Below are 108,379 nucleotides of genomic sequence, written 5' to 3'. Positions count from 1 at the left end.
AGCAGGCGCGTGTGGTGCACACTCGAGCACACTCAGCACGTGGGCACCCTTGTGCACGCACATGCACACTCAGGATGCACACATGGTGCACACTCAGCACATGTGCACGCTTGTGCACGCATATGCACGCTCAGCACACACGTATGGTGCACACTCCTGCACACTCATCACATGTGCACACTTGTGCACGCACATGCACGCTCACGCGCACATGGTGCACACTCAGGCATGCTCAGTGCACACAAATGCACGCTCAGCACGCACGTGTGGTGCACACTCAGCACATGTGCACCCTTGTGCATGCATATGCACACTCAGCACGCACACGTGGTGCACACTCAGCACACTCAGCACATGTGCACACTTGTGCATGCACATGCACGCTCAGCACGCACACGTGGTGCACACTCAGCACACATGCACACTTGTGCATGCACATGCACGCTCACCAGGCACATGTGGTGCACACTCAGCACATGCACACACTTGTGCACGCACATGCACACTCAGCACGCACACGTGGTGCACACTCGTGCACACTCAGCACATGCGCACACTTGTGCACACACATGCACACTCAGCACGCATGTGGTGCACACTCGTGCACACTCAGCACATGTGCACCCTTGTGCATGCACATGCACGCTCACCAGGCACATGTGGCGCACACTTGTGCACACTCAGCACATGCGCACACTTGTGCACGCACATGCACACTCAGCATGCACGTGGTGCACACTCAGCACACTCATGTGCACACTCATGCATGCTCAGCGCACACATGTTGCACTCATGACCACACATGCACACTCAGCACATCCATGGAGCACGCTCAGCATGCATGTGGTGCACACGTGTGCACACTGAGCGCACCCGTGGAGGATACATAGGAGGTTCTGTAGGTGCTGAAGGGAATGAGGGAAATTAAAAAAAAAAAAAAAAAAAATGCAACCCATGTATCCTGACCCCCATGGCAGGCTTAGAATCACAGATCTGTTTAGGTTGGAAAAGAACTTTTATTGAGTCCAACCCTTTACCCAATACTGCCAAGTCCACCACTAAACCATGTCCTTAAGCATCTACACATCTTTTAAATACTTCCAGGGATGGATGGTAACTTAACCGCTTCCCTGGGTAGCCTGTTCCAGGGCTTGACAATCCTGTTTGTGAAATAATATTTCCTAATACCTAATCTAAAGCTCCCCCAGCACAACTTGAAGCTGTTTCCTCTCATCCTATCACTTGTTACTTGGGAGAAGAGGCCAACACTTGCCTCACTACAACCTCCTTTCAGATAGCTGTAGAGCGCGATAAGATCTCCACTCAGCCTCCTTTTCTCCAGGCTAAAGAATTTCAGTTCCCTCAGCCATTCCTCTCACGCTCCAGCCCCTTCACTAGCTTCGTTGCCCTCCTCTGGACACGGTCCAGCCCCTCACTCTCCTTTTTGTAGTGAGGAGCCCAAAACTGAGCACAGGATTCAAGGCGGTGGCCTCCCCAATGCTGAATACAGGGGCAGAAGCACTTCCCTGCTGCTGCTGGCCACGCTGTTTCTGTTACAACCCAGGATGCTGCTGGCCGCCTTGGCTACCTGGGCCACTGCTGACTCATATTCAGCTTTCACCCAACACTCCTAGGTCCTTATCCACCAGGCAGCTTTCCAGCCGTTCATCCCCCCTCCTGTAGCACTGCAAGGGGTTGTTGTGACCCAAGCGCAGGATCCAACACCTGGCCTCGTTGAACCTGATTCAGTTGATGTTGGCCCATCAATCAATCCAGCCTGCCCAGATCTTTCCGTAGAGCTTTCCTTCCCTCAAGCAGCTCAACGCTCCCAACTTGTTATCATCTGCAAATTTACCGGGGGTGCACTCAAATCCCCTCAGCCAGATCATTCATAAAGATAATAAACAGAATATTGCCAAAGCCCTTCTTGCCAAAGCCCTTCTGCAGAGATCCCAGCGTTGCAGTGAGCAGGAACCCGCTGCAGAGCACCAGAGGTAGTGCAGCTCTCACACCCGCCTCCACCTCCTCCCGGCCTGCCAGGCCCTGGGTTTCTCTCCAGGCTTATTGGAGATTTTGCAGAGAAAATCCCCAGCAAGCCTTAGGAAACATTTGCTTTGTGTGGTTTTTTTAGCTAGCAGACTGCTGCCTTGGGAGGGGGGCTTGGCGCTCTCCAGTGACAGCAGGTCTTGGCCGGAGGTGGCCCCGAGGACACAGGCACCTTCCTGCTCCAGCCAGCAAGTAGGCTCTGAATTAAAGAAATGTCAATGCTGGCATATACAGAAAAGGCAAGCGCCAAGATCTAAGGCCAAATCCTAAGATGTGGTTGCTACTCCAAGAGAAGTCGGGATGGCAAACAGCCTCCATTCCCAGTCCGTGTCCCCCCTGGTCATGGAGAGGAAGAGGCTGCAGATGAAGCCCCAGAACAGCTTTGATTCGGTGCTGCAGCTCCCTGGCATGGCCAGGTTTGGGGGCTGCCTGGCAAGCACCCTTCAGCCCCACCCTGCAGAGCCCGCATCACAAAGCCCACCCTGAACTGAGAAAGGGCTCATTTTCCTTATACAGCCAAAAGGAAACAAAAAACCCACCCCTTTTCAAGATGAAAGCAGGGAATCCTTTTTGCCTTTATGCAAATAGTCAGACAAGTGCTTTACCATGTGTTAACTCTCCAGCTGTGCCCGCCTTCCCCCCAGCTTCCCCCTTTTCTCCCTGTCCGTTTCTCCACATGCTTCTTTGCGGATGCTGCACAATCTGCTGCAGCTTTTGTCCCCGGGAGGCAGCGAGTGCGAGAGGACCCGTTCCTGTCCTCCCCACACACACCCCCCCACCAGCATCGGCTGCCCCCACCCCAGCCGAGGTGCAGCGATGGTTGGTTGCATGGTTGCATCTCCTCCTTGCTGCACCGCTCGGCGCGGGATCTTTGTCTGGGCACAAAGCCTCGGCGGTGGCTGTGCAGCCAGGGGAAGGGGAGCTCAACCTTCCCCAAACCAGCTACAGCCACCCAGGTACTGCCACGCTCCCACAAACCCCATCCAGAGCAGCTTTGAAGCCAACCCTCTACTTCCAGCAGGCAATGTGGGGGGCTGCCACCGGGCAGCTTTAAAAACCCATCTTGCACAAAGAACAAGAAAGGAGCTTATATCCCAGCAAGAGCTTTTCCCCTGATAAACGTGCAAAGCCTCCCATAACCGCATAACCTGCTTTTTTCTCATGCATTTTGTTATTTCTGCTTTCAATAATTTAAAACAAGAACTGAGACGTCAACAGAGAGGTGGGGAAGCAAAACCAGCCCTGACCTGAAATAGAAAAGAACAACTGCCAGCCATTTTAGAAGTTTTAAATCTCTCGCAGCACCAGGCTGTCAGGGTTCAGATATAGTCTTGCTAATGGCCATTTCCAGGAACACTTTATTCTCCTCTACAGGAAGGAGGAGACGGGAGCTTTTCTCTATCTAATCAGAGAAGTTTTCCAGCCTCGAGCCTACTGATCCTCCTGCCCACAGGGACAGGCAAGGCACCACCACAGCCACCCCTGCCCTGCTGTGAGCCAGTCCCCCACTCTGCAGGGCCACACTTTCCTTTTTTTCCAGCTCATTTTTAACCCAGCCCCCTGCCACCCCCATTTCCTTCCACCAGGGCAGGAGAGGAGAGAGGCTGTGGTTCCGCCCATGGATTTTTGCTGCTCCTCGCAGTTTAGAGAAGGGCTTTCTGTTAACCCTTACTACTTTCTCCTTGCCCAACAGCAGCAAGGGAAGTTGCTGCTTTCTTTACATCACAAACACTGACTGGAGCAGATTAATTCATCTGTAGACTACAAAGGCACAGGGAGAAGCAGCAGGAGGGAGCTGCTGTTGAGAGCAATTTGAGATCTGTCTTATCTTGCTCCAAGTAGAAGACACGTTTCACCATGGCTTACGGCATCCCCACGCTGTACTTTAGTTTCAGCTACCCCGGCAGGTGAGCTGGGCTAAGGAGCAGGGCTTTTGATTGATGTGTTCCCTTTGCTGCTTTTACAGCAGGCAGCTACTGGCACTACTATCAGCATCTGCACACCTGCAGCCACGCTCTGGCCGTGCCTGTGGCACAACAAACTGCTGTAACTCTGTCCTGCTCCTCTAGCACGCCAACTGCCAAAGCAGAAATGACTCATTTAATTTACTCCTGGGGAAGTAACATTTTCTATGGTATTTCCTCAGCAGCTAGTGTCTGAGAAGACACCACACAATTCACCTCCAGAGCAGCCTGCATGCTCTGTACTCCCTTCAGGTTTGGTAACTAGAAAATACTGTTTCTTAATAAATTAAGAAACTTCGAAGGACTTTACCAAAGTGTCCAGCCTTTCTGATGTGAAGGAGGCTTCTAGAACAGAAGAGCTTTACCTCCTTGGGATAGTTCTCATACCCTGTGTATCACCCATCCTTTTAAGAGCTACGGTGCTGTCATAGGGCATTTTAAGTCTGTGCCAATGTCCAGCTTTTATTAAAGTAACTAAGAAAACAGTATATATGTACCAATAGCAATGGTGACCTCTGTACAGACTCTCATCTGTAAAGATGAAGCTCTGTTTCCTCTTAGGAAGGTGAAGTCTGCTACACCCTCCCTGCTCTTAGAGAGGAAAAAAATATACAAGTCGCTTACCAACCACTGCTGAAATATGTTTTAACAGACAAATGGCAGTAGTGATCCTCAGCAGGAGTCTACATGAGGCCACAGTCATGTTTCCTGAAAAAACATTCAATCTAAGTGTGGAAGTCCACTGTAAGGCCAAAGACCTTTCTTTAGACCTGCCATCTCATCCTTCTAACTTCACTTACACTTCCCCAGTCTAAACCACACAATGAGGAAGGCTTGGGGCTTAGTCAGAACAAATGTTTGTCAGGACATAATCCTGCTGCCTCTGATCATTAGCTTTGTGCAAGGCACTTGCAATTCTTCATTTGTACTTGGCTAAACTATTCAGGTTTTCCCCTACCTGAACATCATGTGAACAGATCTGCTCAGATACATAAAAACTACACAAGAGAAACTGCACTGCCACCTCTAACAATTAAGCCTAGGAAATTAGACATAGACAAAAGTCACTACCCACTAAGAGAAGTCGCTTGGTGCCAAGCTTTTTCTTACACACAAGGTGAGCACAGCCAAGCTGAATCTCAGTCAGCCCCACTACAAGAGGGTTAAACCAGATGACCTTTCAAGGTCCCTTTCCAAATAATGTTACTCCATGATGACCCAATTCAGAAGACACGTTACCTTTGTAAGGTTCTTTTTAGAAGCATTTATAGGCAGAGGCCATGGTTTTTAAATAAAAGTTTAATTCCTTCATCAGGTCTTAAGTTTAAACACAAATGCTGCTGAAAATCCTCACACCACTGCTCTGATGTCCTGGCTCTTGGCTCTCAGGGCACCGGCAGTGTGGCAGCAGGGGCTCCAACACAGGAGGCAGGAATCAGACTCTCGGTAGAGCTCAGTGCAGGATGCAAAGCAAAGAAGCAAGAGACACACACTTTCCAGACAAACATCAATTTTTATACAAAAAGAAAAACCCTACACTGTAAAAGAATTGTTAATGTTGCCACAGGACAGGAGTTCTAGGAAGGGAGAGAAGTCTCCAATAAAAGGCACAACTAAAGTAGTTCTTCCCTAGATCTTAACCGCATTTTTCCATTAGCATCACTTATACCCCAGCCCCATGCCTCTCAACGCCAAGCTAGTTACTCTAGCAAGTAATTACAAGTTCCTTCTTTTCCCTTTTTCCTTTTCCCCCAGCTCAAAAACAATAAGAGAGGAGTGTTTTTAAAAAACAGAACATAAAATAGCTTGGTCTAGAACCCCATAAGAATCCAGGAGAGACTTAACAGTTTACTTTACGATTGTCCGGCACAGTTACTAAGTATTCAAGTTTCAGATGATATTCATTAGATCTGGAAGCCTCAGCCAGCTCTGGTTTTGGTATTTTTCTTCCAGGCACTTTGCTGCCTGTCAGGTTGGTGTTAGATCTACAGTTTTCCCAGTACTATGTATCACCAGCCTCTTCAACCCATTGCCATAAGCATTCATTAGCACCATCAGACCCACTCCAAGGGCTTCTTCACATTTTAGTCCTGTAACCACCTATGCTCCCTTGGTTAAGATCTTTTGCAAGGAGCAACACTTCCAAGGCAAGGCAAACAGTGACCAGGACAAGCAATCAGAATGTGTCAGTAACTTACAGGACAACAGGATTGCAGGCAACAAGAGGCTAAGAGAGCTGGACACAAAACTCTTGTGTATTAGGTCACCTCAGTGTCTCAGCAGGCACTTGCTAGATGCAACAACCAAGCTACTACAGGGCAAAGAGGTTCAGTTTACTAGTGTACTGGTAAAAAAGGATCAAGGATTTCCACAGGTCAGGTGTCTGCAGGTCAAGGTGCAGCCATAGTACAGGACAGTGGTCCTCTAATCACTAGCAAGGCTAAAAGTAAGCTGTCAAATTGAGGAACTGGGTTTAGCTTACACTAGAAACGAAAGCACACAACCACCATCGGTCCTCTACATAAGAGGGAGAGGAAAGCTCGTCCAGGATGTACCTACACCACTAAGTTAACACAGCAAGGCAGTACTTCAGACTACACTCTCACCTTCACTTTGCTGTGTCACATGCTAAAGGGCATTTAATTCCCTCAGTAATTAAGATGAATTCAAGTTTGCAAGCTACACTGATCTCCTTTCATGGAAGGAAGCTGTAGGAGAACCATATCCCAGATGTCACCCAGGGCTTCACCTGGGGTCAAGCTTGGCCGAGATACAAGCCTTCCCCATCACTCTTCAAGGCCTTGTCAGGTATAGAGTGGTAAGACAGCCAGCAGTCTCTTGCGCTCTTGGCTGTAGATCCAGATCAACACATCTTAGGGAGCTCTACTTTCCAAATTATTTAGGGTGTGCGTGCCAGATCATCTAACCCTGCCCACAGACAAACCCTCTCCCTCCCCCCACCCCAAATCAATTGTGGCAATTAGCCATGTGTCAGTCCTGCTCTCCACAGATCTGCAGAATTGAGTCAATGCTACTGGGGAGACCCAACACACAGGGTTGCTGGTGGAGTTGGGAGTGTTTGGAGAGATGAGCTTCCCCCACCCCAGCCTCCCAGTGTTGGGATCAGAGCCAGTAAGCCTGACTTAAGCAGGAGGAGCTGTGGAGAACTGCACTGGAACAAACAGTCTTCTACCAAACTTTACAACAAGCTGAACAACTTTTGGTTTAAAAAAAAAAAAAAAAGCCATACAAGCAGCAGCTGGCATCTGTTGTTATAAAGGGACATGGCTGAATAGGTAGGAGACAGATTCCCCGTTATGAGTCCTCCTGATGGCCTCTGCAAGGATCATTGAGATGTCAATCACCTAGAGAGGAAAAAAGATGCATCAGTGTAACTAAGAAAAGACATCAAGCCTGGAAGAACAGCTGGTAAGTTAGGGAGAACTTAAGAATAAAATCATTACTCAGATTTAGAACATGCCAGATGCAGACAAATGACTGCCACACAGGACTGGGATTTAATTACATGTAACTCTGAAGATACTCTACATACAATGCTACAAGATTTGATGTCACAGTTCATCTTTGTCAGGATTTCAGTGTCACCTTTCTTTGCTAAGACTCCCTAAACTCAGTCTCTTTACCTTAGGACTAGCTTATTTGTGTAGGTTGCAGAAAACGGAGGGTAGTCTAAACCAAGATCAGATTGCTGCCCTGGAGTCACAAGGCTTTACCATCGCTGCCACCCAGCAGCCTGAGACAGACGAAGCTCCTGCCGCAGCTCAGCTCCCAGACACGGTGCTGGCTCCACCTGCTGGGGTCCTTGGCTCACAGGAGGGAAAACCACTTCAACACAACTCTTGCTCCAAACCCCAGCGGCTAAAGCATTTTGATATGTTTAGTCTCAGCAAGAAGCATACATTCACAGTGCATTAAAGAAGCTAAGTGAAATCCATATTTAACATTTTATTTCTTCCAGATAGTTTGCATCCTAAAGAATGAAAGACAAAAACTGAAGAGCTGCAGAGCAGAAAGAGCATGAGACTCGCGACAAATCCTTTAGTCCTGTATTTCTCAACACAGCATCAGCTATTAGTGTAAAAGCAAGGCATTAAGTGAGAGCCTGAAACACTACTCCACTGCAATCTCTGGCTACAGCCATTTACACACTGATTACCACCTGCCTACACTAACCTCAGTGTGAAGCTTGGGAAGAAGTTGAAGCATCAGACATCTTTCAGACATGCTCAGTTGCAGGTATATAATCCAGAAGTTAGTGTTGACACTATGCAACCCAATAGCAACTGCAACAGCAGTCTGCAGTCAGTTTATAACTTACTTCTAAAAGCAGCTTAAAATTCACTGCAGCTTCAACCAGTTAAGTTTCCTTTTCACCAGAACCCAACTACTGGGGAACCTGCTATACTTGCAGCACCAGCTGAGTCTTAGCAGTGTCATTCTCCTTCCAGAACTTCTCCAAATGCCTGTCCCCTATTTACCTGTTCTGTGAAGTTAGCATTTAGGATGTCTGTGGCTGCACGTATGCTACAGCAGTACCTGAAACTTCTGATAGACCTATTACAGCTGAATGCTCAGTTGAAGCTGCAACTAGCTGTCCATTAACACAGGAAATCCTCAAGTTCTGCCTAGCTCAGGTACAGCCTATTTTTTTAATTCCAGGAAAGTTAGCTTCAGCCTGGGGGTTAAAAAAAATGTCACAGTGCTTTTCCCAAACAGAAAACCCATGACAGAATAAGGACTAGCTTTTAGCTTTCATATGAATGGTAAATCCATTTTGTTTATCTTTGGCAAGTATCCGAACACTGTACTTTGGAGTTGTGTCGACAGCCCTTGGACAAACCAGCAAGGCATGTCTGTGGGACAAGACCACACTCCAGCTCACCTGCACTGCTGTTATCACACACAAAGCATTCGCTTTCCCCAGACCAGATCTGCTTTGCTTAAAGGACTGAGTATTAGGTGACAGATACAAGGCTGAAGCAGAGGTTACCAGCTTCACAAGATACTATCTAGTTGTGCTTCAGTATCACACATCAGCACATCACTGCTGGCAAGCATACAGATACAGCTGCTTGCTTACACGATGGCCTCATTAGACCAGTGATCTGAGCTGCTTAAAACAAACCTTGGAAAAAATTACTTGAATTAATTGTTTAAGATGAGCTGGATTAGAAGTTGCATTTTATCAGTGTAACAGGTCTGCTATCCCACAGCAACAGGAACAAGAGGACTAGTCAACATTGCCACTGATTCCAGTATCAATGGAACTGCTGTAAGCACTGGACAGTATTACAGGGTTTTCTCCACCAACAGGAGGGCAGACCAGTGCTACTGACAGAGGAGAAAGTAGATGCTCACCTGGATTTTAGGGCACTGCTTCATCTTGTCCTCCTGGGGTATTGTGTTTGTGACTACAACTGCCTCAAAACAGGCATTGTTGATCCGAGAAATTGCTGGCCCAGAGAAGATCCCATGAGTTAAGATGGCATAAACTTTGGTGGCTCCAGCTGACACAAGCCTATAAGGTGGTGAGGAAAGGAGAAGGATGAGAAATTCTTAGCAAGTATTAAACTGACATTAGTGCAGGGCATAAGGTAAGCATGGAAGGAGACACTACCACATGCTTAGGGGGCAGGCTACCTTTGATTCCCCTCTACAGCCCACTACTGATTCAGGAGAAGAAAACAACAAGTACCACAAAATCCACGACAGGCAAAGTATACGTTGAAAAAAATATTGTTCTTAGCCCTGAGACATCTGAATAAGACTTCTGCCAACACAAGGTAGCAGATATTAATGCCATGTGTTGCATATGCTGGTGTTTCTGGTGAAGAAGGCTTGAAAAGCTTACTTCTAATAGAAATTCAGATACACGACTAAGTTCATAGACTGGACAGCACTTAGTTCTACCCAGTGCAGTCAGTGACGGCCTAGTGGAAGGCATACTTTCAAAACAAGTGTTTTTCAAATAAAAACCCACTACAGTCTTCTAGCTATTGTCGCTCAGAACCTTAACTATACTTTTTACTCATTTTCTATGATGTGAGATAGATAATCAAGAAACTACGTTACTTTGTGAAACCTGACATGCAAATAATCCGATGAACTCATGACAGAGTATTCACTAACAATAGGTTCCCAGTTTAGGAAAGAATCAGTCAGCTCTACTCACTTGTCTGCAGCATGGCAGATGGTACCACATGTGTCTGCCATATCATCTACCAGAATGGCCACTCTGTCTTTCACGTCACCCACCAGCACCATGCGATCCACTTCATTGGCTTTCTTGCGCTCCTTGTGAATGAGGGCGAAGTCTACATTCAATCGATCTGCAATGGAGGTCACTCTGAAGAGAGAACAGTTTCCAAACAGCACTTAACACCACACAACAGCTTCAATCGAATCTCTTAAAACTATTAAGCACAAACTGCCACAGCAGTAGGAGAAGCTGTCACCACATCTGTAACTGCTCCCAAGCAATTAATAGAAGACACCCTGCCACCTTAGTTTTCCTTCAAGCAGTTAAACCTGCTATCTCTGATCCAGTCTCTCCAAACGAGAGCAATGAGATCAAGATAAAAGTCTTTCATCTTGACCACTGCAAATTAATTTGCATTTGAAGTTCAAAACAAACCTTAACCAGCAAGTCTGGCAAACCTGAAGTATCAGAAAGCTTGGGAAGTTGTCATCTTTGTAACACTACATTGGAAAGGCTTAAGTTGTGCTATGACAGGGATCTACCTGCATTCATATAAGCATTTAATTGTCATGCAGGCAAGTGCTGCCACAAGGACAGTGGCAGGAGTACACATCCAAGAAATGCAAGTCCACCACCTCACATTTACTTTGATTCAAGCGACCACAGAACAACCTTACTAGAGGGACCTAAACTTTACATATTTACACTGATGAATAGTAAGTGGTTTTAAAGCATTAAGAGTGAGAAGGAACAAGTACACACATCCCTAAAATTCAACACTTGAGTAGACACCTATTCTCAGTAAATGAGTGTCAGCCTGGAAGTGCTACACAAGATTGTTAAACTAAACTGTTTATTGAAGTATTTAGTTCTGCAGTATCTCCATAAAATACTGCACCTGCTAATTCAACGCATTTCAGTTTAAGTGGCTTTTGAAGAGTTTTTTTCAGGAGTCAGATCATAGCTGCCTGACTTAGGTTTCTCCTAATAAGTACCAGAGAACATTCTGAATTGCCCACAGACTGGCATGTTTATCTGCAGAAAGATGGGAAATCGTCACACGACCAAAGCAGAAATGTGCTATAACATATGCTGCTGCTTTTTGGAAAGGAACCATCTATCTTCCTTGTTCTCAGGGAAGAGGAAGAGTAGCAGCAGGCTGAAGCACCAGCCAGATATTCAAATCAAGAGTAATAAAGAAAGAAAATGGCTCAATAGACCAAGTTTAATATGTCAAAGAACACAATCTAGATAAAAACGTATCCTTCAGCAGCCACGGTGGCCTTGCCTAGGCACAGGGGTATGAACTACATGAGTCCATCCTTCAACCTGCATAATTACCCTTCTACAAGAAACTGGTTTAGTCCAAGAGATGTAGGAATTGGGGAATTGGCCAGTTCCTGCCTATGCAGCTGGGATTCTAGAACCTATTTAACTCTCCATGTAGCCCAAGAAACCTTCTAAACACTCCCTAGGAAGAATATCTGACCACTCTTCACTAGACAGGTAGTGCCTTACAGAGGGTGGGATGGCAGAGGGAACATATGTCTTAAGAATAAGGTCACAAGGACTCTCAGGAACTCGGATACAAAAGCAGTGCCTCCAGCCAGCTCTCTGACAACTCACCTCTTGGCTCCACCGGCATCTGGTGAAACAATGGTGCAGTTCTTCCACTCTGCAATATTCTCTTTGATCCATTTCAGTACAGCAGGCTCAGCATATAAGTTATCAACAGGGATATCAAAAAAACCCTGCAAGAAAGATGACAGGAACAGATGTAGCTGAAGGTCACATTCCAAAAACAGTTGAAGAAACCTTCTATATGATCAGGCATGCAGCCACCGCCTTTCCACAGCCTTCTGCTTTCCTTTCTACTTCTCTTAATAAAAGGGCAGTAGCTTGAGATACGCAGAACAGTAATGCAAGACATCTCCAGAGCCAGAAACAGTTTTGCAGCGTAATTAGCATTATCTCTGATACCCGCACAACACAGACCTAGTTCCATCCTAAGGGGGTGAAGAAAAACAGCATCAAACACGCTCATTTTCAGAGCAGCTAGCTGCCTGTTCACAAAGTCGTTCTTTAAAGCTCATCACCTGCACAGTCTACCTCTACAGGAACATGTGGAAAAGGCTCAAGTAGCATTTGTTTTTAAACTAATGCAGCTGGTTCCTCAACTTTGTACTGACCCAGCAGACTCCTCCAGGTAAACCTCAAGGGACACAGAAAAACCAGAAGTTCATCCTGGACAGGGAGGAATAGGCAGCTACTCTACAGAAATGCTTCAAAATACAGAGGTAACAAACCCTTCTTACCATCATCCCTTCTGCACTCAGCAGCCCAGCAACTACAAGAACCAGGCTGAAACCAGTCATACACTGGAAGCTTATATACACAAACCCAGGTGTTCAATTGGGTCTCACCATGGGTGCTGGTGAAAAGTCAACCCTATGGCACACACCACAACTTAACCCCAAGTCTCTTGGGGAAAGGCACATATTCCCTTGTACTTTCCTTTTATTTCATGATCTTTCCAAAGTCTTCTCAGCTGTGCCTTGATAGATTTTTTTTTTCCCCCCCATCTGAGACAAAGTATTTCTGGGCAAATTATACTGGAAGAAATTACACTAAAGTGTGAATGGCCTCATTTTCAACTGTTCAAATGACAGCCAGCCCACCTACCTCACCAGGCAGCAGATATGTTACCCTTCTAGATTCAAAGTGTTTGCAGCAATACAACAGATATCCTCCCCTCTGCCTCACCCCTCGCAGTTCCACTGAGTTGGTTGCTTGGTCTCAGAGTACTTGCTCAAGGCAGAAAAGAGACAAGATTGATAATTTAAACAGCTTGGTCTCCCAGACACACGCTCTTGCCACTTCTCTTACTCAGCTCCGGTCAAAATTTCAGCTACTCTGTGAGACTATTCTGTTCACTAAGCCAGCAAACCCTATGAATAGCTTTCAATTCACCAGCAGCTTGGAAGGGAACCAAAGCCAAATTATGAGTAAGGATGGCACTGAATGGAAAAAAGTGGGATCGCCCATCTTGTCAAAATAAGCTATCAGATCGCTGTCATGATCAACTGTACCCTCACAAGCAGCTGTGCTGGTACATGTGGAGGCAGCTATCCTCATGGCAACAGTATTATCTGCCACTGTGTCAGACAGCACCCACTCTTCCTTGACAGGTCAGTAAATATCAGAAAGCTCTACTCAATATTTAACACTCTAGATAAAACCATTCTTCATCTCAAATTCCTCAAAAGACCAGTTAAGAACACCCTGTAACCATGTGACAATAATGTTGCATGGCATCATTTACTCTCCCAGCATTCATTTACGCAGGACTCATTATGCTTAGTCTGGTCAAGAATAGCTATAATTTCATTTAAAGATGAACCTGTTACCCACCTCCCCATCCTCTGACTGATTCTACAAGCCCCTTCCAGTCTCACATCTGCAAATCCTGATCACTGTCATGTCTTAAAAAAAGCAGATCACCGAAAAGCCTGCAAAGCAGTGAAGAGGCTGAGACTGGAAGGCAGAGTACTTCCCTGATTTTATCTTCTACCTGGATCTGAGACGCATGCAGGTCCATGGTGATTATATGATCCGCGCCTGCCACAGACAGCATGTTTGCAACCAGCTTGGCAGAGATGGGTGCTCGACTCTAGTATGGGGAAAAAACAGGATTTAAGACAAGTTCAACGCCTTCATCAAGATGTCAGTCTTCCACTTCTAGGCAATGATTCACAACCAGTTACTAAAAGGAGCACTCATTAACATCACATCTTTTCATCAACTAATGATTACAGCTTGTTGTATTTTCAATAAGAACTAAAGCTTCCCAAAAAGATGAATTTGCAGTCCAGTGCCCCGAGGTTTAAAGAAACTAAGTTTTGTGTCACCCTCTATATATTCAACTTCATCTGTTCCCTGTCCCGCAAGGTGTGCGTTCATCTTCCCAGCAGAAACCTTCACCACATCACACCCCTTACCTTGTCCTTTTTGTCCTGCCGCGCATAAGGGAAGCAGGGAATGACAGCTGTGACTCTGCTGGCTGAGGCAATCTTACAGGCATTTATCATGATAAGGAGCTCCATCAGATTGTCATTGATTTCCCCACAGCCACTCTGTACAATGTAGACATCCTCCCCACGTACACTCTCACCTATTTCGACACTGGAACAGATGAGGAAAAGGAGAGTTGTATCCAAACACAAGCTAAAACACAACCATTAAAACATGCTGCAGAGCAACCAAGGGATTGCATTCCCAAGGGTCTGTGGGTAACAGTGTCCTATAATCAAGGGTGTTGAGCAGAATCACTGCTGCTTATTTGCTCAGTGACTATTTTACATCGCTCACTGGTCTAATTTAATGGTTTAGCCAGGAAGGCTAAAAGCACTCAGCCTGTGCTTTCAGTCTCAACACAAGGTGAGCATGTAAACATCCCAGAAGAGACCTTGTTCCCTGCATCAAAAGTACAACCACTTCAGCTAAAAGCAGCATGTACAAAGAAGGCAAAGATGATGGCCAGTCAGCAAAGAAAGCTGAGCCAAACTTGTACCAGAAGCTATGCTGCAGCAGATTGTTAGATTTAGAGTCATAACAGCTATTCACTGGGTTGAACAGAGAAGCCCTCCAGCATTTCACTTTGGAAAGGCTTTTGGGGTTAATTTCCTCCTGGATGTAATGCACACTAATCCCTGCTGATGAAGGGACTGAACACAAGCCAAAGGTCCTGTTTGCCAGCAGCAAACTGCCAGCTTCAGCGCGTATCAAGACACCTGCACCAGAAGCAGAGTTGGAATGAAAACACTAGTTTGAGGTTTCACACAATGCAATACTGCATTAGGCCTTTCGTAGGAATGGATTAATTACTAAGTACTTCCAGCATTTCAGTTTAGAGAAGCCAGCCACAGATTTGGACCAACCAGAAGTCAGTCTAGCGAGACAAAGCCCTTCCACAGTTTCTTTCCTCTTGCACTGGAGGTGCTCACCTACTGCTGTCACATCAAACTTCAGACACAATCACCCAACCCACTCCTAATGGCTTCATTTACAGAGCACCTTAGGGTAGATTCCAAATTTTAATACTTCATGTTCTGGTCTTCCTCCTCACTTCGTGTTTTTGATGACCATGACATATTTTTAGTCTTGCAGCTCAGCAAGCTGCTGTTTTACTGTGCACTGACTTACAGCAAGCATTAACCTCTTGCGAAGAATTTCAGCCAGGAGAACTTTCCACTAGGTAAGTGTCTGAATTCACAGCAGTTAGCATAAAAGTGTCATCGCCAACTACACTTACTAACAGTCTAATCGTAAGCTGAATCAAGGTATTAATTGTACAAAAGTATCTCTGAACTATTCTGTTAGAACAATCTTTTTCTGGGAAGAATCTGCTATCAGTTTATTAGAGTAAATAAGATGTCTTATTAGGGTGAAGTCACATTACCTGCTGACGTAAGGACCTGCTGGCTAGCCAACTGGATGGATAAGAGCAGTTAAAGGGCAACGAGAACAGTGCAACGGCTGTAAATCAAACAGACTTCTGACAACTGTCCTCTACAACCCTTTGCACTGCCTCTGAAGTTTTCAGTTGTAATCAATACTCATGCAACAGAAATATAGCATTCTATATCACGTGTACATCCTGGGTTCTCCTGAAAAAAAGAAATCACTGTCTATAGAAGAGAGGAATGGTCTGGAGCAATCATCCAAGGTTCTTCCTATGACACTGACTGGTGAAGACACACTTAGTGTGTTTCTCTAAAGCTGTAGAAGCTCTGAAAAATTTTTAGCCTCTCCTATCTTTTAGCTTCTTCAAGTGGGATGGCAGCAAGTCTTATACAGCACAGAGACAGAAAACAAGACAAATTTTGGGTCTCAGAGCTTGGGCGGAACACAGAATGCATGACTGCAGCTACATCATGGGCCGCACAGCAGTGTCAGCCTCTGATCCTTCCTGAATAACCTTATCAATACCTTTAAGACTTTGATGCTCTTCAGAGCAGTTTAAAGACACCAGCTAAGTACAAGATGCCAAGCCTCCAGTCACAGAATCACTCGGTTGGAAAAGACCCACAGGATCATCGAGTCCAACCATTCCCATCAACCACTAAACCATGTCCCTCAGCACCTCGTCCACCCGGCCCTTAAACCCCTCCAGGGAAGGTGACTCAACCCCCTCCCTGGGCAGCCTCTGCCAGTGCCCAATGACCCTTTCCTCGACTATGTCAGCACGCGTGGAGGGCCAGCAGGCACATTCCCATCAGCTCCCAGCTTTTGGGGCGCTGGGGGGAAGGTCTGGATGGCGAACGCTGCCCCCCTAACCTGCCACAGGGGCCGGGTGACAAACCCCGTCCCCCACGCGTGGGAGCCCCGCACCCTCGAGCCCCACCGAGCGAGGCTCGCTGCGGGAGGCTGAAAGGCGCCCATGGGAGACGCGGCCCTGCCCGGCGGCTGCCCGCAGGGGTCTCGGGCCTAGCGGGAGCGCCCTTCCCTCGGCCGAGGGGCCCGAGCGCGGCCCCCGACCAGCCCCGCCGCCCCCAGGCCGGGCCCGCCCGCGCCCCGGACTACAAGTCCCAGCAGCCCCCGCGCGTGCCAAAGGCCCCGCGCCCCCTCGCCAGCTTTGGACTACAAATCCCAGCACCCCCCTTTGCGCGTGCCAAGGCCCCGAGTCCCCCTCCCACGCCCCGGACTACAATTCCCAGCAGCCCCCGCGCACACCCCGCGTCCACCCAGCTGCGGCGGCGCCCCGCGGCCCGCCGGGAGCTGTAGTGCGGCCCCGCCCCCGCCTCACCATGTCTCCTGGTTGCTGAACTTCTTCGTGACCACCTTGCCCAGTTCCAGGCCGAGGCGGTCGGCGATCTTCTGGGACAGGTCCTGGTGCGAGCTCCCGCTGAAGATCTTAATGTTGGGCATGGCGGCGGCTGCAGCGGCGGCGCCCCCCTCCTCCGCGCTCTGCCTCGCGCCGCAAGCGGCTGCCGCACGGGGACCCGCCCGCCTCCTGCGCGGGGACGCAGCACGGTGAGCGAAGGCCACGCCGGCGCGCACCTACTCCGCCATCTTGCCCCTTCCCGCCCGCCGCGCGCGCCCTTTATGCTCTCCCCGCCCCCGCGGCCCCGCCCCCGCGCGCTTCCCATTGGCTGCGCGGCGGGAGAGGGCGGGGAGAAGCCCGCGCGCCCGCCAATGGCGCCGAAGGGCGGTGGGCGGGGCTCGGCGGGCTGCCCCGCCCACCCCTGAAACAACGGCCCCCGGCGCGCGGGGCGGGGCGGCGGCGCGCGCTAGGGGGCGGGGCTTAGGGCGGGAGCGGCGCTACGATTGGCCGCCGCGCGGCCGCCTGGCCTGCGATTGGTCGGGACGCGACCCTCGGAAAGGGGTTGGAAACGGGCACGGTCACGTGATTGGCAGCCCCCCTGCCTCGGCGGCCATGATAGTCTCCCGGCCTCCCCTTCCCTCAAGGGGCGAGATAAACATCCCCTTTCCCCGCGCGGGGCGCCGTGACCGCGGCCCCCCCCGACCCCGGCGCGGCGGGCGTTACCTCAGCATAGCGCCTTCCTCCGCCGACACCGGGGCGCTGGCCGGGCCGCGGCCCCGTGTCCCGCTGCTGCGCCGCTCGTGCGCCGGGCGGACCGCCCCCCCCCCCCCAACGTCTCGCTGCCCTCCCCCCCCCCCGCAACGGCTGCCGTCCCGCAGCGAGAGGGCTCTCGGTAGGAGTGACACCGAAAATACCGGCGAATAAACTCGCTATAGCGGTCGTTTAGGAGTTTCAGAAAGCGAGCAGCCTTTATCGGGCCTGGGTGACACGAGGCAGTGATCTCCATCAACGTGTGCAGCGAGAGCAGAGCTGGGACAGAACGAATTTCCCACTCACACGCATGTGGATAAATTTTCCCAGAAACCTTATACACATTCTATTGCTTTCCTAAGTTTAATATTATTATGAATTTCCCAACAGTCCAAACTCTTGCTAATTTTGAGCTTTAGCTCTGGCTCTGACCTTGCATTTGGGATGGGGAGAGGCTGCAAACAGGGGAGTGCGGGGGAGGCCCCTGTTCAGCTCAGATCACACTGAGCACGAGGCGTTATCAGCTCCAAACACGAGCAGCGTCTGGAAAAAAACACTATTGGAAAGAAAGCACACTGTCAGAGGGACATTATGTTGAACTTTCAAAAATACAATTACTTATGAGGAGCGGCTGAGAGAGCTGGGGGTGTTTAGCCTGGAGAAGAGGAGGCTGAGGGGAGACCTCATTGCTCTCTACAACTACCTGAGAGGAGGTTGTGGAGAGGAGGGAGCTGGGCTCTTCTCCCAAGTGACAGGGGACAGGATGAGAGGGAATGGCCTCACGCTCCGCCAGGGGAGGTTTAGGCTGGACGTTTGGAAAAAAATTTTCACGGGAAGGGTCATTGGGCAATGGCAGAGGCTGCCCAGGGAGGGGGTTGAGTCACCTTCCCTGGAGGTGTTTAAGGCACGGGTGGATGAGGTGCTGAGGGACATGGTTTAGTGATTGATAGGAATGGTTGTACTCGATGATCCAGTGGGTCTCTTCCAACCTGGTGATTCTATGATTCTATGATACCTAGCTCTGCTTTAGCTTAAATCACAATATTTCACTTTTTGTAAAAGCAACTACTTGTATCAGGAGAGCTCAGCTTTTTCAGTACAAAATGGGATCATAGAATCATAGAATGGTTTGTGTTGGAAGGGACCCTCAAAGCCCATCCAGCTCCACCCCCTGCCATGGGCAGGGACATCTCCCACGGGCCAGGCTGCTGGAGGCTCCATCCCTGAACACTTCCAGGGATGGGACAGCAGAGAAAGGGGAGCTCCGTGGCCCCTGGTCATTGGCCTCTGCGCTTGACTGAGCCCATAGGTTCCCATTATCAAGTTGGAGCCAGTTCTTAATTATCAAAGGATAGAGCTCATCTTCTTCACTTGAAGATAAACTTTTTCAGGTTTTTTTGTCTTGCAAAATTCCAGTCCCACAAACCCCCAATAACTGATTTCCTTTGTCCTTTAGGGATGCTGTGCTCAGTCTCTTTTCCTTTGGCTGAATCACAGATTGATCCCATTGCAAAAGTGAAATCATAGAATCATTAAGGTTGGAAAAGATCAAATTCATCCAGTCCAACCACCAGCCCAACACCACTGTGCCTACTAAATCTCGTCCTGAAGTGCCCCAGCTACGTGGTTTCTGAGCATCTCCAAGGATGGTGAATCCATCACTTCCCTGGGCAGCCTATGCCAGTGCTTCACCACTCTTTCAGTAAAAAAAAAATTCCCAGTATCCAATATAAACCTCCCCTGGTGCAACTCAAGGCCTTTTCCACTCATCCGAGGGAAAAATGGTAGTGGGCTTTATGTGTGAAGGGGCATTGGCTTTTCGGATATACAGCTAGTGGTCTCACTGCAAACTCAATGAGAAAAATACCACGATAGTTGTAATCAACATTTTCCACACTTGTTCTTAGAATTTGCAGCAATAGTTTCTGCTATTTATTTTTCTGTTGGAAATAGCCATTGGCCACGTTTTGAGATTAGAAGGTCATAATTGTGGTGAATACTTTGAATTACAAGCACAAAGGGTGTTTTTTTTTTCTGTCTTCTTGATCATTGTTAAAACCCATGTGGGTACTATTATAACAGGCCGTTTAATTTAATTTCTGAGAGTTCTTTTACATTTATAATCAGGGCTTTGTACCTAATTCTGTAATTAGTCCCCTGTGAACTTTCAGCCTCCATGTGATTACATTCTGTAGATTAATTTAGCTTTTTCAAAGATGAGTGTTGTTTAAAGGTTTTAAAATATACAAAATAAGTCGCAAACAGCTCATCTTAACATAACACCACAGAAGAAAACTTCATTGTCAGATGGCTGCCTGGTGGTTCAGGTGATGGAATTTGTGGATACCTCCCAAATTTCTAGCAGCCATATTCTTACACAAAATCCACATGACTGTAACCATTTCCACTCTTGTACTTTTTTTCTGGAGGACACCTGAAAAAATCTGGCCATTTTATTGATTTCTTCCATGGGCTTCCATGTCCCCTGCACAGGATTTTTGAGTTAGCATGTCTATCAGCTTCTTCCTGTGATCAAGGAGATGGGATTTGCAGGAGTGAAAAATCTGACAAAACCTGAAATTAGGTCCTTAAATCAACTGCAAACCAGGGACTGGCAACGTTTTCCTGTGTAAAATCAAATGGTTATTTTGCCTGAGTGAGAGGACAAGCGTGCTGAGCCCGCTGAGCCGACAGAAGCTGCCCCCAGGAGGGAAGATCTTTCAAAGCTGTTGGATGCCACCTTCTACACATTCAAGGAAAACAGAACCAGGGGCTGGGTGCTGTGGCCACTCACAGTCTCTCTGTCCCTGCATCTTCTTGCAATGCATAAAAGACCACAAGAGACATCTAAGAAAAGTCCCTGCTCCCTTTCCACGTTTCAGTTACCAGGATGTCTTTGTAGGTGAGCGCTTTGGTTATGAGGACTAAAGTCCACCTACCTTAACTCTTTATCACTATGGCTAGCAAAGCTCTTACAACAGGATGATCTTAGAGATTTCATTGAGGAGAGGCTCTTAACACATCAAAGTCTTAGTTAAACAAAGCCAAAAAGCTTGCTCCTGTGGCTCCTCAGCTGTAGCTTGGCTATTAGCAGCTTGCATTGCCATTAGCTGAAGAGAAGGGACAAGAAGAACCAGCCTTGCAGAGGGAGATGTTTATCTGATTCTTGGCCTAAACAGGATGAAGGGAGAGACTCTGTGGCTGAAACATTGGCCTGCGAGTCAGGTTGTCTGTCAAAGGACACTTGGGAAAATAATCACAGTCTAAGTGAAGTTTGGATGTGGAAGCGCATTGGAGTATCTCAGCTCTTGTGTGGACACCCTTATTCAGAATTAAAGCACATAATTCCAGTTGGCTTGTTTCATTCTGAAAGCAAAATATAATAAGTTGAATTATCTACTTCCAATCAAGGATTTTATTTCATTTTCCTGTGGTTTACAATGTAGACAAGCATAAGTTCTTTTTGGTGGCAGAAAGAACAAGCTCATAGCCTGAGCTGCTGCGTTGCCTCATGTTTTGGAAACTGTGAAGTAAATTATTGTTCAACTAAGGAGAACCTGAGGGCACATGAATGGCAGCTCCCCCACCCCAACCCCCCTTTTTATTTACCTGTTTCTGTGGTGATGCAATCAGAAATACCTTTGCGTTTCATGGCCAGGGAATATATTTTCCAGGAAGTTTTAAGCAGCACATTAGCTCTATCAAATTCCATGGTGATGTAAATCAAGGCAAGTAGCCCTTGGCACATTCCTGCATGCAACTGCCACTGAATTACCACCAGCCACTTAACCAAAGACACATTTTCAGGTGGAAAACCTGTGGCTGATGATTGTTTTTAGTTCCTGTTGCCTGTGACTGCATTGCCTCCCAGCTCAGCTGGTTCTGTTAATGAATGGCACTTGACAGGAATAGCACAAGGCTCTGCCCTTTGCATTGGTGGCTGAAAGATAAGTAGAAGCCAGAAAAATAGTGGGGGCCAAAACTGAGTGGAAGGCAGAAAGAAGAGGCAGAGAAAAGGTGGAGCCTCAGGCAGAGGCTGAGAAAAAAGTTAAGACTGAAAAGCGTAGGGAGACTGGAAAAAAAGTGGATGCCAAAAAAGAACTGTGAGGACAAAAGGGAGTGGGAGGACAAAGAGAGGTGGGAGGACAAAATGTGGTGTGAGACTGACAAGCGATGGAAGGCCAAAAAGCGATGTAGAGGTCAAGAAAAAGTAAGGGCTGAAAAGGAGGGGAGGCCAAAAAGGAGTCAGCAGCTCTTGGTGCCTCACAGACATCTAAATGAGCCTGCTTAGCAACTGGAAGCTGCTCCTGATGGTGGAGAGCATGTGGGTAGGACTCTTGTTGATGGCTGCCATGTGGTGGTAGGATGCCTGAAATTCCTTGGAGGTGAGTTCTTGCTTGTATTCAGCCAGCTGGGAGATGTAGGGTTTGCAGTCCTGGACATGAGGGCTCACCACACACTGATTCAGGATGGTCAGGAGCTCTTTGGTGTCCAGCTGCACTTGCAGAAACCTGTCAACTGCAGGCATGGTCTCCAAGGGTGTTGATCTTTGCCAAGCAAAGGAAAGTAGTGTCTGAGTTAAAAATTAAGGCCTAAGAGGAGTGGGAGGCTGAGAAGGGCTGCATCTCCAGTGTTAGGTCCTTCTGGATTTCACCTCCCTCTCCTGACTCTCCCTGAACACTGAGAGACCTGAGGCTTTTCTATGTGGGAGCAGAAGTACCAACCATCACTCCTGGGAGCAGTTCTATTGACTGCTCACTTTCTGCCTGCTTCTTTGCCTCTGTCATTTGGATTGCAGTGGTTATTTTTAAATAAAGCCTCTCTCTGCTACTCAGAGCCACATGGATGTAGTGAGAACTGTCTTGGTTTGAATTTTTACTGATTCTACAAGAACCTCCTATTCTTTCCTTTGCAGAGAACATCACTTTATCACAAGTATCCCACTGGGTCTGATGGGTTGTATTTAGGAGTGGAGCTCACCCGTACCACTGTAAAGACTACCAGAGTCACACAGGATCGAGCTGACCCAGAGCACACCCACAAGAAAGACACCATTTGACAGGAAAAGGAGAAATCTTTGGGAAATAAACAGTATCTTCAGGTGTCCACTAGAAACAGTATGGACTTAGGGATGAAAAGCTTTTTTAAAGGATCTCAACCCATGTTCCTGATCTTTCTACTCAGTATTTTTACTGTGCCTCTCTAAGGACCCCAATTAAAAGTAAGAGTATGGGTCCTGTTGTTCTAGCAAAACATGACTATTCATCAGATTCAGGAGTATTTCCAAGGTGATTTTCAAAAGTGGCATTCATTGGAGCATTTTAGTGTCCTGGACTGTGTGTGTAGACCCAGTGGACGTCCCAGATATTCTCAGCCCTTGGCACGTGAAACAAACCTCAGAGAGGCAGTGCTGGGATTTCTGCACTTTGAACACAGTATGTTTGCTTTTTAATGACTTTATAGTCCAACTGCAGAAAAAAACTTCTCTGTTCACTCAGTATCTGGGGTGCAGGTGACAGCAAGGGGCACCATCTCAGCTGGGATGGAAGGTCATACAGTGTCTGCAATGGGATGAGTCATGGGCAGGTCCCTCGTCTGCTCATGTCCTGACATGGAATTACATAGATTGACAGAAAAAACTTCGGAAAGGTTTCCTGTGATGTTTACAGACTGTTTTTGTATGTACTAAATAAGGTTGGGTGATAAAAAAGCTGAGATATCTGACTTCCTTGACAGACTTCTTCCATGTCCAGTTAAAGCCATTGGTGTCCCAGCCAGCTAAACCTTGTCTGCCTACGTGAGGAATTTGTTAGGATGTTTTACACAGGAATCCAGACACCGTGCTTTAAATGAGGATAAAATTTAGACATTACTCATTTCTATTTGACTGTCAGCTCCCTCGGGCATGATGAAAGCAGCAGTGGGTCCCAGCTATTCAGCGTGCTGCACTGTTGTATCTGGGGCTGCAGTGATTCCTGTGTAGTCTTGCCAGGACCTTGGAGAGGAAGGAAATCCCGACGGGAGAATGTGGTTGCTATGCTGCAGGGATTAGAGTTCAAAGTGCTTTAAACCATGGTGCCGAGTTGTTGTCTCCAGCTGACAACAACCAGCAAAGTCCACAGAGACACAAGCATTTTATCCAAACCTATCTTGGGACTCCTGGTTGAGGTCTACTGGTTCTCCCTTCACACAGGGACATCTGAATGATCTTGGAGCACTTACCGCCACCACTGTACCAGTAACAGTGTGCTGTGAAGAAATTATTCCTTTCTGTCGGGGTGCTTATTGTCCAGTAGATGGTACTAAGCATCAACTCTGAAATTGCTCATTAAACTGCCTGCTGTCAACAACATTTTCAGGCTCTGGGGGTTGTTAGAAAACCTCTTGGCTTTTCCATTTTTTTGATCTAGCTTTATAAATAGATGGGTTTCATCCCATTCAGTGTCAATCATCGTTAGTTAGTTCAGCATGGGAAATGGTGTGATTAACCCTAACCCTTTCAGCCTGGAGGCACACAGAACATGTGTGAGTCTTGTCGGCTGCTGCATTGCTTTAGACAACACTTTCAACCCCCGTTCAGAGAATGACCCAGTTCCTAAGATTTTTTTGTGTTGTATCTTCATCAGACTTGGCTTTTACAGTTCCTGGAGGCTTTGGGGCTCATAGAGGGCACACATCAATGCCTTCCTCCCTGATAAAGAGAGAGCAGTTCACTGTGCAAGGCGAAATGTGTTCTCAGAGGGAATGGGATATTGGAAATGTCATCAGTAGCTAGGAAACCGTTCATCTTGCTCAGATTTCTCACTGGGTCTGGCATTATGCTTTTGCTGGGCTTTGCCCCACAGACACACCAGAGCAGTCCCACAGGGCAGCAGAACCATCAAGCTACTGATGGTAGGTCGCACACTGTCACCTCTTCCTTGGCAGGAGAGCAAGTGCCAGGCAGAGGCAGCAACTTGGCTGAAAACACACACTGGAACTGGGCAGTGGGTGCTCAGCTTGGCTCATCCGAAAGGGATCAGACAGGAGTTTGATAACAGGAAGAGCCAGGGGTTAAAGCACATCCTGGCTTTGCTCTGCTTTGGGGCAGGAGGGTGTCCTGTGGGCACCAGGAGGGCCACGCCTCCCCCATCACAGCTACGGACGGTGCTCAGCACCAGTGGTGAAGAGGTGATGGCGCTGGAGAGGAATTGAGCCAAAATGTCCATTAACAATACAAAACTGTGCCAAGTCAAACAGTTCATTTCAAACCTGCGTTTTTGCTGCTTCATGGCTTCTTCATGCTTAGCTGCTGTGGAGTCCAGCGACATCGTGGAGTCCTTAAGCTGTGCCCTTCCAGAATGGAGATACATGCATTTCTATAGCAACAAAAAAAGGGGGTTTTGCTTATGAACAGTGTTTTGTACAGCTAAGAATAGCCACATTTCCACAAAGTTCTTAAAAAAAGACACAAATGCTAGCTTGGATATTAAGATTAATATATTTAATCTTTCTTGTTTGTAAAACAAGACATAAATTTGTGTATATATATATATAATTTATATATTTTTTATTTATATATATTATATACAGACAGTAAAAAAATTTTCCTCTGTATTAGACTGATAGATTTATGAAGGAATGATATAGGCATAACGGGGAGCTCAAAGAAACTCGAATAGTTTCATAATAGATAATTCACGGGGAAAAGAAAACCACAGCTCCCTGTCGGCCTTCAGCTTTATAACAGCCTTTGTCCACCATGGACTGAAATCTGAATTGGCTTTTCCATTGTATATTTGCTACATCGTTCTTGAAAGCAGGAGGCTGTCCCAACAGCAGGATCCTCTCTGCCTTGCTGGCAGCAATGGCCAAAGTCCGGGACAGCCATGGGCCAGGGAAGGTTATTGCACTCATTAGAGGATACGCATGTTAAAAGCACATTGTGCATTTCCATAAATCCTATGGAAGAACAAGAGATTTTGAATGTGCGTATTCATAAAAAAATAATAGAGATGGGAAGCGATTGGTCATATGGAGATCCCTGATCATCCCCAAGCGCTGGGGCAAGCTGGCTGGGTTTGACAACCGGTCTGACTCCGTTTGCGGTGAGGCCGATGCCACGATCTCCTTTTCCAGCCGGAGGCGGGTGCAATGGGGAGAGGCGCAGGGACCCCAGCAGGACCTACTCTCCCTGTGCACGCGTGAAGTGTGGTGGGTGGAAGGGTAAGGGCAATGCAATGCGTAACCTTGCATTTTTCTCTTTGCTCTCTTTTGGAATGTGGGCGACTGCAGTGAAGCACCAGTTAAGGTGGCCTGATTGATTAGGTCTGGAAGCTAGACTGGGAGGAGGCGAGGAACCTCAGGGTGCGAAGGGAAGCAATTAGGAATAATTTTACCATTCACTTGGAAGTGAAAAACAATACAATCCAAAACCCCAGCTCCAAATAAATAGCTATCACACAGTACTAAATAACGCTTCTTACGGCAGTCAGTCCAGTGGAGACAGAAGGACACCAGTGCCCTGGCAAGGAGGGCAGCTCCTTTGGCCAATAGCAGTAGCGCTGCCTGGCTCAGGGGCAAGCTGTGGTTCACAAAGACGATCTAGTGTTCCTCTCTAATGGGCATGGTGAAAGGAAATAGGAGAGGGTTTGGGCTGAGTCTTGGAGGCACAGAGCTGACCTCTGAAGAACAGTGTCAAAGAGGGCTCCTCACAGCTGTTAACCCAGCTTCGGGCTTGCAGTGGTCAAAGATCATTCGGGGTTCCTTGCAGGGTCTATAGTGTGGACACAACCATCCAGCAGAGGAAGGGGAACAGAGAATCATAGAATCAAAAAATCATTTAGGTTGGAAAAGACCCTTAAGGTCATCAAGTCTCAACTGTTAACTTAACATCAAATCATTTTCCTAAGCGCCGCATCTAACATCTTTTAAATATCTCCAGCTATAGTGACTCAATGACTTCCCTGGGCAGCCTGTTCTAATTGTTGACAAACCTTTCTGTGAAGAAATTTTTCCTAATATCCAATATAAACCTCCCTTGGCACAACTTGAGGCTGCTTCCTCTTGTCCCATCGCTTGCTGCTTGGGAGAAGAGACCAACGCCTGCCTTGTTACAATGTCCTTTCAGGTAGTTGTGGAGAACAATAAGGTCTCCCCTCAGCCTTTTTTAATCCAGGCTGAACAACCCCAGTTCCCTCAGCCCCTCCTCTTGTGCTCCAGGCCCTTCACCAGCTTTATTGCCCTTCTCTGGACACGCTCCAGCCCTTCACTGTCCTTCTTGTAGTGAGGGGCCCAAAACTGAGCACGGTATTTGAGGTATGGCCTCACCAATGCAGAGTACGGGGGGATGATCACTTCTCTGGTCCTACTGGCCACGCTATTTCTGATACAAGCCAGGATGCTGTTGGCCTTGTTGGCCACCTGGGCACACTGCTGCCTCATGTTCAGCCACTGTCAAACAATACTCCAGGTCCTTTGCTGCCAGGCAGCTCCCCAGCCACATTTCCCCAAGCCTGTAATGTTGCATGGGGTCGTTGTGACCCACGTGCAGGACCTGACACTCAGCCTTGCTGAACCCAGTACAGTTAGTGTTGATCCATTGATCCAGCCTGTCCAGATCCCTCCTTCCTTCCCTCAAGTAGATTAACACTCATGCCAGACTTGCTGTCACCTGTGAAGTTACAGAGGGTGCACTCAATCCCCTTGCCCAGATCAATGATAAAGATATTAAACTGAACAGGCTCCAGCACTGAGCCCTGGGGAACACCACTTGCGACCCGCTGCCAACTGGATTCAACTCCATTCACCACAACTCCCTGGGCCAGGCCAGCCAGCCAGTTTTTTCCCCCAGCGAAGAATGCACCTGCCTAAGCCAGGAGCAGCCAGAATGCTGTGGGAGACGGTGTCAAAGGCTTTACTGAAGTCTAGGTAGACAACATCCACAGCCTTTCCCTCATCCATTATGCAAGTCACCTGGTCATAGAAGGAGATCAGGTCAGTCAAGCAGGACCTGCCTTTCATAAACCCAAGCTTCACTAGGTGTGATCACCTGGTTATCCTGCATGTGCTGTCTGCTGGCATTCAAAATGCTCCATATATTTCCCTGGCATGGAGGCCAGATTGACAGGCCTGTACTTCCCTGGATCCTCCCTACTTGCACACATTACGCCCTCGCCTTTTGCACATGCAGTACCTGTTCTCAGGACTAGGGCATTGGTGCCTAAGCTGTGAGAGTAGAGCCTGCTAGGGTGACCTAGCTCATCCCCAGGATTATGGCATCCTGCCCACGCTAGGACTACTTCCCAGGCCCTAGCATCGCAGCAGGGACTTGCACCCCATTGCTGATAATTATGTTGCATTCATTGGCCAGGAAAACCCTGGAGGCAGAAGAGCTGTTTACGTGGCAAGACACTGGTTTGGCTCCAGGCTGCCCAAGAGAAGGCAGGAGATCTTGCTAACGGACTGGCCCAACACGTACCATGACAAATGTCTTTGCACAAGTGAGGCCCAGAGCTACATGAAACCAAACTAGTGTGGAGATGGGGCCACTGTGCTTCCCCAAGTACCATCACCAAGAAGCCAGCGTGGGAGAGCAAGGAGAGCAGCTGCTTGAGACTCCTGAAGAGCTGGCTGCGCAGCTTGGGACAGGACAAGAATTTACCCTTCAAAAACACCACCAACACAGCCATCCGTACTGCAGAGAAGAAAGAGTGTCTTGGCTACCGCAAACCCCAGTAGACGTGGGCCTATAGGCACGCATCCTCACCAGACCTATGTGATTTGAGAACCACTAGCACATGGCCCGGCACACACTGGCTTGTTGGATTTCTTAGCTGGCTTACTTATTGATCAACGTCTTTAGGGAGCGTGTAAGCGTGCTCATGACAGTGGCAACTGTGGCTGACTGGCGGGCAAGCTGCTCCACCGTCTGCTGGTGGCTCAGCATTCTGGCTGTGGACTCCTCTGCAGCCTTCAGGAGGAAGGTGTAGTTTCTCACCACTTCCTCCACCTTCGTCAGCAGCTCTTGGCGCTGGGACTCCGAGCGCACGACATACACCAACCTCACAAATGTCTCAATGAGGCTGCTTAGCACCTGGAAGCTGCTCGTGATGGCAGAGAGCATGTGGGTAGGACTCTTGTCGACGGCTGCCACACGGCGGCAGGATGCTCGAAACTCCTTGAACTTGAGGGCGAGCTCCTGCTTGTATTCAGCCAGCTGGGAGATGTAGGGTTTGCAGTCCTGGACTTCAGGGTTCACCACACACTGCCTCAGGATGGTCAGGAGCTCATTGGTGTCCAGCTGCACTTGCAGAAAACCATTGGGAAAGCTGTAGGCATGTTCTCGAAGGGTGTTGATCTTTGCCAAGCTCCCCTCAAAACTGGAGGTCCTTAAATCTATTTCCTGGGTCTGACTGTCATTGGGACTGCTGCAGGCTGTTGCATCTAGGACCTGAAGAGTCCTGCTCATGACTGGGACCATCTGATTGTCCAGCTTCATTCCTGGGAGTATCTGCATGGGGATGGAATAGGACAGCTCATCCTTCTCGCTCCCATCATCTGCAACGTCACATTTCCTATAGTAGAAGCAGTACCGGATGGAGCAGCAGTTCTCATCCTCCATGTCTTCATCCTGCAGCTCAGTAGGACTTGGATACATCTCCTCCTGGACAGAGAAGACTGCTGAACCCTTCTGGTTCTTTTTCTCCTGTGCTATCTGGACATAGGAGGGCTCAGCCACTCCAGAGGCTTCCTGGATTTTGTTTTTCAGAACGGGACAAAGTATGCTGGGCTCAGGCTCTTTCTGGGGGCCTTTCTGCTGGGTTGTATAGATGCTCTGGTAGATGTCAGAGGACAGGGATGTTCCATCAGTCTTATCTATTTCACTGACACTGTAGCGCCGCAAGAGCTTCCTGTAGTGTGGAGCACCCATGCACTCCCCCCGGGAAGTGCACGTTGTCAAACAGGACATGCCGTTCTCTGGATCTGACCGGTAGTCTCTGGACTCTAAACTTGTTGATCGTATCCGTTTGCCTTTGGAAGGGCTGCTCACGCTTGTCAACCTAATGGCTTCTGCCTGCTTCTGGTCCTCAGTACCTTTATCTGTCCCTCGCCTTTCCAGTTCTGGCACCACCAACTGGTTAGGGGGTGGCCTTACCCCCCTGCAAATTCGTTTGCAGTCGCAGCTGCGCCTTTGCTCCCTGGACATCCCTGGGACTTTTTGCACAGGACTGCTCCTTAGCTGGCAGCTGCAGCGCCCGGGGGCAGGAGGGTGCAGATACTCCTGTGGTGGGAGGTCACCTTTGCTCTTTGGCTTGAGTAGCTCTTCAAGGAATTCCAGCTCATACTGCTTCACTTTCTGGAGCTGGGCCTGTCGCTCATCCGTCTCCTTCTTCAGCCGGGTTGGAAATGTTGCAGAGAACAGGTTCCTTAACCTGAAGGGAGCTTTTGGAGCTTTGGGTTTAGCTGGGACATCAGGATCTTGTTGGGTCACCTCCAGGACCTTTTCTACTTTTTTGGAAGGCACAGTGCTGATCTGCAGGCTCTCGGACCTGGGCACCAGCTGGATTGGCCCTTTGGGTTCCTCGCTAGCGCTCCTGAAACTGCTACCACATGATGGAGAGTGCAAATTACTACTTTCAGCTTTTAAGCTTTTGGCTGAACTTTCCTGTTGTATTTTCTGTCCTTGGTTTGAAGGAGTTGTATGTTTCTGAAAGACAAGGCTCATGCCATCCCCACCTGCCTTCTGACCTGGCTCCCCACTTGTTGCTTTTACTGGACCATCTCTACTCGCTTTTTGCCGGTAGCTTTTGGAGGCAAAAGTCTTATAAGGCATCATTTCCTCTCCTGCTGCAGTGAGGTGGAAAGCTTCAGCCTTACTGCCATGAGCTTCTTTAGGACTTGGAGAAGCTTCACAGTGGTGCTGTGGAGAGAGTTGCTGTTGCTGCTGGCAGTTGCATAATGTCTCTGCAGTTTGTGGGCCTCCTTTAAGTTTCAAAGGCTTGCTGCTGGCTGATACATAGCTGCTGGTGCCATTCACATTCTGGTCTTCCTTTGAGGCTGCTGTCACTTGGGGAGCTGAGCCTTTTGCATTTGCCACTTGCTGCAGAGCAGCTGAAATGATGGCTGGAGTTACACCACTTTTTTGATCCAGGAGGAGGAGCTTGGAACTTGGCTGGACCTCTTTGGCGATCTTCTCTTGCAGATCCTGTGCCTGCTCCCTGCTTGGGGCTGCTGTGGCCTGCAGAGATACCTCAAAGGCAGGTTTTGTGTGGCCTGCACCTTTGCATTCAGAGCCTGGCACCGAAGCCCCTGTGTTCTGATCATTAAGCTGGGGGGTTAGCACTGGCTGGACGGCCAAGGTGTAGCTCCGCTCAGCATGCTGCTGCTCTTGTTTGCTCTTGCAATTGGTAAGGTTGGGGCTTTGGGGAGAGAAAGTTGGCTTCAATGAAGGGCTCGGCTCCTGGTGGCTGACGGGGTAGGGTGAGGTGAGAACAGCCTGGGCAGCACAGCTCTGGATTCGGAAAGGCAAGTCCTTTCTGGCCAGGAAGTTTTCTTTGTTGATGTGTTGAGCAAGGAAGTAGGCTGCATTCTGATGCTGCTTCATAGCAGAGACCATTTCTGAGACATCAGTTAGCTCTGAAGAGTTGGTTTCATGGCCAGAATCCAAGGACGATTCAGGAGTGATGGCAGCCAAGACAATAAGACCTGAGAAGGGACACAAAGAAAACCCCACAACAACACTTACACCACACTGCTACACGGAGGAGAGGGGCAGGAGGGTACCACAAATGCAGGACACAGTATGTCACTGGAGAAATTTTAGTGACTTCCTGCAACTAAGGGTTTACATTTTTAAGAGATATCACTTGTTAGCACTGAGCTGGCTTGCTAGATCAATTCAGCAAGACCTCCTGGCCTAGGAAAAGGTCTTGGGAAGATTTCCAGTGTGAGTGATTTCCAGGAACTTGCCTGGATGAATAAATTAAAATCAGGCAACAGCTCCTCTGCCATAGTGAGCAGGGCAACAAAAGTAGGGAGAGGGACAAAGGACTGTGCTGCCAGCACACTGGTCCCAGAGATACCCATCTGAGAGCAGGTTTGCCCTGTGAAAGGCTCACACATTACAAAGCCTGAGTGGGAACCTGTGAAGAGTGAGGACCGAAAGTACCAGCTGAGTGGGGTCACATCAGGGAGGAACTCATGCTTACAGCACTGCTTTGTTAGTGCCTCACCCCAGCATCGTGGCATGTGGAGCATGGCAGATACAGGATAACCAAAAGATTCCTTCTGCCACTGTCAGGGAGGAATCCCACCTCAGCTTCTTAGAAATCTTCTGAGCAGCAGGGTGGCTGCTCTCACTGGAGCCTGTTGCCACAACTTAAGTTTTAATATTATAGAAGTTTCTCCACAATCACATAGAGGGTGTGAGAAGGAGACTAAAGGGAAGGATGTACCATAGGAAAGAAGGGCTATAGGGAAAAAAGAAAATACAGCTACGGAAATACCTGCTGTCTGCTGTGGTGGGGGATGTGGACAATCCTCTGAAGCAGCCAGGGCTTCCAGGGCCTGCAGAGTGGACACCAGAGCATCATCCAGCTCCTGGGCATGGTCTCGGACTGTCCGTGGTTGCACGTTGTCTATTAGTGTCACAGGGATCTCATCGTAGAGGATGCCACAGAGGTGCCGTCCCTGCTCCTGGCTTTGGGCAGCCGCCCGGCGCTTTGGGTCATCTTCATCTGAGCTGTTATCTCGGAAGCCAGGAGGAGGGGCAGCGATAGCAGGGAGCAAGGATGTCGTCTCGTCTTCTTCCTCATCGCTCCCGGGAGGGGGAAGTGACATCAAATCCACCATGTTGTCCCGGGTGCTGCCGGGTTTGCCCCCCTTGCATGAGGCCAGGCGGCTTTTGATTTTGGCTTGGCAGGATTCACAGTAGAAGTGTGAGGCATCGCTCCGCAGGTGGGTGTCTATGGTGTGCGCCCTGGCCCTGCTCACGTGCCTCTCTTGGTCAAGGCCATCCAGGTCACACTCGTTACCTGTCCCATTGTAGCCTTGTCCAGAGCTTTTGGAAGTGGGATCAGATTTGGTCCTGGGACGAGTTTCCTCAAAAAATATCAGGTTTTCATTAATATCCGTCCTACTCTCTCTTTCCTTCCTCTGCTCTCGCATGTGCAGGTAGCAAAAGCTGATGAGCTCTGAGTCCGAAGCCCTGGTGGCTGAAGCCCCAGCTGCTCTGGTGCTGGCGGCAGAGCCACCCACCAACCCGCTCTCTTTCTTTCCTGTGTGCCCTGCTGCAGCAGGCCGGTGGATGTTGTGTGTGTTGATGTAATCTAAACCAAAACCAGAACAGGCACATTAGCAGCAGCACCCAGGAGAAGGGAAGATAACATGGGGAAGCTCCTGCTCTCCCTGGAGAAGCATCCATGTGGTCTCTGCCCTGCAGCCCCTGGCGTGCCAGACTGTAGTGGAACATGCATATTCCCTGGCTGGTCTTTTGAAAAACCATCTTCTACAACCTATCTGCCAATAACAAGAGCAGGAAGAAATGTCCTGCACACACAGATCATAGAATGATATGCATTAGAAAGCACATTTAAAGGCAATCTAGTCCAACCCTCCTGCAATCAGCAGGAACGTCTTCAACTGGAACAGGTTGCTCAGAGCCCACGCCCATGTGTTATTGAAGATGCCAACAGGCCTATTTTTCCTAAATCAATAAAATCTGGATTCCCATTAACAGAGAGCTGTTGACAGTGTTTCAGTGAGGTCCTTAGGTGTGGCTGGAGGACAGAAGAGCCTAGAGGGTGGCTGGACAGGATTTAGAAGCAGCTGAACTCCAGCCACCAAAAGCCCTGTGACACACTGATAGAGCAGACCAGCTCCTTGTGTTGTTTGCTCCATTGAATCCAAAATGACTGCAGGCTATAGAGCTTAATTGTATGAATTGTATGAATTTTATGAATTTAAATATTACAACATTTAAGATAAGAAAGTACTGAAAGCTGTTTTTGTTGTGGGGAATTAGATCAATGACACGATGGACTAGCAGCACAACACATCAGTGCCCTTTTAGAAACAACATTTAGACATTAGAAATATTGTCCTGTTCCTCCCCATCCACCTCCCTACCCATCTCTTTTCTAGGTTAACCACAGCAAATTCCTTTAACCTTTCCTGACAGGTCTATTTTCTAAATGTCTCAGCTTTCTTATTGCTCTGGGCTGGACTCCATCCACATGGGCTACCTGGGAAAACGTCTTGTTTCTGGGCTGTGTGACAGCAGAAGGGAGACGAATCAAAATCCCAGATGGTTGCTGGGAGGCAGAATTGGGCAGAACCAGAGGAGGGCTGGCCAGGACAGCAGGAACTGAGACATGGGGATGTGGGTGCTGCATCACTGAGCCATCAACCATCTCAAGGGTAACGGGAGCAGCCTGGCCGCACGCACGAACAAAGACCTTCAGCCTTTGTCTGCCAGTTCATGCACTATACAGTAAGAAGGAGTTGTTGTCAACTATTTTGGCATAACATTGGCTGGACCAAGCAGTTTTCCTCAGCAGACTGCTAAATGTGGTGTAATATTGCCTTTTGGGGAGACCTCCAACTCTGCTTGGCTGATTTTAAGCACCACGTCCCCTCCCAGTCCCTCGGCCCTCATTACCCACAGTCCATGCGTCATTTCTGTTTGGATGGCAGCTACCACATCAGGCTAGCTCTGAAAGAGCCCTCTGCTCCTACTGTTAAGCATTTCCCTACGACAGCCTCCCCTTCTACCTTGTGCGAGGCAAATGGCTGAAATATTGCTTGAACTTGTGGCTGGTGGTCCAGCCCTCCGGAGGGGCATCTGTCTGCATTACAGGTTGAATCGTGCAGCTGTGCTGAGAACGGCTGCCAGGGGGATGCAGGCTGTGTCTTACCAAGTATAAATTAAATCAAATAAATCCTAATTAAATTCATTAGTGCAACAAATTGGACAATTTGTGTCCCTAAACACATGTTTCCATTATATTGTTCATCACCTGCAATGCTAAAATCCCAATCAAAACAGTATCTCTCTCATTTATGGACGGACTGGAATGCAGAAATGCCAGCTGTAGGAGGGAACACAAGGCTGCTGCAGCTGGGGATGTACATTTAGTGCGGGGCTGTGGCTGGGTGGCATGGACAATAGCAGAGGCTTCCCTGACGGATCATGCTACCAGCCTGCCCTACTTGGACAGCCTCGCTGGCTGCCCATGCTGAGCCAGGGTCTGTTGCTGAATGGGGCCAACCCCCTAAAATCCATAATCCAACTGCTGGATGCTCTGAGGAGAAGGTCCTGATGAAGAGCTGAGAGAGCAACCAAGGACATGGAGCTGCCTGGTTGCTGGTGGGAGTGGGAAGAGGGAACGGCAAGGAGGTGAATTGCAGCATGGCACAGCCCTTCCAGTGGAGGACAAGGATCTGGCATAGGGCTCCGCAGGGAAACGTGGAGGGATGGATCTAACTGACAGCATCCAGACAGAGAGTGCATTTCTAAAAATGTCTGCAGCTCAGCAGGGGGGGTTTAATGGGCCCCAGGGAAGAAAGATATGCTCCTCTTCTAGGCAAAAAACACAGGCTATGGCTTGATTTTACATTTAAGATTCTGGCAGAGCCTGCCTGCAGCCTGGAAAGTCAAAGCCTGGGCTGACTTGATTCATCCCAGTGGGGCTTTCTTATTGTTCCTGCAGAGATGTGCTAATGATCAGCGGTCCCTGCTCCCTGTGATCTGCCTGGCTCCTGACAGCTCAGCCTGCAGCCAGAGTGAGACCAGAACTGTGAGGAGACTTTGTTTTCTCAATGCACGCTAAATTCACTCCTTCTGAAGGATGCCTGAGCAGCTGGGCCGGGTGTACTAGGTCTGTAGGGAAACTGTTCCACTCCACTGGTCAGAGAGGCTTTCACTGCACCTCCGAGGGTAGACCAGGCCATCCAGAGAAGGGTTAGCTCTTTGGTATGAAGACCACGGATACCTTGCTCCATAGCTGTCCTACCCGCACTGTGACTTCCCCTCACAGTCACGCCAGATCCCTCTGGAGTGACATTGGTTTCTTGAGATTGTCAAGAAAAGGGCAAGATCTGCTATATCTTTTGCCATAGGCTTGGACCATGCCCACAAAACTAAATCTCGCCAAGGAAAAATCCTGTTATTATCACTGTTGCTAGAGTGTGGAAAAGTACCGCTTGCATATGGCAAGATATCACCAGAGCAACCAGTAGCTGTGGCACTGCCAGCCTCCCTCTGAGCCCCTGGGGATGTTCTGGGATGGTCTCCACTTCCCACTGCATTCCTGACTCCCCACAGCCACATGTGTCCCTGTAGCCCATCTCAGGGTGACATAACCCAGAGAAGAGCCACTCTAATTATGACCAGTTAAATTGGAAACACCTTCCACTCATAGCAAAATGTGACTAAATGTGTTCCTGTAGGGCACCCAGAGCACAGACCACAGTGACAGTTGTCCTTAAGAGGCACAGGTGGAGGTAAGAAATAAAACCATGCGTGAATACTTACACCAACATCACCTGCCAGGTCTTTCCCTGGACTCATTGAGGTTGCTGTAGATGGTTTCCTGATGCCTCTTGTGAATGTGTCCTTCCACATATGCTAAGGCTGTGTCTGGGTGTCTTCCTTAGACCTGAGAGGCACTGAGTCCTTTCCCAAGGACCCTGCTAGCTCTTGGCACTCCTCCCACCTCCCCCAGCTAGTCCCATCTTGAGGAGGCAGTTTTGACACTGCCAGCTAAATTAAAGATTTGCCACAGCTGGAGCTGCAGTGTCCCTCAGGAGGTCTGGGGGAAACCTTCCAGAGTCAGCTGGGTTGGTATTTTGCCCATCTCCAGCCACTGATCCTATAGTTTATATTTCCCTATACAAAACACATTCAGTGTAAACACCTGCATGGAATACCTGCCTGTAACTCATGGTTTGCTCTTCTTTGAAATTACTCCTGAGAATCAGTGATTGCTTTGAGGGTGACTGACCCCTGCAACCCATCCTCAAGGAACACAGCATTGGTACCTGGTGGGACAGAACCAGCCTTAAACTTTTCTGTTCTCCTGCTGTGCCCAGACCTGCCGTCTGCTTCCTGCATCAGGCTGGGCACCCGAAAAGCTGAGACACCAGCATTTCCTTCCTGATATAAGAAAGCAGAAGAAAAGCTGTGCTTGCAGAGCTGCCCGTGCAGCCCAGACCTCCATTGATGAAGGCAGCAGTGTCCAAAGACAGGAGGAACACAGCTCCTGGCTGAGTGCATATACTTGTGTTGGTCTTCAGAGCTGGGATGCCAGCCAAGAAGCGTGTGCTGCATCCCTGCAGCAATGCATAGGCTGTTCTGCGAGGACCCAGCATTCAGCTGGCAGCACAACGGGTCTTTTCAAATGACACCTCCCGGATCTGCTCTAGGAGCTGCCAGAACAACACTCGCAGAGAGTGTTTAGGGCCCAAGCTGACACCACAAGTCAGAACTTTTTCAAGATGAGGACTTGTCTCCTGGCTTCTTGTTTTCTGGTTAAAAGGGGGTCTGCTGGTTCTGCAGGTGGAAGGCAAGCAGCGGGGGAGATACCAGAGAAGCCCTTCTCTTTTGTAATGCTGCAGAGCCCTGGGCAGAGGGTGTGGGCAGGGTGGGGGGAGCCTGGGGAAGGAGCTCGCACAGAAAGCAGAGGCTGAAACATACCTGCCTTGATAATCTGAGGTGGGGGTGGCTGGGTGGGGGCCCTGGAGAATATCATCTTCTTAGAGTCCACCAGAAGACGGCAGTAGCCTGCGATAAGGCAGGCGAAGTTGGTGGCTTCAGGCCACTCCATCAGCAACACCAGTGGCTGGAAGACAAGAGAGGCAAAGCACATGAGGGGCACACAACTCAGCTGACACAAGAACAGTGCTCCAGAGGAGTTGCACTGGGGCCCTGTACTACTGTAACTGGTGAGCTGGCTGGCACTTGTAGCTCCCACACAAAGGAAAAACCAGACAGGTGCATGTCCTTGCTCCAGATCACCCAACAAATCACTATGCAAAAGAAAGCACCTCACTGCAGCTGTAATTCCTGCTTGCTGACTCCTCTAAGGATGATGAAGAAGGTGGAGCCCTGCAGGGCACAGGCTGTGCATGGCAAACCTACCCCCATCCCCCCAACAGTCTCCTGATCATTTGTCTGCATGTCAAGGCTCTTAGCCTACCTGCAAGAACCAGTTTAACCATCAGGCCCTGGGGAGCTCAGGGAGTTTGTGGAGTCTCCACCCGCCACAATCCTTGTTTCATTGCAGTCTCCCATAAATTAAGTCACCTGCTTCTAGCAAGATGCAGAAGGGGCAAACCCCCATTACGGGCTCCCCTAGCCACCACTCTCAGCCTGTGGATTTTATTTAAATCTAACTCTCTGGAAAATTAAATTTGTGCTTAGGACCAGATGGTGTCTCCTCTTTTAGGAGAGCATTTATTCACACACTGAAAAAGGACTTTGCTTTAAAGAGAATTAAAAATCAGACACGATCTGTGGGCCACATATAACCCCACTGCACAATCTAGCAGCAGACACCATGATTCCCTGACTCCAAACTTGTCCCAGGGAGGTGGTTAGCTGGCCTGGGGAAGCTGTCAGGGTGGGATCTGCTCTTACCTGCCCAGTGAGGTCCATGCACCGCTGGGACCTGGCTGGGCAGAGCAGCTGAGCAGCACAGCTTGGTTAAACAACCCACCCTTAGTCTGAACCCCTGGCACCCCTCAAGGTGGACCCATGAGATAGAAAAAAAATGGAAAGTACTTTTAATAAAGTTATTGCATAGCACCTCTAGCCCTCATCTACCCCTTGAACAAAGCGCTCCTACCTAATGGACCTTTGTACCCAGGTACAGGGCTTATTGGAGGCAACTAGGGGATGCTTAGTTGCTGCTGTGGCTCTGGCTGCCCATCCTGCACACCGGGAGCCCTCCAGGACTCAGAAGAACTTGTTTACTACATCCAGGGCAAACCAAGCCCATTTAAAAAACCACTTAAGCCTACACAGTGTGAAAAGCATGAAAACTATTTTGGTTTTCTTGTTTTATAACCACAGGAAGTTCTTAGTACCCATTGGCCAGTTCTGTCCTCTGTTTAACACCTTTTTTTAAGCCACCAAGCCAACTCTGGCAAAGGAAGACTTGGCCTTACAGCACATCATGCTCTGGACCACACAACGCAATAAACCTGAGTGTGAAGCCATGAGCCCTGGGCAGAGCCACATGTGATCCCCAAGCCATGCCAGTCCCTGGCAGAGGATGATTCCTCCTAGAGTCAGGGTAAAGAAGTTCCCTCCTTGGATGCTGTGCAGGAAGAGAAAGGAAAAGATATAACCTGACGTGGAAGAGAAATAATCCGACAAGCGAAGGCGCTCTGCTGAAAGGCTCTTCCCCTGCTTGACAAGGTTCCTTCTGCATCATAGAAAAATAAACCTGAGATGACACAAATCAAAGGGAAAGTATCAATACAGAGAAAGGAGAGAAGAGATTCTCCACGTAGCTTGAAGGCGGCAGGCATGCAGTGGTGAGGGGGGATAACACCTCCTAGCCCAGCTCCAGTCTTGACATAAGTGATGAAAGGAAACCATGTGTTCCAGTTCTGCTGTATAAAACTATACTTAAAACAAGTGCCTTCTACATAGGGTTAAGCCTTCTTGGGGTTTTCAAGCCATCTGTTGAATAAAAAGACATCTGAGCATTCTTCCCCTGCCTGTTACGCAGCAGCGATGATTTGAGTGCTAGCAACAAGAAAGGAAGCAAACGCCAAGGGGATGGAAGCAATGGCCAATGAGTATCCATTACTGGGAGGTTAAACGAAGAGGCCAAGGTGTGCCGAGAATTCCCTTTCAAAAGGAAAAACTAGGGGGATAGTTTCCACCATGTGGAAGTCACACCCCAGACATTCAGAGACATGGGGGACACCAAAAGTGAGTGCCACAGAACCGCTAGGTTGGAAAAGACCCACTGGATCGTCGAGTCCAACCATTCCTATCAATCTCCAACCATTCCTATCAGTCACGGACCTTCACTGCCTCCCTGTCAGTGCTCACTGTCCAGCCCGTGGTGCAGTCCTGGGACCCCAGCTGGGTACCAGTGCTTCTGAGACCCAGCTCTATTTTCATCTTTGCTCAGATACCTCTGCTTCAGGATGGTCCCACCCACGCAGAGATGGGATGTAGGTTCTTGCTAGCAAGAAGCAGCCCCTGGATCAAGCCTCCCTGAAGGGAGACAGGACTGATACATGCTGGTGTTTTTCTTCTACCAGTAAAACACATGCAATGCACCAAGATGCTACAAACTCCCTGCCAGGTGTCCAAGCAAGCCCAGCCTCCAGACCAGCTTCCAACAATGAGTGCGTGGTACTCTGGGGCTAATTGTAGTACTCTGCTCTGAAAAGGAGAAATCTTAATACTGATTAGCATTACAGCTTAGCGAGGGGTCTTAGAAACAATTAGACTCTCATCTTGGCAAGCAAGCGGCATGAGATGACTTCTCTAATTGTCAAGTGTTCAAACATTGTTATTAGGGATTAAATCACTTCAAGGGCAGCTTGAAGCAGTCCACTCGAGCTGCCAGCAGCGCTCCAGCGAGCTTCCCATGGCCTGGGAGCCCGCACTGCAGGGGCTCTGCGTCCTGCTGATGGATTATTGGCTGTTTAAAAAGATACCCAATGTGAGCAAAGCTGCTGCAGTCGGGCTGTGCCTCCCTTGACCTTGGTGGCTTCTCTGCTGGTCACTAACAGGGGTCTGGCTGTAGCCCTTGCCCACATAGGGTGAGAAGACTGAATCTCTTTCACTCACCTAGGTAATTTTGCCAAGATTGCAGCAGCTCAGCTGCCTTCCAGACTGCCACATCTCCCTGAAAGTGGCCAACAGATCTGAAGGTGATTTGTGAAGTCAAGAGGCAACATGATTGCAGCAGCCTTGTTTTCTTGGGAAATCAGGCTACAAAGAGGAGGTGTCAAGGATGACAGCTAACAGAGAAGTTATTTTTAGACATCAGCAATCATCTTGGTCACCCTGTTCCAGGCAGGCGAGGCAAGTGACATCTTGCGGAGACAGCCAGGCTCAGGAGATCCGAGTAAAGGTTGTCTTTCTGAACGGTTGCATGAAAAATCTCCAACTAAGGTCACTAAAGATTTTATTTAGATGGTAAATTCAGTGCAGCTTTGCAGGGAGCTGCTCTAAGTGATAACAACACAGGACTGTGGTCTGTGCTTTGGGCTATACCTGTGTCTTGCAGCAAACTGGACTGATCACCTTTCCTTTGGAAACACCCTGCGAGGAGCACTGAGGGCTCATGCCTATGGTTGGCTCTGCCTGGGTTGCCAGGGGGATGAGGTTTATGGAACATCCCTGCCTCCCTCTGCAATTTTTTTAACTTGGTACTCAGTCTCAACCAGACCTGACAAAAATGCAGCAGCCTGAAAGAGCATGAATCTTCGTAAGTTTTCTAAACCCAGTGGCACAGCAGAGCAGAGAAACTTCAGTGAGCAGCTGGAAGGCAGGGAAGGATGCAGCAGGATCAAAGCTGCCCTCCCTCTAAGACTTGCTCCCTGCCCCATTGGCACTTATTTTTTTCAGAAGTTGCCACAAAATGCAATACTTCTTTCCCAGCTGTTAATTAGGAGATGGTGTTAATCACTGATAGGGAACAAGTTATTAACTAGGTTAACCCTTTGGTTATGCTCCTGCCACGCACTGATTTTTGTCAGGGCAGCAGCACCTTTAGGATGAAAGCTGGTTTTACACAGATGTGAACTTACAGGGAAATCTTACTGCTCTACAAGCGCCAAACATCAGATTTCCAGCCGGATGCACAGATAAAGGTTCCTCTCTGACCTATAATATGCCAACATGAAAAGAAGCAAGTTTTAAAGAGAACACTCTTTCTACATCTAAATGCATAACACCAGCCTGGAATTATTGATGTTCTGATCTTTCACTCATACTGTTTTTCTAGATTTTCTAGTCCTAATGGGAAAAGGACATTTTTTTTCACTCAAAGTTTCCTGCTTGGCAACCAGTCTCTCTGGAAAGTAAAACAAAATACATTTATGCTGGATATAAGAGATGAATTTTCCATTAGCTTATTAAGGCTATAGTGCTTTTCCTATTATGCCATGCCCTTAAATCAAACCTCGTTGTCTTTCTGGAGAATATTCACTTCTTCAGACAAAGGTGAAGGTTTCATAGAAGAATGTTTGGAGGAAATTTTATGGCCAGGGTTATGCTAGAGGATCTTAACAGTCCTCATATTTAAATTAATTTATGACTTGATCTATGCATGCTATAACCCTTGAGCTTATGTGCATCTCCTTTTAATCTCACCCTTTATCACCCTTTGGGTCTTACCCTGCTTCCTTTAATGTAGTGCAGTAGAAAGGTGGGAGATGAATTTACATAAATTATGTTCCCTCGTTTACCTGAGGTGCACTGCCAAATTTATAGTTAATAATATAGGCATCCAGGCCTAACGAGACAGCAGTCAATTTTTCACTTGTACATTGACCTTTCCTTCCCTCCCTTTAAGCATTATTAACTCAGATCTATCAATACCAGGCTGCTTGTGATTAGGACCATTATTTCCCATCTGATGATCAATAAACCTCCTGCCATTGTTAGCAGGAGACGTTCAAGTTTCTGCAGTTTCCCTTAGGGTTTGAGCAGCTGCCACCTCTGCTGGGTGAACAACCTCCCTGCTCCCTGCATGGTCCCACAAAACATCACAGTGGATGGAGAGGTACTTCTATAGACTGCAAACTTGTAGGTGTCTCCTTTTTTCCACTTCAGTGCTGGTGCTGTGTCCAGAGGAAGGCACAGGTCCAGCCTCCACCTTCTCATCATGCTGCTGCCGCCACCCTGGCTGGCTTTCATCTCCCCCACCCATGGCTACTCAAAGGGCTCACATTCTTCCCTGTGGAATTTGTAATAATCAGAGCCTGCTGGCACTTTTGGCATCCTCTACTTTTCCTCTTTTTTGAAGCAAGTTCTCAGGATTCCCAAGGTTGCGGCACCATCAGGCTCCGCTCACGCCTCCAGCACTTTGGATGCCCAAGATCTGCTTGTTTGATTTTTTCTTTTCTTTTTTTTTCCTAATAAACAAATCAAATTTGGCTTTGCAGGCTTGGAAACACATCCCCTCCCTGTGTTGTCTGACTCTTGTGTTTCTGGCTGGCTCCCATCCCAGGTGCCCGCGGGCAGCGCTATGGGTGGTGCTGGGGCTGGCACCACACACTGGTATTTGCTTTGCTTTACATCCAGCTAGAAAGGCTCCGCGAGGGAAGCGAACGTGTATCTGTGCCTCCCACCCCAGCTACTGAGCCAAAGGAAATCTCAATCCCTCCCTCTCTCCCAAGAGATGACAGTGTTTCAGAATGGCTCAATGCAAATAAAGATGAATTCAGCTTAGGGAGCCAGAGCCTTTAGTTCCATCATCACTCCAAAGCCTCGCTCTCTATGTATGAGAAATTTGATGGGCTCCAGTTGTTGCCTGTGCTAGCGGGGGTAATGCTGGCCTCGCCTGCCCTCGTCAGTCTGATGGGGCTCCCCACCCTTTTCAGCCTATAGTTTGGTGAATACATACAGCATCAGCCTCGGCGCAGCACGTGCCGGCCACGCTCCGCTCAGGGAAGCACCACGGGGCTCAAGGCTGGCTGCAGCCCCGCTGGCACTTGCTGCCCCCGGCTCCAGCAGGGAAGGCTTGGAGGCACAGGGGTCACCATCCCATCACCAGTGAGCGGGTGCTGGAAGGATTTGGCCCCTTCCATGGGGGAGAGGAGAAGGCTGCACCCTGGCCACTCACAGCAGCTTTTTATTTCTGCGGCAGGCTGGAAGCACGCCAGGGCCCCCGGGACACCCACATCAATAGCCAGATTCCAGGCACAGCAGCAGCCGGGGACCTTTCTGTATTAATTTTCCCTTTGTTTTCCTCTGTTGAATCTTGATCTCAACTAAAGTGCTGGCTGGCTGCAGGCCCTGCTGGGAGACATGAAGTCAATTACCCCAATGCCTTTGATTCAATTGTGCTCGGTGAGCGGCCAGCGCTGTGGGCTCCTGCCCCGCTGCCCTGCACAGGGACAAGGCGCAGCCTGGGACTGCTCCTCTGTTAAACTGCAGATGCTTTTCCAGGCTCAGCTGATCTGGCTGCCCTTCCCGAGCGTTCCAATTTCATTCAGAGAGCTTTTTTTGCCAATGTCAAAACTGTTAATACAATAAAAATAAAAAGCCCAGTGGCACATTGCTGTATAAATCAGAAAGGAGAAATGCTCCATTTAAAAAGGCATTTCGGTAAGAACAAAATCTTTGCTTCTGCAAGAGCTGCGGAGCCATGCAGCCAGAGCTGCAGCCTGCTGGATCCACCTGGCTGGACATCAGGAGCTGGCTGCAATGAGCCTATGGAGCCGAGCAGCAATCCCCATGCCCCCTACACAGCAGAGCTTGGGGAAGCATGGCAAGCAGCAGTCCCTCTGCCTCCACTGCATCTCATCAGTGCTCCTGGGCTTACCTGGATGCTCAGCAGGAGATGCTGACACTGCCCTTGCTGGGATGCTGGGAGGTAGAAGAGGACTTTGCAGTCCTGAGCTGAGGAGGAGGGGAGATGCGTGCCTGGAACCCCAAATCTGAGCTGGCTCAGGAGCACTGACTGCTCTCAAATGCTGGTCCCAGCACTGCTGGGAAGCTGGAGGGTTAAGCCCCTGGGAGATGCAGGTGTGCAGGGCCCCTAGACCACCAAGACGAGCAGAAAGATCATGGGAGACAACATGTGCCAACAATGTTCCCAGCAAAACTATGAATCAACTCGAGAACCCATACTCAAACACTGGCAAGTCTGGAGCACAGGAGGAAGAGTGGAGAAGTGACAGCCCCAGCAGCGAGGGGGACTTTGCGAGGTAGGAACAACCACACAACCCTGCAAAATGCCCACACCGCTGAAGCACAGCTGGGGAAGCACCGTCTTGCCCTCAGCCGCATACAAGTTCTCAGCATTTCCAAGCAAACTTGCCCTGCTCCCTCTGTGGCTGTCGAGGTGAAACCTGCTCCTCTTCTCCCAGCAGTTCCCTCGGACATTGCAGGGAATAACAACCCTTCTTGGACACAGTAGCAGAGGCCTGGAGGCTTTTTTTCTCTGTACTAAGGTTGTGCAACTCCTCTGTGAAGGGTCCTGCCAGCATTTGTTCCCCACTTGCCGCCCACACAATGGCCAACAGCTAATGAAAACAAAGCAGAGGCACCAGCCCTGGTTTTTTATCCCAAATGGGCTGCTATAAGCAGAAACTGAAGCCCAGGATGGAAAAGCTCCAAACCAAACCAATTAACTACCCAGTGAATAATTTATAAGACAAACACCATTTCTTTCCCTTCTGAACTAAATACAAATGGTTTATGATCTCCTCAAGTCTGTTTGTTACCTGAAAATCTCCCCCAGCTCCTTCCTGGCAGGTATGTCTGGGCTGTGGTTGCAGGCAAGAAGCAGGTAAGGACGTCTGGGCGGCGCTGGCTGGTGCGGCTGGGGTGTGCGGACCTCTTGGCTGATGACTGCTCTGTGACCTGACCCCTTTTTTTAACCCTTAGAATCCACTACACAGCACCAATAAACCTGGCGCTTAGAAATTCAAAATGGCCTTTCTGCACAAATCCCGTAAGTGTCACCAAACATCTGCTGTTTCCACAGTAACCCAGCAAGCAGCTGCGACGGGCTGGTACCACCCAACCTATCCAGGCTGGCTCATCCGCATCCCTGCTGTTACCTGGGAAACGCACCGGAGCTGCCCCAGCACCAGCATCCCGCAACACGGCACCAGGCAAGGCGCAAGGGCCCCCACCTGCCCTGCAATCCACAGGGCTCCGACAGGCTTCCAGGGATGATACGGATTTGAGTGTATGTCCCAGAGCAGTCAGGACACTACTTTGAGCGCAGCCCTCTAAAGGTTTACGATTCACGGTGGAAACGGATTTATTCGCAGCCCAGTGTTTTGGCCAACGCATTCAGTGCTACAGAGTAATTGCAGAAAGCAGATCAGCGCTGCAAGTTAATGATCTTTTTGTGTGCTTTTCTTAGCCTGCCTCATCCATCGCTATCCTGCGTAGGATTAGCGTACACCTCATTTTGGAGCAGGCATTCCAGCTTTAAAATCAAGCCCTTTGGGTAACAGTTAAATGAAGACAGATAACAGCAGCCTCTGCACTGGCAGGGTGCTGTTGAGCCCACTGAGATTCACAAATGGGATGCTCGCTCCACCCCAGGAGGCTGAGGGGCTCTTGGTGGCTGTAGGAAACTGCCTGGAATTGCTCGGGGAGATAACGCTGCCGTGTACGTACACGTGCTCATGGGAAGTTGTACGTGAGCTGCCTTTTCCCCAGCCACTGGGAGGCTGGAGAGAGGGGACATGGGAGCAAGTCTGCTCTTACAGCAGGGAAGGGTGCTACGGAGAGAATTACTGCTGCAGAGCGTGGCTGAGGGGAGTGGCACTGCAGGATCTGTGGAGAAGCCATGTGGGAATTGCCACCTAATTTATAGCAGATGGACGTCAGCATCACCTCAGCCTCCAGCACATCTGCTGCTCCTGCGGTCAGTCTCGCTGGACTGTGCCAGGGAGGGGATGGTGGCACCGGAGGGGACTGTGTGCCCCATTGCAAACTCGATGTGCTTCTGGAGCAGAGCTGACGCCACACATCTCCCCACACATAGCGAGGTGGCCATGCAGCCATGTGACAGTGGGAACACGCTGTGCTCTAAGCACTTGCAGCGAACCATGAGCAATTAATCATGAGATCTTGCCCAGCCTATTATAATGTATTAAAATAACGATTTATCCATACATATTTGAGGGATGTGGGCACCAGGAGGAAGCAGAAGGGTGCAGACAATATCTCTTGGTTGTATCTGCTTTGTAAGCAGTAAGGAGGAGACTTGGCACGTTCCTGCATAGCCTCGGCAGCCAGAGGGACTGGGCAGGGAGGGATTCCACCTGCTCAGGATGCAGGGAGAGAAGTTTGAGGGTTTTGAAGGGCAGGGACAGGCACAACAGGGCACCAGGACTTCACCTGGGCAATGACTGACCTCACTGGGATGCAGAAGGTGGAATACTACAGTTGACAAATACCTACTGAACTACAAATGACAAAAAAGGGCTTCACCGATGAAGCTGTTAGGGGGGACAGTTAAAGCAGAGGTGACTGGGGTGTTAACGCAGTTCAGCAGAACCTCTGGACCACGCGCAGTGGCAGCAGGAAAACAGACTTGGAGGAATTAATGAGCTTGGTGAGAGAAAGTACTAAAATCCACCATGAGAGAAGGCAGCAGGAGAGTCCTAAACAAATCCATCATGATTACATCTATGAGGCTACGGCTGAAATAGAGAGCACAAGGAAAGGGCTGCAGAGAAGGCTGAGGCTTAGAGACCCCTCAGGAGATGAGGAAATGTGGAGGCAGTCAGAAAAGCAGCTCAGCTTCATCAGCTTGGTGGCAGGGAGGAGGGATGACTGTAGGGGCAGCAAAACTGACCTATGGGCAAAGGCTCAGAGGGCTTATGTAGATACACCCTGTCTTCTGTGCAGCACCACAGCTCCACTGTGTCAGATGTCATGGCACGAGACAGCCCCTGCCAAGCACTGCTCCTGTCTAAATTAGCCCAAACTTGATCCTAACTCTGTCCTGTTGAATGCAAGGTGGGAGCAGAGGAGAGGATAAGGCTTGGCATTTATCTGTCAGATCGCCGTCTCTCAACTCTGTCTTTCCCCATGGGGCAGGAAATGCTGGGAGCAGGGAGGCAGTGACACTGAGGATGTCCTGGAGCAGGCACACGGGTACCAGCTGTGAGTCTGCTGGAGATGTGTCCTAAGTTATTAAAAAACTGAGCAAAGGCCAGTGGAAGTTCTCCTTAGGATCTTGCGGCTGCTGGATCAGCAATCAAAGAAGTCAGTATAGATTTTACCGTACTGCTGACAGTTCTTCTGAAGGGTGTGGGACCCAGGAGAGACAGGAGAGTGCAAGGGGTGAGGAGGGGTGGTAGGGCCAGACCACAGGGATGGACTGCCAGAACCACACAACAGCTCTGGTAGGATTTTAATGCACGGGGCCCACGAGGGCATGTACGCCAAGGAGTGGAAAGTCTGCTATGTGTGCTGATGGGAAGGATAATGCAGGTAGCTGGCAAGGTACCTGTGGGGTGGCTACTGGAGACAGTGACACCCATGCGCAGGGATGCCCAGTGATGTCTTCGTGCACTCAGAGCCTGACACCCCATCCCATCATTTACAGTTCACTCAACAATCCTGTGTGGCTTGACAAGTTCCACAACTGCTGCTAATCATAGAGTCCTAGAATCATCAGGTTGGAAAGGACCCACTGGATCATCGAGTCCAACCATTCCCATCAATCACTGAACCATGTCCCTCAGCACCTCGTCCACCTGGCCCTTAAACACCTCCAGGAAAGGTGACTCAACCACCTCCCTGGGCAGCCTGTTCCAGTGCCCAATGACCCTTTCCGTGAAAAATTTTTTCCTAACGTCCAGCCTGAACCTCCCCTGGCGGAGCTTGAGGCCATTCCCTCTTGTCCTGTCCCCTGTCACTGGGGAGAAGAGGCCAGCTCCCTCCTCTCCACAACCTCCTTTCAGGTAGTTGTAGAGAGCAATGAGGTCTCCCCTCAGCCTCCTCTTCTCCAGGCTAAACACCCCCAGCTCTCTCAGCCGTTCCTCATAAGGCTTGTTCTCCAGCCCCCTCACCAGCTTTGTTGCTCTTCTCTGGACTCGCTCCAGTACCTCAACATCCTTCTTGTGGTGAGGGGCCCAGAACTGAACACAGGATTCGAGGAGCGGTCTCACCAGTGCCGAGTACAGAGGGAGAATAACCTCCCTGGACCTGCTGGTCACACCGTTTCTGATCCAAGCCAAGATGCCATTGGCCTTCTTGGCCACCTGGGCCACTGCTGGCTCATGTTCAGTCGCTGTCAACCAACACCCCCAGGTCCCTCTCCTCCAGGCAGCTTTCTAGACAGACTTCTCCTAGTCTGTAGCACTGCATAGGGTTGTTGTGCCCCAAGTGCAGGACCTGACACTTGGCCTTGTTAAACCTCCTGCCGTTGGTCTCATCCCAGTGGTCCAGCCTGTTCAGATCCCTTTGGAGCCTCCCTGCCCTCCATTGGATCCACAAGAAATGGATCTGAGTCCGTAGAAATCCCCAAGCAGACATACAACATGCACTTGTGTCCTGAACCCCAAACCACAGCCTCCACACTGCCTCCCCTTCCCAACGCCCGACCCCATAGCAGCCGTGCCTACCTTGGCATCCAGTATGCTCGTCTCCACCCGGGCCACCCCATGGTTCTCCCTGAAGAGCTGGATCTTGCTGACCTTGCTGAACTCCGACAGCACAGTTGTGAGGTTGGTCTTCAGGTCGATGACGTGGCTGATGCCGTGCCGGGGTCCCACCAGAAGCGTGGTGGCTGGCTGCTTCTCATCCTTGGTTGCATGAGCACATGGAGAAAGAGAGACAGAGAGACTAGGTGAATAAATACCCGTTGGGGCTGCACAGGTTGCACCTGGCTCTCCCCGTGGAGCCAAGGCTCGATGTCGGCAGCTCAGACAGCTCCTGGGTGGCTTTTGCAGAGCAGCAGGTGAAGCTGGTGCTATGACACCCCTCCTCCTCCCTCCCCCCAGCCTCTCTGCAAACCTGGGAATGGTGTGCTGGATACCAAGGCTATTTAAAAATAAAGCACTGAACTGATGGTCCACATGAAATATTCAGACCTGCTGGTGCCACTACAGAAAAGTAAAAGCGTGTCACAAATCTGCTTGATCTGACATTGCCTCTGAGAGAAGGAATCAGAGAAAGGAGTGAATGCATTTTAGGAAAGAAAAAAGACTGAAACCTTGAATGAAAAAAAAAATATCTTGCTCTGGTCTTCCCAGGAAGGACGCTTCAAGCCAGACCTGGAGGTGAGGAGAAGCAGGATAGAAGACAATAAGATTACTTTCTACCACTTACACATGTTTCAGCTCCTAGGCTGCCTCAGAGTCATTGCTGTGGTGTCTGAGATGAAAAAAAAAGCCAGGCACCCATGCCAGAGGTGAGTGGCCCAATGCTACACGGCCAGTCAAGTGTCAGAGACAGGCTCTGAGTGCTCAGCCAAGCACTGACCAGACACCATCTGGTTCTGCCTTCTGCCCGTTGAGCTGCGAGGCGAGGAGCTCTGAGGTGTGGTGGAAGCAGAGCAGCTCAAAGGCTGCAAGAGATGGAACCCCGGATGCAAAGCAAGGGAATCCAGGGAAGTGCTGAGACCTTGGATGAGGGTAAAGGGAAGGATGGCAGAAAGGTGTCACTTACATGGAGAACCCTGCATGGGAGGTGGAGCGAGAGAGATGGAGAGGTGAGCCAGGCAGCAGGGAGCCTTAGCAGGTCCACTGGGCTGCTGTTTGGCTTGGTGGCTTTCCTCCTGTCATGGAGAAAGTGAGGTGGCTTGGGTGAGGGGTGGGGGTGTCTCTGATGGAGATGAGGGAGAAGTGGGATGTGGTGGCAGCATCCTGAGAGCTGCAAGCAGCGGTCAGGCTGGACCACTGCTGGTGGAGATGGTAAGGCCAGTCAGGCAATTCTCCAAGAGGACAAGCAGAAAACATCCTGGTGGTGCCAAGGGTGGCCCTCTTCCAAGACGGGTGGGAGGATGCTGCCAGGGCAGGACTGAGCTTTAACCGTGTGTCTGAAACTACTCCAAATTCTTTGAGCAGGTCATCTCATCGCCCAAAAGGCCGGCGAGAACAGAGCCAACCCTGACCCTGCAAAGCTGATGATCTGACCTAATTTCAGCAGAGAGGCTCTGAAGGCTTTTCTGGATGGGCTTGGACTCCAGCAGGGCAGAGCAAGAGATCAAGGGATGCAATTTCTGTGGGAGCCACGTCTGCGCCGGCTCTCCCCTCCAGTTCACACTCAGGACCAGTGCTAAGCACTTCCCAGCTCATTTTGAATTACCGTACCAGTCCCACTGTGTTGAAGAGGACTCCAGCAAAGGTGGGCAGCTCGTTCAGGATCCGCAGGTACTGCAGCTTCGCCTGCGCCGTGGAGACCTGACAAAACACATCACGTGGGTGATCACCACCAGCACAGGGGCAGAGAAATGCAAGAGGCTGGCGCGAACTCAGGAGCTCCCAAGCAGGGGTGCACAGTGTGTTGAGAGGCAGCCTGGGGCATGGGCTGTGCTAGCAGTGAGCCCGGGGGCTTGACATGGGGTGGAAAGGGTCTCCAGTCCCCTGTCATCCTGGGCAGATGCTGGGAGGTAACTCAGAGCAGAGGCACTGCCAGGGAGCAGCCTGGATGCTTGATGTATAATCCCCTTGGGGGATGTATAATTCCCCCTGAGATTTATAACTCTCCTGACGGACCCCTAGGGAGCTCTGACAGCTGCAGGGACCAAGGCAGTAGCTCAGCAGCCTCCTCCAGAGCGTTCCAAGCCCAGAACCAGACATAATGATAAACACAGACTTAACTGATGTGTGCTGCTCTGGCCAAGCTGAGAGCTGGCTCTCGGCTGATCTCACCCCACTGATCCTCACTGCAGTCCCAAACTCCAGATCAGCTCTTGGAAGTGGGTTCAGGAGAGGGAGTAACTGCCTGGCTGTCACCCTGGGATTTATCTCCCATCCAAGAGGATTTAAGCAGGAGTCCCTGAGCAGCCAAGGACAAGAGGACGGCTGGGGTGGGGGGCACACAGCCACCCACCAGCCCTGAGCTGTGACTGTGCATGTGGGACCCACCTTGGTGCCACCGGGTTGGTTCTGGTGGGCTTTGAGCTGCTGCGAGAGGGATTTCCGGAGGCTCTTCTCTTTGATGAGCTGCAGGAGGGATGGGGGCAAGAAGGGCTCCAGGCCCCACTCCTTCCTGCGGGGAGGGAAGTTTGCCTGAGCCACCAGGCCAGAGACCCTGCTGATGGGCACAGAGGGCCAGAAACCAGGGATGATGCCCGAGAGCATCCTTTTGCCATCAGAGGGAGCTGAAGCTGCACCAGCACTTCTTTGATCTCAGCTGCAGCCCCCCCAGACTGGGTCCCCAAGTAGATGGGACCCCTGGATGGTGTTACAGCCACCAGCACTGGGCTAGGGAGTGCAGTGGTTCCAGGCTCTGCAGATGAGCCCAACTCCCACTCGCCTTCATGTAAGTTTAATGGATGCTGGGAAAATCTCCAAACTTCTTTTGGGGTCCTCCTGGGATGCCACCTCCCCTCTTCCTCCCTGTGCACACTGAGCAAGGCCAGTCTGCACGGACAGACTGACTCTGTGTGGGCTTGAAGACCAACCGGGAGCTGCAGGAGAGCTGAGGCTGCACGACTTGGTGATGGGCTGAGATTACGCAGGCACAGTGCCTTCTCCTTGCCTTGGATGCCAGGTTCCACCTGGCATCCAAGGCAAGGAGAAGGCACTGTGCCTGCCCAGGTTCCCATGGAAATGAGCCTGGGCTTCCAACAAATATCCCAGCCCCAGGAAGGCTGCTACACATGGCTGGATGTCAGTATGCAGGGGTCTCACATGGCCCCGTGGTGGGACCAGGGGCTGCCTGCCACTCCTGCCAGCTCCAGGGGGGCATCTCACACTCAGCACCCCAAAACGTGGCTGGGAGCAGCTGAGTGATGTAGGAGCTGTGAGCAGGGGCACGGGGAGGGGACATGGCAGCATGGAGAGAGGGAGGAGGACTCACTCCACGTTCTTGAGAGAGATCTTCTGGCTGGGGCGGGTGGCCGAGACGGTGATGTAGATGTGGAGGGCAGCCAGCCCCAGCAGCATCTCCGGCTTGGGGTCTGTGCCAAAGCGCTCTCTGATCACATCGTTGCGGCTCTGCAAGAGGGAGGAGAGGTGTCCTCAGACAGCCATGGGGACAGGGACCTGCCACCTGAGGAAGGGATGGCTCCACATGGGTCGCAAGCATCATCAGCTCCCAGTTCCTAGGGGTGAGTTCCCTACCTGGATGTACAGGTACTCGAATGCTGCAGGATCCCGGCGCAGCAGCTCCACTGGGTCCTTGGGGAAGAAGCTCACACGGAAGAGGCATTTCATGCCATGGTAGTGTGTCCTCTGCACAACCTGTGGCAGGAGCAGAGGGAAGTAGTGAGCCCAGTAGCTGCACATTTGCCTGCAGAGCAGGAGACCCTCTCTTCTCCTCCCAGGAGGGGAATTTGATTTCTCTTCTCCACACACCACCTGATCCTTTCATCCCAGGAACAGCCCAACCTTCTTTGGTGCGACAGCTTTGCCTGGTGCTGCAGCAGTTTATGCTACCAAGGCTAATGCTTCCTCTACGATCCCAATTTTACCCCTAGTCCTGGTGCAGCACCAGCCTCCTGGGTCTCCAGACAGGCCCGGGATGTTGATGAACGCTGTCTGCAGCTGCCCAGGCTGGAGCACAGAGCATTTCCACACTGTTGTCAGGGTGAGACATGCAAACCCCTGACCATTTCTCTCTCTGCACCCCTGAGACCGCAGGACCACGCGAGAGCCAAGGAGAGGCTACACCACTCCATGGCACAACCGCAGCCAAGCCCCGTGCTGGTGGGAGAAGAGCCTCCCCTGTGCCCCAGCCACCCCAACGCCCTCCTACGCCCAGCAGCTTACGTGGGCCAGCGGCTGCTTGTCCTGGAGCACCAGGAACCGGTGGCTCCGCTCTGGGCTGGAATATTCCAGGACTAGGGCAAAGTGCTCGATGTGCCTCAGAGACAGGCGGTCCTGCAGCGTCACCATCACGTCCTACAAAGGGCACGGACAGGCTTGGGTGTGAGGCACTGGCTGAAATGCCCCCTCCTCCCTGGCACCTGGGGGCACAGCAGCGCGGGATGAGGCTCTGCAGTGCTGAAAGGGTCTGCGGGATGGTACCCAGCCACTGCTGAGCAAAATGACATTGCAGCAGCAGGCGACCAGCAGCCAGACCTCCAGCACCTTGGGGAACACCTCAGTGCTTTCGGGGGGGCTGTGGGGAGCTGGCTCTTGGCAGGGTGACTTGCAAGAGCTTTCCCCCTGGCTGGAAGGCAGGCTCACAGTGAGGAGAAACGTAGAGTGGGAGAAAGACAGTAAAAACCCATCCCTGCCAGCTGCAAACCGTGTGGCCCGAAGAGGTGGAGGGGCTATCTATCACGCAGTGGCAGTCTGCAGGCAGCCAAGCGCTGCTGCGTCGTTTGTGCAAGGAAGCAGGAGACAAGGAAAAACAGATTGGGCAGGCGGGAGGAGAGAAGCCTCTCAGCGCCATGGGGGAAGCAGAGAGACCCACCTTCACGGTGGTTCGGCCATCGAATGTGAAGGATTTGATCTGCCCGTTCTCCAGGAAAACCTTCAGCACGTTGGGGATGAGGAGGAGAGCTTCTTTCTTCAACATGTCCTGGCACACGGGGCCGGCAACAAGGGAGGCGAGCAGGACGAGGGGCACGGAGAGACGGAGGGAGGGTGGAGAGAGAGACTGAGTGTCAGTGATGGAGCAGTTACGGTCATCCTCCACTTCCCTGGGCTGATGCGCCAAGAGGCACATTTCCCTTGAAAATCCAGTGTCTCTGCTGAAGCATTGAGATGCGCAGAGCTAGAGCAATTCAGAGCTGCCTGACAAATTCACTTCCCCAGCTCCCAGCAGCCGCAGCGGGAACAGAGCATCTCCCTCACTCTGTCCAGCACCCGGCAGAGCCGTGCCCATGCCGGGCAGCCTGTCCCACTCCCCAGCTGCTGTCCCAGAGGGGAGGCAGCTGGTTCAGAGCTGATCCCCCTTTCCTGACCCATAATCCAAGCCTAACCCAACTCAACCTTGCACATGCCCTGTGTGGGAAGTTGGGTGAAGGCTGATTTTATTTAGCAAGAAGCGTTTAAATCAGATAATTACTTAATTGATTTTGCTTAAAAATAGAATTTGCTAGAAGCGCTTTACAAGGTTTTTTTTTCAGTTTTGTTTTTGGTGTTTGTTTTTTTTTTTTTGCATGCTGCTTAATAAAACCTTTCTGCAATTAAGAGATAATGGCACTGGGCTGGAACGCTACTGCAGCATAACAGCTTCTACTGTCACGCAGCTGTGCCCTAGTCACCCTGTCCCGTGCACCCGCGCTTCTGGGAAGCCTCTGGCACGAGGTTGGAAGCCACAGCCCCTCCTTAGGGCAGGTGCTGGCACTGCCCAGGTGCCAGACCTCGGTGGGACTAGATTTCCAAAGACAATTTCTGGGGCTCCATCCAGATGGAGGGACTGAGGAGGACCACAACATGTCCCCCCCAGCACTGCCCCAACACCCTGAGTGCACCCAAGGGCATCTGCCTGGAGGGGCTGCCCAGGTCACAGGAGCCCAAATCAGGGGAGAGAAGCCCTGCAGCCTTTGGCCACCTCGTGTGCCTCAGCACTGGGGATGGTGAATCACAGAGGAAGGCAGGGCAGGACTTACTGGGTCCGTCTCACCGACTGTCACCTGCTCTGAAAATCGGACCTTCGCCGGGTTGGACCTTAGCTTCGCCTTCTTGGCTGCGCTGATGAAAGCAGATTTGGGAGACTGGAAAGAGAGCACCGCGTAAATCACCTGCCTGCCCTGGGAGCCATGGCATGGGGAGAGCCAGACATGGGGCTCAGAGAAAGCCTCTCCGAAGCCAGCGTGATGATGGGGAGCGGGCATGAAAGAGTGGGGGAGAAGTGAGTCACCTTTGCTGTGGTCACACAGCACTGCAGGCAGGGTCAGAACCATGAGCAGCAGCCCCTTCAAGTCACACCAACCCTCAGTGTGACGGGGCAGGCTGCACCCTCAGCAGGAACATGTGTCTGACACCCCTGTGCAGGCTGAGAACCAGCAGACACGAGCCAGGGCTTGCTCACTGGTTCTGGTGGGAGAGGTGAGCCCCTCCATCTGGGTCTGCAGCTGCAAAGAGAAGCCAGGTGGCTGGGAGATGGCAGGACCTCGGGCAGCCCTGTGAGACGTTCTGGTGGCAGTGCTGGGCACCAGGGAGCCTCTGCCTGCACGTACTCCGGCACAGAGGTAGTTGCGCTGCAGAGCTCTGAGCATCTGAGGGTGCTGGTGTCAGTTAAGCAGCTCCTCCTGGCTGGTGGCCATCCAGGATAGGAGGAAAAAAAAAGCCAATTTGGAGCTGAGCATATGCCCTACTGATGGAACTGTGCTGGGCAGTGGCATCTCCTTCCCTGAGAGAAGCAGAGAAGAACTCTCACATTTATCACCTTCACTGGCATCAAAGGGCTCAGTAGAGCAGAAATGATGCTTTGCCACCGCCGCTGCCTTGCCACCACAGCTCCATCTGCTCCAGTGCCACAGGTGCTGAGCCCCAGTGCACCAACACCACCAAACTGTATGGATTTAGGGACATTTTCCTCCCCCTCTCCTGTGAGGAGGCAGTGATGAGGACAAGGAGATGGCTGTGTGCCCATACTGACCCTGCGAGCCTGCGGCAGCTCTCAAACCTGACAGCTCGGAAGAGCCTTGGGGTAGTGGGACACCATTCCAATGCCTCAGCTGAGCTGCTGGGGAGGTCCCTGGGGCCTCCAGGGACCCCACTTTGGTCTCCCAAAGGGCTTTTAATCCCTGTCCTGGCTCCCCTAGGGCTGGCTGTAGCCCCACTGGTCTCACCTGATGGGTGTGCAGGACCGTGAGGATGATGAAGTCTTTGGCCTTCCTGTGACAAAAAGGAGAAATGAAGGTGGATGGGACCTCACGGTGGTGGACCTCAACACATACGATTTGGCTGTTGAGAGAACACATCCCACCCTCCCCAGCCTGTTGATGGCCAGCACTTTTGTGGGCTCTTTTGGGTGCTTGGTAACAGTTGTGGGTGCTCTCCCAGTGCTACACATCCCTGCGCCAGCCAGGAACGTGTATGGCACTTGCTCCAAGGAGCTTCCCCTGCTCGGGTTGAGGCTTCCCCATTCCAGCAGTAACCACAGGTGACAGTGGAGTCTGGTGATGTGCATCAGCTTCCCAAGGCTCCAGTTGGGGCACAGTAGCCTGACAAGAGCCCCCTCCCTGAAGGTGATGAGGGATGAGAGGTGTCCTTACCTGATGAGCTCAATGAATCTCTCCCTGGGGGCTTCACTCACGTCCTCGTCATTGATGGCCAAGATCTGGTCTCCTGGCAGGAGTTTATCCTCAGAGGGGCCGCCTGCCAGGACAGAGGGTCAGGGCCAGCCCAGGCATCCCAGGGCTGTGGGGTGGGGGAGAAGCAGGAGGGTCCCAAGCACCTCCAAAGCATTTGCCCATGTATGTGTCTGTGGAGGGCACCCCGCAGGCCCGCCAGAGGGGACAGAAGAGGACAGGAGCCCAGGGGAAGGTGCTTCCTGGCACCTTGCAGCCGTGTCCAGGGACAACCTCCCTACCTGCTGCCACTGAGCGCACCACCACTGGCCTCTCGCTGCCGGCCACGAAGCCGAATCCGTAGTGGGGGTGGCGCTGGACCGTCACCTGTCGGAGCGTGTCCGAAGGCAGCTGCCCACATTCCATATCATCGCCACCGCGCTCTTCCGGCATCACATGGCTGCACTGCAGAGCGGAGGGCCAGGCTGTAATGCAAACCATCACAGCCACCCTCCTTGCTCACCCCAAAGCCTCTGTGGCCTGGAGGGCAGCCCCACTCCAGCTTCCTCCTGTGGTGCTGCCGCCACTGTGGATCCCAACAGCTCGCTGGGACATCCACAGCCCTCCCGCTGTCCTCCCTTGCAGAGCAGCGCTGCTCAGCGCCTGCCCTCACGCAAGGGTGGACATTCATAGAATCATAGAACCACCAGGTTGGAAAAAACCCACCAAATCATCGAGTTCCGCCATTCCTATCAAACACTAAACCATGTCCCTCAGCACCTCGTCCACCTGGCCCTTAAACACTTCCAGGGAAGGTGACTCAACCACCTCCCTGGGCAGCCTCTGCCAGTGCCCAATGACCCTTTCCGTGAAAAATTTTTTCCTAATGTCCAGCCTGAACCTCCCCTGGTGGAGCTTGAGGCCATTCCCTCTCGTCCTGTCCCCTGTCACTGGGGAGAAGAGCCCAGCTCCCTCCTCTCCACAACCTCCTTTCAGGTAGTTGTAGAGAGCAATGAGGTCTCCCCTCAGCCTCCTCCAGGCTAAACAACTCCAGCTCTCTCAGCCACTCCTCCTAAGACTTCACCGGCTTCATTGCTCTTCTCTGGACTCGCTCCAGAGCCTCAACATCCTTCTTGTGGTGAGGGGCCCAGAACTTAACACAGGATTCGAGGAGCGGTCTCACCAGTGCGGAGTACAGAGGGAGAATAACCTCCCTGGACCTGCTGGTCACGCTGTTTCTGATCCAAGCCAAGATGCCATTGGCCTTCTTGGCCACCTGGGCCACTGCTGGCTCATGTTCAGTCGCTGTCAACCAACACCCCCAGGTCCCTCTCCTCCAGGCAGCTTTCCAGCCAGACTTCTCCTAGTCTGTAGCTGCACAGGGTTGTTGTGCCCCAAGTGCAGGACCTGACACTTGGCCTTGTTAAACCTCCTGCTGTTGGTCTCATCCCAGTGGTCCAGCCTGTTCAGATCCCTTTGGAGCCTCCCTGCCCTCCAGCAGATCCACGCTTCCACCCAGCTTAGTATCGTCCACAAAGAAGTGGAAACAAGTTCAGCCAGTCTAAACAGTGGGATTAAGGCAGGCTCAGCCATGGCTGCTGGCACTGTGACCGAGTCTCTGCCACCAGCCCTGGGACTCCTCAAAGCACTGACACCAGAAGCCAGGAAGACCCAGCCCGGGGCAAGGTCATGCTAAATCTGCCCTCCATGCCCAGCGATGGCTCCGGGCTGCTCAGCAGGGCTGCGAGCCCAGTATCAGGGAGCAATCCCAGCACCATCAGGACGGCAGCAGAGCACAGCACAGATGGCAACGTGCATGGCTGCGACCAGAAAAACAAAGTGATGAACGCGCTGCTGTTTCAGTGCTGCTTATTGCTTGTTCCTGTCCAGACTATTTAGCCTGCTTAAAAAAGATCCTTCCTGGCCTTTGGGCAACACATCAATTGTTCTGTCTCTTTATTAGTATTTGGCGCGTCGTCCATCTAATGCAATCTGTCTGCATTTCCGACAGCCCCCGGCCGCTCCCAGCACTGCATGTTGGCACCCGCTGCAGAGCCAAGAGGGACAGCACATGAGGCTGAAAAAGGATAGGAGCTTTTTGCAGCTCTGCGCCAGCACATGTGCAGCTTCAGGCTTGAGCACATCGCTGCCAGGAATGACAGCCCTGCGCTGGCCCTCATCTCCAGGAGACCCGTCCCAACATGCAGCAGGATCTAGCCCTGTCCCTTCTGCTTCATCTCCCATGGGAGCCAGGAGGGCTCCGGGCACCTCCATCCAGTGTCAGGGATACTGTGCCGGCTGCGGATGAGCTGTCACCACCACCGGCTCCACCTGACCCATCCCAGGTGCCCAGCTGCACAGGTGCTTGTGGCTTTCCCCTCCCTCATGCAGCAGCATGTGGCTGGAGGAGAAAACATAAGACCCAGAGAAAAGAAATGCAATGGAGCAGAACGGTGCTGGCATCTTGTGAGGTTTGGGGGGAGTCCCGCACCCATCAGTGGTCCCAGCAGGGGTGTAGGGCTGGCTCCACTGCCACGAGAGTGCAGCTGCAGGGAAGCACATGGGAGATGGTCTCCCCTGTGGCTGGCTATGTGCTGCCTCATTAGCTGCTCTGCTACTCCCAGGAGCATTTAAAAGAACAACAGCGCAACAACCACAAAAAAAAAAAAATCACATGATTCAACCAATTTTCTCAAATGAACGTTATCCAATGCTATTGTCTGCAGCTGAAAAGGGGACTGAACGTAGTGCTGCATCTCTGCACGCCTGGAATGGCCAGGGAGAATGCTTGCTGTTTGCAGAGATGGAGCTGGCTGCCAAGAGACAGCAGAGCTGCTGGGTTCCCAGAAGAGATCCCCACCTTTTGTTCCCCACGGACAATTCATAGGAAGTCCAGCCCCTCCACCCAAGAAGTCCCTGCAGTGCATGAACGTGAGGATGAATTGCAAGGCTCAAAGCACCGGGATGCTTCAGAGATGTAACTGGGCTTAGCACGACTGCTCTGGGAAAACTGAGGCAGGGGTTTGCTCACAAAGTCACAGCTACGTAGATGACGAGTCCCAAACTAGAGCTGCCCAGTTAAAGCTGTTGTGTTCCCAGATCTGTCCTGTGTGCAATTTGAGTGGGTCTCACCCCTGTTCCTCCCCAGAGAGCCTGCATTCAAGCCAGGACCCTCCGATGACTGAATGACCTCTCATATTGCTGAATTACCATCAGAAAAGTTACTGGGGGAATCTTTGTAGCTTAAACGGACAAAGGGGGGGGGGGAAAAAAAGCACATCTCATTGCAGCCATAATCAGTCTGTCATCCAGCGTTAAAGGGAAGAGGGGAATAAAGAGCTGGATACTGACAATAAAACTCCTTTACCAGGCTCTTAAGCTGCTCCTCTCCTGATAAGGCTTCGATGCTGCAGAAGCATTACCAGGAAATTAAATAAAAGAGGACCAGTGTCCTCGTAAGCAGGACTTATCCACTCCTGGAGAAACAGTAATGTGCTCGGCAGCAGATACGTGCCTTCACCGGACTGGGGCTCTGACCATCTTTCCCATGGCAGCTCCCCGATGCTGGGCACGGGCACGACATGTGCTTGTCCTGGACCAGAGCAAGAGGTTGGAGAAAACCACCTACAGCAGCAGGTAATGGACTTCCTAACACTGGTAATTACAGCTTGGCTGCACCCCAGGACTGCAGGTGCCATCACTTCCCTGAAGCCTGTTGTTTGTGTTTTTTTTCTTCTAATTCCAGGGCAAAGAAATATGCTGGGATGCAAATCTCTCGGCCCCACTCTCACAGAGGGGAATTGGGCTATAAAACAACCCGTGGAGCTCAGCATCTCTGCCCCATCAGCAGCATCCAAAGTACAGCCCCATCCCAGGCTCAGTGGCCAGTGATCTGGGCCACGCGGCTCGGAGAACGCTTGCCACCAGCAAGCAGATGGCCATCCATGCCCATGTCCCCCCTCTGCCTACGTCCCTGCCTGCCTGCTGCCCACCCCCAGCCCAAGAGGCTGCACCACATCCCCTCGTGTCCCCAGGGACTGCCACAGCACAATGCCACCAAGACAAAAGGACACTGGAAAACAGCTAAGCACAAGGCAAAAGGACTCACCAGGAGACCCCCCACCCCGTGCCTATCAGCAGCAGGAGTCCCCCAGAGACAAGCCCCTGTGGGAGGACGTCTGCTCGTCACCTGGCCCTTCGCAGTGTCTTGACCGACACAGCATGAAGATGTTCCCCTCTCCTGGGGTTTGGACACTTATCTTCTGTGCTCAGGGCTCCGACACCAATCCAGTCATGCTCTGCTGCCCAAGATAAGAGAGACATCAGCTCTGTCTGGTCACTCCCTATCATGATACACCACCAAGGGATGCGTCTTCTGCTTCCTGAGCACCTTCACACCTCCACACTACAGAGCAGGGCTGAATCCAGAGCATTCATTCTCCCCCAGACAGATAAAGGCAGAGCATGTGTTACTCCAAAAGCTGATGCATACATTTTTAATTTCCTGCTGCAATAAATCTCTGCTGTCTCTTAGGACTGGTTTTCTCCCTTAGCTTTTAGTGCTGACTGACCATCTCTGCCAGTGGGGAAAAGCCATCAGAACAAACCAACACCAGCTGATGATCTTCATCTACCCAGGACACCTGCACCATTTCCAACTGCCTTTAAACAGCATGGCACCAGGTGGAAACACTTTTAGCAGCTGAAGAAGGACTTACAGCTGCGCCCCAAAACAAGAAGTGGGTATGAAAAGGTCTCAAACCTTTTGTGGAGGGGCACTTTGCACACCTGGTGCTGCAGGGATGGGTGTCAGCTCTTGTTCCCCTTCCTCTGCTACCATGAGCAGCCCAAGAACAAACAGAGCCTGTGGATTCCTGCCTCTCCTGCTGCAAAATCGGGCCCGGCTCCTCCATCTGCTGGGCTGCAGTTGGTGAACGGCTTGCAAGGCATGTGGGATCCTGAGCACGTGTGGCAGAGGCAGGAAATGCTGGGGAATAGGCCAAGAAATGTTTTTATGGGGAGCATATGGTGGTTCCTGCCTTGCACACTGGTTTCCATCGCAGATGGAGTCTGCAGGGCTACCGAGGCACGTGTGAACCAATGGTGGGGACAAAAGCAGAGTGGGTATGGCTGGCCACCAAGGGATCCACCGTGATGTGCTTCTCTGCTCCATCAGCCCTGCACGTCTGCCCCCAGCAAGCATTCGGTCACCTTGGAAGATGCCGTTTGGACCGTGTTAACATATCAGACATCCCCTGCAAGGGCAAACAGATGCTGTACTTCCAGACCACCATGAAGCTGCTCAGATATGCAGTGCATGCGGAGGTGCTGTTTGATGGCCTGGCATCAGCTCCCCTTGCTTCGGCAGCTGTTAACAGCTGGCAGCAGTGAGGAGGGCTGGACAGAGGACTGTCAGCCTGACTGAGGCTGATGTTACAGGCAGCAGAACAACCCAAGCCTTCATGGCTGGAGTCCTTCACGGACCCAGCCTGGAGAACTGCAGCTTGTTTATAGCTTTGACATACAGCCCAGGACTTTAAACAATGTGCTCCAGCTCAGATTTGCTGTCAATATTGGGAAGCAATTTAAAATCAGCGGAGCTCTTCAAATGGGTCAGCAAGGGTTAGATTTGCTGCTGGCACTGGGTCTGTCCTGAGCTGGCAGGTACGCTGCAGGTACAGAGGTCAGGTGTCAGATGGCAACTGTTTGAGGGCAAAAATACTCTGTGCTTTCAGTGCAGGAACAAGCAGACGGTGAACAGTGTCCCTCAGCACAGTTGGAGATGAGCTGATGGAGTAGCCAGTGAGCAGCCAAAGGCAGCTGTAAATAATAAGGCAGCCGCAGCCTGGCTCCAGGCAGCAGCCGCAGCTCTCTGCTGCTCAGCCTGCAGCTTTTAAAACAGTCCTGGCATCTCAGCTAAAGATAAACACAGACAAAGGCACAAGGAGGGACGGGGGGAGGTGGAAATCCCAGGACCTGTGATACGCTGGGGGTTGGCAGAGAGGGATGGAGAGGGGCTCTGCGGCCCCTGGCAGGGAGTGGGACCAGTCTCACGTGGCACTCAGTGCTGCATCTTGGAGGGTGAGAGAGTCCATTCCCAAAGTAATGCTGCTTGTTAACAGAAAATATAATGTGAGCATGGCTAACAAAGACCCTGCACCCCAACCTCCAGACACACTCAGGTCAACAGAAGAAACAGCTTCTGCACAGGGAGAAACTGTCCTGAAACAAGCCCTGTGAGACATGGCCAGAAGCACCACTGGGAATCTGAAGCCTAGCTTGGATCAGACTTTCTGCAAACACTCACAAACATCATCTCCCCAATCTAAGACATGGGCTCTCCAGCCTGGAAAGGAGAAGACAAGGGACTGTAATGGGGTCCCTAACACCAGCCTGACATGGGGCAGGGAGCCAGCACCACACAGAATTGGAGGGCACCAGAAAAAGAAAGTTTAAGACATTTAAAAGGAAGGACTTTGCCGTCCAAGAGCCAATTAATCCCTGGAGCTCACTGCCGCAGGATGCTGGGGAGGCTGTAAATTCAACTGGGTTTGAAAAGCGATTTCTAACTATACTAAAGCCAGAGGTCTCCAAACTTCCCATGCTATAGTTTGCCAAAGCCTGACTGGGATGAGCCTTCTCTCTCTACACACAGCGAGAGAGAGGATCTGAGCCTGCCTCTCGGACACACCAATGAGGCTCGTACCCACCTGTGTGTGTCAGGCTGCTGGCGTGGGCTCCCCAAGGCGTGTGTGAACATTGCAGTGATGGGATCCCGTTTGCACGTGTCCAAGCCTTCAGGAGGCAGCAGGTCTCCAGAGCAGGCGCTCAGCAAGGGTGCTGGGAGGCATTGGGTACCTGCAGGAGCAAAGGATGCTGAGTGTGAGATGATGAAGATCTTCAAGGTGTCCAGACGCACAGCCTGGCCATGCCCACAGAAACTGGGGACAGGCTGGGGTGCTGTGCAACCTGTCTGAATGCCCCCCAGAGACGGCAAGCTGCCGTATTATAGAATCATAGAATCACCAGGTTGGAAAAGACCCACTGGATCATCGAGTCCAACCACTCCCATCAATCACTAAACCATGTCCCTCAGTGCCTCATCCACCTGTCCCTTAAACACCTCCAGGGAAGGTGACTCAAGCCCCTCCCTGGGCAGCCTCTGCCAGTGCCCAATGACCGCTTCCGTGAAAAATTTTTCCTAATGTCCAGCCTGAACCTCCCCTGGTGGAGCTTGAGGCCATTCCCTCTCGTCCTGTCCCCTGTCACTTGTATTCGTGTGGGTTTCTGCACTGCTACAGACACCGTTCTCAAAACACGAATTGTTTTTACCTGGGGGCTCCCACCATTTTCCCTACGATTTTTGGCTGTTTAAGGGACTTTTGTTCTCCTCAGCTGGAGAAGCACCTTGCTGAGAAGAAGATGAAAGCAAAATGCTTTAGCAACAGAGTCAGGCCCAGAAGGCTCGGGCTCCTGCCTCACCCAGCAGCAGGAAGAGGAATCATAGAATCATAGAATAACGAGGTTGGAAGAGACCCACCGGATCATCAAGTCCAACCATTCCCATCAATCACTAAACCATGCCCCTTAGCACCTCATCCACCCATCCCTTAAACACTTCCAGGGAAGGTGACTCAACCCCCTCCCTGGGCAGCCTGTTCCAGTGCCCAGTGACCCTTTCCGTGAAGAATTTTTTCCTAACGTCCAGCCTAAACCTCCCCTGGTGGAGCTTGAGGCCATTCCCTCTCGTCCTGTCCCCTGTCACCTGGGAGAAGAGGCCAGCTCCCTCCTCTCTACAACCTCCTTTCAGGTAGTTGTAGAGAGCAATGAGGTCTCCCCTCAGCCTCCTCTTCTCCAGGCTAAACACCTCCAGCTCTCTCAGTCGTTCCTCTTGTTCTCCAGCCCCTTCACCAGCTTTGTTGCTCTTCTCTGGACTCGTTCCAGAGCCTCAACATCCTTCTTGTGGTGAGGGGCCCAGAACTGAACGCAGGATTCGAGGAGCGGTCTCACCAGTGCCGAGTACAGAGGGAGAATAACCTCCCTGGACCTGCTGGTCACGCTGTTTCTGATACAAGCTAAGGAGCCACTGCTCTGGAGCTGCCAGCAAAACTGAGCTGAGCTAAAGAGCCTGAGCTAGAGGAGAGGGACTTGGACAGGCAGGGCTTCCCTCACAGGGCTCTAACAAATTTTCCCGTGATGACAGAGGGATGGCAAGAGGAAAGCCCATCTCCTCTCTAGTGCACTGAGCACGTGCTGCAAAGCCACAGCATGGGACGAATTTTATGGTATTTTTCTTTCCCTTCAGGGATGCCCAAGCAGCTGGGCACTAATCTAAGGCCTGGGAGAGACTGGCTTCCAGCCTCTCCTCTGCTGCTGTCTGCTGCAATGAGCACGGGGACATTACCTTGGTCCTCTCCTCTGCGGTGTCCTCTGGTGTCAGCAGGCAGGAGCCCCCCTCATCAAGCCAGGGTAAGGCTGGGGAAGACGTTACAGACTCAGAGGGATTTTTATCTCTGTGAGGACTATAGAATACAGTAAACAAGACAGTCAACACTGGGTAGAATGAGATGAACATAAGAGGATTAATCGGAGATAAGGAGTGATGGAATAGAATTTGCAGCATTTTTCTCCCTTATTTGCGTGACACTTCAGCTGTGTGATGGGGGCTCGGAGTGGCACCAGTTCCTCACTACAGCCTGGCCGCTCTCTGCTGCTCAGTAACTGCCACTGATTGAACCACTTAGCTCCTGCATTCCCTGATTTTAACCTGGGAGACCTTTGTGTTGCATTAATTTTGCTTTCTGGTGCTACTGGAGACAAACACTCTTGGCCCCATGGGGAGGAGGGGGCTTACACCGGGTGATGGGGCAGAGTCTGTGTGCCCTCCCAGGCAGTGAAGAAGATTCACAGAGGCTGTCAGCCCCTCTCTCTCAGTGCTGCAGAAAGAGGCTTGAAAATCCAATCAAGCACTTTCCTTTGGGCCCTCATGAAACCCAGGACTTTCACTTTGGATTTACAGAGAGCAATTTGCTCAGCTGATGACTTGCTGGAGGTTTTCAGGACTGCTATCTCCACACCATGCAGAGCAGAGCAGGGCTGAGGGAAGGGATTCCAAGGGAGGAGGCAGGGCTGCAGAAGCAACAGCAACATCCTCAGCCCACATGGCTGCATGACAGTCCCTTGGGTGGAGTGGGTGTGTGGTTTGGACCCAGAACTCACTCCAGCGACCCACAGCTCTGCCCTGCCAGCCTGTCCAGCATGAGAGCCACCTTGACACAGAGGTGGCAAACCCTGGAGCATTTCTTTCAGCAAGAAGGTCCCCCAGGCCATGACAGAGCTGGCCCATGAGCTTGTCTGCGTGGCAGCAGGGACCGTCCTACCAAGCATACATACAGCTATGTAGGAAACTGCTTATGAGAGGTGACAAACACAGCATCACTGGGTCCCCCTCCATCCCTGCCTTTTCTGGGAGCCCTTTCCATGCTCCGAGGCTCAGTAAAGCTGGTGCCGGATAAAGGCAAACCCATTAAATAAAGAAAAAAAGCAAAGGAGCAGGGGGAGCCTTTGAGCTCGATGCTTTGAGCCTGGGGCTGCCGGCATTTCTAGCAGAGACTTAATTTATACTTCTTTATAATCTCTTTATAACCTGTTCTGAGCTCTGCTGCCTGTGCCAGCTCACTCCCCGGGGCGCAGGGCAAGGAGCTGTAGTGAGTGGGCTTGCGAGTGCAATGTGTTTCCCAGGTAGCCAGGTCTATATTTAGAGGCACACCAGCCCACGCATACTCGGTTTTCTACACGTCTGTGTACAAATGTTGCACCAAACCAGCAGACTCAGGAGACAGCATCTCTCTGTTTGTTGACAGAAGACACGCATGTCTCACCAGCCACACGCCTCCTCGCCCTCGAGTCACCTGAAGGTGTTTGCCTGGGGAAACAGCGCAGGCACAGGGATGGGGAGATGCTCTTGGGGTTGCATGACTTGACACGCGTGCTCCAGGGTCTCCTGGGATGCATGCAAGCACACTTGCCTGTGGAATGCAGGCACCTGGAGTCCCTGTGTCACAGAGGTGTGCATGGTCCCCCATGCGACACGGGCACCTGGGGTGCTGGGAACAACCCAAGCAACCTCCCTTCCACCAGTCCAAATGCCACCCAAGAGCTACTGCCTGCCCATGGCACAAATCCCTGCCAGTCCCCCAACCAGGCTGCTTGCCCACTGGGACCCCCTGGGCGCACTGGACGCTCTGCCAGGGCTTCCAGGCAGCACCAAAAGTCACACTTGCCTGTTTGTGGCAGAAGGAGCACAGATGCCAGCGCAGCCTTTTGGTCCCTGGTGTTCCAAGTGGGACCAAACTACCAGCAAGAGTGAAATGCTCATTCCCCACGTGCTGTGGAGGTTCCTCCCACTGCTAGGAGCTTGGTCTGTGCCAACAGGTGCTGCTCAGTGGGGCCACTGTGCTCTGCACGCACCAGGGCATTTGGAAAGCATTAGCAATGCAGAAAAACATCCTGATAGGTTTGTAAAGTAGATGAAATGATTTATAAATTATCGACGTCACGAGTTTGCCTCCCCTGTCAGATGAAAGGAAGCGACAGCTCAGGATGCTGCTGGCAAGTGAGCAGTGACCGCCCCAAACGGAGCCGGCACACCAGCCACATCCCATGCACGGCTCCTGACGGAGATGCCAGTGTGGCTGCTGCTGGCACAGTAATGCTGTCAGACATCTACACGCTGAGCTTTATAGCAGCAGACCTCAGCACTCCTGCTGCATATGAATCTGATGATTTTCTGAGTTCCTGCTGTAGTAATTAGCTTGATCACCCTGTGCAAATCAGTTTCTATTTGAAACCAGCCCTATTTAATGGGATTCACTCAGTATTTGCTTCCTGAAGTTTTCACACAAATCAATCTCCCCCATTTCAGGTGGGAAAGGCAACTGAGGCAGGGAATGGTTTCACCTGCCCTGGCACGGGATCCAGCTTATTGCTTGCCGGCAATTTCTTGGCTTCATTTCTCACATGTGAGTTAATGTCGTTTCCAGAAACAAAGGGGCTTAGGCTCTGAAAAACTATCTCCTCTGGCAATGGATTATGTCATTAGACCATTCCAGGAATTTAGAGGAGCGTTTGGATAACTGAATGTACACAATTTAGCTCTTAGTGTCAGTGGGTTTGGAAGGAGAGCCCCTCTGCTGTGGCCCATTTTGAATATGCAAATCAACCACGCACAAGGAGATTTGCTTTGTAAAATCCAAGCTGAAAAAGCAATGCCAGTTCTCATCCATTTCTGGCTGACATTTTATTTAATAGGCTATTTATTTGCCCCGGCATCCCAGCAGCAGTAACAACCGCCTCTTCAACCTCCCATAACTCACCACGAGCATCCTTTCTGGAAGCCAGGCACCTTGGCACCATTTAACCCTCCCGAGCCCCCTGGGAGCAAGCCTGTTTTCTGCCTGGCAGTTAACGAGCCCAGTGGTTCCCCTGATAGCTATGTCCTGAAGGAGGCTGATGCATTAGCAGCGGTGAAGGCGTTACGACAGCGACCCGCCCCGAGCTGCTCAATGCTGCATCCACAGTGCTGGCTCCAGGAGTCCTTGGATGGTGCCATGCCTTCCAGGACCAACTGATAACCCTAAACGAACAGATAACCCCCAAACCTCATCCCTCAGGACTGGTCCTTCCAGGGGTACAGAAGCTTGAACCTGCTTCAACGGGTTGGGACAGGGATGCCCTGAACTCTCTGAAGAGCCTAGGCTGAGCCCAAGCCAACCCACGCAGACTAGGTCTGTGCCACACAGACCTTCCCCAGCTCCATGGATCCTTGACCAGGCATTTCAGCGTGTTGTACCCCAAGATGTGCACAAGCTCACCAGCAAGTGAAACCCTGGGGAGGCACACACGTCTCCTTGGAGCCCCCGCCCAGAACCCCTCTCATTGTCCGTCCTGTTTGGGTTCGTCTCGCTCCCTCCTTCTGCTTTTCTGTTCATCTCCAGATCCTGCTAAGGTGCTCCCGGGTGATCCACAGGAGCTTTACCTCCCTGTCCACCAGGCTGGATGTGATGTCTCAGCCCCAGCCAGAGCAGATCTTGGAGGCTGTGCTCCTGGTGCTCCCACACTAGGCTCATGCAGGGCACATTCTAAGCCTAAATGAGTTTTCCTGAGGGAAAAGAACCCTCTGGCAGAAGGAAAGGGAGATGTCCAGAAGGGAGTTTCATTCCTGCACAGAAAAGGACAGGGCTGCAGGGAGGGAGCAGGGCAAGGAGCTGGCTCTGGGAAAGGAGTGTGTTCTTGAAGAAGCCAGCTGCCCTGGGAGATCACAACCGGCACAGCTCTCCCCACCAACTGCACTGTTCTCTTCTTTTTTTTTTTTTTTCCTCTCTATCCTTTTCTCCAATTTATCTTTTTGACACGTTCAATGATGCTCCTGCAGACTGAAAACAATAGAGACAGAGTTTCAACCAAGGCAATTTTGAAGCTGAATCGAAGCTAAAATAACCTAGGCACAGAGCAGCTGAGCAAAGACAACTCAGAGAGGGGGGAAAGTGCCCTGTACCTCTCCACAGCTTTGACCACCTGGCTGGCCAGCATGGGCAACAGCAAGTCCCACCCAGGAGCTCAGTGTGTCTTGATCTCCCTTGCCTGCCTACCATCCCCTTCGGCTCCTGGTAGCATCCTTTCTCCCTCTCCCGTGTATATAAGCCCCCACCCCAGTGCAGAACCAGCCCTCTCAGCTACAGCTGAGTAAGTACCTGCTTGCCTGACACACGAGCTCCGTGCTCTGCATAGCAAGCACCAGCTTTTGCTTTTGCTTTCCTGACCTTACAGCCCTGCAGAGCAACCCAAATCTTCCAGGCAGAGATTTTTTTTTCCCCCTACTGATGCCACTCTGCTGCTGTGTGAAGGAGCTGGGAGGGGAGGATGGACAGACAGACAGACAAGCGCGGAGAGGTGAACGATGAGCTAATTTCTGCTGAGTGAATATCATATCTGGGCTCTTAACAATGAACGAGACACAATCCTCAACATGACTCAGCCTGGAAACGCATGCTGCTTCCCATCCCCACTGCTGGGACCAGCGTGTTCCCGTCGCTCAGCCACTGTCCCACAAGGCAGCAGCTCACGGCTGCTGTCCCAGTGACCACCCCAAATGCATTTCACAGCCAGGACAGGTAAACCCAGGCAGCTCCCAAGACATGGATAGGCTGTGTGCGCAGAAAAGCAGCGGGATAAAACGGGGGTTGATGCTCTGCAGGACGAGCTGTGCATGGCTGACACATTGCTCGGTCTCTCGCAGACCAGAAAGCAGCTGTCAGAGCCTGCCTTGTTCCAGCTCCCTGCCTCTCCAGACATGCCGGTAATTCTGCTTCGCCATGCATGTTCCCAGTTTGTTTCTCTTTGACAGCGAAAAGGTTTGAGCACTGGGAGCCTCGCTGCTCCTGGAGAGCATCAAGAACACCTGGTAGAGCAGAGAAATGAGAGGCATGGGACTTCAAGCACCCTCCTGGGTGGTCTGTGATGGCAACTTGTGCTCCAGAGCTCCTGCCATGGGGACAGTGGTCTATACAGGATGCTGCTTATATCCTGGGTCAAGTTCAGGGGGCTGGGGAAGGCAACAACGTGTCCTTCCGCTCCCGCATTTTACACCTGAAACTCCACATCCAGCTCGAGGTTTAACTGTGAGGCTGGGCCGAAGTTGCCTCAAGCACCTTCTCTGGATGAACCCCATGGCAGCATCTCTAACTCCTTCCCTCCTAAAGTACTCCCTGAGCCTGGCAGGGGTCAGTCGCTACCCCAGCCCCAAGGAGCTGATGCCATCCCCACGCGCTCCCCAAGCATGTGCAAAACCCCTCGCTGGGGCTGGGATGAGCCTCGAAACAGGGCACGGCAATGCTCGGCTCCTGCCAGCGCCCTGAATCTTCCAAGGGAGATGCTCAGCATCACCTCCTCAAACCAGTGAGATGTGAGACTCCCCTCCTCTCTGCTCTCCCCTCAGCCGGCTCCATCTCTCTCACGGATACAGCCCAGCAACGATTAACGCAGGGCTGAGCATCCTCCTGAGGACACGCAGATAAAGCCATGGCCCTTCTCACTCCTTAAACACTGGGAGAAACAGTTGCCCACGCCGCCTTTTTCCGATAAATGCTGTAGTGGGGAAGCCAAAGACTGACAGCTCAGAAGACGGCATGTCAGCTCCAGCTGTCCTGGGAGGACCTGTCAAACTGTCACATCGCATTAGCTGTAACACATTACCACACAGCGCCTTGCAGCTCGCACCACCACCGGGCTGTGGCCCCCCTGATATGCCACAGCACCCAGTGTCCCCAGTGTGTGTGACACCCCTAGCCAAGGGGCATCGACCGCTGCTTTTGTCACCTGGCCCCTCACACACTCCTTTCTGCATCAGGACACCCATGGGCTGCTGCCTACGGGCTTTGCAAACTACGATGGACCAGGCTGAAACAACCAACTGGCCGCCACCGGGAGCCGGGGCTGGCATGGGGGGCAGGGAGATGGGGTTGTGGGTACAGCAAGTGGAGGGATGGAGGTTCTGCTGTTGCAACAGCCCCCCAGAAGCACTTCCCCAGTGAGGAAGGTGGTGGTGGCACTGAGAGCTCAGGATGGGGCAAGACACCTTGAAGGGGTTGGCTGAGTCCTCTGGGATACAGCCCTGATCCCCACCTCCCTCCCCTCTCTTGCCACGTGCTCTCTACCCTTGTCTCTGCCCCCAAACCGCTGCAGCATGAAGGAAACACATCTGCCTACAGCCCTGCTACTTTGCTTTCAGCAAGGGTGGATTTAAACAAACCTGTTCTGTGACAGATTGATCCCACTGGAGGCAGTGGCCAAGCCTCGAAGCAGAGGCCATGCCCGTTCCCACCAGCCACGTTATCATCTGGAGAGCCTCACGGAGCCAGGACCTACGCTGCTCCTCATCTGCAAGCAAAACCACTGCCTGTGGTCTCCACAGCTGTGACCTTGGCACTTTTGGTGAATGATAATTCATAGCTGCTGGCGGGAACGCGTCATATGCCTTCGTCCTGAGTTCCAAGAAGCAGGAGGGTGAGCTGAAGCTTGGCCTTGGGAGCTTGCCACCTCCCCCTTTGCCTGCTCAGATCGATGCTTTGAGGCGGTGACTGGCTCTGGGCAGCTGCGGGGCCAGGGTTAAACGTCATGGGCTGTTTGGGCACCGGCTGGGCTGTGGATAACACAAGGAGCAGCCGCAGTCCCGCGAGGCCAGGCCAGGAACGCCTCTCCCTGACACTCCTTGTTTGGCCGAGCGCATCGAACCTCTCAGAGATGTGGACAAGGAGCCACAAGTCCCTGCTGCCTCCTTGGCGAGCTCCAGGCGCAACTTCTGCCATTTCCTACTTCACTGTCCAAATTAAAATCCTGCTAGCCTTATAACAACAACAATCAAATGCTCTCAGCAGATGAGCCAGTTGGTCTTCAAACCCTCCTGGCTGCCAGCCACGCATTGTCACAAGGAGACAGAACTACAAGTTCTGTCCTGGGGCTAGGATGAATATCTATGCGGGAAGCCTAAGGGTCTCCCAGGGGAAGGAGTGGGAAGAGACAGGTTGGAGTTTCAGCTCCAGCCCCAGGGTTCAGTGATGACTGCAGCAGCGGCCAAGCCCTCGTGGGAGGGGAATATTTTTTGTAACAGCCCTAAGCAGTGAAGCATGAAGGATGGGAGGCCACCAGGATGGGTGGAAGGACGGCCACCAAGGCAGATGGAAGGAAGGACACTACGATGAGTGGAAGAAAAGCCACCAACCCAAAAGGTGCTGTGGAAGAAGGCCAGTCAGCCCCACCAGCCTCTTCCAACTCAAAAAGCTATCTGCAGAGGCACCCTGGGAAGGAGATGCATGCAAGACCTCAACAAAGAGGAGCTGGGCTCCAGGCCTGCTGTTTTGGTACTAAATCCATGCAAACCAACTTCTCCCCCTGCCTGTTAACCAGGTATAATAAGTGGCTCTCTGCAAGCATGGGAAAGGGTCACAATGAGGTTGGAGGGGAGCGGGCAGCCTTCCTGGCTCCCGGGGAAGGTGGCTAGCACAGACTACTCTCCTCGCTGAACATGTTGGGGTGCTCTGGCACCCTCTGGAGACTCAGCTAGCCAGCTCCTCCGAGTGGTGGAGGAGCCTCTGACTGCTAGATGGGAGCTGCATGGGTGGTGGGGAGTAAAGAGCTCACAGGGTTCCTGTGCTTGTGCTTTACCACAAAATCAATTGTCCTCATTGCAATTAAAAAGGAAAGAGACATAACCCTCTGTCCCAGAGCATCTGCAAATCCAGGAGCCAGGACCCACGGCAGAGGAAAGAGGAGCAAATCTCCCAAAGGCATGGTTCCCCATGGTTCCCAGTATGCACGCTGGGGATGGATTACGCAGCAGGGCTTTCGGTAGTGACAGGTGGTACCACAGATTTGCAGGACAGAGATGAGATGCTCTTAAGTCTTCGGTCACCTTCTTGCAGTGAAGTGGACAAGGTATATTGGAGGCTACAGCCAAGGAGAGGTTCTGGGTCTCGCGACAGTTTCCAAATAACACCTAGGGCCACTGAGGCAGAAAAGCAGCATTATTGACTGAGAGATGTTTCGAAGTCTCCTTGGAGCTGTGGCTGGGGACATCGCTTACACTCTGCGCGGGACTGGGAGATTGGAGACTTATCTGGCCCAGGTCCTTCACAGGGAGACAGGAGCAGGGCTCTGCAGCCAAATCACACAGGGTCTGGGAGACACGCAGGTGTTATACTTAGCTTTTGCTCTTCATGCCAAGCAGGGTGATTCCTGGGGAAGCAGCCTGCATTGAAGCTCGGGTAACAAACTGCCACCTCCTCAAGAGAGAAGCCTGCAGGAGCTGTGCTTAGCACACGTCAAATTCAAGCCATTTCCACAACTCTCCTCTGTTGAACAAGTGCCAGGTGAAGGAGCAAATGATGAGACTCTGTCACCTCAAAACAGCCTGGGAGATGGAGCTTCCGCACGTGCCACCGGCTCTCCGGCTGGATGCCAGCATAATTCCTCCTGACCACACAGCCCAGCCTTGCTTTACTGGTCCTGTAAAACCCACATGCAGCAGCTCACACACACTAGCATCCCTGCTGACACCTCATTGCCAGGGGCAGGTAAACACAGGCAAGTTATTAGTATCAGTGTTAGCAGAGACTATTGAACTTGGCTCTTGACCTGAACGAACAGGTAGCAAGGAAAGGCACTGCCATAAGGAGATCTCCTTTGAAGAGCTGAGACAAAGCAAACTCCAGCATCCTCCTCTTACAGGGCCAAGGGTTGGCAGCTGAGAGCATCTAACTTCTCTCCCGTAGCCACAAGGTCTTTCTTCCTACCTGGAGGAACCCACAGCTCTGGTCAGCCCCAGTTCTCCAGGGAACACTTTCTTCCCTTGCCCAGCTCAGGCCTAGGTCCCCTGTGGGACCGGAGGAGTTTGACTGAGGAAAGAACCTTTTTTCTGAAAGAAAAATCAGTGTTTTATTGCTGTTAAGCATAGCGAAGCACATGCTGTGCTGCACTGCCTGCAGTCGTGCAGCCCCCAAGGTAGACGACTGCAGCTAATGGGGTGGGGATGCTGCTTGCAAGCTCTTTTCTCTGAATCCCCACCCTCAGCTGGACCAGGTACCTAACACCCTCTCAGAAAAGTCTTTCTAATCAGTAGAGTTACAGCAGGAGCAGAATCAAGGCTCTTCTGCTCAAGTTCTCTGTACAGCGAGCAAAAAGAAGAGTCTCATGAGGGCTGCTCGGAGGTGACGCGGCAGCAGCAAGGAGGAGAATTACCAGCTGCTCTGCGCACGGAATACAATTCCCATTAAAGGGAGGGGGAACAAAAAAAAAAAGCAAAGCACAAAAACCAACTGAGCACCAAACCACTTCAAAGCATCCTGCCTAACCTGAAGAAAGGATCCTCTGCCAGCAAGAGCTCACAGCCTGGGAGATGCTGCCAGCGCAGCCTCTTGCCACCCATGTCTCAAAACTGACTCTGATCGTGAGACGGCTACGAGCTGCCTTCCAGGGGGCTGTAGAGAGATTCCTGGAAGGAATCAAAGCCAAAGGGTCTGCGGGGCGTGGGGCAAACACTGCCACAGCGTCCCAGGCTCACCCAGCCCTGGGTTTGGCTGCCTGTGCATGGGGGGAACCCTCTGCCAGCGCCAGGTACTGGGGCCAGGTGAGAGCTACCAGGAGGAGAGGGCACAGACCCCTCCACAGCCAAGCCCTGATGCCCTGCTCACCAGGCTGTGCAGCCAGAGCACTTCCATGGGGGAAGGACCAGGAGAGGAGGGGTTGTCATCTGGGTGTCCCGCTAGCGAGAAAGTAAATTAAGGACTTCCAAGCGTGGTTGGCACTGGGATCCAGATTTAGCAGCACTGTTCCTCGGGGATTGCAAAGACAATGTAAACTCCTGAGGGATTAAACCTGAAGAGGACATCAAAGTAGCAGGGAGTGAGGAGAGGCCAGCACTGTAGGAGGAATGGTAATTACTGAATTACCTGCCAGCCTTTAGGAAGATAAATGACATCAGATTTTACACAGATAAACCAAGACTTAATGCAGCTGGGGGGATGATTGGTGCCAGAGCAGGAGCAGCCTCAACTATCTGGCTGATGGTAGGGCAGAAGCAAGGTCTGAAGGGTAGAGCAGACGATAAAGAGGAGCTGAGTTTGCATGGCAAAGCCCCGCTGGGAGTGATAGTGGCACAGGAGCACAGCGACAGACACTGAGAAGGAATAGGGGACGGTGCAGCTCAGCACGCACCGAGATCAGTGCTATGAGAAACCTCAGCCCCTGCTTAGCAGTCAGGTCAGGCATCATCAACGCCGCCCGGGCGCCTGGAAGAGGACGCGCTGTTTTTTCTCTTGTAGTCAGACAGCACAGGGATGGTTTAACCTCTGCACAGCTGGCCAGGTTGGTTTCTGCATTGCTGCCTGTCCCAGACCCACAGGCATCCCAGGACCGGCAGACAGCATATAAAGGCTTTGCAAGAGCAAGAGCAGGACACAGAAATAATTCAAGACCAGAACAGGTTCTGTTTCCCTGTGCTTAATGAGCAGCAAACCTGAGAGCCAGCTTGCAAGCCTGCAGAGAGCTGGCTGTCTGCCTCTCCTTCATCGGGGCTGTGGATGGTTGAGCCCTCAGAGTTGGGCATTTCCCTTGCTTGCTGCCACATCCCAGCAAGTCGCCTCCTGCTCATGGCCTTTCCAACCTTTACTAACACTGCGCAAGACGAGGCTTTGCTGCTTTCCACTCCAACGCAGGCTGCCTGGTTTCCCACTCCAGGCGTGGGGTCTTGGCCCCTAGATGGATGCGCCCCAGTTCTTGTCGGGGCCGGGTGGGGAGCACACACGCTCTACCCAGGCTACTGGGACAAGGACCTGGGCTCTCCGTTCAGCTGTTGCCGTTTGGAGACATCTCCTCAGTCTCTTGGAAACGCTGCTGCGTGGGAGCTGCTGCTGAGGGAGTGAGTCACGCTGCTGGGCGGGTGAGGGCAGCAGGCGGGCTCGCCAGGCACCAGCTTGCCCCCCGAGACCCTCCGTTCGCCCAGGTGCCACAGGGCACAAAGCCAGGGTGCTCCTACGGAGCGGCATCTCCTGCAGCTGGGTGACAGCCCCATGCTCCCTGCCCTGCTGCTCTGGCAGCTGCTGAAGAACTGCAAGGTGTTTCCCAGTGTTTCCACGCCACAGCATCAGAGAGAGAGGGACCATCCTGGGAAGGCAGCTTCTGCAGAGACAGAGACCCTGTGTCCTGCTGCACAGAGGCAAGGGGAGTGAGAATATCCTCCTCCTAGCCTGGAGGCTCTGAGGATAAGGGGAAACTGAGGCACAGGGTGAGGAAGAGACTTGCAGCAGGAGATCACTGATGGTATAGAAGCCTGTGGTTGCAAGAGTCCCTTGAGCTTCCTTGCCCTGGGGGAGGCATCCCCCAAGCCACAGGGCAGCAACCCAGCCACTCCCCTTTGGGGACCACCCCCTCACTCAGCCTCAAAGATAGCATAAGCTCCCCAAAATCCGATGGGATGATAAGCACCTCTTCTGAAAGGGAGCAATTACCACAAAATACAGATTATGCAAATACCTTGGTTACCAAAACAATGCTCCCTGAATGCTGAGTAGGAAAGAAAAAAACGTAAGAGAACAAAAATGAAAATTCGTTTAGCCAAGAGCTGTATCAAGTCTCTTTGAAGCATCGAGATGCAGAGAGGGGGCTCCTTGGGCAGAGAGGCTGGAGGAGGCCACCACAGGCCACTGACCATCACACCAGGCACAGAGATGCCACTTGGCATTCTCCTTTACACCCAAAGCACTTCCGAGCTGTTACTATTGCTCCACATAGAAGAATGAGGAAAGCAAGGCACAGAAGAAGACACTTGGCCACCAAGACCCAGTATGCAGAGACAGAGGTTGAGGTTCTGCTCCTGGGACGCCCTAAGCTGGGCACAGAGCAGGGCACCCCACTGCTTCCCACGCTCCTGGGCACCTGGTGTTCTCGGCTGCAGTGTGGTGGGTCAGACTTGCTGATGTTCCAAGTGCAGATGTTACTGGCCTGGGAGGAACAGGGCTCAGCGTGCCACCTGCTGCTTCACAGCCCTGGCTGTGCTCCTCCACTCTGGGTTTCTTCCAGCCTCATCCACCACCACGGTGGGACACTTTTGCAAGCCCAAGCCCTCGAGCGGGCTGTGTAGTTGGTGCCAGAGCCACAAGGGTGAGCAGGACAGCCCCACTGCTGAAAGCAGAGCAAGCCACAAGCATGGTGCCACTCTCAGTGGTGGCAGAGGACGCTGACAACCATCTCAGCCTTGCAAGCAAGGCAGCTTTGGAAGGACCAAGTGCTGATTTGGAAGGATGGAGGGTGATGCTCGTGAGACAAGGGCTATCAGGCAGCACAGCAGTGGTGGCACTGTGTCACACCAGGCCACCATGTTTTCCCTGGTGAAAGGTGGGTCTAACAGGGACAGCTGATACAATACTGCTGTGCCCTAACCACGCGGCAGCCCTGAGTGGGAAAAATTGCTTCTCACTCTGTTGCTAGAACCACCAGATCCTCACATCAGTCTGAGTTCCCGGCATGCTGGTCCTTCCATGCTCCCATGCCTGGCAGGAGTCACTCCCCAAGTCCCACTGACGTTGCACGGGGAGGAAGGACAGCTCATGACGCAGTAAAAGCATCATGCGGCTGGCTCTGCCGGCAATTTCCTATCCCCGTGGAGCAGAGAAGCCATAAGTCAGCGGGAATGCTCTTTGCATCATCCGCACGCACCAGTGCCAGGCAGATTTATGGCAGCAGCGCAGGCACTGCTGTGCCGGTTAGGCAGCTCAGCATCCTCTCCTGCAGCCAGTGGCAGCAGCAAGTCCCCACGGTGAGTGTCTCTGTGGGCAGCACTGGTGACTACTTCCCATTGCCAGAGAGTCTGGCCAGAGAGTGAAGCATCTTCTCCAGTGCTGCAGGATGCCTGGAGGTGCTGAACCCACCCTGAAGCACCAGAAAAGATGTTGGACTGCAGCAGATGGTCAGCCCTCTGGCTGCACTCCTGATGGCTTGGCTGTCCCAGCATGAGACCCCGCGCTGCAAGGCAGCCCTTTGTCCTGCAGGAAGACCCTGCCCTTCGTGTCACAACCCCTCTTTGGCCACCCTTCCAGCACAGCCTGTTTGTGAACAGGACGGTGCAGCCCTTGCACGCGTAGCTGTTGCCACACGTAGACCGGTGGCATCACTTGCTCAGGACATACACCTCGCAGACCAAAGTCAACGGGAGCAAGCAGCAACAAAGATGAAGAGAGGGGATAGGATGCTCAAAGGTAGCTGCAGAGAGCATCAGAATCAGGCGCAGCATGCAAGATAGCATTGAAACAGCGGAAATAGAGTCAGAGCAAGGAAACATGATAGGAATAGTTGGACTTGATGATCTGGTGGATCTCTTCCAACCTGGGGATTCTATGATTCTATGATCCAAGAGGTCTTTTCCAACCTGGTGATTCTATAATTCTATGACCCGAAAGAAGCAGTTAAGCCTCCAGAGCAGAAACACATGGCAGGGCATGGATCAAAGTTGGATGTCTGCACTGGGAGACGCACCCACCTGATCCACTCAGTGGCCTTCTCCCACCTGTTCCCAGATAAGCAGAGCACTTGCTGTCAGCCGTGCAATAGCTGGGCAATGCTGGGGAACAGATCTGCTCAATAAAGGTCCCAAAGCTGGATGGAGGCACAAGACACAAGTTCTTCGGGGCAGGGACCACATCTTCTGCATCCTCTGCATCTGTCCCAGAGCTAGCAGCCCACCTGCAGCACTCGTAGGAGCAGCCTGGGAACAAGAGCTGCCTGCAGTCGTGCTGGGCTCTCATGCCTCAGCTGAGATGTGCCCACAAATTGGTTAAAGCACTTGTGATATTAGAGATGGCAGAAGGATGTTGGCTCCATCACACTGGCTGCCTTTCCCACATCCTTTTTAGTGTTGCTCCTTTTATTAATTCCAGTTAATATTACATGCTTTTACCAAGAGTCCTGTTAGACCAACAGCCTCCGAGTTGCTTGGAAACTGTTTGCTGCAGTGACCAAAAGCCTCTTTTGGGAAGGCTCAATGCCAGCCTGCTTCCCGGGGCTGCCAGCACTGAGAAGCTGGCAGAACAACCGTGCTCTGGTGTGTGCTAGGACCTAGAGAAAGTAGAGATGAGATAGGAGCCAGGAAAGACTTGAGGACCAAAGCACTTGTCAGAGGACTTGGAGATCCCACAGCTGCGTTTCAAAATGGGTTTCTTCCCGGCTACAGGGTAAGGGCAAATTTCCAGACCAATGTTCACAGAAAATGTGCTTGGCCTTGCAAGATTTATTTTGCCAAATCTGGACATCAAATTCAACCATTAAGAAATGAGAGAAAGGGTTCTGCTTTATGTGCAAGTCTTAGTGCAGCCTTAATGGTGAAGTCATTTACCAGCACCTCCGTAATACTCTAAGAATAATTAGGTATCTCTTCCAATTTACAGCTTACTCTAAAATGCTGCTACAGTTTAGTAGATAGTACTTTTTTTTAATACTGTAGCAATGACAAAACGCATATTTTATTGCAGGAATGGCAGCATAAGTATATTTATCCACTGGCCAGGATTCTGTTGTATACTTTCCTCCTTAATGGCTGTACACACATGTATACATCCCAGATTTATACCCAGATTTTTCATACTTTGCTTTTTAATTTACATAATATGTGAAATTTTCTATATAAAATGGAGAAGAGTGCCGAGCCGTTCCTGCCAACCCATCCGCCTAAATTCAGCGCTCCCCCGTCTCGCACCACTCCCATTTGCCCATGGGGAGGGTGCTCCGGGGATCCCACACCTGCCTGGGGGATCCCACCTTTTAGTTCAGTGCTGCTGGGGAGAAGGAAGGCCAAAGGGGAGATGGGTGAGGACCTCAAGGCCAGGTCAGGGCAGGAAGCTCCAAGAAGAAGAAGAAATGTGAGGGATGCAGGTTCTGCCATCGCTGGTGAAATGCAACCCCAACACCAACCCACCTGACACTTTCCTCCATCACCCTGGTGAAGCACTGCCTTTTTTTCTTTTCTTATATATAAAAAAAAAAGAAATCATGGAATTAGACTCTGATTGATATGAATATGTAACAACGCTGCTTTATTAATAGCAGCTGCATTATCAGTTCGCTCCCTGCTATTGGCAGGAGATCTGGGACAATATGTGGTTTGAAAACTAAAGAGAAATGCAACCCGCAAAGGCAGCAGCAGCAAGATAATTTCATTCCTTTTCCCGGTGAGCAGATCAGGTCAACACACGACAGTCACTGATGCATCACCATCACTCTTCCTGCCTGGCTGTGGGAGCAGGCACTGGGACGGCTCCGTGGTGTGGATGGTCCCAAGCACACCTCGCAGCCATCTGCAAAAGGATTTGCAGCCAAGGCCCCCAGCTCAGGCAGGAGACACCCCTACAAGCTGGGGAGCGCCACAGCCAGTGTTAACCTCTGCAAATTGAGGTCATTTGGTACAGAGCATCACGCAAATCTCGCTAGCACGGGTAATAAACTCCCTTTGCAGTTTGCTTTCCTTACTCTCCCCATCACCACCCTGGAGGCTTAAATGAAAACAAGATTACAAAGGAGACAAGGATTGGACATATTTCTGGTGTGCTATTTTCGCTGTAAATTATGCCAGCTTCATAAAACCCCAACTGTTCTTTCCCGAGATCCCTGCATAGATTGGCTTGCTAAGATCAGGCGACCGGGTGCTCACCACAGGCATTGTCAGGAAAAACGCTTCCAGGGTCCAAACGGTAGCAAGATGCTATAGTGCTACATGTATATACACACACATATAGGCACAGACACACAGGCATGGCAGCACCCAAGAACTTCCCATGCCTGTTGATTAGCTAAAGCGACACACGCAGAGAGGTCTTCCAAGCCTCTATCCACCAGGCTTTGGACCTTATGTGCCATTTTGGCTGCCTGTGTCCATACAGCTGACACTTTCCTCAGCCTTTACTTATTGCAGGAGAGAGCAGAGCATCAAGCAGCACAAGGCTGGACACAAGGTATGGGACACGGGGCCACGATCTGTCACACTGCATGGAGCGAGTGTGAGTTAGTACATGTGGTGAGGCGAGCAAAGCTTGCTGCCGTGGCAGCCACAGGACTCCCAGCCCTGGTCAAGATTTAGGAGCAAGGCTCTGCAGCACCAACGCAAAATGGCCACAGCCTGAACTTTGCTACAGCAAACCTGGCATGAGGTTTTGCAATTCCTCTCACGAGCATCACTGCACCTTGGCTGTGCTCCACGACCCTGGAGGACCGAGAAGTCGGGCTCCCAGCACACAAAGCTGCTTCAGGGAGAGTCTAGCAGTGCTGCCCAGAAATAAAAGGACAACAGCTTGTTCACACTCAGCTCCAGTCCTTGGCCCCTCTCCTATAGTGCTACCAGCACACACTCCCCCCTGCATTAGGGGCTGCCTCCACACCCTGCTGCCTGCACTACAAAGGCGTGTGCGGTGCAGGCAGCCAGGCAACAGGGACCTTGAGTGGAGTACTACAACTACAGCTGCTGCAAGCACTCTGCCACCGCCGAGGGACATGAGCCATTCCGAGCCCCAAGGAGACAAAGCCGGAGACGCTGCCACAGCCCATGGAAGCCCTACTCCATCCACTCCCCATTACCTGGAAGAAGACGGCTTGAGAGCTGCTGCACACTTTGCCTTTCCCCAAGCAGCCGTGGCAGCGAGCCACCTCCCCAGTCACACTCCCACAGCTCCACCTGCTCGGAGCTGAGCCAGGTCCCACCACGCTTCCCGCACGCGTCGGCTCACAGCCCGCACTGCCAACCCAGGGAGTGGCAAAAAGAAAAACTCTCTCTGGCTGGACAGGTCTGGTCCATCTCATCCATCTTCCACTCCAGCCAGCCCCTTCAGGCAATGCTATAACAGACTTCGTTTTGCACTTTGACTGCAAGTCTCCCATGTGAAAGATGCTTGCAGGGTCAGTGACCTTTGAAGAGACCATACAATTAGTAGGCAGACATCTGCACATCTCCTAAGGAAGGATACAGCATCCTACCTGCAAACAAAGAGGCAACGCAAGCTGGCAAAGATGTTTGCATCGCAACAACACGTATTAGGAAGAAAAGAGGAGAAGCTCAAGAGTGGTCAAGGCAGCTCGATAATGCTGGACAGATGTGAAAGGGTTCATACACAAACGCCCTGGGGGTACCTCAGCTTGCTCTCTGATGGGGAGCTGCATCTCTCTTACGAGGACACACACGTATGCCCCCATCTGCAACAGGGCATCTCTGCACATTACACTGTGCCTTTCACCCCCAAGGACCCGGCAGGGGGCTTATCTGCATGTGTACATATCTATCAATACAAAACCAGGCTTCCTGGGCAATCAATAATGCTATTTAAGAGATAAATCTCACTATTGACTGGCTGCTGAGGCCAGCTACTGATTCATTTAAAGAGAGAGAGAAAACAGCGAGGTAGCTCAGAAGTGTTCCCAGCGTCACTGGGCATCAGTCCTGCGTGCTCAGGCTGCGCAGGCAGAAATGGATTGGGCCAGGGATGGATCGAGCCATCTGTTGGGCTACAACAGGACGAGGCTGTACAGGGACCCGTCTTCTAACAGGGATGCAACTCCACTACCAGCACCTCTGTGACATGAGACCAGAGCCCCAGCCTCTTTAAACCCAGCAAGGATCACAAGGTACAGCTAGGCAGAGACACGCTGATTTTTACACAGCTGAGGACCCACGCACCCTCGGGAAGAAAAAGCCCATCTGTGAAGATGTGCAATCACTCACTGTGCCATGCACAAATTAAAACTGGACATCGTGTTCCCTGAGTCCAGCTTTGGCTGTGCTGGATTTGAGGCTCCTCTACCATCCCACACCCAGCCTTGGTGTGTTGATGACCAGTTCAAGTAGGTCAAAGGGGCTTGCTGGCTGCTCCTGGTCTCTGTGTCTCTATCCTGGCTGCAGGAGAAGTCTCTGCTGTGGTGGATATAGGGCCTCCTGAACGCACCTCCAGCCCTCCCTTTTCGGGAAAGAACAATTTCCACCAGAAAGAGCAGAGAATGAGCCAAGCTCATGCAGCCTCACAGGAGAAGGCTGTGAAGGAGCTATCCCTCTCCTCCCTGTGGAGGAGAGCCATCCCTTACAAGCATACAATGGAGAAGGACAGAAGGGAAAGCACTGCTGAACCCAAAGGATAGAACTGCCACACCACCAGACTGCCACTGCACTGCCTGGAGATAATATTCAGCCAGATCAGAGGTTCACAGCCCTCCAAGCAGAAAGGATCTGCACAGACTCCCAGAAGGAGCCACAGAAAAGGAAAGACTCTGTTTCGGGTAGGCTGGATCAACTGGAAAAAGATACGTCCTTCAACAACCCAGAAGCCACTTCCAGCCCATAGTACCTAAGGCTGCCACCTCCCTGCACTGCACGACTTGAGGATGGATCGTGCCACATTTCCTTCCACATTCCCAAGAGTTTCCCCCTGGCTGATGTGGATTTGTGCCTCTGTCTCCTAATTCCAAAGCCATAGGAACTCAGCAGCACTGGTGCTGGGTGGGAAGGAGCACATCCAAACAAACCCTACTCTGCAGGGAGCAAAAGGCCCCATAACACGGCTCATTCCCCCCCTCTTGTTGCAGGTTCCAAGACAGCACCTAGCAATGCCACGGCCGAGCCCTGGGAGAAGCCAGCAGCGCTGAAAAGCGTTTAAGCCCGGGGAGATTCAGCCTGCTTTCTGCCCCATGGCAGGAGAGGTGAGAGCGGTCCTGCCGCCCCAGGCCCCTGGGATGGTCGGGGGCTCATTCCGTGGATGACTCCCAGACGATCTGAGCCTCGTTCAAGCCAGACTGGAGGCTCCTCAAGGCAGCAGCCAACATGATCATTATATAAACACTTTTTCCACTACAGAAATGTGGTGCCTGTGGGCTGGAGCTGCCCTGGCCAATTACACTGAGCTCACAGGTACGAATCAGGAGAGAGGCTTGCTGCTAATTTCAGTGGGAGGGAGGAAGGACTAGTGCTAAGGCAGAGCTGAGGACTTGAGGCTTTGTCCTTCATTGTCAGGGAGCAGCTGCCAAGCAAACCATAAAAGCACCTTCCTGGTATCACAGAGCTGCGATTGGAGGCAAAATCCCAGCTCTGCAGACCCGTGGTTAAGTCCCAGAGCCTTGCTTCCCGCTTGTCCCCAGCACGCAGGTCAGTTCCCACGAGCTCAGCTGGTGAAGCAAAACATAAAGGTGGCTGGTGCAAACAGCGCCTTATCTCCCCGCTGCTTTCTGCTTGGGGACGTCTCCTGTGCTAGCTTAATGCTTTTAGACTTCAGTTCAAAGCACAAACTAGCTTCCTTCAAGACAGAATAAGCTCCAGAGCTTGCTACAAGCAGATCATTGTTCACTGCAAGCATCAGGCCACCCTTCTGCCTCAGGAAGGTTGAGGCCAACGGGTCCTTGTCCACCCTAACTCGTCTGGCACCTCTTCCTCTCCCTGCCTTATCCCCAGCACCCTGCTCCTTGGTGTACAGAGAGAGGGACCAAGCCTGAGCCCATTTCAGTTGCACCCCCGGTGTGCTCCCCCCTCTTACCCCTGTACAAAGAGGATGTGGGTTTGCACCTGCTCCACAGGCCCTTTCTTAACGAACAATCTCAATTCCCCTGCGCCTCCTGGGCAGCCAAGTCAGCTTCTAGCAGCCAGCAACATTGATCCTTGAGATGTGATCAGGGATGTTTTAGCAGAACCAGCCGTAACAGCCGGGGCTGCTGCAGGGGGAAGAAGCAGCCACGCTTCAGCCACGGGGTGCCAGCAGCTCGGTGCTACCCACGCTGGAGCACCCAGTCAGCAGCACCCCGTGTCCCCTTCACGGTCCTGCAGCGACTGCCCACAAGGATGCTGAAGCTGGGGCTTTGAAGCATTGCTGCAGCGCAGCGGTGGCTGTTGCCATGCCACTCAAGTGGGCAACCGGCACATGGAACGGCCAAACCAGGTGAGTGGAGAGGCTACCAGAGATGAACTCATGCTGAGGTGCCCCGGGGAGCTGCTTTTCCCCTATGGGCTCCTGGCATCGCACAGCCTGAGGAGCTCAACTCTCAGACAATGCCCTCACCGAGCACCTCAGTGCATGCACCCCACAAAGCCTGCTCCTGGCCCTGCAGCATCGCACCCCAGCTCCAGCCAGCAGCTGTTTACAGACGCCGGTTGGTTCCTGCCACTCGGGCAGCAGCGTGGCGATAGCGGCGCTGGAAGGAAGCAGACAGCATGTCAGCAAATGCAAAGCAAAGTTCAGCATTGGCAGGAGGGGGCCGAGACGGCAGCAGGTCCTCAGCAAGCAGCCAGACAGCGGGAAGCTGCAGGCTCAGCCGCATGCCAGCGCTCACAGGCACAGCGAGAGAGCACTGCTTGGGCAGGTGATGACCTGAGGAGACATCGGAACAGTCCCTTCTTGAAAAAAAAAATCAGAAAAAAAAAGCTGTATTTTTGTTTGCTGCTCAGGTACAGCAAGAACTCCTCACTGCAGGGCGACGTGGGTGCCAGCAGCTCGTGCCGGGGCATGGAGGAGCACGAAGGGATGAGCCAGCCGGGGTGTCTGTGCAGAACAGAGCCAGTGCCAGCACCCCTCGCCCTTAGCACCCGGAGAAGCCACACGCTCAGCCTCCCTTGGGCCTGGCCAGAGCCGCTCTTGCCCTCGAGGCTCTCTCTTGCCCAGCAAGACTTTTACATCCCAGCCCACCCTCCCCAGCTTTTCTCTCCTCCACCCTCCCCTCGCAGACCGAGGCGCAGCAAGGTGGTCATGAGAAAACAGAAAAGATGCAAATGTTTTCAAAATTGCTCTTCCCCAAAAGCAAGCCAGGTCTCTCTGCCAAGGAGAGAAACTCACCCCATCCAAATCGCTCCAGAACCGGGAGATAAGGAAAAAAAAACCAACAAACCCTCCGAGCCAGGAGCTAAGCGCATCCCTCTCTCTTCTTCCAGCTCCATCAGCCGCCGCGGTACCGGACTGACCCGGCGAGCTCGCCAAGGTGACCCGGGGACCCTGGGACGGGACCAGCCCCCCCGGGGAGAGCGACGAGCCCCCCGCCAGCCCCCCGAACCGGCTCCGTCCCCCCGCGCGGAGCATCCCCCGGGGCTGGGCTGGGGGGGGGACACACGGCGCTAACCCCCGCGGCCCCGCATCCTCACCTGTGTCCGGCGGGCCGGGCACGGCCCCCGCTGCCCCCCGCCGCCCCCGCCCCATGCCGGGCTCCCCGGTGTCCCCGGGCGGCGGCGGCCGCGGCTCTGCGGGGCGGGGGCGGGCGGCGGGGCGGGGCGCGGGGCGGGCGGACCCCCCCCTCGCTCCTCCCGAACCACCGGGACACCCCCCCCACCCCACACAGTCCCGGGGAGCCCCTAGCCCGGTACCGAACCACCGGGACCCCCCGCCCCCCAAGTCCCAGGGAGCCCCGAGCCCGGTACCGGCTCCGTCCTGGCTGCGGTCCGGTCCCCGCTGCCCCGCAGCGCAGAGTGTCGGTGTCCGAGCCGCGGCTGTGTCTGCCCCCGGTCTCCCTGCGCTTCTCCTTGAACGCCGCTTGCCTTTTTCTGTCATAGAATTGTGGATGGTTTGGGTTGGAAGGGACCTTAAGGATCACCTCGTTCCAACCCCCCCCCCATCCGTCCCCTCGCTCGACATCATGAGACCCATTAGCTGTCACTGTTATTACCTTCGGGACATCAACACCTTACTTTTCATCCTCGCTCCCAAATCATAGAATCATAGAATCACCAGGTTGGAAAAGACCCCCAGGACCATCGAGTCCAACCGTTCCTATCAAACACTAACCCATGTCCATCAGCGCCTCATCCACTGGTCCCTTAAACCCCTCCAGGGAAGGTGACTCAACCCCCTCCCTGGGCAGCCTCTGCCAGTGCCCAATGACCCTTTCCGTGAAAATTTTTTTCCTAATGTCCAGCCTAAACCTCCCCTGGCGGAGCTTGAGGCCATTCCCTCTCGTCCTGTCCCCTGTCACTGGGGAGAAGAGCCCAGCACGTTGTCTGCTCGCCCATCCCTAGGTAACTCCGTGGTAACCTCCCCCTACAATCCATGGGAAAAAACATCCCAGACAACAAAAGCTCTTAAGGAAACAATGTTATCAACGTATGAAAAGAGGTTTGTGTGTATTTATTATAAAAAGGTTGGGAAACAAGGGCTGGGAGGGAGGTTACCATGGATTTGGGGAATTCAAGTACACTATTAGCTAGCTAACACATCCTCCAGAAAGAATATGTGTAGATTTGCAAGCCATGAATTCCTCCTTTGAAAACCTGACTGACTTCCATTCTGTCATTTTCCAAATCTCCCCGTTGCATTTTGTATCAGAGCTTCAAGCAACTCATTTGCTCTGTACAGAAGTTGGACTTGTCTCCAGCTCCCTGGCTCTAAGCTTTTAGGAAGATTGCAGTCGTACTCGCTGCCTCCCATTTGTCCGATACCGGCACTCATCTCAGCAGCAGAGTGCTCGGCCCCGTTGGTAGCTCAGCGGCTCCGTGCTGTTCCTGAGGAGCCCTTAAGGAAATTGTGCCTGATCCTGGCAATCCCTTGCTCTCAGTTGCATCAGTATTTCCAAAAACCTCTTTTGACATTTCAGTTTGAGAGTTCTTCAGATTTATCTGCCATAGGAAAGGGCACTGTGAAATTTCCAGCTCGTGGCGGATACTGATGTAAAGAAGTGAATTTTGGTTTCACGCGATGCCCTTGTCTCAGAGCTTTTTGCAGCCATGGAAAACCAGCAAGCCAGCACAGCACTGACTGCCTTCCTTCTAATGAGATTGCCATAGTCTTCATTACGTGGTTTTATGCTTTCAGCATGTCCCAACTTAAAGCTTGTCTAATCCTAGAGATTTACATTTACTTCATTCAAATCTACGCCCTCTCCTATTTTCATTGCTTGGACAAAGCATCCACCTTCTGAAGGTTCTTTGTTGACATCTAATTGTCTCCTTGCATGGCTATTTTAAATCCTTTGGCATTTTTATTGCCCTTCACAGATACAGCTACAAAAGGGACTTGTAAAAAGTATTTCCAGAATGAAGATTGAGAAGAAGACAAAACAAAGCTCAGGTTTTCTAGATTTTAGTATCATAATTATCCAATGAAAAAACATGCCTCTCCCTCTGCCTGCCTGTATACAAGAACATCCCTCACAGAACGTGAGCCGTGCATTGCAGAATGTTAGGATTCATTTGTTTGCACCCATCTGATTATATACACCCATGACAGTACTTTTTCTTTCATTTCCGATGCTGGTACAGAGTTTTCTTAAAAGCAGGAGGCGAGTGCCTCAGCAGCAGGATCATCTGCGAGAATTTTACTTTTTCAGCTGCTTCTTTGGCCAAGTTTCCTCCTGTTTGCACAGATTATTTTCCAGAAGGCTGCAATTGGTGTTACGTGAGAGCTGGGAAGCTGTAATGCATGCACCTTGCTCCCTGTTCTTAGCACTGCCTGAGGTGAAACACAAAGCTATTTCTTGGGTGTCTAAATAGTTGCTCTGGGGGTATTCTCTGCCCTCTCATTACTTGTTTAATTGCCCTCCCTTCGGGGACTCTCACTGTCCGTGATGATGAATGAAGGGCTTCACCACTGAGCTCAATACTGGAGGAACCTCAGATGAGACTCTGCTGGGGCTTTCAATGGTCAGAAAGATCAGCAGAAGGGAGGTGAGACCAAGGTGGCAAACATATACCACAGAGCTCACGGAAAGCAAGATGAAAACTTCAAGGGGGCTCATGTTCTCCAAAGAAACTGCATACCAGTAGGCACGGCTACCCCAGTAGTGGAGGCTTGGGTAAGGGATGATGACACCAGCGTGTGGCAGAGGGATCATGGAGCCAGCGCGCACAGGCTCCGATGCCGGTGGTACCGACTACTGCTGCAAAAACACCTGCCGGTACAACCCTCACTGCCCCTGGAGCAGCGCACGGGGGGATCAGATGAGGACAGAAGATGTGGAGCAGAGCAAGTGTCATATTTGTGTAAGGGGGACAGCTGAAAAAGGGATCTGTGCATACCTGGGTTTTCTCTCTTCTACAAGGAAAGCAGAGCAGTCCCCTCCTACTCTGTCCCTCGCTCCAAGCCAGAGCGAGTAGGAGAAATCACGACTACCTGATGGCTGTTTGGCAGTTGTCATGAAACAAGCCTGACAGTTGTCAAGCAAGATCCTTGTCGCCTGGTTATAACTGCACTGTCACGACAGGGCAGGGCTCGTGCAGCCCTAGCTGCTCAAGCCTAAAGGGTCCTCAGACTCCAAACCAAACGAGGAGCTTTTAACCCAGGCAGAAATAGGCTCAGTTGGCACAAACCCTCTTGATGGGATCTGGGGAGCAGCATTCAAGCCCAGCAGCACTGGGAGTTGAAGTTGGGAGTTTGCTCTCGTCTGCTCCCAGCTCAGTGAGGATGTCAAAGCGTTGTTGGGATGATGGTTCAGAGTCCCTCCTACTGGGTGTTGAGGGAAGGCTGTTGTGGAGTAAACATCCCATTAAGCCTAGAAAAAATAAAATGAGCTTGCAGAGCCCAGTGGGGTGGGAAGCAAACAGCTCTATCAGTGCTTGAGAGCGAGCAGTTTATATAAGCAACAGGCTCACCAGCTGAGAGGAGAGCAGCAGCACAAGAAAGCAGGGCTGGGAGCAAGGGGGAAATCACTGCTTTTACGAGAGGGCTCCTCACAAGCGGACAGGGCATGATAGTGCCTGCAATTATTTCAGGGCACTGTAGAGATGCTCCTCTGCACGGGATGCTGAGGAGAGCAGCAAACCCCAGGCAGCCCAGAACTGGCACTTTCAAAGCTGCAGCTGTGAGGAAGCTTCTTCCTTCTCCTTCCCTCTGCCCAGGGTCACTGACAGGCAGCAAGGATGTGAAGTTTTCAAGCCACCTGCTTCACATCTTTCACAGCCAGGGAACCTGGGGCACATGCAGAGCCAGGCTGAAGGGACCTGCGAGGGTGGCACAGGCACCCTGCGCGGGCTGGGGACTAGGAGTCCCCAGGGTGACATGGTGATTCCTGAAGAGTCATAGGAACGTGTGGTAGCAGCATCTGCTTCACTCCAAGGAGTGAGATGCCCAGTACAGGCCTGGGGAGGCAAGTCCAACTGCAACCACAGCACAGGGATTACCATCCTCCAGGTCATTGTTTTCCTGCCTCTCCCACATTCGTCTCTCTGCGTGCCCAAAGCTCATCTTCCGCAACATGTTCTTCAGCCCAGCCTCTTCCTCTTCAGTCCTAAAAGGCCTCAATTAAACATGCAATTAGGAATGCATTCCAATTACCGCAAAACAACCCTTCTGACTGGTAAAAAGAGCGTTCTTCACACAGCAGTTTAGCTAGATGAGTGCAAGTCTGCATGCCTGTAGGATCTCACTGGAGGCAAAGCCCAACGTTTGCAGCAGAAGATGGGGGATTTTGCCTGGAGAGAGTTTTTTCCCTGTTTGGCAGGACTGCAGTCCAGCTGGCGGCTGACTCCTGTCCCAGGAGCTGTATCTGGCCTCATGTTGTTCCTTGTGGGGAAGCATCTACAGCAGCTCAGACACTGCCACACAGATGCCACGAGGCTGTCTTTACATGCGACTGCGGCACAGCTTTGTTTGCAAGGCAATGGACACTCACTTCTGGCCATCACAGCCATTTGGAGGTTTTGGGTTGGGTCTATACAGCAGTTGTCAGCTTGGTGCTATTGCTATAGGTGTGCTAGGGATCCTTTCTGGTCCAGACAGACTGGGACAGCCCTGGATTCACATCTCGCATTCCTCCCAGGACAGAGATGGTCTGTACCAGGGATGCTGCAGTCCCTTATGTCTGGGTCAAATGAAAAAGTAGAAAGACAGGGGTTTGAAGGGTATCAAAGAAGGGCATTCCCTTACAGATTTGTCTCTCAGACTTAAAATCAGCCTCCCTTGAAGAAATCGGCCTGAAGTGAAGCTTATTTGGGAGCAGACACTCGAAGTCTCTGATCTGATCACAGCCCAAACCCCTGGGGCAGAGCAAGCTGCTCAGCTGGGGCTCCAACCGCAGTCCCTGCAGGGATGCAGCACCCAGAGAATGGTGGGTGCCACAGATGCTGCTCTCCCAGGAGGCCTGAGCAGGATCAGGCCGGGGGTAGGACAGGTGACAGACACTGGCTGTCTGCTCCCACCTGCAGCAGCAATTAAAAAGCAGAGAAATGCCAGAGCTGGCCAGGGACACGGCAGCTCTCCAGCTCTGCACCTGACTATATTGGTCCATCTGCACAAAGCTGCTGGTGCTGCCAGTCATCTTGTCCAGCCCCTTTCAAAAGCCAGTGGCAATGGGGAGCAGTGCCGGTAAGCTAAACACCTTTGCTAATTGGACCTGTTGCCATGACATTTTTTTTTGTTTTTTTTTTTCCTTCTAGGCTGCGGTAGGAACCTGCTGGGGTTATCAGGGATTTGCTAGGTGGTCCAACCCATGCTGGGATGTAAGACCTGAAGGGCAAGGCTTTAAACTATATTGAAGAACAATTTCCTTTGCCTGTGCCACTGACACGGACCGAAGATTCCCCCCAGCAAGGCTCCCTGAGGACAAAGTGCTCCCTTGACAGGGAGGGTCTGTGGCCTCTGTCCCCTCTATGTCACATGGGATTTGGACCTCATGGCGCTACCGATCCTGCTGCAAGGAGCTACAGCGGCTTCTCCCCTCCTTTCGCCTCCTGCTTTCTCCCTGCTGCTCAACTAGTGGTAAAACAGAAGCAGCTGGATCTCGAGGAGAGAATAAATAGCTCTGATTTGGCCATGGAAAGGAGATGGAGGCATTTGCTAGAGAGCATCTGACAGCTTGGGGAGAGCAGGCAGAGCTGGCTCTGGAGGAGCTGTGGTAATTAGAATCTGTGTTTGCACTCACTCTTCCATTTAGCACCAGAGGTTGCCATACTCAAAAGCAGCCCCGCCACTACTAGACTACGGGGCCCTACAGCTCACACCCCATCTTACCAAGATGCTGCTCCCCCAGCACCTCAACACCTCTGGGTGTGCTGGGAGGTATCCAGGCAGCGCGCAGCCTCCAGCAGCCGGGCAGGTCTGCCCCTTCCTCGCTGCACCCCAGCACAGCCCCAAGGCACCCTGAGACCTGGCTGCGCTCCCCAGCCAGCACCCCGAACCCGCTGCAAGTCAGACAAGGAGAGACGCAGCGTGGAGCTGAATTACCACGGCACAAACATTGCTCATTCAGCAGCAATTTACCTCTGCGACAGCAGGCTTGATTCATTACCTTTCTCCCCACATCCTGTTGCTGGAGGAGCCGGCAGTGAAATTACACCTTCTGCTCCACGCCCCCACATTCCCTTACGGTCTCCTGGCCAAACTCGGCTGCCTGGTGTTATTTTTAGCTCCTAGGAAATCTGATTTTTTTTCATAATGGGACACGTGCGCTACAAAATGTGCACAGGCAGATCACTCCAGCCCCATCCTCATGCTGGGAGATCTCCCACCTCTCCACGTGCAGGGAGGGAACAGCGGATGCCGGTGCGGCGAGCATCCCTGGGCAGGGACCAGGATGGTATCGCTTTGCGCCTGTGGCTGCCTTTATCCAGGGTTATGGTCCCAGCTATGTCTCCATGCTGCTTACTGCGTCCAACACGTTCCGACTGCATTGTTTACTTGCCATTCGGGGGAAAAGGGTGAAACCACTCTGGTCCCTCCTCGCAGAGGCTGGGGAGGCCACGTGCAGTGGGGAGATGCTATAGGGGTGCTACATCGGGCTATCAGCATCCCTGGGGACGCTGAGGCCTGGAACCAGGGTAATTATTTATAATGCTAATCAATTGCTGCTGGAGCAGCCACTTGCCAGCCACCAGGCTCCTGCAGCACCAGATGGGCTCTCCCTTCCAGGATGGAACAACTGCTCCAGCTCTTCTTTTTCCAGCCCCTAACTTCTATCCATTGTAAATCGAGGATACAGGAAGATTTTGGCTTCTTACACCTGGTGCTGCTGCATTGCTCTGACACACTCAAGAACAGAGCACTTCTCTGTAAGCTTCTGGGTGCTGAGCAGTGCTAGGGAGGAGAAATGAAGAGGCAAATCAGTCTATTTATTGAAATACCTAAATTAGGAGGTGGGAGTCTATTTTTAGGCACCTGGCACTGCCCTTGAGAGTGATGAATTAAGGACTGCCAGGGTTTGGGTGTGCTTTGCTCCTTTCCTAATGCTATGGGAGCAAGCAGAGATCAGCCCTCACTGCCAGTCTAACCCGGGGCACTGGAGCTGCTCAGACATCCTGTAATGGACTGGGGACCATATCAACTCTAAACAGCCATTTTACAGCCTGTCTTGTGACTGAGCCTGGTTGTAACTCAGCAGCAGGGGAAACTGAGGCCTGTAACGACCTGGCACTGGCAGCTTGTCCCCTCCATTGAGCAGCTCCTTGAGGCTGGAGACACCTTCAGCTGAGCCGTGCACTGCAATCCCTGCAGCAGGGCCAGGAACTCTTCGTTAATGCCAATGAATTAAGTCTTGCAACACTCAGTGAAGAGAGGAAAGCTGAGCTGCTCTTGCACCATGGATGAAGCCAACGCACACAGGTATTGAGGTCAGGAAGGGAGATAGCAGGCATAGAGACTTCCACCACCCTCTGCATCCCAGCTAGGGACAGACACGTGCCAGGACAGATCCTTCCCATGTTTTACATTGCTTCATAATCCCTGGGAAGCAGATCTGCTGTGCATAACTCAGCCAAATGCCAGACCTCTGCTGCTGGAGCAGATCTCCACCCTGCCCTGTCCCACACGATGACCCCAGGGGCACCTGTGGCCATGCCAGACACCCCAGGCAGCATGAGAAGCTTGAAACGATCCCATGGCTAAGCAGAAAGATAAATGGGGAGCGAAGTGCCATGCTGGCAGACTGCTACTTGACAATTGCCCCTTGGAGGACACCTTCTCTGCAGCTCTGCCAGCCCACTGCTCTCATTTGAGACTTTCCAATCATTGTAATAGAGTGAAACGTTATTTACTGCCCTCATCCTGGCTTTCTAAAGTGACCATGAGCACACAGCAGACCTCTTTCCTTCTGTACTAACAAGAGTGTCTTAATGGCTTTTCTGCCACAGCACAAATCAAACCCAAATAAACATAAGTGCTGGGGGAAGGCTGTAAGTGGTGGCCAAGGCGAAGGCAGGGAAGGGGAGGGCAGTGGTGGCCAAGTCCTGCTGGTACCCTCAGGCAAGGCTCTGGCCCTGAGCAAGGGACAGGGAGCTCAGCAGCAAAGTGGCCGCAGGCTTCACCTGCTGCTGGTATGTCCATCCAGGTTTTAAATGGTCCCATGGTTCAGCTGGGACTGAGGGGCAACTCTTGGCAGACACCAGTGGGGGTGGAGGCTGCTGCACGCGCTGAGCACACCCAGATTCGTCACTTGTGGGCTCAGTGCAGACCATTGCTTTAAAGCCTGCTTTTCCAGGCAGTGGAAAAGGATCTGTGGCTTCAGAAAAGGCAGGGATAAAGCTGGGTGGCCTCACTTTCCCATCCATGATCTGGTCCCATATGGGATGATGACGATGAGATGGTAGAGTAGAGGTGCAGAGAGGCACTGAATCACACCCAGGAACTGTGAGGCAGGCACACGCGTGTCACACCACAGCATGAGAAGGGGAAAGCATCCCGCTGGGGCTGCCCGCCTGGGCTGGAACGCTGCGTTTTGCGAGAGCGTCACGAGGCTGCTGATTTCCTCTGAGGAGCTTCTTGGCCCAAACCTCTGCAGCGTTAGAAATGCAAGAGCATTTTCCTAATCAATCAGTGCAGGGGACGCCAGCTCCCTGTCTGTTCGGTATGACGCAATCTCTCAATTACTGTGCGTTAACCAAGGCTCCGCTGACAGCCTCATCGGGAGAAAAACTTCAAAGTCAAGGCAAGAATAGGTGCAGCAAAACACAGATGCCCCTGCCAGGGCTGGGCTGCTGTGGCTGCAGAAACAGCACCTCTGGCTCAGCCAGCTGGGACCACAGCAAAACTGCTCCCCAGCGGATTAGCAAATTGCTGCTCAGAGGGTAGAGACACCTCTGTCCACAACTCCACAGGAAGAGACTCCCAGCCCAACCTGTCTCAGCCTGACACTGTTCCTGCCAGGGTTATTGATTTGCCAAGGCTCATCCTTGAAATGCAGGATGGAGCCATCCTCCGTGGGTTGCCATGGTGATGTGAGGCACTGCCACCTCCCTGTCCCTGTCCCTGCTGTGGGACAGCATGGTGCCTAAGCAGCAGATTTCCCTTGGAGAAGGTCCGGGGCTCAGCACGCTTTCCACCTTACACCTCTGGGGCACATCCCATGTCCTCCATCCTACCATTGCAGTTGCAAGCAAGGGCTCAGTGCGGGCTTTTCTGTGCTTTAGTCTTCTACTTTCTTGCCCTTCCCAGCCCTGTGGCTGGACCAGCACTGCTCCCATCACATGTGCATTGGCATCGCCAGGAGGGGGTGATCTGATATTGTGGGGCTGGAGATGAGCTGGTGATGCCAGGAGTGCAGAATCTCCTTCCTCCTTCAACTAGAGACAGGAGACATATTGATAGGAATGGTTGGACTCGAAGATCCAGTGGGTCTTTTCCAAATTGGTGATTCTGTGATATGCAGCTGGAGGTGACATCCCCTCCTTGTCCCTGGGCTATAGTGACACGGTGCATGGCCCATTCATGGGAGGGGGACACTGGGCTCCTGGGAGTGAGGAATTATTCAGTACAGCAGCTGCCTCCTGGTTGCCTCACTCCACATGAGCCGCAATTCTCACGTGCCTGAGTTGCAACCAGGGGATGTACTTAGCATCTTCACCTCAGGAGAAATGGGAAAAGCACTTCGATGGGTGGATAGAGCCAATGTGGATCACTCCTGAAACACCAGAGGAGCAGATGCTGCGAGCGTATGCCTGGTTCTGCCCTGGTGCCCACCTTGGCACGGTCATAGAATATGTGTGTGCGTGAAGGTTGTGTGGTGCAGGGCAGTGCTGCACTGGGACAGCATTGGTGCAGCCAGGGACCCCTCCTGCCTGGGGCTTCCTTGCCTCGGTTTTACCTTCCCATCCTCAGCCTTTTCCCCAACTGGCCTGTGCTACCCTGGCTTAGGGAAAACATAAGTGGGGCAGACACATGCCTGTTCGTGTCTTAACATCTCTAGACCCACCCTGCTCCCTCTCTTGCCCCACATACCCCTTTGGGACCCCGCGGCTGAGAGCTGCAGCAGTCCCAGGAGATGCTGTAGTGGGATGCACATGTATTGCTGGTCCAGGTGTCTTTGCTTTCAAGGTGGATACTGATGCTCCTGCATATCTCTGATGTAGCTGTGGGCAACAGGGTTGGCTATTTTGGCCCCTGTGCCTGCTGAGTGTCCTGCTTGCACCAGAGTGACTGCTGAGGCCCTGCGTTAATGGCCAGGGTGCCATCGCCCTGCAGAAACCATACTACGCTGCTGTCTTTAAAAGCAAAATAAGCAAAAGAGGTTTCCGCTCTGCAGCACGCTCCCAGGCTGTATAAGAAATGCTTTCACGATAGTTGAAGATTTAATGTAAACTGGGCACTGAAGGCCAAAGGCTCTTGCAGCATAAAAACCACATTTTCTAAAAGCAGGAGCTGATTCATACTGACAGAGAGGGCTGTTTATTTAGGAAAGCTTAAAACCTCAGAAACCTCTCATTCCTGTTGCATCTAACAGGGTTATAAGCTCTGCTGCTACCTGCCTGTCCAGGGAAAATAATACATATACAACACTGCCTCTCTAGTGTGGGTGCCACAAAACAACCACAAATCCACAGCCAGAGGAAGTGTAGCAGTGAAATCAAACCCAACTCAGCCCGACGTGGGCTCAGAGGCAGGATGGGAGGGCACAGGAGCCAGCATGGTCCAGCTCCTGACGTAGGCAGCACCACTGCAGCCCTGGCAACCAAACCCTGCCCAAGAAAACCAGAGGCTGCCTGTGGTCTTCCTTGTTTTAATCTATGTTGCAATGAATTAAACATGTCTTAATATCAAAAAAGAAAGATCAAGGATCAACAGTAATAAATCCTCCATACTCATTTTCCATATTAAGCTGGCACATACCTAGGGCAAGCACAATAGAGTCATGCAGTGATTTATTGGGAGGAAGGAACTGAAGGCGTTCAGATATTGACATTCCCAGTCTTGGCGCGTGTTCGTGCCCCGCTTCCCTGCAAATATTACAAATGCCTCCACGGCGGGGACCCTGCAGGGATGGGAGCGCTGGTGGCAGCAGAACGTGTGGGTCTGGTCCTGGGCACTCTCTGCAAGTATGAATCAAAGGACATTTGGCAGGCAGCAGGCTGAAAGGAAGGATGCATCTGGGGTCAGAAGCTGCCTTTGCCTATTCCAGGAGGACTATAGCTACATTCCCAGAGGAGTAACACCACCAGGAAGGTCCCTGCACTGAGAATGGAGAAGGACGCTAGTTCTGGCAGACCCCAGGAGAGGCTGGAGCTCACGCAATCAGCTCTAGGACGGGGTTCATGAGCATTCCTGGGATTTCATCTCTCTGCTGCTCACTCAAGTGCTACCCCGCTTTGGCACAGGGACTCCCACTCTGGACCGAGGATGCTGCCATCCCCAGGACTGGTGTGTTTTCCTGGGCCGTTTCCCAGGCTCCAACACAGCAGGGCCAGCAGTAGGTGTCTGCATTTCAGGCATGCACTGCAGAAAGGAATCCATGGTTACACACGTATTTCTACTTTCAGCAGTCTTTTTTGAAGTTATTTATTTCCTGTCTTTTCACCTTTTGGGATAAAAGGTGTCATTTTTTTTTCTCAGCATGAGTGTGAATTCTTGGGGGAAGTTCATGCCTTTTTGAAGGCTGGAGAGGACTTCTTTCACTAGGGAGATGCAACTGCAGGCTTTCCTCCCCAGCTGCTCCAGCCCAGCAGCAGCAGGGCTGTGAAGTGTGACAGATATTCCTCGGGTGGCAGCCAGACTTTTGGGCAGTCTGCTGAAAACCCACAGGTTCCCCAGCAGCTGGATAAAGCCACGGGCTTGAAAATGCATGAAGTGAGGAGGGATCGTCCTCTGGGCTTGCAAATATCTGGAAGCTTCTTGCCAATGATTCCATGCCTCAGGGGCTGCCCTATCCCTTGGCAGCCAGGAACTGCATGTGAGAAGCTTTGTAGATGCCTTTGAATTTTCCCCAGGCGGCACAATCCCCTCTGGAAATTCACTCTGCAGCTGTACAGACTTCAGACACTTTATCTTTTTCCTTACCCCACGCAGGACTCCACAGACACTCCGTATCTGTGCGTCACCAGCAGAAGTCCTTGCCCTGAAGAAAGTGTAGGTTTTACTGCCTCTTCACAGGGGAAAAGGGGGAACATCAGCAGGTACTCAAAGGCTGTGAAAGCACAAAGCCCATCAGTTCATATGGTGGGAATTGCTGGGTTTGCAGGAAGCACATTGCTGGCACCACTGCAGGTCCAAGCAGGGGTGTACATGTGCACTGCGGTCTGATAACAGATCCTGAAAGTGGAGGGGACTCCAAACCTGATGTCTCAGGGCTTGTGGTGGTCTCTAACACACAGAGATCATGACCAGAGTGCAGAGGCTGCTGAGGCCAGATTTGCCCTGCCAGGGTGGGCAATAAGGTGCCAACCCTGAAAGTCCAGCCGCATTCCCACACAGCAGCAACCCTGCATCAACCCCAGTGCTGCAGCCTAGGCTCTTCCTGCAGCAAAACTGCTCAGGATCGTGCTCTTCCAATGAGCACTATAAACGCCCCGGGCTGGCACAAGCCATCCCTGCTGCAGAGGGATCAGCACAGGGCTCCTTATGTTCTGATTCCACCAGCACAAAACGCTGCCAGTTCTCACCACGTGTCTCACAGTATTTGTTTTTTTCCTTCAGACTCCAGCCTCCAAAAATCATAGGACTGTGTGAGGAACCAAATTTTTAATGTATTCTTTAAGGATCACATTTCAAGATCTCATAAATGCCCAGGGAGGCTTGGGGATACACACCTAGAAGCAGAGGATAAGACTTGAAGAGCTAGTATTTAAAAATTAATGAATTGGGGTTTTCTAGTCAATCCTACTGCATTTAAAAGCCTGATTCTTGAAGGACCACTGCTCACCACAAACACTCCTTGTTTGGTGTCGGCTCTGGCACATGGTGTGAAACCCCAGCAGGGGCCAAGTGCAGGTGCCTTGCAAGGGCACAAGCTTTTGTAAGCACTGTGAAGTCCAAAACTTCCCAAAGGAGGACTAGGATAGGGGTTACAGCTTTCCCTGATGTGGCACTGAAGGATAATAACTTGACATAATTCCTTCCAAGGGCGGATCACCACAAAGGTTTGTGAGGGAAAAGCAAAATTTAGATCAAATGTTCTCAAGTCTCTTTGCAACTTCCCGAGGATGGGAGCAACCCATCCTTTTGCAAAAGAAATGCACTCTTGAATTATACATCTGGAGCACCCGAAGCAGGATGGTACGAGGTTGGTCCTAAATTAACTCAAAACAAGGGGTTGGCTCCTTCCCTTAAAGCAGTGGCAACCAGAAAGAAGGTCCAGAGGATCCTCAGCTTTTGGACAGTGCCTGCACAGCTCTCTGTGGTGATATCCTGGCTGCTGCTCAGTGGAGAGGAACACTATTCCTGCCCTTGGAGCTGGGAGAAAATGCCTGTGGCTGTCCAACAGAAAAGACTATGTTTCATTCAGATTTAAAAATTCTTAATAATTCCCATGACTCCAGGAGCTGAGGCGTACTTCAGCCACTTGATGGCTCCAGGGCTGGCAAAGGCGTGCACAGCTCTTCAGTGACCTGCCATTAAATCACAGCATCCTTCATCTTGTCTTGGTAGATCAGGGCACTTAGCACTGCTAGAACCCGAAAGCAGAGAACTGCAGCAGGACGGAGAAAGAAGAGGAATACATTATTTTTAGCTACAAAGCATTTATGGTTTTTCCCTCTTTTGCAAAGATAGGTTGAAATCAGTAAGAACAAAATATTGCATTGAACTCTACATCTAACACTTTAAATGACTGCTAACAACACAGAAACTTATCTGAGATCCTGCAAAAATGCATGGAGGAGGTGAAGCCTTGGGCTGAGCAGAGCTGACGGGGGCAGCAGGGAGGGTACAGGGCTGCAGCACTCAGAGCAGTCACTGAGTTTGGCCGGGAGCATCTCCCTGTGCTCGTTACTTGACACGCTAAAATGGATAGAGGTGCCTTTTGATGTTCCCTTTGAATTGCTCCTCTCTCTTCCTTCTCATCCCCAGGGTATTTTATTGGACTTTGTAATAAAGCTGGAGAGGGGGTGGAGGAAGAAAAGTTTTGAGCTTATTGTAAATGAGCAGAATCTTATCATCTATCTGCTTCCTTTTTAGATTTATCCTGTAATCTTATTTACAGGCTGAATACCAAGTGCTGGAGTAATCAGTAGGTGATTGATAACTTAGAGAGGCTCCTTCTTGATTTGTAAGCACTTAAAGTCAACCTGTTCACGTGCACACAGGTGTGGAAGCTGCTTTATGGGTGGAAAGGCACTGTTGCAAGAGCCCAGCGTGGTCCCCTCCACGCAGATTGAACCACAGAAGTCCTGTTTCTCCTCCCAGAAGTCCTCCTTCCTGTGCCACTAGTCTTGCCATGAACTGAATCCTCAGCACAAGCCATGGTTTGGGGTTAGGACGCACTCAAATCTTCCTCAGTGGGTATCTTCTTCCTCTGCCTTGAAGCAGGGTAGGGGGACTGTGGTCACCACCTCTCCTCCTGCTCAGCCCAGCGTAAATCAGCAACGCTTCTGAAACGCAGTGACGTGCTTCAGCTTGGGGAAGCAGGATCAGTCACTAGATCTACAGGAAGCTTGAGCTGGTGTGCTGGGGAACACTCCAACCCCTGCCTGCCACTTATCAGCACAACTGCTCTCCCCTGGGATCACCAATCTTATTGTTTCTTTCTGCTTTCTTTCACATTCAGCTTCGCCTTTCATTTACCCAAAGATGATAGCAAACCAAGGGCACTTAATTAAAAATAAATAAATGAAAAATAAATGAATTAATTTTTTAAGAAGGGCTGCAGGAAGGATGGACAGAAAACTTGTCACCTCTCTGTTCATCTGTATTTCAGACCTGGGAAAAATCAGGTGGCTCAATTTTGATGTTAGCTCACATGTTTAGATGATCTTTAAGGTCCCTTCCAACTCAAACCATTCTGTGATTCTATGTGATCGCCCCAAGCAGAGAGCACAAGGACACGGACACGTCCCCAACCTGCCTGCCCACTGCTCCCCCTCAAGCTCCCACGCTGGCCGGGGGACATTTGGGACGGCGCCTGCTGGGTCCCAGCCTGTTGCCTCTCATGCCTTCTTCTTACTCAGCACTAGCATCCCCAACCCCAGCTCATCCATCATCCCAGATTAGCCATTAGTAAAACCACCCATTTGCAGGGCTGCAGCTCAAATGAATTGTGTTAGTATTCCAGCTACTGCAATGAATGGCCTGACATCGAAACCATTTTGGATCACAGGAAGAAAGCAATCAATTATTCCATTCCCCTGCCTGCTGCCAGGACCAGGCACACAGGGCTGGAGCACGCTCTGATCCCCTAATGGCATTTTGAAACCCCCAGTCAAGAGAACGGTGTGTATTGTTCTGCTCCATGCACAGCAAGCACCTAAAGGGCATTATTATAAACCTCTGTGGTGGGACAGGCTGTCCCCCCGCTGCTGCCTGGCCCTGCCTGCCCAGGGACACAGAGCCCTGCGCCCCCACAGCTGCCTCCAGCCTTGGGGAGCACAGCAGCCTCCTCAGCAGACAAGGGATAGCACAGTAATTATGTGCAAAGTTTAAAAAAACCTTAATTGGAGCGCCCCATCCTCAATTTACCCACCTAAGCCCATCAAGTTCCCAGCAGTGTGCATCTCTTGCTCACTTCACCCATCTCATGTGTAAATATAGCACCAATAATTAGATGAGAGCTCTTTTCCCTCTCGCTGGCATCTCATCCTGCACAGAACAGGCTACATGGCACATGGTCCTCCAAAGACCCAGCTGGCAACGCCGGGCAGTCAGCTGTAGAGCATCTTCTGGACATAAGCTCTCCTGCTGCAGCCCAAACCACTCCTACTGCGTGGAAAATGGTGCGAAATGGCTTCAGTCACCCAGAACCTCCAACACGATGCAGCATGGCTGGACTTGCTAATGGGAAAGCACCCTCTCTGCTAGATGAAGGTCAAAAGAGCAGCTGGGGGCAACAGTGCAGCGTTTTGTTTTAAATCACTGGCCTCCAAATACCATCCCCTCTAGACAACCATCCCAAAGCCATGGTCATTAGGAGGGGGTGAAGGGGAAGGACCATTTCCCTGTCCACTGGCCTCAGTTTCTGGGGAGCTGGTGAGAGCACATCTCTCCGTGGTGGAGCCAGCTAAAGAGAAGTCATTGCAGCAGTTTCTGTTCCTGAGGCTGTGTGTAAAGAGAAACAACAGGCTGGGACATGCTGAAACTGCTCCTGCTTCCCTTCAGCTGGTGTTAAAGCCAAGAAATAACGATTTCAGGGCAAACCACCCTATTTCCTGGTTTATGGAACTCATTTTCAGAAAAATTCTCCAGCTTTTTGAGAACCCGAGCAGACACTTTCTCCCCTCACTGAGCTCTGCCTTTCACCCCTCAGTGGAAAAGAGATGCAGAGCCCATCTCATACTCACATAGTAAGGGGGACTCTCATCTGTTCCTTCATCTGCTTGGTGGCTACGTATGCCTTATTGACTTCATATACACTCAGAGGACTTATTCTCTCTATCACGATGCACAAAGCAAAGGAAGCATCATAACTGAGCTCAACAGCAAGAAAAATGCTATAGGACATTGTGTTCTTGACACTGTTTCCCAGCTGCAACAGCAGGGCTAGAGGATAGCTTTCAAATCCTTCTGTGAACAGCATGATTGCACAGCTTTTGTGCATGCAGGTGTTGAGAAGCAGACTGAATGGAAGGTACCAGCTAAATATAAGGTCTGATTTAAAAGATAAGTGACAGTAAATGGTTTCACTGTTTGGGAGCAAGGACCTCCAAACCGTACACTGGAAGAGGCATAACCAGCCCCAGCAGAGCCTATAATTAAAGGCAACTGTAGCCCAAAGCATTTACAGCAATAATAGGGCAATGAATGGCAATTACAGTCTCCCTGCTGTGACTGTAAAACCAGCACTCTTTGGCAGTTGGGTGTCCAAAGGACTATCCAGCTGCAATTGCGCTAGAAGTGCCAATTGAAGAGGGAGATTTCTCTCTGTATCTTTGCTTAATGGATGGCGAGCCAGCCCGAGGAGCAACCACATGGAAGGAGGGGAGAAATGAAGATGCTGCAGCTGGAAGGAGATCAGAAAGCCAGTGCTAGCACCCTCACCTGCAGGCTTTTCCCCACAGGTGCCTTCTAGAAAAAGCCATTTTTACCCCAAAGGGTAAAAAAAAGAGGCTCACATCAGCTCCAGCTGAACAACACAGCAGGCTCCCAAGGATCTATGAGCCCCAAGAGATCATTCCCCAGCTATCCCAAGTACCTGTGCCAGGGCCCTGGCCAATGAGCAGCAACACTGTCCAGCTGCCACCCACCTGCCCTTCACACATCCCAGCACCTCAGATCCCCAGCCACCCAGCCAAGAGGGAAAGAATTTCTTGAAGAACTTCACTGTGCGCACTCAGCCTTATCAGGTTTTAGAGTGGGCTGCAGTATTTAAATGAGGTGAACTGAAAAGATTTAAGAGACAGCAGGAGGCCTCTTGAAGAAAATGAAAGGAATAATCTACAGCGATAGCGAGAAGAGACAGTGTCTAAATGGGTAAGGAAAGGAAAGCTCCGATGAGCAGCGAGCCGCAGCGCTAGTTAGGCGCTCCCAGCACAGGGGATGCTGCGCACGTGTTTCACGTGCCAGAGTTTCACTGGCAGCAGCAAGAGTCCCACAGCTCTGTGCAAGTGGAGCCTGTTTGCCTGCAACGTTAGGCTCATTGAAAGATGACCTTCCAACCACAGGTGCAAAAGTACTTGAGTGAGGAATTGTCCCTTCAACTCCTCTCCAGGGCACCTAGTGCCCTTTACTTCAAAGACAGTCAGCTTTGACGTAAGGACATCTTCATGCAGGGTGAGAAACACGTCATTGGCTGCAGTGGGTACAGCCCCCAAGCATGTCAGGACCTCAATATTCACAAAACCAAGGTCTCTAGACATCTTCTGGAGAAGGCAGCAGTGTTGCCCCTGCTTCACAGCTCCAGGATTTTTAGAAATAAACAAAAACAACCTCAAAAGCAAGATCAAAGGAGTCAAGGGACAACACATACACAGGCAGTTACAGCAGCAGGGATACTCCCAGCAGGCACCAACAGCCCGCAGCTCCAGAGCGACTGTGGCGTGCCAGGAGTCTGAGCATGCTGCTGGGGATCCGTATCCCACATCCAGCAGCGGCTGCGACCTGCTGATGGGCAAAACCTGGGGGAAGGCATCTAGCGAGGCTTCTGCAGTATCCAACCTCAACCGCCACGGGGAAGCAGCACCCTCCAACCAGCAGCACTTTTTCACTCCAGCCCTGGTCCCCTCCTCTAGGTTCTCCAGGGGAAGGAGCATTGCCTTGGTGCTCTGACCACACATGGCTTTGGTTTCCTAGTTCAGAGGATAGGAATGTCTGCTCACCTCAGGACCATGGGGATTCTCAAACATAAGCATCACCTCAGTCCCTCCCATCTCAACGTAGGTAAAGAGGATGAAACAATTTGAAACCCAGGGCAGATAACCATGAAGCTTGGATAGCAGGTAGATACCTGTGTGGGCATCTCAATCCCTTTGAAAATTTAGAACTGGCTTGTGACTTGGATTGGGGTCTCAGAGCACATAGGTAGCTTGAACAGAGCAGCTTGCTTAGGCAAAATTCACAGCCAAGGCAGGAGCTGGAGGCAGATAGAGCAAATCCCAGATGCACGCACTAGCCTAGAGCATTCCTCCCAGCCAGTGGGACTTTGCACCCCCCTTCCCCATGTTCTCAGCCACGGTTTACCTCCTCTCCCCTCCCCACAGGAAAGCTGTACCCTGACATCAGCAAAACTAAGTACCTGTCCAGGAGAAGAAAGTAAGATAAATTAGAGTCCACATGCTGCCAAATGCATAAAGCCAACACACTGGGAAAAATAAGGCAGGCAATTTTATCCTACTCGCTTTCAGCAACAGTGACATTAGGTGTTATTTGATACAAGAGAAGAGCCAATATTTCCAAACTGAGGGGCAATTATTTAAAACGGTGTCCTTAGAGGATCTGGAAGCAGTTCAAAACAGGAGCATTGGGGAACAGCTTCTGACTCAAGATTATATTTATTGAGGGCCCAACATGTTTCTTGATGGTTTCACCATCCAGACTTTCCATTTAAAGAAAACCTAAGGCAAGGTTTCCAAAAGCAGCGGTTGTCCTGACTCCTCTCTACCATCCATAACCATCAGCTGGATCAGTGTTAAAAGCCAGCGCCAAAAGCATTTGCTAATGTCTTATTTCCAGCTAGTAGCTAAGGAAGAGCCTTGTTCACCCCGCCAAATGTAAGCTCTGGAACCCCAGCCTAATAATGTAAATGTCAGTCACTGAAACTCCAGCTGGCCTTTGTGGGTATCTCTGGCACAGTAACGTATCACCAAGGTTGTGAAATATTAAATGAGGTGTTAGAGTCAAAAGAACAAAATTACGCATCTGAAGGCTGCTTTCCAATGCTTTTTGGTTCTGACTGCCTGCGACGTAAACGGGTATGGATTTACAGCAAACCTGCCCCAGCACAGGCGCCAGCACTGACAGAGAACAAGAAGTGGCTCCTGCTCAGTCCCCAAGAGCTTGTGTTCGTGCCTGCTGGAGGCAAGTGTATGTCCACAAACTCCAGCCCCATGCCAGGTGCGCTGCTGCACTGACCCTTGTTAACATCAGGTCCCTGGTGATGCTCAGAGTCCCCTCCCAGCTCCCTCCCATTTCAAAGGGGAGGTGGAACTTTCGGGCTCAGAGTTCCCCATGGAGCCTGAGGCAGAGGAGGGTAATGGATGAAGGCTCCCCAGTGCCAGGCAACTGCTTTCTCCATAAATCCATTCCTTTTTGCAACAGGAGCAGTCAGCAAGCCAGGAGACTGCTGTAGGTTCTTGTGAAAAGCACCAGTCAGTGCCTTGGTGCATCCACTGGCAATGAAGTAGCTCTACAAGATTGGGCTTCACAGACCTGATCTGACAGAAAAGGAACACGGAGGCTTTGCCAGAATGGCAGAGACATCCTGGAAAGCATGCGAGAAAACAGAGCAGGAACAAAGGGGAGAGACTCTGAGATACTGCAGGCATGGAAACCCATTTCCTTGTTAAACTGGAAAAAGGCAGAGCTTTGAAGATGATGCTGATGGAGTAACACCTCTAAAGTGTAATACTGGGGAATATGGAAACTAACACAGAAAACTGCCTGACAAATTCAAATAAACAGTGCCATGCAACGAGCTGAATGCATCTTAAGCAGCAAGCTGCCAAGTGCTCCACGAGGGAGATGTGATGCCCAAGACATCAGGAGCAGCCATTAGGATCACTCGGCTTCTGAGGCTTTTTAGGAGCTATTTTTGCAATCTGATGCAGTTATTCTCCATAAAGTCCAGCTCCCAGCCTTTCACAGAAAGGGTCATCCTTTTCTCTTGGCATAACCTCTCCACTTGTTTGAGGTGGAAGATGGAGGGCTGGATCATGCATCTATCAGGAGAAAAGGTTTCCTGGCCTCGGATCTTCAGCCAGCTCCCGACAGAGCCTAAGGAGACCTAGAGGCAGGTCTCCAACCCCATCCCAGGGTACGAAGGCAGGAGAGCTGTGCTCCTCTGTACACCATCTCTGCAGCTGCTGCTCCAGCGCTGCTGCATCAGTCCCATCCTACAGTGCTGCGATACACAATAACCCCTCTGCCACATCATTAGGGTGGGAGCATGGAGCTGTTACCCATCAGCATCCTGGCAGAGAGCTGGGAACTGTAATTACTCTCTGCTCTGTGAAGCTTTGGCTGCATACAACGTTCATCATGTCTCCAAGAGCCACATGGAACCACCTGCCCTGATACTGCAGCCTCCTGGGCCAGCACAGCTGCTCAGCCTCAGCTTTGTGTTAAGGCCAGTGCCCTCCTCTCCTACACCTGATGAGTCCATAAAAGCTACCGTGCAGCACTCACACTGGGGCAGACAGATGGGTGGGAAAGGACAGGTACTGGGAAGGGTGCAGGGGGACAACCAGACAAAATGAGATCACCGGTCACCAAGGATTAAATCATAGAAGGGCTTGGGCTGGAAAGGAACTTAGAGATCATCCAGTTCCAACCCCCCTGCCATGGGAAGGAACACCTCCCACAGACCAGGCTGCTCAAGGTCTCATCCAACCTGGCTGTGAACACCTCCAGGGATGGGGCAGCCACAACTTCCCTGAGCAACCTGGGCCAGTGCCTCACCACGCTGATCATGAAAAATTCCTTCCTGATGTCTAATCTAAATCTTCCCCCACCTCCAATAAGTGCTGGCTCAGCAACCTGGACCCAACAGTGTTGCAGAGTGTGAGGGATGCTAACCCAGCAGGGAAAGCGCATCTGACGCATGATACCAAGAAACCCACCTCTCTCCTCTTGGAGATGCCTTGCGTGCTGCTGCCTCTTGGAAGGGGGATACCTCAGCTTGCAAATCTTGGCAGCTATGGTTTTCATAGCTGCAAGGACAGAGGTTTTAACACAGTGTAGATATTAAGTGAAGACATTTACAAAGTGCAGTGTAGACACCAAGTACAAAGCCCAGGGCTCTCTATGGCAGTCAGAGTCCTGGGCTGCTGCAGAAGAGATGAATTACTGCTCGAGTTCTGCTAACAGAAGAAGAGGCTGTGGGTTAAAAACTCCTACGGGGATAGGTAGGGCCTTTTCCAGTTCGCTTGGCATAGCTTTAAACTGGTGCTGCAGGTCTTGCATCAAGGGACTGAAAGTGGTTGAAGGGAGTGAAAGATTTAAGTACCTTTCCTAATAATAGTGTGCCCCACAAGTTAAGATACAAGGGCTGCTGATGATGTTGAGAGTGAGGAAAAAAGGATAGCAGC

At 51.6% G+C, this 108,379-nt stretch overlaps 2 protein-coding genes across 5 annotated transcripts; both read right to left on the bottom strand.

Moving 5' to 3' along the window:
* Positions 1–5,293: 5,293 nt before the first annotated feature.
* Positions 5,294–17,332, bottom strand: PRPS1 (phosphoribosyl pyrophosphate synthetase 1). The gene is made up of 7 exons (XM_069867510.1): positions 17,036–17,332; positions 14,229–14,412; positions 13,802–13,900; positions 11,857–11,981; positions 10,204–10,377; positions 9,390–9,549; positions 5,294–7,375 (listed from the first exon to the last, which is right to left on the bottom strand). Exons 1-7 carry the CDS (start codon positions 17,155–17,157, stop codon positions 7,283–7,285), a joined length of 957 nt encoding a protein of 318 aa, XP_069723611.1. The 5' UTR covers positions 17,158–17,332; the 3' UTR covers positions 5,294–7,282.
* Positions 17,333–26,678: 9,346 nt separating this feature from the next.
* FRMPD3 (FERM and PDZ domain containing 3) lies at positions 26,679–82,018 on the bottom strand. Of its 4 annotated transcripts, XM_069867499.1 has the most exons (17): positions 81,985–82,018; positions 65,219–65,336; positions 63,525–63,672; positions 57,117–57,274; positions 56,800–56,902; positions 56,374–56,419; positions 55,189–55,293; positions 54,045–54,152; positions 53,396–53,527; positions 52,748–52,867; positions 52,485–52,621; positions 51,548–51,671; positions 50,771–50,860; positions 49,082–49,261; positions 37,479–37,623; positions 32,290–33,111; positions 26,679–31,489 (listed from the first exon to the last, which is right to left on the bottom strand). In XM_069867499.1, the coding sequence occupies exons 3-17, from the start codon at positions 63,572–63,574 to the stop codon at positions 28,623–28,625; spliced, it is 5,187 nt and encodes a 1,728-aa protein (XP_069723600.1). In that variant the 5' UTR covers positions 63,575–63,672; positions 65,219–65,336; positions 81,985–82,018; the 3' UTR covers positions 26,679–28,622. The 4 variants fall into 4 exon arrangements, with proteins under 4 accessions (XP_069723600.1, XP_069723602.1, XP_069723601.1 ...); XM_069867501.1 differs by lacking the exon at positions 55,189–55,293; XM_069867500.1 differs by lacking the exons at positions 65,219–65,336; positions 81,985–82,018 and having other exon boundaries at positions 57,117–57,279; positions 63,525–63,662.
* Positions 82,019–108,379: the final 26,361 nt, after the last annotated feature.

The sequence above is a fragment of the Phaenicophaeus curvirostris genome, chromosome 13, assembly GCF_032191515.1.
Source record: "Phaenicophaeus curvirostris isolate KB17595 chromosome 13, BPBGC_Pcur_1.0, whole genome shotgun sequence".
NCBI lineage: Eukaryota > Metazoa > Chordata > Aves > Cuculiformes > Cuculidae > Phaenicophaeus > Phaenicophaeus curvirostris.
Note: the sequence above shows the minus strand (reverse complement) of the source record. Positions and strands in the feature narration are given on the sequence as shown.

Excerpts from the sequence above, each read along its gene's own strand:
- PRPS1 (XM_069867510.1), bottom strand. The coding sequence starts at position 17,157 with ATGCCCAACATTAAGATCTTCAGCGGGAGCTCGCACCAGGACCTGTCC. Across the intron at positions 13,901-14,228 it reads GGCAGGACAAAAAGGACAAG|AGTCGAGCACCCATCTCTGC; the intron begins GTAAGGGGTGTG and ends TCCCCATACTAG. Across the intron at positions 10,378-11,856 it reads GATGCCGGTGGAGCCAAGAG|AGTGACCTCCATTGCAGATC; the intron begins GTGAGTTGTCAG and ends TTCTCTCTTCAG.
- FRMPD3 (XM_069867499.1), bottom strand. The coding sequence starts at position 63,574 with ATGTTCACACACGCCTTGGGGAGCCCACGCCAGCAGCCTGACACACAC. Across the intron at positions 52,868-53,395 it reads ACAAGCAGCCGCTGGCCCAC|GTTGTGCAGAGGACACACTA; the intron begins GTAAGCTGCTGG and ends CTCCTGCCACAG. Across the intron at positions 50,861-51,547 it reads ACCAACCCGGTGGCACCAAG|GTCTCCACGGCGCAGGCGAA; the intron begins GTGGGTCCCACA and ends GTGTTTTGTCAG.